At 46.6% G+C, this 141,167-nt stretch overlaps 5 protein-coding genes and 1 non-coding gene across 7 annotated transcripts; 2 read left to right on the top strand and 4 right to left on the bottom strand.

Moving 5' to 3' along the window:
- Window positions 1-41,194: 41,194 nt before the first annotated feature.
- Zmynd15 (zinc finger MYND-type containing 15) lies at window positions 41,195-48,011 on the bottom strand. Of its 2 annotated transcripts, XM_036197842.1 has the most exons (14): window positions 47,221-48,011; window positions 46,143-46,746; window positions 45,271-45,490; window positions 45,021-45,176; window positions 44,618-44,778; window positions 43,698-43,850; window positions 43,318-43,398; window positions 43,035-43,151; window positions 42,860-42,948; window positions 42,673-42,771; window positions 42,366-42,519; window positions 42,223-42,281; window positions 41,857-42,017; window positions 41,195-41,487 (listed from the first exon to the last, which is right to left on the bottom strand). In XM_036197842.1, the coding sequence occupies exons 2-14, from the start codon at window positions 46,714-46,716 to the stop codon at window positions 41,316-41,318; spliced, it is 2,196 nt and encodes a 731-aa protein (XP_036053735.1). In that variant the 5' UTR covers window positions 46,717-46,746; window positions 47,221-48,011; the 3' UTR covers window positions 41,195-41,315. The 2 variants fall into 2 exon arrangements, with proteins under 2 accessions (XP_036053735.1, XP_036053734.1); XM_036197841.1 differs by having other exon boundaries at window positions 46,143-48,011.
- On the top strand, window positions 46,696-52,459 carry Cxcl16 (C-X-C motif chemokine ligand 16). Its single transcript, XM_036197843.1, has 5 exons — window positions 46,696-47,957; window positions 48,196-48,334; window positions 48,547-48,629; window positions 51,275-51,712; window positions 51,976-52,459. Exons 1-5 carry the CDS (start codon window positions 47,888-47,890, stop codon window positions 52,020-52,022), a joined length of 777 nt encoding a protein of 258 aa, XP_036053736.1. The 5' UTR covers window positions 46,696-47,887; the 3' UTR covers window positions 52,023-52,459.
- A 1,669-nt stretch (window positions 52,460-54,128) lies between these two features.
- On the bottom strand, window positions 54,129-56,112 carry Med11 (mediator complex subunit 11). The gene is made up of 3 exons (XM_036197026.1): window positions 55,949-56,112; window positions 55,679-55,809; window positions 54,129-54,454 (listed from the first exon to the last, which is right to left on the bottom strand). The coding sequence occupies exons 1-3, from the start codon at window positions 56,031-56,033 to the stop codon at window positions 54,317-54,319; spliced, it is 354 nt and encodes a 117-aa protein (XP_036052919.1). The 5' UTR covers window positions 56,034-56,112; the 3' UTR covers window positions 54,129-54,316.
- Window positions 55,156-55,264, bottom strand: LOC118590589. Its single transcript, XR_004945856.1, has one exon. It is a non-coding gene; the product is annotated as a U6 spliceosomal RNA (small nuclear RNA).
- A 17,969-nt stretch (window positions 56,113-74,081) lies between the features above and the next one.
- On the bottom strand, window positions 74,082-82,562 carry Arrb2 (arrestin beta 2). Its single transcript, XM_036197394.1, has 15 exons — window positions 82,390-82,562; window positions 79,268-79,298; window positions 78,596-78,656; window positions 78,441-78,485; window positions 78,023-78,219; window positions 77,852-77,911; window positions 77,412-77,479; window positions 77,159-77,297; window positions 76,858-76,942; window positions 76,399-76,471; window positions 75,993-76,130; window positions 75,258-75,341; window positions 75,082-75,161; window positions 74,908-74,962; window positions 74,082-74,598 (listed from the first exon to the last, which is right to left on the bottom strand). Exons 1-15 carry the CDS (start codon window positions 82,410-82,412, stop codon window positions 74,505-74,507), a joined length of 1,233 nt encoding a protein of 410 aa, XP_036053287.1. The 5' UTR covers window positions 82,413-82,562; the 3' UTR covers window positions 74,082-74,504.
- Window positions 82,563-103,163: 20,601 nt separating this feature from the next.
- On the top strand, window positions 103,164-121,219 carry Pelp1 (proline, glutamate and leucine rich protein 1). Its single transcript, XM_036197640.1, has 17 exons — window positions 103,164-103,599; window positions 106,768-106,832; window positions 107,203-107,308; window positions 111,755-111,904; window positions 112,109-112,180; window positions 116,104-116,163; window positions 116,437-116,587; window positions 116,900-117,029; window positions 117,141-117,228; window positions 117,574-117,662; window positions 117,741-117,857; window positions 117,969-118,116; window positions 118,223-118,382; window positions 118,894-118,949; window positions 119,119-119,325; window positions 119,436-120,923; window positions 121,072-121,219. The coding sequence occupies exons 1-17, from the start codon at window positions 103,351-103,353 to the stop codon at window positions 121,162-121,164; spliced, it is 3,429 nt and encodes a 1,142-aa protein (XP_036053533.1). The 5' UTR covers window positions 103,164-103,350; the 3' UTR covers window positions 121,165-121,219.
- The last annotated feature ends 19,948 nt before the right edge of the window (window positions 121,220-141,167 follow it).

The raw sequence follows: 141,167 nt of genomic DNA, 5'->3' as shown, positions 1-141,167 counted from the left end.
TGTGTGTGTGTGTGTGTGTGTGTGTGTGTGTGTGTGTGTGTGTTAATCCAGAGGCTGTCATTATCATTTGAGACATGTGTTATGTGTCCCAGGCTGATTCCAAACACGTTATACAACTGCAGATGACCTTGACATTCTGATCCTCCGGAGTCCACCTCCAGCATGCTGGGATTACAAGCCTGTGCTGCCATTGCTAGTATAGGAAGCGCTGGAGATTGAACCCAGGGCTTTGTGCATGGCTGAGCAAGCACTCTGTCAACTGCTCACATCCCAGCTGTTATTACATTTGCCTCATCCTGTTGTGGTGACGCTAGGACTAGAACCCAGGGCTTCATACATACAGGGCAAGTGCTGTACCACTAAGCCACACTCCCAGGCTCACTGTTTTCATGGATAAGATAACATAGTAATGTTAAAAGATCACATCATCTATAAGACTAAGGGGAATGGAGAGATGGCTCAGAGTTAAGAGCACTTGCTCTTCCAGAGTTTCTGAGTTTCATTCCCAGTACATTGGAGCCACCCCTGGTGGCTCACAGCTGTCTATCACGCCAGAGGATCCAACACACTCTTCTGGCCTCTCGGGTACCAGGCACGAAAGTAGTACACAGACATATATGTAGACAAAACACACACAAAGTAAAAACAAAAGCCTTGGAAAAAAAGCCTGAAAGAGAAAACTCTGGAAAAATACTTACTGCAGGATTTTTAGAAATTTTTAAGATTTGGGTGAGATCATTAGAATTCTGGAGGTCAGAGAAAGGAAAGCTGGCAGTGATGGAAAGGCTCTGGCCTGCGGTCGGAAGGGGAAGAGGAATTGTGTGAGAACATGCACACGCAGAACGAAGTCTACGTTAGGACCAGAGAGGAGGACTGAAGCCGGGGAAGAGTCAGTGAAGGAGAGCAAAGAAAACTCAAAATTCGGAGGAGGAAGACGGGAAATTCAGGTTCAGAAACAAAGGACCAGTCCCTGGAGCTCAGCTTATGGGTTGTTTGCCTACCATGCACAAAGCACAGGCTTCAATCTCCAACACTTATAAATCAAGCATGGTCCATGCCCATGGCCTCAAGACTGGAAGGTGGAGAGGAAGTTCACCATTGTCCTGGGTTGTATAGGGAATTCAAGCCTAGTCTGGGATAGAGACCATGTCTCAAAACAGACACAACTACCATCACCACCACCACAAAGAACGGCTTGGAGTGTAGCTTAGTGCAGAGAGCTTGCCCACCATGCTTTAGGTCCTGGGCATTAAATGACACAAGACAAAGGAGTAATGTCTAAAGCAACATCAACGGCAAAATAGCTATGACTCAATTATTGTGTGCATGTCCAAGTTTACCAGCGTCTGGAGCCATGTGACCATGGGAGAGGCCAGAACTCATTTCTGAAGGTACTTGGGTTTGGGAACATCGTTTATCTCTTCCTCTACTTGTGAGTAATGATTTATTTATTTATTTGTTTTGTTTTGTTTTTCAAGACAGGGTTTCCCTGTGTAGCCCTGGCTGTCCTGGAACTAGCTCTGTAAACCAAACTGACCTTGAACTCAGAGCCATATGCCTTTGCTTCTCGAGTGCTGGGATTAAAGGCATGAGCCACCATGCTGGGAAATGATTTTTAACTCATCTAGAGATGACAAGATGTCAACCCCTCCAAACGGGGAAGTCTTGCCATAAGCCTAAATAATTTTTTTAAGCCTAAATAATTTTTGTAAACATGTTTCCTCACCCAAAAATTACTCTAAGGAGAAAATATATAATTTAAATACTAAAATGTTGTTAATGAAAGCAAGCTATGAATCTTGATTACCTGCCATGCCCAGAGTCCTTTATAGAACTGTACAAAGGAGAAAGCCCAAACCTCAGTGGGAGGTGGTGCTCAGGCCCAACCTTGATAGTGTTTTCCAGGCCCTAGGTTCACTTTCTAACACTGGGAACAGAAACAAAACACCAGTTTCCTAGTTCCTGAACTCAGCATCCCAAGGTAAACCGGATGGTGGCGCCCATCTGTAATCCCACCTTTAAAAGTAGGATGCAGTACACAATGGTGTTCTATAAGTGCAGGTAGCTTTGGATATAATGGTGAGATCCTGTTTGGATCCTTACCATTTCAGTTCACTTATGTCTAGTTGGGATAGACGTCTTGAGGTAAGACACTGTCTAAAACATCTTCAAAAGATCGAATGCCAGCCGGGTGCATACCTTTATTCCCAGTACTTGAGAGGCACCAGGCGGATCTCTGTGAGTTCAAGGCCAGCCTGGTCTACATCTCGAGATCCAGGCCAGGCACCAAAACTACACAGAGAAACCTTGTCTTGAAAAACAAAAAACAACAACAAACAAACAAAAAAATAAAAAAATAGAATGCCACTTACATAATAATAAATAAAATATACCCTGTTAAAGATGGGATATGTTCACATTCAAATCTCTTCTTTCCTCTTGTGTTTGCATTCATGTACTTGTGTGTGTGTGTGTGTGTGTGTGTGTGTGTGTGTGTGTGTGTGTGTCCCTGTGGAGGCCAGAGGTCATCATGTCTAATTGCTCTTTACCTTATTTTCTTGAGACAAGGTCTCTCACTGGACCTGGAACTCACTGATCTGTCTGCTCAGCTGAGCAGTCGGGATCCATCTGTCTCTGCTTCTCCAGGACTGAGATACCGGGCACAGACCCCTGCACTTGGCTTTTACATGGGTGATGAAGATCTGGACTCAGGATCATATCTGCATGGTCAGTACTTTACTGCTGAAGCATCTTCTTATTGGGTTTCTTGTCTCGTGAGGGGGACATGTCTCGGGTAGCCTGTACTAACTATGTCATGGAGAATGACCTTGAATCCCTGACCTTCCTGCCTTTACCTCCCAAGTGTTGGGATTACAAGCTTGTGCCAACACACCTGGCATCACTCACCTTCTTAAACGTCAGTTTTCAACCCCATGTAGGGTTGCCTAATTGAATGTAGGTGCAGGGGTCAAGGAAAATTTGGCAACAGAAAAGGTTTCCAGCACAATGACCAAACTATTAATTTTTTATTTTTCCAAAATATTAATTTATAATAAAACATGCAGTGAGTACTTTGGGCAGCACTCACATATATCATGTCAAAGGACTTCATTGAACTCTCGTCTTTAAAAATTTATTTGAGCCGGGCGGTGGTGGCGCACGCCTGTAATCCAGCACTCGGGAGGCAGAGGCAGGTGGATCTCTGTGAGTTCGAGGCCAGCCTGGTCTATAAAGCAAGTTCCAGGACAGCCTCCAAAGCTACAGAGAAACCCTGTCTCGAAAAAAAAATTTTTTGTGTGTGAGTGCATGGACGGAAGTCAGAGGACAACTCTTTTTTCTCTTTTATTTTGTGAGGAATTTTTATTTATTCTAATTTTTTTTGCCTGCCTATATTTCTCAGGCAAAAAGGTGTTTGTGAGTGAAAGCAGAAGCCTTTTTCCATTACATGCATCTCTGGGTGATATTGTAAGACTATCAAGGATCTGAGTAGTGGTGTGTGCCTATATATAACCCTAGTACTTGGGAGGCTGAGGGAGGACGATTGTGCCTTCCAGGCCAGTCTGGGTTACCTAGAGAAATCCAGTCTCCAAACAACAATAGAACAAGTTATTATTGTACAGGTATACGACAACAATAAATAAGATAAAACTGGGCAAAAGGCCACCCATGGTGTTACATGCCTGTAATTTTATCACTTGAGAGGCTTGGGTAGGAGGTTAGCCTCCTATGAGCAGTGAGATTCTATTTCTAAATAAGTAAATAGATTGAATAACCAGGCATGGAGGCAGAGAGTTGGATGCTAGCAGGAGAATCGGAATTCGAGGCCTGGCTGTGTTATAGAGGCTTTATCTCAAAGATAAGTCAGCAGGCCGTGAAGTGACTCAGGGGGGAAAGGGCTTGCTGTGTGAGCCTGAGGACTTGAGTGAGTTCTGGAATCCACTGGGAAGGAGAGAGCCAGCTCAGGAAGGCTGTCCTTTGACCGTCACACTTGACCGTGGACGCATGTGTCCACACGCACACACTTGCACGCACAAATAATACAAAGATTAAAATTAAGTCAGGTAGAATGGCACACACCTTAAACCCAGCACTCCAGAGGCAGAGGCAGGAGGTTCTCTGTGAGTTTGAGGCCAGCCTGGTCTACAGAGCGAGTTCCAGGCAACCCAATGCTACATAGTGAGACCCTGACTTGGAAAAAACAAACAAACAAACTAATATACATGCAAAAAAAACCCCATAAAATGAAAACTTAACAGAAAGGATCAGTCATCACAAAGGGTTGAACAGACAGACACCTTATGCAGATGTCAATGGACGCGAAAGGTTTTCCTTGTCACATGTCCTTTGGGAACTGTGTGTTAGGTAAGAATAAGAAGCTATTACACGCTAGAAGAATTGACAGCACTCAACGCTGGTGAGGATAGATCAAAGTGAGCTCATGTACCTGCTGGTGGGAATGCAAAACAGTACACAGCATGTGTGGAGGGGAGGGAGGGCATGTGTGGAGGGGAGGGGAGGGCATGTGTGGAGGGGAGGGGAGGGCAGTGGCTTCTTTCTCTTTCCTTTGCTTTCTCTCGTCTTTCTTTCTGTCTGTCTGTCTGTCTGTCTGTCTTTCTTTCTTTCTTTCTTCCTTCCTTCCTTCCTTTCTCTCTTTTTCTTTCTTTCTTTCTTTTTTTTTTTTTGAGACAAGGTCTCACTATGTAGCTGTCCTGGAACTCACTATGTAGACCAGGCTGACCTCTAATTCACAGAGATCTGTCTGTCTCCCAAGAAGTTCTAGGGTTAAAGGTGTGTATCTCCATAGCTAGCTTCTTTAAAAAAAAAAAAAAAAGATTTGTGTGTGTGTGTGTGTGTGTGTGTGTGTGTGTGTGTGTGTGAGCTCACAGATGCTCAGTGGCCTGAGGCGTAGGATTCCCTTGAGCTGCAGTTACAGGTGGTTGTGAGCCACCTGATGTGGGTACTGGGAACAGAACTTTGATCCTGTGGAAGAGCAGTTCGGACACTTAACCACTGAGATATCTCTCCAGCCCTGGCCATCGGTTTCTTAACAAAACAAAGCATACTGTTACTAAACAATCCAGCAATTCCACTTGTTGGTGTTTATAAGCCAAACACTTTGAAAGCTATGTTCACACGAACACCTGCATGTCTGCTGGGACAGCAGCTTCGTTCCCATTGCTGGAACTCTGAAGCAGCCGAAATGTTCTTCAGTGGGAACTAGTCATCACTGGCGCCATTGCAATCAGACAATATGACAGGAGCAACTTATGGGTTCAGAGTCTCGGTTCATCACGTGCAGGAAGGTGAAGAGCTGGCGGCATGGGAACATGCCACCGAGACTCTGCACACAGCTGTCACCGTGAACAGAAAAGGCCAGAACCACAGGGGGACCTAACTTCTCCCAGCTGTTCTCATCTTGGTTTGGCAACCTGAGCACATCTGGAATCAACTAAAACCTAAATGCTGGGCATGACTGTGAGAGATTTTCTTAATTCTATTATTTAAAGCAGGAACGCACACCCCAAATCTGGGCCACCTTCTAGAGACAACCCAAGTGAAAGGCCACAGAAGGAGGAGACTTGTTTGTTATCTCCCTAAGGCCCCCCCCCCCCCCCCCGGCCTTGGCAAGCTCCTCTATCCCGTGGCTGCGGCTGGCATTAAATCCGACTTCTTCAGGATCCCAAGGCAGAGTGAAGACCACTGCTCTCCAGGAACCGCCAGACTGGGGATGGAGACATCCAGCCTTGTGGACAGAGATGCTAGCAGATTCTTGGCCTTTCTGTGATAAAACAGCCATCGTTGGACCTCCTGGATCACATTCTGCAAGCCAGCCTGATATCCCCTTTTAGTATATGTATGTATGTATTAATATATAAACATGTAAACACACACACACACACACACATCTCCTAACAGTTCTGCTCCCTTACTAGTTCCACAGCCCTATTCTGAAGGTTTCACATCCTTCCAAAACAGTCTCACCAGCCGGAGCCCAAGCACTCAACAACCTCAGCCTGCAGAGGACCTTTCAGAGTCAAACCACAACACTGTGCCTCTGGACCCAGGGCTCTTTGCCATCTCATAATGCAAAATGCATTCGATCTGACTTTGAAAATCCCTGTAGTTTTGTCACTGTCCCAATGCTGTTCATGAGTGATTTGATGCACCATGGTACTTCCATCAAAAATATTATTGCTTATTGCCAAAAGAAATGAGCTGCTAGGTCATGAAAACATCTGCAGAGAACTTGGATTTACACTACCAAGAGACAGAAACCAACCTGAAAGGCCATATGTGTTCATCTACAAGACATTCCCAAACACACAAGCTTATGGAGGCAGAGAAATGTACAGTAATTGACAGGGACTGTGGATAGAGGGATGAAGAAGTGTATTTTTTGAAAAACTAATTGATTAGGGTCGGGCGGTGGTGGCGCCTGCCTTTGATCCCAGCACTGGGGAGGCAGAGCCAGGCGGATCTCTGTGAGTTCGAGGCCAGCCTGGTCTACAGAGAGATCCAGGACGGGCACCAAAACTACATAGAGAAACTCTATCTTGGAAAACAAAACAAAACAAAATTAATTAACTGATAAATTTTTTGTTATTGGGTGTTTTGCCTGCATGTATGTCTGTGCACCATGTATGTGCCTGGTACCCCCAGAAGCCAGAAGAGTGTGTCAAACTATAGATGGTTGTGAGTTTCCATGTGGGTGCTTGAAGTCAAACCTGGGTCCTAAGGAAGAGCAGTCAATACTCTTAACCACTGAGCCAATCTCTCCAGCCACCAAGTACATTGGTTTTTAGGGAACTGAAATCGTCCTGTATGGTATTGGTAGAATCCATACGTCATTATCTATTTGTTCAAGCATAAAATGTATAAATAACACCAAGAGTGAACCCTAATGTGAACCATGGACTCTGACTGATAATGATATAAATATAGGTTGATTGATTGTAACAAATGTTCCACTGTGGTACAGGATGTTGATAACAGGAGAGGCTGTATGTGTGCTGTGAGGGTGTGGGAACAATATTGCTGAGAACATAAAACACCTAGATATATATGCATATATCCATGTATTTGTGTGAGTGTCTGTGTGTGTGTCTTAATGTGTGTGTATGTCTGTTTGTGTATATATGTGTTTGTGTGTGTTTGAAGACAAATAGGCAGATGACAGGAAAATAGAAGGACTTGCTAAGTTGCTGAGGCTAGTCTCTATCTCCTGGATTCAGGGGACTCTCCTACCTCAGCTTTTGGAATATTGGAATAATTGGAACTGTGGGTGAGTATCACAATACTCTGTGGATGAAGTACACACACACACACACACACACACACACACACACCAAAAAGATCACATTGCAGGCTGTAGCGATGGCACAATATTAAGAGCACTTGCTGCTCTTCCAGGATCCAAGTTCCATTCTCAGCACCCACATAGCAGCTCCAGTTCCAGGGCATCCAATGCCCTCTTCTGGCCTCTGCAAGCTTCAGGCACCCAAGTGACACACAAATATACACAACACCCATACACACGGAATAAAAATAGAAATTTAAAGAACACTTTAAAGTTATCACATGGTGGGGGCTGGAGAGATGGCTCAGAGGTTAAAAGCACTCACTGACTGCTCTTCCAGAGGTCCTGAGTTCAATTCCCAGCACCCACATGGTGGCTCACAACCATCTGTAATGAGATCTGGTGCCCTCTTCTGGCCTGCAGTCATACATGCTGTATACATAGTAAATAAATAAATAAATCTTTAAAAAAATTATCACATGGTGTTTTTTTTTTTTTAAGACTAATTTTTTATGTACCTGGGCATTTTGTCTGCATGTACATCTGCAAGCCAGAACACAGAAGAGGGAATCCAATCCTATGAAACTATAGTTATAGATGGTTGTGAGTTGCCATGTGGGTGCTGGGAATTGAACCCAGGACTTCTGGGAGAGCAGCCAGTGCTATCAACCACTGAGCTGTCTCCAGGTTCCCACATTGTGTTTTAAAATCGAAGCAAGCAGCTTGTGATGAGCTGAGGGTGTCGCTCTGTGGTAGAGCACTTGTCTATCAGGAAAAAGGACTTGAGTCACTGAAAAGATAACTAGATTTAAAAAAAAATTAAAGGTGAAGTATTTAGGAAGACATAGAAATAAAGTAGTGAAGTGCGATGTTAGTTAAAATGTCATTTCTGCTGATGCCACTGGTAAAATATTAATGTGCCAGCATCTGGGAGAACACAGAGGAAAAAGAGAGATTATTCTTTCCTTCCTTCCTTCCTTCCTTCCTCCCTCCCTCCTTCCCTCTCTCCCTCCCTCCCTCTCTCCCTCCCTCCCTCCTTCCTTCCATTTTTTCTTTTTCTTTCTTTTTGAGACAGGGGTTCTTTGTGTAGCCTTGACTGGCCTGGAACTCACTTTGTAGACCAGGCTGGCCTCGAACTCACAGAGATCCACCTGCCTTTGCCTCCCAAGTGCTGGGATTAAAGTCGTGCACCACCACCGCCCGGAGAGAGACAACATTGGTGATAGAGTTGCAGGTGTAGATCAATGGTGGAGTGTGTACCTTAGCATGTTCAAGACCCTGCATTTGACTTCCCGCCCTGTCTTCCCCCTGTCCCCCAATCTGATAAACTAATGCCCACGTGTTAATCAGTTTTATGTCAATTTGACACAAACTAGAGTCATTTGGAAGAGGAAGCCTCAGCTGAAAAAATTCCCCTACTAGATTGGCTTGTGGGCAAGCCTGTGGTACGTTTTCTTGATTGATTTGTGATGTGGGAGGGCCCAGCTTACTATGGACAGTGCCATCCCTGGGCTGGTGGTCCTTGGGTCTTAAGAAAGCAGGCTGAGCAGGCCACGAGCAGCAGTCCTGTAAGCAACACTGCCTCATGACCTCTGCTTGAGTTCCTGCTCTGACTCCCTCACTGATGGACTGTGACCTGGACATGTAAGATGATATAAGATAAAATAAATGCCCCACAGAGTTACAGTGTTTGTTCTCAGCAATAGAAGTCAGTGAGATGGCTCATTGGATGAAAGTACTTGCCACACAGCCTGAGGACCTGAGTTTGATTCCCGGAACCCATGGTAGAAGGAGAAAACCAACTCCTAAGTTACCCTTTGACCTCTACCTGTGCATCATGGCACACATGTACACATACACTCATACAACCACACACATTATATATATAATAAAAATAAAATAATAAAACAGTAAGAAAAACATCATTAATTGTTAAAAAGGGACTGTGAAGCATCAGACTTGATTCTGGGGGAAATGACTAAGTAAATAAACGTGCTTGCCATACAAATGTGAAGACTGGGGTTTGGATCCCCAGAGCCCATGGAAAGCTGGATGCAGTAGCATGCATCTGTAATCCCAGCATGCCAGTTTATAATCCTTATGCCTATGGTGAGGTGGAAGGTGCAAACAGAAGACTCCCTAGAAGCTCACAAGTCAGCCTGGCATATGCAGTAATGAAGAAGAGCTCCTTAAACAAGGAAACAACCAAGTGTAGTAGAATGTTATTTTAAGCTGTGTTATTTTTGTTTATGTTGCATTTGTTTAAGCCTGTGAAGCTGTGTTACTGTGCCTGTCTAAAACACCTGATGGTCTAATAAAGAGCTAAATGGCCAATGGCAAGGCAGGAGAAAGGACAGGTGGGGCTGGCAGGAAGAGAGAATAAATAGGAGAAATATGGGAGGAAAACATCAAGGAATAAGAAAGAAAGGAGGAGGACATCGGGGCCAGCCACCCAGCCACACAGCCACATAGCCACTCAGCCACACAGCCACCCAGCCACCCAGCCACCCAGCCACCCAGCCACCCAGCCACCCAGCCACCCAGCCACCCAGCCACACAGCCACCCAGCCACCCAGCCACACAGCCACCCAGCCACCCAGCCACCCAGCCACATAGCCACACAGCCACCCAGCCACCCATCCAGCCACACAGCCACACAGCCACCCAGCCACCCAGCCACATAGCCACTCAGCCACACAGCCACCCAGCCACATAGCCACATAGCCACTCAGCCACACAGCCACACAGCCACACAGCCACACAGCCACCCATCCAGCCACACAGCCACACAGCCACCCAGCCACCCAGCCACATAGCCACTCTGCCACCCAGCCACCCAGCCACATAGCCACACAGCCACCCAGCCACCCATCCAGCCACACAGCCACACAGCCACCCAGCCACCCAGCCACATAGCCACTCAGCCACACAGCCACCCAGCCACCCAGCCACATAGCCACTCAGCCACACAGCCACACAGCCACACAGCCACCCATCCAGCCACACAGCCACACAGCCACCCAGCCACCCAGCCACATAGCCACTCAGCCACACAGCCACCCAGCCACCCAGCCACATAGCCACTCAGCCACCCAGCCACCCAGCCACACAGCCACCCAGCCACCCAGCCACATAGCCACACAGCCACCCAGCCACCCATCCAGCCACACAGCCACACAGCCACCCAGCCACCCAGCCACATAGCCACTCAGCCACACAGCCACCCAGCCACCCAGCCACACAGCCACACAGCCACACAGCCACACAGCCACACAGCCACCCGGCCACACAGCCAGGCACGGAGTAAGAGTGAAAGTGAGGTTTACAGAGAGAAAGGTAAAAGCCCAGAGGCAAAAGGTAGACAGGATAATAAAAGTTAAGAAACCAAGCTAAAGCCAAGCATTTATAATTGCGACTAAGCCTCCATTTGTGATTTCTTTGGGAGCTGGGTGGCAGGCCTCTCAAAAGAGCAAAAACAAACAATATTTTGGCATTCCAACATGGGCCCATATTTCCATGTAGGGCTGAAAATGCAGCTCCTTTAAGAGTTCTGCCTGCTGGTGAGGCCTTGAACAGGTAGTACGTTAAGTAGGAACAAAAAAACTAAGTAAAGACGCCTGGCACAGAGCAAGCATTGGCATTCTAGAACTCTAGGAAGATTGAATGCAGTTCTCAGTCATGAACCTCTGACCAGCCATGAGCTTTAGGCTTGGCTTTCACAACCTGACATTAATCCACGCACATATGAACACCTTATTTTTGACAAAGAAGCCAAAACTATACAATGGAAAAAAAGAGAAAGTATCTTCAACAAATGGTGCTGGCATAACTGGATGTCAATATGTAAAAAGATTAAAAATAGATCAATATCTGTCACCATGCACAAAACTCAAGTCCAAATGCCTCAACATAAGTCCAGTTACACTATACTTAATAGAAGAGAAAGTAGGAAGTAGTCTTGAATGCATGGGTACATGAGATCACTTCCTAACTATAACACCAACAGCACAAACACTGAGCACAACAATTAATAAATGGGACCTCTTGAAACTGAGAAGCTTTTGCAGGGCAAAAGACACAGTCAATAAGACAAAAAAACAGCCTACAGAATGGGAAAAGACCTTTACCAACCCCACATCTGACAGAGGACTGATCTCCAAAGTATATAAAGAACTCAAGAAACTAGACATCAAAATACTGAACAATCCAATTAAAAAATGGGCTAAAGAGCTAAACAGAATTCTCAAAAGAATCACAAATGGCTGAAAGACATTTAAGGAAATGCTCAACATCCTTAATCATCAGAGAAATGCAAATCAAAATGACTCTGAGATACTACCTTACACCTGTCAGAATGGCTATGATCAAAAACACTAATGACAGTCAATGTTGGAGAGGATGAGGAGCAAAGGGAACACTCCTCCACTGTTGGTGGGAATGCAAACTTGTACAACCACTGTGGAAATCAGTATGGCAGTTTCTCAGAAAATTGGGAATCGATCTACCTCAAGACCCAGCCATACCACTCTTGAGCATATACCCAAGAAATGCTCAATCATATCACAAAGATACATGCTCAACTATGTTCATAGAAGCACTATTTGTAATAGCCAGAACATGAAAACAACCGAGATGCCTGTCAACTGAAGAATGGATTAAGAAAATGTGGTACACTCTCGATCCACGTGGGTTTTCCACAGTCTTGTTCATGTTTGTCTCTCTTTCTTATCTTAATAAAACTATTGTTAGTGGGGGGAAAAAAAGAAAATGTGGTACATATACACAATGGAGTACTACTCAGCAGAGAAAAACAATGACAGCATGAAATTTGCAGGCAAATGGATGGAACTAGAAAATATCATCCTGAGTGAGGTAATCCAAACCCGGAAGGACAAACATGGTATGTACTCACTCATAAGTGGATTCTAGATATAAAGCAAAGAACAATCAGACTGCAACCCACAGAACCATGGAGACTATATATATATATGTGTGTGTGTGTGTGTGTGTGTGTGTGTGTGTGTGTATACACACACATATATGCGTATATGTATATATATATATATATATATGTATATATATATATATGTATATATGTATATGTATACAGCAGGGGGCACCCTAGGATGACTGTGGCTTATAATAAGATTTGGTTTTACTCAAATACTGAGCAACCCTCAATGCAACAGCTCACTATTAGGATAAGAATTTATACTGTATCAAGCTAATAATAGAAAAATAAATAAATTAATTTAAAAAAGAAAGATGGAAAAAATGCAGCTCCTTTAAGAGTTCTGCCTGCTGGTGAGGCCTTGAGCAGGTAGTACGTTAAGTAGGAACAAAAAAGTAAAGACGCCTGCCACAGAGTGAGCATTGGCATTCTAGAACTCTAGGAAGACTGAATGCAGTTCTCAGTCATGAACCTCTGACCAGCCATGAGCTTTAGGCTTGGCTTTCACAACCTGAGAAGTGGGTGGAGTCAGCCAAGCGAGCCATGAGGCGGATCAGGTGTAGATGAGCAGTTTAAAGGTTTGCTCACAAGGTCAAAAAAGGCTGAAAGATACACAGTAAAAGCGATCCAGAAGGAAAAAACCTCTAAACAGGTTCCAGTGTGTTTTACAATGTGCATAGGCTTCAGAAAGAAAGAACATGGGTATAGACAGTCATAGAAAGAAGAAATAGTTAAAAACTAAAGTCTCTAAAGAGAAAGTAAAAGTAATGTGAAAGAAAACAGCCACATAGACGGGAAACACTCAGGGAGTCTCGATCCTGTATAGTATTGTGTTGATTTTGAATTTTTTAGTTGTTAATAAGCAAACAGCAGCTGCTAAGAGACATGGATTGAAAGAGGGACTGAGGAAATAAACCAGCCTGTATACTTTAGGAATGCTTTAACTTTAAAAAAGTCAAAAAGTATATTTGTCCAATGGAAGTAAAAAATGCTCTGGAGTTTTGTTACCACAGGAGACAAGAGGTTGTGGATTCCTTGAGGAATAATATGGATCAGATTTGATCAGGGGAGACCTCCTGAATCTTGACAGATGATATCTATCAAAAAGGTCTTCCCAGGACTTGGTCATTATCTCAAAATTTTCTCAGGGACCCCTAAAGAGGCCTTCACCCACAGCCAGCAGGAAGCAGTTTAGAGAAAACTATGCCCATATTTCCAGGAGTTGGGGGGTGTGGGTGGTTTTTGGTTATTTGGTGGGCTATGGATGTTTGTTATCATTTATGAGAATATAGTATATTGATACAAATTTAAAGTTATTTTTGTTACACTGTGTATGTTTCTACTCTGTTTAAAGAACTTTTGTTTATTGATAAAAATTTAATGCTATTTTTTGTTACAACATATTATATGTCTTTCTATTTTTGCTTAAGGTATTGTGCCTATGCAGTCCATTTGGAAATGTAGGGTGAAGTTCTAGTTTTTGAAAGCTATTATTATAAACTATATAGGATAATCAGGAAACATAGGTTAGTGGTCAGTCATTTATAACAATCAAAATTGTAAATATGTTAGGTATGCTTTCCATATTATATACAAATATATTTTAGATGGATGGTCTTCAAACCTCTCAAAAATACAGAGCTGGGTGGTGGTGGCACCCGCCTTTAATCCCAGCACTTGGGAGGCAGAGCCAGGAGGATCTCTGTAAATTCAAGGCCAGCCTGGTCTACAGAGTGAGACACACAGACAGACAGACAGACAGACACACACACACACACAGGACCATTTGTAGAGAATATGCTACTTTGGAATGCTCAGCCTTAAGTGGGTTGTCTGTGTCACACCCCTCCTCTCAAGGCTCTGGAATCTATGCAGAAGATGGGGCAGAAAGGTTGTAAGAGCTGGAGGTGGTGGGTGACTTCAAGTGTTTTCCAGACTCAGGGTAGATACATATATGAACTCACAGAGACTGACAGTATGAAGAAGGCAAATCAAAACTAATCAAGCTCAAGCCAGACAAAACCCCAGCATGGAGGGGGGACAACGAGCAGTCTACTCCCACCAAGGAGTAGTTTTCTCCAAAGTCAGTTTTCTCCAGTGGAGTGACACTCAATGTATCGACCACACGTCAGGGAAGGCCCCGCACCTTGGGGAGTCTGGTCAGACCCTGGTTCAGTTGATTTGTGGTGTTGTTTGTTTTTCACTCTCTTGGGGGCCTGCTACCCAGCTCCCAAACATATTACCTGAAGATGTATTCTTACTTATGAATGCCCGGCCTTAGCTTGGCTTGTTTCTAGCCAGCTTTCCTTGACTTGAATTAACCTGTCTTTTGCTTCTGGGCTTTTCCCGTTCTCTTACTTCTGTATCTTACTCTTACTCCGGGGCTTGCTGTGTGGCTGAGTGGCTGGCCCCTGAAGTCCTCCTTCTTCTCTGGCTACTTCTTCCTTCTCCTCAGATTTCTCCTTCTATATATTCTCCCCACCTGTCAACCCTGCCTATCCTTTCTCCTGCCTCACTATTGGCCATTCAGTTCTTTATGAGACCATCAGGTGTTTTAGACAAGCACAGTAACACAACAAATGCAACATAAACAAAAATAACACACCTTAAAATAATATTCCCCAACAGATTTGAGGTATAGTCTGGACATCTATCAAGTTCCTAGGTGACACACTGTTTTAAGAACCAGATCACAGTAACAAGGCTATAGAAGACCCTAAAATGACAAAACCCAAAGTCTTTCCTACCCAGTCTTTCCATGAAGGTCCCACAGCCAACAAAGCCAGTGGGAATTATGGGAGAGAAATGTGTGAGTTAAAGAAGATGTGAACCTGAATGAAGGACTACAGGCTTGCATGGGTGTGTGTGTGGGAGTGTGTCTTGACAACTACATAGAAGTCTGGGTTCAGAGCCAACTTCTGTCCTCTCTGCCTCTGCAGTTCTAGGCTGCCTGTGGACTTGAAGGTAACAGCCTTGGTCTTAGGAAGAAATTGGCCCCTGTAGCCTCTGATAGGTGAGGGGAATCCCCGTGAGCAGGCAAAATATGTAAATGTAGGCTGGTCTGGGAATCATCTGATGTGCATTTAGACTTCTTACATTTGGGAATCCTTTATGCTGCTCTCCTGCGCCTTACAGACACTTGCAATGTGCTTACCGGATGTAATAATAACAGCTGACATAGCAATGGTGGCCCTCCATGCCAGGTTCCAGTCTGCATACTTTTCATACATCACCTTCCATAGCTTTCATAATCAATGGTCAAGAGATTGGAATCACCACCACCACCACCACCACCACCACCACCACCACCACCACCACCTCCACCTCCATCACCACCACCACCACCTCCACCACCAGTACCACCACCTCCACCACCACCACTTCCATTCCCACCACCACATCGTCATCATCTCTGTTTTACCAATGAGGAAACTGGAAGTACCTGGATTCATTTTCAGACAGTCTGTGCCCTTGGCCACAAAAATCTGTCAACTCTTCCCAGAGAGGGGAACTTTGGAGGAGGAAGCCACAAGAAGAGTAGGAGGCAGAGCACACACTCTGGTTTGAAGAAACAGGCAGGCTCCATCAGAGGGGGAGAGAACAATAAGGAACCAGAAGCTACTGCCCTTTGAAGGTACTGGGACATTCTGATTTCAACCAAAAAAGGAAGAAAGGCACGAGATGATGTCAGAGAGATCAGCGGGGGTTGGGCTAGATGATGTTGGACCTTCTTAGGGCTTTAGTGGGAAAGTCACCTGAATTTTCTTGTTTATGAATTTTTTGGTGCTGGGGATTGAATCCAGCCCCAGAGTCTGGCTATTGGACCTAGGCTGGCCTTGAACTTGAGATTTTTCTCATCTCAGCTTCCAAAGTGCTGAGATTGCAGATGTGTACTACTAGGTTCCGCTTCCTCATTTACTTCTAAACTGACTGGTGGTGTCTGAAGAACGTGCTGTGAGGGGAAGAATGGAAGCAGGGAGACTAGGTTACAGGAGACAGACCAGGAGAAAGGGTTAAGTGTTGGTCAGGGAGCGTCCAGCTTCAGCATTGGGTCACGGATAGACTGAAAGGGGAGGTACTGGGGGAAAAAAAGGGAAATCAAAGGTCTCTAAACTTGGGACTTGACAAACACATAATGGGTTTGTTTCCTGCTGTGTGGAAGTCAAGGGAAAGTGTGAACAGAGCCCCAGGAATGAGAACAAACTATTTGAGAATTGGTGAGTTTCTACTGAGGATGTGACCTGCAGTGTCGAGAGTTGGATCCTCTGGGAACCTGGCCAGGCCAGAGTAATTCACATTTGTGGACGACATGGAGCCCTTAGGAAAGGAGCAATCCTCCAATGGTAAAGAAGATCAAGTGCAGGTTTTCAGGAGAAGGCTGCAAAGGTGGACCCTTGGCACTTCTTCTTTCCTCTTACAGCTGAGAGTTTCGGAGCTTGGGGAAGCAGAGCTCATCATCACCCTGAACCAATACCAAAAAGAAACACATTACACTAGCAACACTCGGGATGGTCCTGGGAGAGATTCTGTGCATAGAGATGAAGGAGTGGGGGTTATTTTCCAAGAAAAATCAACAGTTCTGCAGGGGTCTGGTGAGACGGTGGCTATTGGTGGAGCATTAGGGATGAGAAGCTGAGTTATCTTCAGTGGGACCTCATCATGGGTGCAATGCCAGAAACCAGGTCCCTAGAACAAGAGCCTCCTGCCTGGTGTACCCCTTCCTTATCTCCCCAACATGTCCTGGCTCCTTAGACTTAGTGACTAATTCATTTCAGGGGAGGCTAGAAAGGCAAGATCCTGAGCAAGAGGGCCACGTCACATGTATTGTCATTTTCGGCCATTACTGGACCCTCTCTAGGCTCTGCTGAGTGTCAAGGAAGAGGCATCAGCAGGCAAATTCAGCTGACCCAGGAGCCCCTGCTTCCTCGCCTGCATGGTCATTTCAGACAGAGCCAGTGAGAGCTCAGGAGGGAGTCCTCTCTTTCTCTGAGATATTTTGGGCAGGGTGTTTGTCCAGTCCTATGTTCCAGTGTATTTCCTGAGTCCTGTGTTCAGTGTATTTACTGAGTCCTGTGTTCAGTATATTTACTGAGTCCTGTGTTCAGTATATTTACTGAGTCCTGTGTTCAGTGTATTTACTGAGTCCTGCGTTCAGTGTATTTATTGAGTCCTATGTTGAGTAACCACATACTGTGGACTGGGAGGTGTCAACATGAAAGTTCCTTTCTTACATGTCTAGAGGTTGGAAATCCTTAATCAAGCAATTGGCTGGATTGGCTTCCCTAGAGACCTTTTGAATGGACTGGAAATGACTCTTCCCATGTGTTTCCACATGAATTTCCCCTAGATGTATCTGAGTCCGAGCAGATGGCCTCAGACTGGATTAGCATCCATTGTAAGGAGCCTTATTTTAATTTAGCCACATTTGAGTCACTGATTTCCAAATGCAGTTACATTCTGATGTAATGGGGGTTAGAACATCAATATATACATAAACTGAGACACAATTCATCTCATAAGGAGTGGATAACTTCCTTAGAACCACAGGGATGGGTTAGAACAATAATAACCCCTTCCTACAACCTCCAATAGTATCAATATTATCTGAGGAGAAGACAAAGGGTGAGCCTGACTTTTTCACTTAAATCAGGGGAAGCTTAGTATACTGTTTTACTTTGCTTACATGTTTCTCTGGGGAATGAAGGAAGCCCTGAGTGAATGTATAAGAGTGATGTCCTGAGTGAATGTGTATTATTGACATGGGCACAGCCATGTCAAGGACCCCGATGCCGCAGACCCTTGGAAATGGCAAAACTTTCTCCAGTGAGGATCAGAGGCATGACAAAGCCTTTCTCTAGACCATGTATGGGTGTTTACTAATGACTGACCAGTGTGAGCAAAAACTAGCAAGTGCAGCCTGAGACTACTCCCTGCAGAGAGACCTCCCACTTGGAAGGGGTATATAATTAATTTGATGAGATTCTGGGTTACATAATTAGTGCCCTCCCCCAGAGCGAGCACAGCCCACCCCTCCCAGCTCCTGCATGTTTCATTTCCCTTCCTTCCTTCCTTCCTTCCTTCCTTCCTTCCTTCCTTCCTTCCTTCCTCCCTCCCTCCCTCCCTCCCTGCCTCCCTCCCTCCTTCCTTCCTTCCTTCCTTCCTTTTCCTTTTCTTGATTTATTTATTAGGTATGTAGTGTTCTGCCTGCATGTATGCCTGAAGGCCAGAAGAGGGTGCCAGACCTCATTACAGATACACATGTGAGCCACCATATGATTGCTGGGAATTGAACTCAGGACCTCTGGAAGAGCAGCCAGTGCTTTTAACTGCTGAGCATCTCTCCAGCCCACCCTGCATGTTTCATTTCTTCTGTCCCTGTCATTTCTTCATTTCTGAGTCTCCCCAGTCAGGTTTCCAGGACCAAGCCGTGCAGGATGTGGCGAGTGGTTCCTGAGCAGGGACTCCTGCCTACGGGAAGCTCAAACTGGTCAGGTTGCTCCCATGAGATGCACAAAACAAAGGGAAAGAGAAAGAGAAAAAGGAAGGTTAAGGAGGAGACTGAAACTCCAGGCGTTGGGTGTAAAGCACTGGACAAACAGGACTAGAGACAGGCAGTCAAATGCTGGAGGTTTGAAGGAGATTTTGAGGAACCTCACCATAGAGTAAAAGCCTTATAGCTCCATCACTTCTTGGGCTAGGTCCAGGAGACATGCCCTTGGTTTCTCAAAGAAGGGACAGTAAGTTTGGATACTTAGGAAAGAACAGGCGAAGAGTTGGGGTACAGAGCATCGTGGAAGGACCCAAAGGTCTTCACTTTTCACTTTTGGTTTATGAAGCCTTAAACAAGATTCTGGAGCTCCGAGGCCATTTCCTCACAAAAGGCAAGCTCTGTGAAACTGGATCCCAGAGGAGTCCAACCTCATAGGCCTTGCTCCTTGGGCTATGAAGGGGCTGAAAAGTATCTTTTGCAAGTTTTCCAATGAGTTAACACAGTTGCTCTAAGAGCATGGAGAGAATTGTTCTCTAAAGGGGAAAACCCTTATTGCTAACTGCGATTCACCAAGGTCTGAAAAAAGTATACACAGACTTTGTGATCAGGCTCTTTGTTTGTTTGTTTGTTTGTTTGTTTGTTTTTGAGACAGGGTTTCTCTGTGTAGCTTTGCTCCTCTCCTGGAACTCACTTTGTATTCCAGGCTTGGCGTCGAACTCACAGAGATCTGCCTGGCTCTGCTGGGATTAAAGGCGTGCACCACCACCGCCCCGGCTGTGACTAGGCTCTTACACGCAGTCCTGAGAGAAGCATGTTGCTGGGGTAGGAACTTACTGGTTTTCGAGATTTTTACGTTTTATAGCAGGATGACCCAAATACCACAGGCCAGAGGCAGCTGTGTTTTGTTTCCCTCTCTTCTCAGTCAGGCTCCGGAGAACATGGAGAGTTGCCACCGTGCCAGAACTCAAGAGCACTGGGAGCATGTAAGAAATAAGATAGGGAGGGATGTGGGGAGCCCATGAAGTCCTGAGTAATCATGAACTGTTGACAAGGGCACAGCTGAGTTAAGGACTCTGATGCCTAAGAACCACAGTTGTGGCAAAGCCTTCTCCCATCTGAAGTTCTGGGGAGTGGTGAAGCCTTCCTCTGGTTTAAGTACCACTGTTTATGGGTGACTGACATTCTACAGCATGGTATGGTTCTTGTAGACTGCAACTTACTATACTCAAAATATATTTCAAACAACGAGGGTGAGTTTTAATTCTTCCAACAAACACATGGACATAACATTGGGGTGGAATCTCTGATTACTCTGACTTGGTCACTGTATGTGGCAGATATATATTTATTATATTATTTAGTATTTAATTAGAATAATGTATCACATAAATAAGTACAAATACTATACTTCAACTTAAAAAATAACGCCCTGTGGGGCTGGAGAGATGGCTTAGTGGTTAGGAAGGTAAACTGCTTTTGCATAGGACCCAAGTTCAGTTTCAAGCACCCATATTGGGTGACTCACAACTACCAGTAACTCCAGCTACAGGGGATCCAGTGCCTCTGGCCTCCACAGACACCTGCATTCACATGCACATAAACACACATAATTTAGAAATAATAAGCCGGATGGTGGTGGCACAAACCTGTAATCCCAGCACTCAGGAGGCAGAGGCAGGTGGATCTCTGTGAGTTCGAGGTCTCACTGTGTAGCTCTGGCTGTCCTGGAGCTCACTATATAGACCAGGTTGCCTCTGCCTCCTGAGTGCTGGGATTAAAGGTGTGTGCCACCATGCCTTGCTACATTGTTTTTGAGATAGGGTCTCACCATGGAACCCTGCCTGGCCTAGAACTTGCTATGTAGATCAGACTGACGTCTAGCTCACTTTACTGCCTAGCCAAAAGCAAAGAAAATGTACAGAGAAAATAAAAACACAACCAAAAAGAATGAAATAAGATGGCTAATCTTACCAAATATGTGGGGCACAACATGTAAACACTTTAAACTCCATGAAAATAATCAGTTAAAATGTTAGAAATGCTTCCAAACTGAACTGATTAACAATATTCTGTTAGTAGTGGTTGAGGAGGGGAACTAGGTGACAGTAAGGAAGGAAAATTACTTTCTTTAGTGTGTGTTTGGATTCTAGGCTGGCCTGGAGTGAGCTGAAGATGACCTTGAACTTCTGTGGTGTTTTGAATGAGAATGACCCGCATAGGATCATAGATTTGAATACGTGGTCACCAGACAGTGGCACTATTTGAAAGGGTTAGGAGGCGTGATGCTGTGGAGCATTCTTTTTACACTGTAAATGCGTATTACTCTCATTGGTTAATAAAGCTCTTCCTGCAGCTAGGCAGGAAGAGATTTGGCAGGTGAGCCAGACTAGGAGGACTCTGGGAAGAAGAAGGGCGGAGTCTCAGGAGTTGCCAGCCAGATGCAGAGGAAGCAGGATGTGTAGAAAACGAGGTAACAAAGGAGTTGGGGATTTAGCTCAATGGTAGAGTGCTTGCCTAACAAGTGCATGGCCCTGGGTTTGGATCCTCAGCTCCAAAAAAAAAAAAAAAGAAAGAAAGAAAAAAGAAAATGAGGTAACAAGCCATGATCCATATGGTAGAATTTAGATAAGAAATGGGTTAATTTAAGTTGTAAGAGCTATTTAGTAACAAGCCTAAGCTATCAGCTGAGCATTTATAATTAATATTAAGTCTCTGTAGTTATTTGGGAGCTGGCCAGCATTCCCTAAGGAAAAAAAAAATCTGCCTACAGTGTGGACTTGTTGGAGATAGTGTGTCACTGGGGGTGGGCCTTGAGGTTTCAAAAAACCTATTCCAAGTCCAGAGTCATTTTCTTCCTGCTGCCTGAGGATCTGGATGTAGAACTCTCAGCTACTTCTCCAACACCAAGTTTGCCTGCATGTCCCCATGCTCCCCACCATAATGAAAATGGACTAAACCTCTGAAACTGTAAGCAAGCTCCAATCAAATGCTTTTTTTAAAAAATAAGGGTTGCTGTGGTCATGGTGTCTTTTAACAGCAATAGAACATCAAATAAGACAATGCCTTATCTTCCTAGCATGCACCACTTTGCTTGGTTTTATGTAGTTCTAAAGAGTGAACACAGGTCTTCCTGCATGCTAGGTAAACCCTCTATCAACTGAGTTACATACCCAGCACCATTTTTTTCTTTTAAACAGTAAAACATTTTCTCTGTAGAAAATAGTATAAATAAAAACATTTCCCAATAAGCCCTTTTAAGCCAAGTGATAGCTGAATTATACATATAAATATTGATTAGATCCTGGAATACAGAAGAAACCTATCTTCATCTACTCAGAGAGCTATGTTTTACTTTATGTTTTATTTTTTATGTGTTTGTTGTGTGTCTGTGTTGATGGGGATTGAACCCATGGCACTCTACCCCTCGTGTATGTTAGGAAAGCACTCTACCATTGAGCTATACCCTCAGCTGTCACTTTTCTTTTCTTTCTTTCTTTTTTTGAGCTGAGGATCGAACCCAGGGCCTTGCGCTTGCTAGGCGAGAGCTCTACCACTGAGCTAAATCCCCAACCCTTTCTTTCATTTTTTGAAACAAGGTCTCTCTACATAGCCTTGGGTGGTCTGGGAATCACTATGTAGACCAGGCTGGCCTTGAACTCACAGAGATCATCCAGCCTCTGCCTCCCAAGTGCTGGGATTAAAGGTGTGTGCCACCATGCCCTGAAATAGCCCTCACTTTTGTATTTTGAATTTTGCTGTCTGTTGCTTACTCAAGTTAGTAAAATAAAAAATAAAAATTAAACTATATTTTACAGTGTTTTGTTAAATAGGCATTTCATTTCAATATTATATATATATTTAAAATGGTGATATAAGTCACTTTTATTTTTTATTTTTATTTATTTATTTATTTATTTGGTTTTTTGAGACAGGGTTTCTCTGTAGCTTTGGAGCCTGTCCTGGACTAACTCTGTAGACCAGGCTGGCCTCGAACTCACAGAGATCCACCTGCCTCTGCCTCCCGAGTGCTGGGATTACAGGTGTGCACCACCACTGCCTGGCCCAGCCATACACTTTTAGACACTTAAATCATATTGTTTTGAAATAGAAATATACTGGGAAACTGTCAGAAACATAACGGCAATAGGAAATTACAGCTGAATTTATTAGTGTTTGTCAGACAAAGAAAAAAATATAGTACACAGATTTTGAGATTCTCAGTGAATGGCTAAGCATGGTGGTATAGCATTGGGGAGGTAGAGACAGAAGGACCAGGTTCAACACCATCCTCACAGTGAGTGAGTTCGAGAAGATCCTGGGTGGTACACGCCTTTAATCCCAGGAGTCAGAGCCAGGCGGATCTCTGTGAGTTCAAGGCCAGCCTGGTCTACAGAGCGAGATCCAGGAAAGGCACAGAGCCACAATGAGAAACCTTGTCTCAAAAAAATAAAAAATAAAAAGAAAGAAAGAAAGAAAGAAAGAAAGAAAACAAAGCAGAGGGCCGGCCATGGTGGCATATGCCTTTAATCTCAGCACTCAGGAAGCAGAAGCATGCAGATCTCTGGGAGTTTGAGGTCAGCTTGGGTCACATAGTGAGCTCTGGGACAGCTAGAGCCACACAGAAAGGCCCTGTCTCAAAACAAAACAAACAAACAAAATAGGTGTTGAGGGTAGGGGATTTAGCTCAGTTGTAGAGCGTTTGCTTAGCAAGCGTAAGGCCCTGGGTTCAATCCTCAGCTCCAAAAAAAAAAAAGGGTGTTGAATGTAAGCCTGTAGTCAAGTTTTTAATTTTCTTTTTTTTTTTTTGTTTGTTTGTTTTTGTTTGTTTTTGAGACAGGGTTTCTCTGTGTAATTTTGGTGTCTGTACTGGATCTTGCTCTATAGACTAGGCTGGCCTTGAACTCACAGAGATCTGCTCTCTCTTGTTTTCAACTGCTAGCTTCAAATTTTAGCTTTGTATATTTGACTTTGGATTGTCTGTAGAGGCCCGGAAGCCGGGAAGTACTCTGAGAGGGAGGAGGGGAAGAGTTGGAAATAAGGGACAATAGCACACATACGATATGACTGCAGAGGGAGGAAATAAGGGGCAATAGCACACATATGATATGACTGCAGAGGGAGGAAATAAGGGGCAATAGCACACATATGATATGACTGCAGAGGGAGGGACTGAAGGGGGTAAAGGTTTCAGTGGTGATGGTTGGGAGAATGGCATAGAGGAGGGGAGTTGTTGGCCAAGACTAATAATATGGCAAAAACCCCTACGGAAACTCACTGCTTTGGAAGCTAATTTTAAAATATAATTCAAATAGGGGAGATGTCTTACCAGTTACTTACTGCTCTTGCAGAGGGGCTGGGTTTGTTTCTCAGGGACCCACATGGTGGCTCACAACCACCTATAACTCCAGTTCCGGGGTTCTTACACCTCGCCTTGGCAGGCAACAGACATGCATGTGGCACACATACATGCCTGAATCAAAACTCAAATACACATAAGATAAACAAATCATTTAAAACTATGTAATGGACAGTGGACATGCTCTGCTAAACAAAAGCCTCAGTGCTAGGCATGAGATACTTGTGTGTGAGTTACTGATCAGGGAAGCCTCAAGGCCCCCAAAGTAACATAGGCTATTGGTATTCTTTTGCTCTGGGTCTGCCTGCCATACCTAGATGGTAAGACCTTATTAATGAAGGCACAACCCACTGTGATTTCAGGACATAGAGAAATCAGCCTGTCACTGATCTGGGAACTTACTCCCTGATGGCTTGTTTTGTAGTGCTGGAAGTGGCAGTGTGGGCTGTTAGGGGAGAAAAGTCATCAGCCCTTTTACTCAGTGGTGGACCCTGCATGCTACAGTATCAACCTGACAGACAAGATGCATACGGAATAGTGTCATGAATGCTTTGGGGAGAGTCAACTGTTTTCTGATAGGATTTGAGGCTTACTCCACAGAAGGGAATTCATGCCTAGTACTACAAACTTGATCAAAGTCCATGAATGGCTGGGGAGATCACAGGCCCCAGAGGGGTACCTAGTACTGTGGTTTTGTTAAATGGGCATGTTACCAAACTACCTTCTAGCTATGTTTATAGCCATAGATTTGTGTGCTTTCAATCTTGGTCAGAGAAACTTCTTTTTGGGGTGGGCAATGGTTAACGCAGACTCGTAACTGGTCACAGTGCTGAAAAGTGACTGGGAATGATAAGTCCTAAATCGGACATTTACATTAACTATCCCAAATCTCAGGGGATGTTGAGGAAGAGGGGGCAAAAAGAATGTAGGAGCCAGAGGATAGGAGAGTGCTGTGAAATGCTCTCTTCTGAACACAATGTGGCCATTGTACTCATGAATTCACTGCAGCTGTGGTCACTTACACAAGATCAAACCTGTCAACATTCCAGCACTGATGGGGAGGAGGGCTCATGAGGCCCCATTCCTAACTGGTTCTGGTAGATGGCCCCATCGCCATGCCACGTGAGCAGAACTAGTTGGACTCAGTGGGTTGCACAAAAAAAAAAAAAGGACTTAGAGACAGGAAGAGGACGTGCTGGCGTTGGATCTCGAAAGACCAGGAGGAGGAATTGGGAGTGGATATGAGCAGGACAGGTTGTTGTATCACACATGAAATTGTCAAAGTATAAATAAAAATATTCTGGGCTGGAGAGATGGCTCAGAGGTTAAGAGCACTGACTGCTTTTCAGAGGTCCTGAGTTCAATTCCCAGCAACCACATGGTGGCTCACAACCATCTGTAATGAGATCTGGTGCCCTCTTCTGGCCTGCGGGGATATGTGCAGACAGAACATTGTATACATAATAAATAAATAAATCTTTTAAAAAAATATTCTTTAAAAAAAAGGAAAAAATATCATTAATTGATTTTGATTTAGTCAAATTTTACAGAATTTTGTTTTAAATTTATTTATTTATCGTGTGTGTGTGTGTGTGTGTGTGTGTGTGTGTGTGAGTGTATGTGTGTTTCTCACCTTCCACCTTCTGGAGGTCTCATGTTTTGGCTGCTGGGCTGTGTACACACAGCTGGCTGCTGTGTTTTCAGGCAATCTCCTGCCTCCACCCCCCATCTCACTGTAAAACTGCTGAGATAACAGGAGTGTCGCGGCATCTGGCTTTTTATGTGAATTCTGAGGCTCCAGCTCAGGGCACCAGGCTTGTGCAGTTTAGCACTTTCACCACAGGGAGCCATCTCCCTGGCCCTTGTTGGGTTTTTGTTGTTGTTTGTTTGTTTTTAGTAACATAATTTTAATGGATTCTTTGGGAATTTTCACACCATGTATCCCTTCCCACTCATTTTCCAGTCCTCCCATGTCTGCCCTCCACCCTTGCAACCTCCCCTACAAAAGGAAATTTTAAAAAATAATAATAAAAAGAGTCTCTCTGACCCCTCTGGGCAACAACCTGCTCCTCTATTAACCAGAGTTCTTTCACAGCCACAATAGCTGCCTTGTCTTCAGTTCTGCTGCGTGTGTGTGTGTGTGTGTGTGTGTGTGTGTGTGTGTGTGTGTGTACACCACTCTGCTCCTTCTTGCCTGCCTCTCCCTCACATAGTCAATCATTGTAGTGGCACTGGGCCCTCCTGTGTGTCACACAGTTGTGGTGGGTATTGTGTTCCCTGAAATAAACATATCTGGGGTCAGAGAACAGACAGCCACTAGAACAAAGCCAAAAATGGTGGTTAGAAAATGGGAAGAGTAAGCCATAACAGAAGTTGGGCGGTGGTGATGCACACCTTTAATCCCAGCACTTGGGAGGCAGAGCTAGCCGGATCTCTGAGTTCAAGGCCACTTTAGAAACAGCTAAGCATGGTGACCCACGCCTTTAATCCCAGAAACCCAGCCTTTAATCCCAGGGAGTGGGGGCAGAAAGAGAAAGATATGTAAGTCGTGAGGACCAGAAACTAGAATAATTGGAGAAAAGCATGTAGTTAGCATTCACCCCAATAACTGGCCTCGGGTTAGATTTTACTAACAAGACCTGTAAGACTCCTGCTACTCTCAGTCACTCTTTTACCCAAACAGCTTTGCTTGCGAATGTCCATTGCAATGAGCTGTAGGTCTGGTTCAAAGCCTTTGGCTTCTGCTACATCAACACTGGACCCCCACTGAGACTCCTTTCTACTATCCTGCTATCTCCCTGAGACATGGAGAACCTACAGTTATGGTTCCACCAGCTCTCCCACACCCACACCATTGGGGCCAGCTCTCCCACGCTCAGGCCATCCCCCAGCACTGCCTTGTGAGAGGGGCCAGGCCAGCTCTCCCTCACCCATGCCACTGGGGCCAGCTCTCCAGTGCCAACACTGTACCAGTGCCTCTGTGTGTGGCAGTTGGTGAGGGGCGGAACCATTTCTCCTGCTACTGTCGATGGGCAGAACCAGCTCAACATGCCTTTTGGACATCAGCATGGTTTCTGGTGGCTCCCAGACCATAGGCATCCAAGTGGCTTTGGACAGTAATATGGGCCACTGACATCAAACAGACCCTGGCTTTGGTAGGACCATGGATCCAGACATGGTCTTCCGCCACTGCAGCGTGGGTCTGGATGTCACCATGGCCTCAGATGGCAGTGCAAGCCATCAGATCTATGGCCCTCAGACATCAGCATGGCCTCTGGTGGCTGGCACAGACATCAAATATCTGCATGGCCCTTGGTGGTAACACCGGCCACAAACCTCAGCTGCATCAGGGCCACGGACCCAGATGTGGCCCTCTGCACACCAGCCTGACATCATGTGGCCTCAGGTAGTTGTGCAGGCCACTCATATCAGCCTGTTCCTCACGATTGTCTCCAGTTCTGACTCTCTCCGTAGCACATGAACTGCTCTGCTTCTCTCCATCACATACGTGCTCATCATAGTGGTATCTGTCCCTGGTAGGGGCTCTGACTGTCTTCTGTGTGTCCCGCACCTTGGGGGCAGTGGGCTGGAGCTGCTTTTCAACTTTTTATTGTTTTTGTTTTGTGTGTATGGATGTCTTGTCTGCATGTATGTCTGTCTGTGTATCGCTTGTCTTGTGTGTACCACGGCCAGAAGAGGGGGTCTGATCCCTAGGATTGGAGTCACTGATGCTTGTGAGTGGCCATGTGGATACTGGGAATTGAACTCAGGTTCTCTGGGAGAGGGGTCAGTGCTCTACACCCTTCAGTCATCTTTCCTGCCCATTTGTTTCGTTCTTTTGAGATCGGATCTTGCCCTGTAGCTCAGGCTGGCCTTGAACTAACTGTGTATCCCAGGCTAGCCTCAAAGTGGTGACAATCCTCCTGAGTCAGGTTTCTGAGTAGTGGGACAAAGGGTGTGCACCACCGTGCTTGGCTCAGCTTGCAGGGTTGTAGTCCAGGAGAATGCAAAGAGGAGAACTAAGTGTACTCAGAGCTGTGTGTAGCTCATTCCCTAATCCCAGCATTTTGGAAATGCAATCAGGAAGATCGGGAATTCATCCTTAGCTACACAGTGAGTTAGAGGCCAAGCTGGAGAAAAGGGAACCTTGTTTCAAATAGCACTTTAAAAAAAGAACATCAACAAAGTAGTACAGTAAACGATGTTTACAGCAAAAGACAAGTGGATGCCACCTGGTTTCGCTGAGATGTAAGGGTACAAAGAGGGTGATACATGGTACAAATAAAAAATGCTTCAACTAAAGAGCCTGAAAGCTGAAAGCTTGGAGACTTGCTGGCAGGATGGTACTGGAAGAGGGATAATGGGGAGATGCTTGTACTGGGGAGTCTGGAGCCGGCCAGTTCCTGCCAGAGCCTGGGTTTTGACCATGGAGTGTGTAGCTAAGATGAGGTGGAGGGAAAGGTTGTCCTAGAGTGCAGACGACACAGAACTGAGAAGTCAGGGTATTGGCTGGATGGTGCAGGTGGACTTGTACCCACACAAACAAAGACTCATAACATGGGGTTGGGGATTTAGCTCAGTGGTAGAGCGCTTGCCTAGCAAGCGCAAGGCCCTGGGTTTGGTTCTCAGCTCTGGAAAAAAAAAAAAAAAAAAAAGACTCATCAGAAAAGCAAATGTAAGCCAGACACTTAAGCATAGATGAACCGGGCGGTGGTGGCACACGCCTTTAATCCCAGCACTAGGGAGGCAGAGGCAGGCAATCTCTGTGAGTTCAAGGCCAGCCTGGGCTACAAAGCAAGTTCCAGGACAGGCACCAAAGCTACAGAGAAACCCTGTCTCGAAAAACAAAACAAACCAACCAACCAAACAAACAAAAAGCATTGATGAAATCGGTGGGCATCCAGTGATGATAGGCCATGGAGAGTGTGGTTTGTTGGTGTGCCCCTCAAAGAAGCTTGGGTTTGGGAAAGAGAATATTTTTGGAGCAACAAGAAGCAAGAAAGACTGGGTTGGGGATGTAGCTCAGTGGTAGAGCGCTTGCTTAGCAAGTGCAAGACCCTGGGTTCGATCCTCAGCTCGGACAAAACAAACAAACAAAAGAAGCAAGAAAGACGCCTGCATTATTTCCAGGTACATAGAGTGTGGGAGGAAAGAAATAATAGCTACCAGCTTTCCGGGCTTCAGGGTGCAGAGTGGGCCAGGGAGAGCTGGTTTCCATGAGTTGCAGGAAGGCAACAGGAAAGTTAAGAGCAGCTTGGTGACTTGGGGCAGTATGTTTAATGTCTTACCTTGAGTCCCAGAAAGCTCAGTGGAAAGATCTGAAGCAGGATGGGGAGGAGCTTGGAGACTGGACTCTCAAAGGAGATGAACAGAGCTGTTTGTGGCTAAGGCTGGCTGAGAATGAAACTCAGGCACTATTATTATGCTTAGTTTCATGCAAGGAGATAGATCCAGAGAAACTGGCCACTTGCCTACGGTCATGGTTCGCTTTCCATAACTATAACAAAATACTTGAGATAATTGACCTCTAGAGAAGAACAGGTTTATCTTCATTCATCCTTCCTGTGTGTTCCTATTGTTGGGTGAAGTAATCTATAAATATTGATTATTCCCTGTGGCTGAAGATGCTGTGCTTTTGTTTCCTTATTGATTTTTGTTTAATTGTTCAGTCAGGGGCTGACAGGTGAGCTGTGGCTTATGACTTCAGAGAAAACTGGTTTGAAGCTGAACTCTACTAGTCTTTAGCAGAGTGGAGAGGCTGGTCTAGGAAGGTAGACAAACTGATAACAAGATAACCAGACTCTAGAGAAATGCTTCGCAGAGCCAAGCTCCACCAGCCTCGGATGGGAAACATGACTCGGAGGTTTCTGTGCACGACCAGGTGAGCTCAATTGTTTGGGGGCCTGTAGGGAAACAGCACATTCTAGCAGGGACGTATATAAAAATGGCTACCTCATGGCCAAGGAGCAAAAGAAGACAAGGAGAGGCCCAGGTACCACATTTCCCTTCAAGGCTGTAACCCAGTGACCTAAAAGACCTCCCATCATGCTCTGCATGTTAGAAGTTTCTCCATCCTCCAATGGCAGCACTATGAGGACCACATGGGTCTTCAGGGGAGAAATTCCAGAGCCTAAATATAACTGTCATGAAACTAGCCCCAGCTGGGGGGCCTGGTTCCTGATTCCTCAGTCTTGTCTTTTACCTATGCCTTTGCCCTTCTCACTGTGGTGGTGGGGTGGGCAGGGCTGGGCTGAAGGGAAGCAGTGATCTTAGAGTACTGTGGCTCTCCTTGAGAAGACCTGGCAGATCTCTGTGAGTTCGAGGCCAGCCTGGGCTAGAGAGTGAGTTCCAGGAAAGGCAAAAAGCTACACAGAGAAACCCTGTCTCAAAAAACCAAAACCAAACCAAACCAACAGAGAGAGAGAGAGAGAGAGAGAGAGAGAGAGAGAGAGAGAGCTCTAATGACTGCTCATATAATTTTTGATGGGAACAACATCATGTTTGGATTTTATTTATGTATAGTACTATGTGTACAAGATTTGTTTGTGTATGGGGATACACATTCTATAGCACTCACATGGAGGTCAGAGGACAACTTTGTGGAGCCGGTCCTCACCTTCCATCTTTACATGAGTCCCTGGGATTGAACTCAGGTCTCCAGGTTTTGGCATCAAATACCTTTACCACCGAGTCATCTCACCACCTGCCCCCATTTTAATGTCTGGATTTTAAAATCTGATAGAAATATGGATTGGCACAAACACTTTGAAAAACTGACAAGATTGAATAAAGCTGAGCATCTGCAGGGAAGAAGAAGAAGAAGAAGAAGGAGAAGGAGACGACGACCTGGCATGCTGGTTGGCAGTGGTGCTCGCCTTTAATCCCAGCACTTGGGAGGCAGATCCAAGAGGATCTCTGTGAGTTCGAGGCCAGCCTGGGCTACAGAGTGAGATCCAGGACAAGCTCCAAAACTATACAGAGAAACCCTGTCTTGAAAAACCAAAACAAAAGAAGACCCAGCACAAGTGTTTCTGATTTTCTGCATAGTTAATCACAGATGCCTGGTTTAAGGCATGCTGACTTCGGAGCTGGGGAGAAAGTTTAGTGGGAAATGCTTGCCTGGTAGGCATGGAAGTCTGAGTCCAATTCCCAGACTTTGATCTCCGAAACTCATGTTAAAAAAAAAAGAGACGTGCTGGCTGGTGTGATGATGCTGGCTTGTAATCTCAACACTGGGGAGACAGACAGGTGGAGCAGATCCTGGGGCTCACTGGCCACTCAGCTTAGCCTTCTAGGCAAGCTCCCAACCAACGAAAGACTGTCTCAGCCCAAAACAAAACAAAGGTTGTGACTCTGAACACACATGCCCCTCAAAACAATAAAAACACTTCCCAAAGCACACACACACACAAAGAGAGGGTTAGGGGCAGAGGAAAGAATGCTGGCATCCAAGAAGGAAGTGCTCCCAGGCTAAGCCTTTTTTACTGTCCTAGAAAACCTCATCCTTTAGCATGAAGGAGGCTAGTGAGGGTCATTAAGGCACATGTGCTGAAGCTAAACTGCCTGGTGTGTTTGACTGACTAAGTTACATGGTCCCCTGTGAGTCAGTTTCCTTATCAGGAAGGGAGGGTAACATCCCCTGACTTGTTGTGAAATTGGTGCATGTCAGGAACTCAGCGTACAGTCCGGCACAGAATGAGCACTCGAGTATTTGATACTTGGGTTTCCCATCCCAGGCTGGTGGAGATTGGCTCTGTGAAGCATTTCTCTAGAGTCTGGTTACCTTGTTATCAGTTTGTCTACCTTCCTAGAAGCCAGCCTCTCCACTCTGCTAAAGGCTAGTAGAGCTCAGCTTCAAACCAGTTTTCTCTGAAGTCATAAGCCACAGCTCACCTGTCAGCCCCTGACTGAATAATTAAACAAAAATCAATAAGGAAGCAAATGCGCAGTACCTTCAACCAACAGGCTGTAATCAATATTTATTGACTACCTCACTCAACAATAGAATACATGCTCTTTTCAAGTAGCCTTGGAACATATGCTAAGATAGAGCGTACACCTGAGTCATAAAATCAACCCTCAGCGAGTTTTGAAAATTGAGGTGAGGGGCTGAGAGGGCATTTGTTGCTCCTACAGAGGACCCAGGTTTGGTTCCCAGCACCTATGTGATGGCTCACAAATGTCTGTAACTCTAGTGTCAGGAGATCCAACACCCTCTTCTGACTTCTGTGGGCATCAGCCACACATGTGATGCACATTCATACACGGAGACAAAACACACATACATATAAAGAAAACATACCTTGAGAATGTTTTAAACATTAAGATCATACAGGGTGTTCTCTGATCACAGTGGGCTCAAACTAAAAACTGACAACAGAAAGGTAGCAAACATAGTCTCCAAACACTAGGGAACTAAGCCCATGCCCCTGCCTCAGCACGTGACCATCAACTAGGGCTGTTTGCTAATAACCCACAGCTCACCAACTCTTACCTTATCTATGATGCTCCGGTGAGAAAGCAAAAGCTTTGAAAGCTGCCAGTCATCCCTGACTGGAGGTACTCTGTGGGTTCCTTGGAATCACTAGTACCTCCCCAAACCACCCTGTGTGTCCCCAAAAGTGAAGCCCCGTTGACTGTACAGTGGTTGTTGTCAGTGGCTCCTTAGATTTCTGACTCTGGTTCTTCTCTCCTGGGCCTCAGGCCTGAGGTGGAAAGGCTGAGCTGGGGCTGAATGATAGTGTCTCCATCCCCCAACCCACACATTTACCAGATACCTATAAAAAGTTTTCTTCCTTGATCAGAAACTCCATGCAAAATAGGGACATCAGATCCTTGCTCAATAAGCAGGCCCAGACTGTCTTAGATCCTGTTTGGTAGCAAATTGGGCCCCTTTTCAACTTCATCCTTCACTTATTGAGAAAATTTAGGAATTGTTCACATGTCCAAAACTGGAGCTGGTTATATTGTGATCTTAAATTGGTGTGCAGTCACCCATGGAAAGGCTGCTCAAAGACTTCACAAGCTGGCCATAATATACTGAGCATGAACAGGGAAGTTGTTGGCTCCGCAGACAAAGGGCTTGCTGGCAAGCCTGATGACCTGATTTTGATACCAACAAGATACTCTCTAACTTCTGCATATGCACCTTGGTGCAAGCATGTGCCAATTAAGGAATTAATGTAATAAAAATGACAAAGGAATTAGAATTGCACACAGCATAATTAAAATTTTGTCTAAAACAAAGCCAATCCTACATTCTGGTGAATTGAGAGCGGTCAGGGGAAATGGGTGCATTTGGATAATGTTCTGTATTTACAGGGTGTGGTGGACAGTTTACTGTATGTCTCGAAGCAACAGCACAAAGGATTTTGAATGTTACTGACACAAAATGATAAAATTGATATCTGTCATGGCACATTATACTGGATAAATAGTTGTAACTACATAAGAATTAAAAAAATCAAGCCGGGCATGGTGGTGCATGCCTTTAATCCCAGAACTTGGGAGGCAGAGGCAAGAGGATCTCTGTGAGTTTGAGGCCAGCCTGGTCTGCAAAGCAAGTTCCAGGACAGTTGGGACTCTGTTACACAGAGTTACAACTCTGTTACAACTCTGTTACACTGTCTCGAAAAACCAAAAATGAATGGATGAATGAATTAACAAATAAATAAGCAAGCCTGACATGGTGGCTCATGCATGCAATCACAGCACTCAAGAGGCTGAAGCTGGACAATTATTGAGAGTTAAAGGCTACATAGTAAATTCCAAGCCAGCCAGAGCTAAATAGTAATAAGCTTCAAAACTGGATGTGGTGGCACATGCTGACAATTCTAGCACTCAGGAGGCTGAGACTGAGGCAGGAGGATTAAGAATTTGAAGTCAGCCTGGCCTATTTAGTAAATTCTAGACTACGGGCTGGAGAAACCCTATCTTATAAGCAAATAAAGAAGGCTGGGCATGTGGCATACACCTTTAATCCCAGCACTCGAGAGGCAGGCAGATCTCTGAGTTCAAAGCCAACTTGGTCTACAAAGTGAGTTCCAGGACAGCCAGAACTACACAGAGAAGCCCTGTTTTGAAAAAAACAAAACCAAAAAGCCAACAAAACAAAGCAGAACCACAACTAAATAAATACAATTGGAGATACATTCACTATAAAATGCATAGAAGGTACTAGACTAAAAGATGGTGGCATTTCAAAGGTAAAATAAGCACGTTTTCCTGGTGGTTTGTGTGTCTCCGTAGGAAGAAGCAGACATGACAGGTCATGAATAATGCATAGGTATTGGAAGGAAGTGAAGGGCAGAGAAAGTTAGGGTATCAGAGGAAGACTCCCACACACTCTTCCTCCACCTACATTCAATCTCCAGCCTGCCACCACCACTCTATGGAATGTCAGTTTGCTGCCAAGAACAGCCGTCTTTCCATTTCCTCCTACCTGGCCCTCGTTTACTGATGCCTTTCCTGTTCTGGCCTCTCCTGATTTTCTGGTTTTCCCGCCCTCTCTCCTGGCTTCTCCATAGCCTTCCTGGCTCCTCTTCCCTTCTACACACTTACGTTTTGCCTTCCATGTGAATTCTGCTTTTGGTGTTTTTTGTTTTTGTTTTTGTTTTTGTTTTCACTTTTGGGATTCTATCCAAGGTGTTGGCCTGCTAGGCAAGGTCTCCACTGCTGCGCCACCTTCCCAGCACTTGTGGCTTTATGGCCTTTCCTTAGTCCCTTCAGGTGCTCGCATCTATTCTCGTGGACACGTGAGTTGACCTTGGGGGTCATCGATCATAATCTTCCCCAGAATGCCCCACAAGGACTTCAAGTCACATCACAAACTGTCTTTCCCCTTCACCCTTTTTAGCTGTCAGTGTTCTGCATTCTTATGGTGTCCTGGCTGTGGCAGATAGTGCTCTTCCGTGTGCCCTCCATTATCTGTCCTTCGCTTCCCTCCAGCGTGAAGCAAATCCATTGTTTCTACCTCTTCGTTAGCCTAGAGGCTTCTCTGCTGGTCAGTCTCTGTCTTCTCCAGTTTTTCCTGCTTATCATCTCTTATGGTCTTTTTTGTTGTTATTATTATTTTAAGACACCATCTCGCATATCTTGGGCCGGCCCTGCTGTGTGGCAGAGGATGACTTCAAACTTCTGATGCCCTGTTTCCGACTCCCAAGTGCTGAGTTTACGGGTGTGCACCACCAGGCAAGGTTTTACGTGGTGCTGGGGAACTACCCCAGATCTTTGCACATGCTGTGGCAAACACTGTACCAATTGAGCCACATCTCCTCCCAACTCCAATAGCGTAGGAATATCTTCCTAAAATTTCTGTAGAGATTGCTGGGTGGCTGTGATAGCCGAGGCACTTTTCTAGGGCACGGTTGTAAACAAGATGGTCTCCTGTGGGCCAGTTGTAGTTAGAGTTTTCCTGCCAGTGAGAAGGTTCAGCGGGTAAAGGTACTTGTCCCCAAGCCTGACAACCTGAGTTTGATCCCTGAGACCCAGCCAGGAGGAGAAAACCAGTTCTGCAACTTATCTCACTTCATATATGTACTGTGATGCACACACACAGGTAAATGAATGTAATCAAAATGTGTTTTTCAAATATGGTCTCCTTTTTCACGGATGTTATTTTTTTTTGGATGTTATTTTTTTTTATAGTTTTAGTGTGTATATGATAATTAGTAAATGAGCAAATGAATGAAATATGCCTAAAGAAAAGAAAAGGACTGTGTGATAAAGAGTGGTGGTGGGGTAACCTGGCATGGTGGTCCCTACTTATAATCTCTGCACTCTATAGGCTAAGGCAGGAGGACCCCCAGTTCAAGGCCAAGCTGGGGGTTATATAGTTGAGACGCTGAGAGAAAGGGAGGGGGGAGAGAGGGAGGAAGCTCGAGAGGCTGTGTCTGATTTTAAACTCCAACCAGACTGGACTTCTTGTCTTTTGTCCCAAGCGCTCTGCCTACTGTGACTTTGACCCCAGGACCTTTGCACATGCTATGATAGCTGCCATGTTTCTCCCCTCTCCTCGGTGAACTCCCGCATTTCCTCAGGTCATGGCTTAAGAATCGGGTTCTTGGGGCTGGAGAGATGGCTCTGAGGTTAAGAGCACTAACTCTTCCAAACGTCCCGAGTTCAATCCCCAGCAACCACATGGTGGCTCACAACCATCTATAACGAGATTTGATGCCCTTCTCTAACATTCAGGCAGAACACTGTATACATAATAAATAAATAAATCTTAAAAAAAAAAAAAGAAGAATCAGTTCTTCCTGGAAGTCTTGCCTGACCATCCAGAGGTTGTCTTGTTGCCTCCTCCAGGTTCCAAAGAATGTAATTCTTTTATTCTCACACCAATCACTCTGTATTGTAATTTTCTTGTTTGTTTCCTTCAGGCCATGGCCTATAGTAAGAGATAACATTTTACATCACAATGCAGTTCATATACATATGTATAAGCATGTGTGACACATGCAGGTGAACCAGAAGAGTATTTACTAGTACTACATATAATACACATTAATACTTTACTTTATTCTATTTCGTTATACTCTATTTCATTTAAAAAGGTGTTTAAAAAAAAGTCTTAGTCACCTGTGTTGGCATACACCTTTAATTCCAGCACTTGGGAGACAGAGGCAGGCAGATATGTGAGTTCGAGGCCAGCCTGGTTTTTACAGGGTGAATTCCAGGACAGCCAGGGCTACACATAGAAACTCTGTTTTAAAAACAATAAATATAAAAAATAAAGTCTCACATGGCCCAAGCCTTAAGTTCTCTGAACCTGAGTGTGACCTTGGGCTTCTGATCCGCCTACCATCACCTCCCAAGTGTGAGGACTACTGGTGTGTGCCGCCATGTCTGCCCAGCTGAGAAAGTGTTTGAGAACTACTAATTGGATTTGTGATTCACACAAAATTTCTTAAACCCACACTTTAAAAATCCTACCATATAATAGGCTAGCACACTTTTTTTTTCTTCCAAAGTCCTGTTAGTTATTTTAGCATTTGTAGCCATGGGGTTCTTATTGTCAATCATATTAGACCTCATTGACGTCCTAAAATACTTGAGAAAGGATTTACTGCTATTCTTTGGGTCTACCATCTCACAGGGTTCTGTCTATGATCTGTGTCTCTATGACTTGGGCCTGAAATGAGGCAGATCACCCTGGCCGAGGAGGGCCTACAGAGCTCAGCTTCTTACCTCAAAGCAACCAGGAAGCAAAAAGAGACAGACAGGGGCCTGGAACAACATGGCACCCCACAGACATACCTCCAAAGACTTGCTTTCTCCAATAAAGCCCTGTCTCCTACTTCCCACCACCTGGTAATAATTCAGTAACAAGAATCCTTTAAGGAATTAATTGATTAGGTCAGAGCTCTCACCACTGATCTCTTCCAAAAAGTCCATTGTCTGGTAGCTGAGACTTCTAGGGAGACATTTCACATCAAATCACAGCACACATAGGGTGGTCTGTTCAGTTGGAACATCCAGCTCACCCCTGTGTGATCAGGAAAGCCCCACTCATGTCTCTCTCTCCAAACCCTGCCCTCTCAGAGAATCTCCAACAAAGGGAAGCTCCAAAAAGCCTGGTTCTGTCTTTTTGACAGCCATTGTCAGCTCCTCCCTTGAAGTTGCCAGCAGCCCAAGTCCCCACCTAAGCAAAACCGCACAAACCCAGCTTGTGGTGGACACATCATCACCCCTCACCTACGAGCTATATAATCTCCTTGCTTTAGATTGGGTGTATGGCTTCTCTGGCCTTGATCTCTGAGACTAGAGAACCCGCCCGGAAGTTGCTTTGCTCAAATAAACCTGTTTTTATATATACTGTTTCAATTCAGCTTAATCTGGCTTACTGTGTCAGCAGAGAACCCTTTTATGGGGTGGGGGGCTGGGGGGAGGACAGAAAGCCTATTATAGTCAAAGTCTGCATTTGTGTCCTAAAACATCAGATAATATGCAAAGTGATGTTTATGGCTCTGTTTTAACAGATTTATAGACACTCTAACTTGAAGTTCACATAATTTATACACTATGAAATAATCTCTTCCTGGTTTTATTTATTCTTTTCCTTCTCTCCTTCCTTCCTTCTTTCTTTCCTTCCTTTCTTCCTTTCATTCTTTCTTCTTGAACAGAGTCTCAGGACCTGGCTTTGAACTAGAGGTCTCTGGCTTCAGCCTTCTCAATTTATGCCATAACAGGCATGAAACCATGCTCAGGGGAAGTGAATTCATAAAGGAGCAGTTTGCATATAAAACTTTTTGTTCTGATTTTTAAGACAGGGTTTCTTTGTGTAGTCCTGGTTGTCCTGGAACTCTCTCTCTCTATAGACCAGGCTGGCCTCAAACTCACTGAGATCCACCTGCCTCTCCTGAGTGCTGGAATTAAAGGCATGCACCACCACCACCACCCAGCTATGAAACATTTGTATTAGAAAAGTACTGTCTGTTCATGGGAGAAAAGTGAACGGGTCAGTGGAACAAAGTGAGTAAAGGAATCTTTGGCAATCCCACGGCTTGCAGATAAGCATATCCTTTCCTTTTTTTCCCCCAGGAATTTGGAGTTTATTTTTGGCTGGAGAAGGAGCAGTGAAACATTTTGTTTCTCTTCAGCTCACCCGGAAACCCAGCTTCTCCTCTCTGACTACAGAGACTGAAGCTAAGGAGAAATGATAAGGAGGGGAGCGGAAAGCTTGAGTGTGTGGGAGTAATTCGATACACAGCATACTAAGTTCCTAGGCCTGTGCCCCACCACACCTTTAGAGACAGATGTAGTGCCTGCCCTTTGTCAGTGTGTAACTAAAAGGGTAGACTAGGAATTATGATTTCGAGAAAGGGGAAATAAAAGGTGTTTTCAGGGCTTGTGGGATGTGTCTGTCTAGCTTTCAAGTATGAAGCAGGAAATGCCTCCCTCCCTAAGGAAGTGAAATAATGATTGAGCAAGAGCATGGGTAATTCCATGATGACAGAATGCATATTGTTATTTAGAGATGTCTGGCTCGAGGGGACAGAGGAACTAGAAGTCATGAGCGTAGCTGGTTGAGTGAGGTTGGTGAGGATGGCTTGAAAACACACTGCCAATCATCTAGATCTAATGGTGTGTTTGTGGAAATTAAAGACACGAAAAAAGGACAAATGCACCCGGAGGAAGCAGTCGGCAGTCAGTTTCAGAAGGAGAAACAGTCCAGGGGACAAGCTGCTTCTTTAGGTTCTCAATGAATGAGCTCTGTGAAAATGCAAGAGAAGAGGCAGGGGTCTGTTATAGAATAATAGGAACTTTAGCCAGGCTTTGGTGGCGCACACCTGTAATCCCAGCACTCGGGAGGCAGAGCCAGGCGGATCTCTGTGAGTTCGAGGCCAGCCTGGTCTACCTAGCAAGATCAAGGAAAGGCCCAAAGCTACACAGAGAAACCCTGTCTCAAAATTTAAAACAAACAAACAAACAAACAAACAACAACAACAACAACAACAAAAAGAATAATAGAGACATAACCAAGGTGGTGTGCAAACCTCAATCCCCTCATTCTTTTTTTAAATGTTGAAAATTTAGATTCATTCATTTTATCTCATGTGTGTACATATTTTGCCTGCATGTGCATACTTGTGTGACTGGTGCCCAAGGAGGTCGGAAGATGGCATCCAATCCCCTTGAACTGGAGTTACAGACAGTTGTGAGCCACCATGTGGGTGCTGGCAATGGAACCTGGGTCCTCTGCAAGAGCAGCAAGCAAGTTCTCTTAACCTCTGAGCCATTGATCTCTCCAGCCCCTCCCCCCCCCATCGTTCTTTCGGTGAGGTCTCACTTTGTCATTCAGGCTGGCCTAGAATTTGGGGAGCTCCTCCTGCCTCAGCTTCCCAGATGTTGGGATTACAGCCATCTGCCACTATACTCAGCTCTCATTAGTTCTTGATCGGAACAGAGCAACTCCAAAGGCATGTTTGAGATAACTGGAGAAATTTTAGTGTGAGCAGGACACTGTATTAAGAAACTACTGGGGCTGGTGAGATGGCTCCTCAACTGAGGATGCTTGTCCCCAAGCCTGACACCTGAGTTCCTTTCCTAGGACCCACATGGTGGAAGGAGAAAGCCACCTCCAAGCACCATTTTTTTAGACTATAGCACAGGTTGTCCTTGAACTGAAGGCAATCCTCCTGTCTTAGATTCTTAGTGATGGGATTGCAGAATAAGTCATCACATGTGGCTTGGGGGGTTCTTTAACAGCTCTGTAAGGCTAATGATATGGGTTGTTGTTGGTTTTTTTGGTTTTTTTTTACATTAAAAACTTTAAAACCTACTTATCATATACTTACGTATACAGCGTATTTACACATGCCTGTGCCTGTGGAGGTGAGTGGACAGCTAGCAGAAACTGCTTCTCTCCTTCCAGGTGGGTCCTGGGGACTGAACTCAGGTTTTACTAGGCTTGTCCACAGGCGCCTTTACCTGCTGAGCCGTCTTGCTGGCCTCTGGAGACACCATTATATTGTCATAAAGGGCAGTTACCAGTGCTCTTGACTGGCCGTGGGGAAATCTTGTAAAGCCAGGCTCCGTTTGCATAATCCTGTTGTAATACGGCTCACCATATCGGCCTCTGGTCCCCATGCAGTTTTAACAGCTTTCCTATTGTCTACCGAACCTCCCTTCCAACCTACACTGGGGGTGGGGCTGGGGTGGGGTGGGGTGGGGGTAAGAAAGAGAGGTTCCTGAAGAGGACGTTGGCAGGGAGGTCTAGGTTCTGGATGTGTGGGATTGTGAAGAATGGGAGAAGGTGGAGTTTGCCTCCCGAGGCTCTTCAAAACTCCAAACCAAGTGTGGATTGTGTCCCATGGAGGCTCTCTGCTTCCCAGCCCCGCTAGGGGAGGCCACTTTCTGCTTTTTGGTCTCTTCGTTGTTTTGGTGGGAGACCTGGATGTTACCAGACTGGAGAACGTCTTACCAACACTGGGAGAGGATTTAGGGATTACTAGGGAAGGTTGTACATCCCACTCCCCACCCGAGTTAGAGAGCAGAGTAAAAAGGACCCGGAGGATGTTATCCCTAAATCCTTATCTCCATTCCCAGGATAATGAACGGATCATGAGGGTGAAGTCAAAGGGTGAATAACTCAGAGGCTTCAAACAAGGGATTTTATTTAACCTTTCATGTGTGCTGACTTTCAGTCCTCCCGGAGGCCTTGGAGTGTTTTCCTTTCGGAAGCGGCTTGGGAAGGGATGGACCGCTGCCAACTGGGCACTCATCTGCGCCGGCGGGGCCTGCGCGCAGCCTTCTTTTCTCCTCGGCGCCTTCGAGCGGGGACAGGAGGAGCAGCGGGAGTTGGGGGTCGAGGTGCAGGGCCGGGTGCCGAGCGGACGGAGCCGCCTTGGGCAGGCTTGTAGACCAAATGGAAGATGAAGGCGTTGCAGTACCTGCAGCGAGGGCGTGGTCGGGGGCAGGGCTGGTGAGGCTAGGGCACAGACTCAGGGCTAGGTGCAGTTAAGTTGGTGGTGGTGTGAGGGACTCTAAACCTGACGCCTGGGTTCGATCCCCAGAAAAAAATAAAGGAGCAAAAGAGTCTTTTTAGGAGTAGGGTGAGGAGTTGAGAGATGTTGTGAGTAGGATCTAAAAGGCTGTTTGTGTTGGAGGTTGTCCAGACCAGCAAGGAGAGGAGTACCGAGGCCAAAGATGCAGGGTTGTAAGGCTGGCGCGAAGAGAACCCCAGGAGTACAGAGACCTTTTAGGCTGTGGAGTATATCAATCAGGGGTCAGGAGAGCAATAGGCAGCCATGAGCCCTTACCACGGCATGCAGTTGTCAGCAGCTCTGAGGCGGAATGGGGAGCGGAAGGGGTTGGGCTGTGGCGAGCTGGTGCCCCCTCCTGTGGCCACCGCCATGGTCTGGTCATCCATCACACAGCCATACTCGCTGCTCTCAGTGAAGAAAGCTGGCACTCGGAGAGACTGAGGTTTGGGTGGGCCCTCAGACACTCCCTGGGAGGCTCCTGCCCAGATACATCCCAAGCCCCACCCTCCCAGATAGATAAAGCCTCGGAAGAGACCAGGATGCTGGAGAGGTACTCTCTCCCCAAGTCTGTGGAGCAGTTGAGGGGTGGGTGAGCTCAGTCCTTTAGGGAAAGAAAGGAACTGGGTAGGTGAGATTATCCACCTGAAGTCGGGGCAGAGAGCTCAGCCATGTGTCCTTGAGACCAAAGCCAGAGTTAAATCCTGCCAAGAGAGGAAGACACCGGTGTCCACAGTGCGCTTCTTGTACATTCCCCACATCCCCATCCTTGAGCCCCAGGCTCTTACCAATAACCAGGTCAGGCTTGGGTCCCTGGAGCAGGTGGTAGGGCCGGGTGGACACCCTGATTTGCAGATCCCTTCGCCCTCCCTTCTCCTTGGTCCCAGAGTTGAGCCGTGCTGATACCCCAGAACCAGGACGCACAGACACCTCAGGGCCATCCTGTGGGTCCAGGAGTGGGGTGGGGAAGCCACTGGAAGTCCAGGTAATGGGAGCACCAGGAAAAGCAGAGGAAGGTGGAGGGGAAGGAGAGGGAGGGTCCCGCCAGGCTATCAGAGGTGGGGCTGGAGAAGCAGGACCCTCTCTAGTTCTTACCCTCTGCATAGTAAAATGCTGCTGGTCACTCTCAGGTGGTAGGCTATCACCCACAAACTGTAGCTCCAGGGCCACGTGGGGGAGAAGGATCAAGAGCTCCTTAAGAGACAGAGAGAAGGTCAGCTCAGGGTCCCACGCTACGACCACATCCATCTTTTCAATGCTCACTCTCTGAGTGGGGACTTACCCAAAACACCATGACAAGATCAAATTCCTTCCCGGCCTCAACCACGTGGATCTTCAGTGACTGCTTGTTCTGGATGTTGAGCTCAGGGACTGGTGAGAAGTCCACTTATTAAAGATCCGGACTCCCTTACTGCTACCCCTACCCCTCACCCTCCCGGCCTGGCTGCATTCCTTACAGGACTGGGGTACCAGGTGGGTGATGACGTAGTACACAGTCAGCGGGTAGGTGAGAAGCACAGCCATGGGGGAGTCCAGGCTAAGACCCCGCCATGTGTAGTAATCCTGCCATGAACCTGGGGAGAGTTGTCTTAATGGGGGGTCTGATCCCAGGCTTGGGCCTCGATCTCTAATAAGCACCACGCCCCCGCCCCAGCTTTCCCAGGCACCAGGTGTCTGTCCGCCACCCCCTCCAGGGTTTTTGTCCCAGTTCCTATCTCTTTCAGGACGCCTCCAGCTCACCAAAGAGGCTCCTGGGTGGGTCTAGAGGCACCGGAGGCATCAAGGCAGGTCCGTCTCCCTGCAGAAGCTGGTAAGGATCACCTGAGTGGATGAGAAACGGTGTCTAGGACCTGTAAACCCTACCTGCCTTGTCTCCCTGCTCCTCCTGGAAGAGCTAAGCACCCTGGGAGAAGGAGCAAAGCTGGAGTTAGCCTAGGGGCAGGGCTATTGCATGGGTCAGGCAGAAACGAGTCCTTTGAGGTCTGTAGAAAGACTTAAAATAGTGTTAGTCCAGGGGTGGTGTGTATAGGAGTGGTTATATGGGATCTGGTCCACTCCCCCAACCCCACAACCTTCCCTCTAGGCTTAAGAATCCATTCCTGGCAAGAGGACCCACATACCATTGAGAAGGTGACTGGGGGATGGTGTGCTGCCCCAGGGGTTCCTGGGGGCACCAGGCCCTGGAATCAGCATGCTGAGCTGGGTCCAATAGCCACGAGTGAGGCCCCGAGAGGCCAGGAAGGCTTCCTTGTTAAAGGTTTCACTGGTCACCTCTGCAGAAGGGGTGAAGATTGGAGGCTTGGTGGCTAGGCCCCGGACTTTAGCTGTCCTCTGCTATCGCTAAGGACCCTGACCTTGAGCCTGGTTCTGTCTAGGGAGGGAATTTCTTTTCTGAGTGTCTACCATGTTCCAGGCACCAAGAGCTTACATAACCCTTGAAATAATTAAATGTGATTTTATATTCGCTAGCATTTCTGTTTTACAGACGAGGAAACTTCGGTTTGAAGTGGGAATTTTTTGTTTTGAGACAAGGTCTCATTATAGCACAGGCTGGCTTTAAAGTCTCTATGTAGCAGAGAATGACTTTGAACCGTTGCTCCTCCTGTCTCCACCTTCCAAGTGCTGGGATTACAGGTATGCCTATCAGGGCCAGCTCTTGTTTTGTCTTGTTTTTGAGACAAGGTGTCATGTAGCACAGGGTGGCCTGGGACATTAGGTCCTCCTGCCTCAGCCTCCCAAGTGCTGGGAATGTGCCACCATGCCTGGCTAAGTGAAATATTTGAGGTCATGCAACTGGACAGTAGTAGAAGTGGGCAGCAAGCGTTTGAATCAATGCCCTCAAATGCCCTGGTCTCTCTCAGGGGTCCAGTCCTTCGGCCGCAGCTGCTCTGTCTCTGATCCCTCATACCCAATACATAGCACCAGCTTGTATTCCAAGGATACAGACTTCAACCAAATACTCATTCTTCAAGCCCTGGATCCAATCCCAAAGACCTGGTCCCAGGGTCCCCTCCCTGCCACTTTGACCTTCTTATGGTACCTGCGGTATAGGTGAAAGGCAGACTTGCCAGTTCTCCTGCTCGCTCCATAAAAGCGGCAAGTCTCGGGCACCAAAATCTGTGGCTCACATCATCTGGGCATCGGTGCCAGTCAGCCTGGAAACAAGCCTCCCCACAGTATAAGACGGCACTGCACTGGGGGCTGGGGACACAGGGGTAATCGACACCTATTCGTTGTTGTGGGTCCTGTGGGCTGTAATCTGCTCATGTGTCAACCCGGGCGTGTTTGTATTGCATCCTGAGACTCACTTGTTTTTCCTACCCTTTCCTACCTTCCTGGCCCTCCCTCTGTCTGTCTCCTGGGACCCCCCACCTCACCCACCTTTCTACTTGGTTGTCTGATAGCTGGAGTCTTCTCTTGACTCCAGCCTTGGGGGTGCTCACCAGGGTGTCAACTTCACTTCAAAGCTGTGCTTGTGACAAACATGGCATGTCCTAGCCCGGAGGGAAGCAAAAGTGAAGCCTGGCCGAGGGCCCCATGTCCGCATGGGGGTCTTGGCTAACTTCACGCCCAGCCTCGGGACAAGGCTCTCCAGATCTCTGCATGGGGATGAAGGCGGCATCAGGCTGAAAGGGCTGGGGGGGGGGGTTCAGATCCCACACCTTCCCACCCTCTGATAGCAGATACATGTACCGATGCAGGTGGGCATCTCCCACAGTAAGCTGCCGGGGCTTTCGGGGGTCCCCAGAGCCCATGGGACAGGCCATGCTGTGGCAAAGGAGAGCATAGGCCCGAGGAGCCAGATTCTCAGTGGCTAGGCTCTGGGTTCCATCCATTAGCAGATCAATGCCCAAGATGGTGCCATGCTCATCTGTCACCAGCAAAAGGCAGGAGAGGTGCAGGGGGGCAGCCTCTGGGGAAAGAGGAAAAACTTGGGTGAGAGAAGGGGGCAGATAGTCACAGTCAGATATACCGAGTTTAGATGCCTTGAGGGGCAGACAACTTCAATGAGTAGAAGGGACTAGATCAAAGAGGCGGTCCCCTTCTAAAGGGGGCAGGGCAGCTGCTATACAGGGCCAGAATGTAAGTAACAGGCACCTTATCAAAATCGGGGTTTTTGTTTCTTTAATTGTTATTTTACGCCTATGGGTGTTTTTTCCACATGTATGTCTATACATCACATGCATGCAGTGCCTGTGGGAGGCAGAAGAGGGTGTTGGATCCCCTTGGAAATGGAGTCACAGAAGGTAGTGAGCTACCTTAGGGGTGCTGGGGATTGAACCTGGGTCCTCTGGAAGAGCAGCCAGTTCTCTTAACCTCCGAGCCATCTCTCCAGCCCTAGAACCTGGATTTTCCTTAAGATGCAAGGTCTCTGGATTTTCATTCTTTACAGTACTTAGATGCTGGTTCAAATTAAAAGACAAAACCATGTCGTGGCAGAACTTTGGGAATCAGATTTGTGTGAAGGTTACCAACTTGTGACTTCTACTTGGGTTTGAGTGACATGGGAGGAATTCAGGAAGGTGTCTGGAGAGGGGACAGGGCGGGGTCACCCTGGCTCTCACCACTCCTCCGCCCTTTCCTCTTTTCAGGAGCCCTCTCATCCTCTCCTCTGTCTTCTCGGGATCCATCATCACAGCTTGTCTCTTGCTGGGTCACCTGTGACTCGGCTGGAGGCTTTGCTTCTTGGGGGAATTCCCTGCTTGAAGGGGCTGGCTCCCCACCTCCCTGTGGTTCCATCTTCTCCATGCCTGAACTGGCCTTTCTGTTCTCCTCTTCCTCTTCTTCCTCTTCCCCTTCTTCCCCATCCTCTAGGCTGACAAAACTGACATAAGGGCTCAGGTCCTTCAGGTGGAGTGGAGGCTCATCTCCCAGGAGCCGGGAAGCCCCCAGGCCTGGACCAGGACCTGGCTCTGCACCTTGCCCCAGGCTGATGCCCACACTACGGTTTGGTAAGACGTGGAGCACCCAGAGGGCAGGGTCCTGGGGCAGCCTCCTTATCTGAGCCTCCAGTTGACGCCATCGGCCCTCAAGGTTGGTCCCCATGGGCCCCTTCTCTGCCACGAACTTTCGGAACCAGCCAAAGAGAAGAGCAGCAAAATCAAGGAACTCATCCCGGTATCCTGACACAAACTCCATGTCTTCAGACACACAGGGCCTAGACCCAGACTGAGCAGAAAGGGACGTATGGTAACTGTCAGGAACAGGGTAGTGGTGAGGGTTTGGGCTGGGTCACAAAAAAGGAGAAGGGTAAGGGTTTGAGAGAAAACCTATAGAGTATTAGGAAATGAGAACAGGATTTGCAGGAATAAGGATGGAGGGAAGCTAAATTGGAAAGTGAATATTTAGGGTTAAATCAGGGATGAAATCATAGTTGGGCACAAAAATCAATGACTCAACTCCTAAAGCGAGACTTGAATTAGGGGAAGACACGAGGTAAGGCTAATCCTGCAGGGAAAGGCTTGCTGAGAAAGGGAAAAACTTGGGATCTGTTGATCGGTGGGAAATACAAGCGAGAGTGAAGTCCTGAGGCTTCTCTTGGGCGAGGATCAGTTTGGTATAAGCCCCAGTAAACCCACCCCCTTTCCGGCCGCTCCTTTCCTCCGGTACCTGCAGCCGCCACCACTTTTCGAAGGTAAATACCTCGTGCTGGAGGACCGGCGTGACGTCAGGGCTGCCCGAGCCCACTGCTCATACCTTGGGTGGCACGCTTAGGGCGTCTGGCCAGTGCGTGCGCACACCCACAGGTCTGGTGACTTGCTGACTTGCTTGACTGCTTCACCTTGGCCATGTGACTGGATCCCACTGTGACACAGCGGACCAGGGAAGTGAAAGCATCTTGGAGCGGAGAAGGAGGATCTAGCAGGTCATCCACTTTACAGACCAGCAGACAGACAGGCGAAAGTCTGACATCCCGGAACCCAACCGAGTCATTCTTCGGGGGGCGGGGAGGGGGGCTCCTCGTCCTCGCAGATTCCTGCGGCGCCACAGCCCGAGCTCTCTTTCGATTTTGTTAGGCAGTTTTGGCTGACCCCACGACTGCGGGTGAGTCTAGAGTCGGGTGAAGGAGCTCCGCCTTCGGGGGTTCCCCGACGGACGTGGGAGCTGGGCGCAGCGCAGGTTCCCCGGTACTGACCAGACGGTCGGTTCGGGATATCGCGCGGGGACGGAGGGCACCACCACCTCGCGCCCTCTCCCCGACCTCAGCTCCGCAGAACTTGAGGCAGGCGGGGTGAAGAATTGGAAGCAAGAGAATCAGCTGGATGTCGGCTAGGTGCCCTGGCGGCGACCAGCTCCGCAGAGCCCGGAGATGAGGCAGGGCCTCGGACCCCTGCCCCTAGTGCTCTCTCTCTTCTTGCTGAATCTGCTGGCCCGGCCAGGTTAGTCAAGGGGCGGGACTGGGGCAGAATGGAAGCCGTGGAGGGGCACGAGAACTGAGCGGATTAAGAACTCAGCCCAGAGCTGCCAAAGGCAGTAGCTAGGACTAGGGGAAGGCTGTGTGGGTTAGGCTGGGACTGGCATTACACTGGAGTGGGGGAGGTAGGTCTGGCGGGTGAGACAGCTGAGTTGGAAACCGAATAGTCTGAGCACCAAGGCCGATCCCTGTTTCCCCTTCAGGTGATGGCAACCAGGGCAGTGCCACCGGAAGGTGTTCCTGCGGTAGGAGAATTCCTTCTGGCACCCTGGTACCGCCTGCTACTGTGGATCATATCCGAAAACACCTGAAAACATACGATCGCTGTCCATTCTTCATCAGGTACAGAGTTCTACCCCACCCCACCCCACCCCGGGAGTTAGAGGACCTGAACACCCAGTCGGGATGGGGGAGCCTAGCTCCTTACCAGTTTCACTTACCTGGGGATTTCCAGCTCTAGTGGGGCTCACCTTGGGTGACTTCACATCTTTGGAATGAGGAAAAGTAGGAATGGGAAGGAGTGGTCATAGGAGACTAGACTGATTGTCTTGCAGGTTTCAGTTACCGTCCAGGAGTGTGTGTGGGGGTAGCCAAGACCCGTGGGTTCGGGAACTGGTAAGCTGCTTTGACAGCAAAGGTGAGAGCCTTTTCTATTCTCCAGCGGGCCACCGTCCTACAATTCCCTTTGCCTCTGCCACACAGCACTTTCCTATTTAGAGCCTTCTAACTCTGCCTGAAGTGCTCTTCGAATTCTGTGCCTTCTCAATATCGTTTACTCATCATCTTCCTGGTTTCAGCCAATTTGCTCTACCACACATGCCGTTTTCTCTTTTTATATAACTTATTTTTACTTCGTATGCAGTCATGTTTTGTGTAAATTTATGAATCCCCTGAAACTGGAGTTATAGGCGGTTGTGAGCTGCCATGTGGGTGCTGGGAATTGAACCCAGGTTCTCTGGAAAAGCAGCCGGCGCTCTTAACCACTGAGCCATCTCTGCAGCCCTACTTTATATTTTCTTGAAGTCACTATTATAATATAGAGTGTACTCAAGATTGGTCATGCTAAAAAAGTGCTCTACCACTGAGCTACTGCCCTGTTTTTTAAACATTTTCAGACAGGGTCTGGCTAAGTTGACCAGGATGGTCTTGAACTTGTCACCCTCCTGCCTCAACCTCTCTAGTAGCTGAGATTACAGGTCTCTACAACAGGCTAGGCTTTCACTATTGTATTTTAACTGAAATCACTTGAAGGTAGTCTCTTCATTTTCTAATACTTAACGATGAAAATAAACGTTAAAGTTGAAAGAGTTTATCCAGGTGTGGATAACCCTAACGTTCTGGGAGGCAGAGGCAGGAGGATCTCTGTGAATCTGAGGCCAGCCTGGTCTACAGAGAGAGCTTTAGAACAGCCAGGGCTCAAAACAAAACAAAACAAAAAGTTGAAAGAATTATACAGCGAACAACCTCTAGAACACCAACTACATTCTTCAATATTTGATTTACAATTTTATATTTACTTACATAATAAAGCAAATACACAATCGGTAATAATTACAGTATTGGTTCTACAGCAATTTACTATACTTGCATTATTGCAAACCTGTCCTGTTATCTATCCATCATCGCTCTTCCTGCTTTTTTTTCCTGCCCTTAATGTGGTCCTCACGAGTGCTAGGACCACAGGCGTGTACCACCTCTCTCCCTTCCAACTCGCCCTTTCTGGAATGTTTGCCATCATAAATTGCAGATATTATTGTGTTTAATCCCCAAACATTTTCAGCATGTATTTTACTGAGTTCAATTTTTTTATGATTTGTTGGTTTTGGTTTTGGTTTTGGTTTTTCAAGACAGTGCTTCTCTGTGTAGCCTTGGCTGTTCTGGAATTTACTCTGTAGACCAGGCCGAACTTGAATTCATTGACATCTGCCTGCTTCTGCCTTCCTGAGCACTGGGATTAAAGGCCCAACTCTGAGTTCAATATTTTACAGTTCTTTTTTTCTTTCTAGGTTAAAAAAAAAAAAAAAAAAAAAAAAAAAACCAAAAACTTCAATCAACTAAATGAAAAGATCTTAAGTATTCATAAGCCAGTTTTCAAACATACAAGAAACATACAAGCCAGGTGTGGTAGCATACACCTTTAAGCCCAGCACTTGGGAGATAGAGGTGGGTGGATCTCTGTGAGTTTGAGGCCAGCCTAGTGTACAGAGCAGTCAGGGATTCACAGAGAAACCTTGTCTCCAAAAAACAAACAAAAAAGAAAGATAGAAAATATAAAATGTTCTTCAATAGTCTACTTGGTGTCAATGGTACCCACACTGCCTTTCTGGCTACAGAGACCTACATTTTTCCTTCAACCCTCCCAGATAACCCTGGGCCTTGTTACCACGAAGTGAGTCCCAGAACAGCTATAGATGAGGAGGAAAGTACCTCCAGGGTCCAATGCAGTGCAGCACCCCTGCCTGCCCTGTGTCTTTGTGGATTGTGATCCTTGTCCGTCTGTCCCTCTGCCACTGTCTTCCTCCCCTGGCCTTCAGCTGCCCTGCCCCAAATCTCTTCTTGCACAGAACTGGGGAATGAGTCCAGGACCTCACCTCGTACATGCTAGGCAAGAACTCGGCCACTGAGCTGTAGACACAGCTCTTCAACCGTCCCCTGGATGCTCCCCGTGCCCTCCCTCTGCTGGGCTCAGAACATGACACCCAATAGGTGATTTTGGCAGTTGAGAGACTCAACAAAGCAAAGCACTCTGACTTTTCCCCACCTTTCTGGGTGCCAGCAGGCCACAGAGGAATTCCATGACTTATGTCACCTGGAACTGAGGCATAATGGATACTTTCATGCTATAGGAGCCCTGGCCAGGACTCGGAGGCCAAAAAGAATCTGGCAAGGCCTTACTGGTCTCCTCCCTGATACCCTGGGGTGGGGGTGGGGACTGGAGACTTAATCCAGGGGTCTGGTACATGCTATACCCCAACCCCCCTTGTTCAGGACCACTAATCAGAACCTTTCCTGTCCAATCATACAGCTGTCCATTCCTCATCCAGTCTAAGCACAATGAAATAGGTTCCTGTGTCCCATCAGACTTTGACTCAACTTGTTCTGCTTTTCTGGTTAATCTGCTTTTTTTTCTTACTGGCGGCAGTGGCAGGGTATGTGTGTGTGTGTGTGTGTGTGTGTGTGTGTGTGTGTGTGTGTGTGTAAAATGGCCTTGCCCTGAAGATAGGTGAGGAAGATATTCCAGCTGTTCCAGTAGCCCTGACCCTTTATTTGTTTTTTCTCCAGAGTGTGGAAATGGTCACAGGAAGAGTCTCCACCACCAGGAGCATTTGCCTCATGCTAGCACCCGGATCCCAGTGGCCACAGAGGGGACACCTCCAGACACAAGCACCCCTGCACCAATTCAGAGTACCCGGCAGTCCACTTTTCCACCTGGAACACTGTCCTTGAACAAAGAGCTCACCCACCACAGCGAATCCACTGCCCTCACGTCAGGCTATGAAACCACCGTGCTCACTTCAGGCTATGATCCGGAAGCTGGACCTGAAGCTGAGGCCAATAAAAACCGGCGGGAGGGCAACCAGCAAAAAGGAAAGCCAGGAGCTTCAGCTGGCATACCAGCTGTAGTACCAGTGCTTTCTCTCCTGGCCATTGTTTTCCTTCTCACAGCAGCCATAGTCTACATACTGTGCAACAGGAGGGTGAGATGGCAGAGCTCTGCAGGTACGTGGGACTCCTAACCCTCACCTCAGGGACTAGAACCTTCCTAGGAAGGGGCCTGCCCTGGTAGCTGCTAACAGAGGTAACAGATAGTGAGGCTGTCAGCACCATGGGCCATGAGGGAAGTTAGCCAGCATGGGCTAGGTTAATTAACTTATTAATTTAGGTTAACTAATGCCTAGGAGTCTGACTTTCCATTCAGTTCATGTCTGCCTCAGTTCCGCTTCATCTCAGAGTTCACCTCCCAATTTCTTTACTCTTTGCAGATCTGCAGCTCCATTATGCACTTGTGAACCAAGAGGCCAGAGCCTGAAGAAGAACGGAAGCTTGTGAGAGCGCACTCGGGAGATAGATGGCAGGCTGGGCTCCATTAGTGAACTGGACCTTCGTTCATTCTTTCCTATGCTGTTCTGGAACAAAGTATTCAGACCACAATCCGGGGCAGCCTCTACCTCCTAGGTTCCGGGATTACAGACATAGCTCACATCTGCCTTAATTTACTTCTGTAAAAAATGTATAAGTTTTTAGAGTTTTGCCTCAAATTCCCTATGTATCTGAGGATGACCATTGATTCTCCTGCCTCTATTTCCATAACTTCCACTTGCTAAACACCGTTTTTTTTTGAGACAGGATTTTCACTATTCAGCCCTGGCTGTCCTAGAACTCAGAAAGATCTGCTTGCTTCTGCAGTATGGGGATTAAAGGACTATACCTGACTGTACCTGATGCCTGGGAAACACTTTTTTTTTTTTTTTTAGTTTCTCTATGTAACAGCCCTGGCTATCCTGGAACTCACTTTGTAGACCAGGCTGGCTTCAAACTCACAGAGATCCGCCTGCCTCTGCCTCCAGAATACTAGGAGTAAAGGTGTATACTGCTCTTTATGATTAATAATATATGAGCACCCCCCTCCCCTTAGTCCTCACCCCTGCTGCTAATAAAATGTACTACTCTAAATTATGTGGTCTAGAAGCACAGCCCCAGGCTGGAGAAATGGCTCAGAGGTTAAGAGCACTGGCTGCTCTTCCAGAGGTCCTGAGTTCAATTCCCAGAAACCACATGGTGGCTCACAACCATCTGTAATGAGATCTGGCGCCCTCTTCTGGCCTGCAGGCACACATGCAGAGAGAACACTGTATACACAATAAATAAATGAATCTAGAAGTACAGCCCCTGGGTAGAGTGCCAGTCTAGTATGAGAAAAGTTCTAGGTTTAACCCTCCCACTACCAATAAATTAATTTTTTAAAATGTCTGATTTTTACACTGTGTAACAATAAACTGGCCAATTTCTATGTCTTTAACTGTGATAGTAAAATTGCTTTTGGAATTAGTGGCTGAGGGCTATGACTGTTCTCGAAGAGGACTCACGCTCACAAGCATGTGTAACCCCGGTTTCGGAGACCCGACAACCCTCCTGTGATCTCCACAGGCACCAGGTATGCACATATATGTGCAAAGGCAGACTATTATTCACACACATAAATCTAAACAACTTCTTTTATTTTTTAGAATTACTGACTTCTGCAGACACTGGCTTCAGTTTTTGCCCCCTTAGAAGTGCTGATGGCAGCCTGTCACAAGTTTCCCTTCACACTACATCAGCTCTTCTCCGATCCCACACCAGGAGCCTAGGTTTTCTCCCCACTGTGCTAGTTCTGTGTAGGCTGGACTCACTTCCTCAATCTCTTGGATCCCAGAGAGTGAGCCTGATCTTTATAAAAAAAAAAGTTACAGCTTTTATTATTAAAACAGTTCCTGTTTTGTTTCTTCCAATGAGGAACATAACTTCTTCCCCCCCCCCCTCAGTTTCTTTGAGACAGGGTTTCTCTGTGTACCCCTGGCTGTCCTGGAACTCATTCTGTAGACCAGGCTGGCCTCAAACTTACAGAGATCTGCCTGCCTCTGCCTCTTGAGTGCTGAGACAAAGGTGTGTGCCATCACCCAGCTCCATAACTTCTCTTTTTGAGGAAGGGTCTTGTTATGTACTTAGCCCTGGGTGGTCTCAAACTTCAGCAACCCTCCATCCCTATTCCCAAGTGCTGGGATTACAGGTTCAAGCCACCATGCCTGCTTATGAGAATATTTTTATTGGGGATCTGGAGAGATGGCTCAGAGGTTAAGAGTGCTGACTGCTCTTCCAGAGGGTCCAGGTTCAATTCCTAGCACCCATATGGTGGCTAACTACCTTCTGTAACTCCATTTCCAAGGGGATCCAACACCCTCTTCTGGCTTCCACAGGCACTGCATGTATGTAGTGTGCAGACATACATGTGGGGAAAAAAAATACTCGTAAAAATAGATCTTAACAAAAAAAGGGTATTTTTATTGGGTCTTCGGAAACCCTAGGGAGGGGTGTGCATGAGGAAATGGGTTGGGCAGCTGTCTCTCTGACTCCTCTCTGAGCTTGTGGAGTGGAAAGCAGGGCCATCTTGCTGGAGGAGCCAGAACAGATCAGTGGGCAGGCTGGGCTTTAGTGTCCAGTTCTACTTTCTGCTCCATGGTCCTCATCTGCCCTGACTAGCAGAGCACGCATCACTCTGCTCCCCAGCCTACCAGTCTCTGGCTTCTGTCCCAAGGTGCAGGTCACACTCTGCATCATCTTGACTTAGTTCTCCAGCATCTGTTCACAGGTGCGTGCCACATCACTGATCTTGAGGCGGGCATAGTCCACTCGCTTTAGTGCCATTTGACAATCCTTCCTGGAAGAGTAGCTGGAGCCCTCGTGGGGCTGCCCTGTGGCCACCTAAGGACAGTCAGAGCCATCAGTGGAGCAATGGCTCTCTTGACCCCCCACAACCAGGCATTGGGACTCTCGTCTCGTTTCTGTCTTGAGTTTGATCTACTTTAGCTGTGTGGTAGCTCAGCAGTCTAAGACAAACCACTTAACCCATGTGAACCTCATCTGTGAAATGTGGCCGGCGGCGGTGAGTACTTCCTAGAGTTGGAGGATAAGACACTGCAGAATAAAGATTTTGGAAGTCGCCTAGTGCTGTCCCTTTACTTGGTCCCCAAGCATATGGGGCGTCACAGATGACATCAGACCAAGTTTCTGGGAACAAAGTTCATTGGCTTCAGTTTTATGTTTTGTTCAGCACTAGGGACTCTTTTATAGTAGGCAGGTGCTCTATGATGGGCCACCCTCTTTTTTACCTACTGGGTCTAAATTGCCCAGACAGGTTTTGAACTTGTGATTCTCCGACCTCGTGAGTGGCTGAGATTACAGGCCTATACCACCTGGTTTGGCTAGGTGTTGTTTACACACCCTATACTTTTTTTTTTTTTTTTTTGGTTTTTCGAGACAGGGTTTCCCTGTGTAGCTTTGTGCCTTTCCTGGAACTCACTTGGTAGCTCAGGCTGGCCTTGAACTCACAGAGACCCGCCTGGCTCTGCCTCCCGAGTGCTGGGATTAAAGGCGTGCGCCACCACCGCCCGGCTAGGATTTCTAAAAATATGGAACGCTTCACGAATCTGCGTGTCATCCTTGTGCAGGGGCCATGCTAATCTTCTCTGCATCGTTCCAATCTTAGTATATATGTGCTGCTGAAGCGAGCACCCTATACACTATGTATATAATCCCTAGCTTTTAGAGGACTAAACCAGCCCTGAAATGAAAATGCCTACTCCAAGCCAGGCGGTGGTGGCGCACGCCTTTAATCCCAGCACTTGGGAGGTAGAGGCGGGCAAATCTCTGTGAGTTCGAGGTCAGACTGGTCTACAAAGCGAGTTTCCAGGACAGGCTCCAAAGCTACAAAGAGAAACCCCTTCTCGAAAAAGCAAAAAAAAAAAAAAAAAAGAAAGAAGGAGAGGGAGAGGGAGGGAGGGAGGGAGGGAGGGAGAGAGAGAGAGAGAGAGAATGCCTACACGCGCCAAGAGACAGTCTTTCCCAGCTAAAGCTCAGGGAACCCCTAAGGCTAGGGCTGTGGTGGAGAGCTGGGGTCCCCGCCCAGCACCTTCTGGACACACCCACCTGGGTTAGGTAGCGGATCTGAGCCGACAGCTCGGCCTCCACGTGCTGCACAGAAGCGGTGAAGGCTGCCGCCTGCCGGTCCAGAAGCCGCTCGTTGGTTTTTTCCTTGGACAGCTCCAGGATCGCCGTTCCTGCCGGGGCGGGGAGAGGGCGGCGTTAGACAGAGGCCGGCCATGTAGCCCCGCCCCAAGGCCAGCACCCGGCCCCGCCCACACCGCGCGGAGTCCCGGCTGCCCTTCTTTCCTGCGCTCCGCTCCTCGCCTCCCGAACCTGCGTTCTGGAGGATGGCGCCGATTTCGCGCTCGATGTCCTCCAGGGCGCGCAGCCGCTCGTTCGCCAGGCTGTAGGTCGCCATGGTTCCCGTGGAAAGTCCCGCAGGCCGTCTTTTTCGAGATGAGGCGCCAAGGCCCGGAAATGCCTGTTAGTGTGCGCCTGCGCAGAGGCCACTGGAGCGAACACTACAATTCCCAGGATGCTCAGCGCGGCCTCGCCCTTCCGGGTCCACCTGGTCTAGCGTGACTTCCAGGGCTCTCTAGTACCAGGTTAGATCCTGGGGGTGGAAAGAGGCGGTATTGACGTTTTTGTTTTCTGACAGGGTCTCGCCGTAGACCAGGCTGGGCAGGAACTCACAGAGATGAAGATACTCTAAAGAGACACTTGTGTCTCTTCATTCTGACTATCACACACCCGAAATAATGGATCCCAAAGAAATGGGTATTTTCCTAGGACTCTCATGCTGGGAGAAGGAAAGGGCACCAGCCAGAGTGGGGACTTGTCTTCCAGAGGTTTTACACAGTTCTAATAACCTGCACACCACATTACAGAATGAGACTGAACCCAGGTAATGACGCATCAGTGGTGGGTGTGACCACCCCTTGACTGGGACTACTTAGATGTACACATTCTTAGTCCTGTATAAATAACCTTGATGTTACTTCAGGACCCTGAAGGCTAACTAAAGGGGCCTGCCGGATCTCTGTCCCTCTTCTCGATGTGACCACATTGAGTAAGTCTCCTTTTTCGGCATTCCACTTTTAATTTGTCTGTTTTAATTGACTTATTGAGGAAGATGGGTCAGACATGACTTGTGCACAAGTTTTGCCCCTCACCCCAACCCCCGCGAGTTGAATAACGAAGTCTCTGCCTCCCTAAAGCTGGGATTAAAGGTGTGAACCACCACTGAAACAGCCCTGTGGCCCAAAGCTGTTTAGACCTGTCAGATTTAATTGACACTGCCTGGTGGCATTATTGAATTTATAAGAATTTGTTAAGCATTGGCCCTGTGCAGGTGAGGGCGGTGGAAATTCGAGCGTGTTCCTCCATACTGGGTAGTCATGGGCTCTTTGCTGGCCAATCTCTCCCAAGGAAAGCCTGATGGAGTAGTGTTAAGCTATTCTCTCTAATGCTTCTTCCTGAACCGGAGCCCAGGTGTTCTCAGGTCCTGGCTCCCTTCCATCCACCTATCTCTGATTATCAGTTAGGTGCTAGCTCTAGGGATATAAAGACAAACGATATAGTCTCGAACTCCAGTGCTTTGTTAGCGCAAGTGCAAAGCTTTTTTTTTATTTTTAAGATTTATTTGTTTTACAAGTATAGGTGTTTTGCATGCATGTATGTCTGCACGATGTGCATGCACTGTCCATGGAGATCAGAGAGAACATAGGATTCTCTAGATCCAGAGTAATAGGCAGTTCTGAGCCACCATGTGGGTGCTGGGAATCGAACCAAGGTCCTCTGAAAGAGCAGTCAGTGCTCCTAACCACTGAGCTTTTCCTTCAGTCCCAGGAAAAGGATTCTTGGAGGAAGTGGTTTTTGAATTGTTTTTTGTTTTGTTTTGTTTGTTTTTCGAGACAGGGTTTCTCTGTGTAGCTTTGGAGGCTGCCCTGGATCTTGCTTTGGAGACCAGGCTGGCCTCAAACTCAGAGATCCTCCTGCCTCTGCCTCCCGAGTGCTGGGATTAAAGGCGTGTGCCACCACCACCCTTCTCAATAAAACTGAAAAAAATTCTGAAGGTATTTTGGGGCCTTTGAAGAAAGTGTATCATGACCAGATTTATCTTTTTTTAAAAAAATAATACTCTTGAGACTTACAGAGTCAAGAATGAAAATACTGCTGGTGGTGGTGGCGCACACCTTTAATCCCAGCACTGTGGAGGCAGAAGCAGGTGGATCTCTGTGAGTTCGAGACCAGCCTGGTCTACAGACCAAGCCAGGACTTCATGGTGAGTAGAGCTAGAAGTATATAGTTCCATGGTAGTGCACTTGTCTGCTGTGTAGGAGGTCCTGAAAACAACAACCTGAACAGCCTGAAAAACAGAACAGTACTAGTAACAAAAGCAGTTTGCAAAGGGTAAGTACATTAGTGACAACTGGTTTATACTTGATGGGGCTAGCATCCAAATCTGTGTCCTTTCCTAGATCCCAATAAAATGATAAAGATTTTTAAAATTTAAATTATATTTATTTAGTGTGTGTATGTGTGTGTGTGTGTGTGTGTGTGTGTGTGTGTGTGTGTGTGAGAGAGAGAGAGAGAGAGAGAGAGAGAGAGAGAGAGAGAGAGAAGAGAGCACACAAGAGTTCCCAAATAGGTGTATCTGCCCATGGTGCTCATGCGGTGATCAGAGACCACTAGGAAAGAGTTAGTTCTCTTTTTTTGTTTTTGGAGCTGAGGATCAAACCCAGGGCCTTGTGCTTGCTAGTCAAGCGCTCTACCACTGAGCTAAATCCCCAACCCTAGTTCTCTCTTTAAAGCATGTGGCTTCTGGAACCTGTGCTTAAGCTTGGTGGCAGCTGCCTTCAACAATAGCGATGTTTTCAGGCCGACCCTGTGGCTCAGTTGGTAGAGTATTTGCCGTAATCCGAGCACTCAGGAGGTAGGGGCAAGAGGATCAGAAGTTCAAGATCATCCTCGGCTTGCTTCACAGCAAGCTTAAAACCAGCCTGAGCTGAGACCTAGTCTTGAGGGAAATAAAGAAGACTGCGGAGATGGCTCAGTTGGGAAAGTGCTTGCTCCGCAAGCCTGTGTGTGAGGACCTGAGTCTGGATCTCCAGAAGCCATGGAAAAGCCAGGTTCAGTGGTGCCAACCTGTAACCCTAATGATTCTGGGATAGAGACAGACCCCAAGGCCTCACTTGCCAGTCAGTCTAGCCAAAGTGGTGGTCTCCATGTTCAGTGAGTCTTGAACTTCTGGTCCTCTTGCCTCTGCCTATCAGGTGCTAGGATCATAGGCATGGCCAGCTCGTAGAGATCCATCCACCTGCCACTGCCTCCAAAGTTCTGGGACTAAAGGCATGCACCGCTATGCCTGGCCCTCTGTCATTTTTGCCCCTACAGCTGTACCCAGGTGCATACCAAAGTGAAAACCCTGTTTTCCATTTCCAGCAAAGAAGTCTCCAAGACTTTGGGAGAAAAATTGGGGAACTCTTCATGCAAGTAAAATAAATGAAAAGAGTAGCTAGGTGTGGTGGTCTATGCCTTTAATCCCAGCATTTAGGAGTTCAAAGCCAGCCTGGTTTACACAGCCAGTTCCAAGGACAGCCAAGACTACATAGCGAGACCCTGTCTCAAGAAACAAACAAGGGTTGGGGATTTAGCTCAGTGGTAGAGCGCTTGTCTAGCAAGCACAAGGCCCCGGGTTCGATCCTCAGCTAAAAAAAAGAGAGAGAGAAAAGAAACAAACAAAATGACAAAGAGGGGTGGGGAAACGGGCGTGTATTGTCACATGCCTATGACCTTAGCCCTGGGCAGGAAGAGGCAGGAGGATCAGAATTTCAAGGTCATCCTCAACTAAACAGGGAACTCTCTCTGTAAGAAAAACAAACAAGAAAGTGAAGAAACAGCCAGTGATGGTGCTGAGCTAATGCCAGGGGCCGCAGACAGACAGACAGCCAGGGCCGCAGACAGCCAGGGCAAGGCCAGGGCTAACCTAAAGTCCCAGTTATCGAGATCCCAAGGCTGGCGCTGTGGCTTAGAAGCTCTGATTGGAGCTCTGGGTTTTATCCTCAGCACCAAAAAGAAAAATGGCCAAAGGGAAAGGGACGGGAATGAGTATGGAACCATTAGGGGCCAGAGGCTAGTGGTAGCTGGCTTAGCCGTGAAGTGGTAACTAAACCATTATGTATACAGTATTCTGTTTGCATGTGTCCCTGCAGGCCAGAAGAGGGAGCCAGATCTCATTACAGATGGTTGTGAGCCACCATGTGGTTTCTGGGAATTGAACTCAGGACCTCTGGAAGAGCAGTCAGTGTTCTTATTCTTAACCTCTGAGCCATCTCTCCAGCCACCATGTGTTTTCTTTTTTCTTTTTTAGATTAGAACCCTTTGTGGGCCAGAGAGATGGCTCAGCATTTAAAAGCACTGGCTGCTCTTCCAGAGGACCTCGGTTCAATTCCCAGCACCCACATGGCAGCTAACAGCTACCTGTAACCCCAGTTCCAAGGGATCTGCCCGATGCCCTCTTCCGGCCTCTGGACACACATTCACTCAGGCGCGTGTCGTGCACACACACATAAATAATAAAGCAAAACAAAACAAAAAATTAGGATCTTGCTGTGTACCTGGTAGTACACTAAACGGATCAAGCAGGCCTCAGAGTTTCTTCTGTGCTATTTCTGCCTCCAAGTACTGGAGGTACACGTGTGCCACCACACCTTGCCTCCAAGAGCTCTTGGTTGGAGATGGAAAGCAGGTCTTTTTGCTTGGTGAGTACCTAGGTACAGTTGAGAAAAAAAAAAGCATGGCACTGAAAACAAATTACGTGAATGTTTATGTACTGGGTTATGGTTTCTACACTTGACAGCCAAGTTATAGTTTCCAGGTTCCAGATTCCAGGATGCTCCTTGGTGAACTTGATTACTCAGAGAAACGATCTAATTAACACCAGGTTCTAACAAAGTCCTTAGCCAGACCAGACCATGTTGAAATTCATTGTTGGTAAGTCCCGGATGTATACATGAAATAGTCAGTCAACTTCTTTTCACCTCAGGCTCTCCTGGAATTGGACATCCTCTTGCCTCAGCCTCTTGAGTGCAGGGATTGCAGATTCACACTACCACTTCACTTTTGGGTATGAGCAGACAGAAAAGGGTTTCTAGATATTTGAAGAACTTTCTAGCATGAAAGCAATAAATACAGAGGAAAAACAAACCCTAGTGGGCTCAGATAAGAGATTTTATATGTTTGATTGATTTTTTGGAGACTGTGGCATATTCCTGTGGTCAGAGCTAACTTGAAAGACTGGGGTAGGGGGATCATTGGAGCCCAGGAGTCTGTGGGCCGCCTGGGCAACATAGCAAGAATGCCCCCATTTATTCTATTTTATTTATTTTCTGAGACAGTGTCTTGGAATGTTGCCTATGTTCCTTGTCTCTTCTTCCAAACAAACAAACAGCTGATTCCAGAAGAATGACCTAGAAAACTAAATCATGAAGATATGAAAAGGTCATCATGGGCCAGGTGGTGGTAGCACATGCTTTGAATCCTAGCACTCCAGAGGCAGAGGCAGCCGGATCTCTGTGAGTTCCAGGCCAGCCTGGACTGTATATCAAGTTTCAAGACAGCCAGGGCTACACAGAAAAACCCTGCCTCAAAAGAAAAACAAAAATGGCAATCATGGGATGCAAGAGAAACTGAGGAACTCTGCCTTCAGGTAAAGAAAATGAAAAGCTGGTATGTAGCAGTTGGGAATTTGAGCACTAGCCAGTTCCAGACCTGTAACACAAATTGCTAAATGGCGTTTTAATAAAAAAAACCAAAACAAAACAAAAAAAACAAACAAACAAAAAAAAAAAAAACCAGTACCAGATATTGAGGTAAATGCTGAAAGATCAGAGAGACAAAGGAACAAGCCACTGCCACATCTTACCTCTAGGAATCCTCAGCCTGAAAAAGCTCCAGTCAAAGAAACCTTTAGTTCCTGTCTCCTCACACCTTATATACCTTTCTCTGCCCAGTCATCACTTCCTGGGGTTAAAGGCATGCATGCTTCCCAGTCTGGGATTAAAGGCGTGTGCCACCACTGCCTGGCTCTGTTTTCTCTCCCAGACTGAGTCAATCTCATGTAGTCCAGGGTGGCTTTGAACTCACAGAGATCCACATGGATCTCTGCCTCCGAGTGCTAGGATTAAGGTGTGTGCCACCACTGTCTGGCCTCTATGTTTAATCTAATGACTTGTTCTGTTCTCTGATCTTCAGGTAAATTTTATTAGGGTACACATTTCCCCTTTTTGTCTAAAATAATAAAAGAATGTTATAACTAATATAAGAAAAACTATATATAATATATAAGTCAATAATTACATTAACAATGTCCAGTCCATTAACATTTGACAAATCCAGAGAAAATACTCTGTATTTTAACCTATTTTGGTGAGTCCAAAGTATTACACTTAATTCTCTTTCTTTCTTCCTTTCTTTCTTCCTTCCTTCCTTCCTTCCTTTTTTTTTTTTTTTTTTTTTTAAGTTTTTTCGAGACAGGGTTTCTCTGTGTAGTTTTGGTGCCTGTCCTGGATCTGGCTTTGTAGACCAGGCTGGCCTTGAACTCACAGAGATCCACCTGGCTCTGCCTCCCAAGTGCTGGGATTAAAGGCACATGACACCACCACCCAGCTTAATTCACTTTCTATCCTAACTTGTATTACAACCTAAAACTGTCTTTTGATGTTTTTCAAACTTATACACTTTATACTTCTTTAATGAGTTTCTTTTCTGAATTTGTTAACAAGGAAAACTATAATTATAACTATCTAGTCTTCAACTTCCTCAGAGACCTGAGAAGGAAATAATATTATCTAAGTAAGCAGAAAGTACAAACAAGCAATTTCCAAAAAATGTGAGAAATGACAAAAACAGCTGGCTGCCTGGACAGTCACCCAAGCTGCCTCTGCAACATTGGGGCATCCATCTTCAGCCTACAGGCCTAGCATATCTGACAGTTTCATCTGTGAAGCAGGATTTTCTAAAGGACCTTCCTACCTTGTCTTGGCAAGGTTTGACAGTCCTTTCTTTTGTGTCTTGTTTGTCCATTTTGACAGCACACTGTCAGCAGTTGAGGCAAGGGCACTTTCTTGCCCAGTGGCTAACTTTTGCCACAAAGAATGTAAACTCCATATGAAGTTTTTTTGATGCCCACCATCTTCTCTGAAGTGGATTGGTGCTGCCAGGAACAGACATGTCTCATAGTCATAAAAAAAAAAAAAAAAATCTATGTTATTAAAAAATCTTAAATGCCATATTCTGTAGATCTCTGAAGTGTTTGAAGAAGAAAGACCTGTCTATCTAAAAATTATGTTTGACCTTGAATACATACCTAATATGACTTACAAGTTTGATTGTAATGACTAACTACTAACTTACATTTCTTTATATTCTAATTAGTTGATAATAATAACTTTCAAGGACTAGCAATTTGCATTACATTGTTGAATGAACTGTATAAGTACAATACCTTGAACAAGATTAGAAGTATATGTACAGTGTGTTCCAATAAAATTAATCTCAAACTTGTATCAATATACAAAAGTTTATTCAATATTCAAAAATCCAGTGTAAAGTATTTAAAACTAGTAGTTGCTTCTTAAAAGTAGATTCAATAATTTGCCTTTTTTTAAATCTTATCATATCCATATCCTCCCTTTTTTTCTTTTCAGAGTAGATTCAATAATTTGTCCTTTTATCCTATCATTTATATATTTTTTCCAGAATAGATTCAGTAATCCACCTTTTATCCTATTATTTCTGTATAATATATTTCTATATCATATCTACCTTTCTTCTTTTTTTTGTTTTTTTTGTTTTTGTTTGTTTGAGACAGGGTTTCTCTGTAGCTTTGGGCCTGCCCTGGACTAGCTCTGTAGACCAGGCTGGCCTTGAACTCACAGAGATCCACCTGCCTCTGCCTCCCAGGTGCTGTGATTACAGGCATGTGCCACCACTGCCTGGCCACCTTTCTTTTTTTAGAAAGAGATTGACTATGACCAATAACACTTTTTGGTGTTTTGTTTGTTTGTTTGCTGGGGGGGAGGGGATTGGTTTGGGGTCCCCCCCCCCCCAGACAGGGTTTCTCTGTGTAGCTTTGGAGCCTGTTCTGGAACTCGCTCTGTAGCCCAGGGTTTTTGTTGTTGTTGTTGTTGTTGTTGTTTATTTGTTTGTTTGTTCGTTTTTTAAGATTTATTTATTTAGTATACAGAAGAGGGTGCCAGATCTCATTACAGATGGTTGTGAGCCACCATGTGGTTGCTGGGAATTGAACTCTGAAACTCTGGAAGAGCAGTCAGTGCTCTTAACCTCTGAGCCATCTCTCCAGCCCAGAAAATCTTTTTCATGCAATATGAAAAAGATTTTTTCCAGATGATTTGTCCTTTTTCTTCAGATGTCTCATTTGTCCAGTGTTCTTCAGATTCCTTCATTCTCTTGAAAGAAAAAAACAAAACCCTTCCCCAACCCTAACTTTGGGGAGTTTCTAAATCTAATCTTTATCAATTTTGATTTATGGTTTCTCCTGAATTTTTTGTTCTGTCTCCTATGGCTATTCTATCACCCCAAGCAGTGTGTTTTTTTACAGTAGGCATTAAGTTCTTTAATTGCTCTGAGAAGAAGTTTCTTCTATAATGACAAGAAAGGACTGAACTGAATTTGACATGTGAGCCTACAAGAAGCCCCTCAGGGAGTTTTCCAATGGCAAAGGCAAAGGATTACCTTGCCTGCCCCTTGTTGATCTACATTTGTTAGTCCAGTGTCTGCCTTTGCCACACCTTCTGCATAATCCAGAAGGGAGGGGAGTTCTGTTGGGAATATTCCTTGAGAAAACATTATTTCTAGGAATGTCCTGTTTACAGTCCCTTTTAGGTGACCTTGTTTACTGCAACTGAAACATTTGACATTACTATTTTTCTTCAAACCCCTGGCAATCACCTTTCCTTATCCAAGCATCATCATCATCATGAGATTCAATATTAATTGTATCTCAGATTCATTCCTCCAAGGGTGCTGGTCTTACCTTTAATGGCCTAATTATCCTTTTGCATTGTGCATTAGTATTTTCAAAAGCCAGAGATTCAATTATTATTTGTCTAGCTTCTGAATTTGGTATCATTCTATTTACTGCTGAAGTCAATCTTTGTAAGAAATCAGTGAAGATTTCTTTTGGGCCCTGTATAACTTGTAAATGACTCAGTTTTCTTTCCTACATCTTCAATTCTGTCCCAAGTATTCAAGGCTGCCTGTGGCATAAAGCCAGGGTGTGGTGGTCATCATATAAAGATTGTCTTTGAGAGGCAGGCGGATCTTTGTGAGTTTGAGGCCAGCCTGGTCTACAGAGTGAGATCCAGGAAAGGTGCAAAGCTACACAGAGAAACCCTGCCTGGAAAACAAAACAAACAAAAAAAAAAAAAAAAAAAAAAAAAAAGATTGCCTTTGTATATTAGCATAATAACCTCCAAGAAGCTGATCTTGGCAAATTTCAATATTTCTAGCTCTACTTTTTTGTTCAATGGTCTTAGCCTCATCTTTCCACCAGGTCCTCCGTTGTAATTGGGGACCAGCCTCTAAGATTGTTGTAACCAAATCTCTCCAGTCTTTAGGGATATTTCTGTTACAAATTGACCACAAGTTTAACATCTGCTTCATGAAAGATGAGTGGATGCCATATGAGACTATTGCTTCTTTGAATCTCCTCAAATCTAACATTTACACAGGAATCCCATCAGCTCTTACACAGCCTTGAGGATATTGATCAATGGGTAGTTCCTGTAAGGTTACTAGATGGATTAATGTTGGGTGTTTGAATGCCTTTGGCTGTTTCTCTGTAACCTTACAATGCAATGCTGAGATTGGTTCTCCTTTAAATTCTTCTATTAGGGTCTGAATTTCTCTATAATCTGTTTTAACACATCTTTCTAAAACTTTTATCTTGGCACTCATATTAGCCAACTTTTTAAACGATAAGACAAAGATGGTCAAACAAATAATATTTATAATTGACATTATATCTATCCCATCAACATTAATTATCTTGTCATTTAATTGTTCCATTTTCAGACCATTTAATGTATAGTCAAACAGAGACCAAATGCCTTCCATTGTAAAAATGTTTCCCATCTTTTAATGTGGGAAAAAAAAAACTTTCTTTTAACTAATTCTTCCCTTTAGGAAATCCCAACTGCTGACAGTGACAATTCAGATGACGGTGTGGAAGCAGCCCGAGGAGGGGCCCAGAGAAAGCCAAAACCCACCAGGAGAGGAAAGAAATGAAAGTTCCAGCCATCTGCATGGGAGAAGTGTGTGAAAATTCCTGACTCCTGTGGGTTTTGGAGAAGTGTGTGAAAATTCCTGACTCCTGTGGGTTTTGGAGCCCTTAGCATCCTCTCCTCCTTTTCTTGCTCCTCTTTCCTCTCAGAGTTCTCCTCCTATTTATTCTGCCTGGAGCCCCGCCTGTCCTTCTCCTGCCTCGCCATTGGCCATTCAGCTCTTTATTAGACCATCAGGTGTTTTAGACAGGCCCAGTAACACAGCTTCACAGAGTTCAACAAATGCAACATAAAAGAATGCAACGCATCTCTGCATCATTAAACAAATGTACACATCATAAATGTACACATCTTAAACTAATATTCCACAACAAGAGACAGTCTTAGTGCTGACCTCAGACCAACTGAATCACAGTCTGTGTTGAAAGATCCCCAGGTGACTTGTGTGCACAATAAAATGTGAGAAACACTGCCCACTGGCACTCACTATGCACGTGTGGTGAGACCTGGGTTGTCTCTGCCCTGAGCTGGGGCAGGTGGAAAAAAGGAGGATGAGGAGGACGAGACGTGTGTTGGGGCCTGGCTTGGAAGTGGCTCATATTTCATCAAAGGAAACTTAGCCACGTGTTTTCACCACCTCTGGAAAATGCAGGCCTTTCCTAAGTCAGCCACTGCAACACCTCAAGAGAATAGATTTTAAGCAGGTTTGTAGAGATTCACAAAGCTAAACTCCCAGTTAGGAAGACAGAATAAAAACATTTTGGTCTGTACAGACTGTCAGATTTCCCCAGGGAAGAGGCAGCTAGGACATCCACAAACTGAGAAAGGTCATTCGTGAGAGATGACCACGAACCCCAGTTCAATAGAAAGATTTCGAAATATGTCTTTGAGGAGATGAAAGGGATGAACATCTTCAGGTTTTTTGTTTTGTGTTTTCCGAGACAGGGTTTCTCTGTGTAGCTTTGCACCTTTCCTGGAACTCACTCTGTAGACCAGGCTGGCCTCGAACTCACAGAGATCCACCTGGCTCTGCCTCCCGAGTGCTGGGATTAAAGGTGTGCGCCACCACCGCCTGATCATCTTTAGTTTTGAAAGAATGAACATGTAGACTCTTAGAAGAGAGTCTAGGGCTGAATTCATGATGTATTTGGAGAACAAGCACTTTTCAAATGATGTTACTCAGGGGGGTCAAAGTTGTATCAAAAGAGAGAGGGCCACAGAGTCCACTATAAATCTTAGCAGAGGCATAATTCAGTGCCGGTAGGGATCGGACCCCAACTGACACAATACTCAGGAATGGGGGCAGGATGGGAAGCACTGTACGAGGATCAGGAGGGACAAAAGGGGCTCAACCTTCACCTTCTGCCAGATTTGTCCAAGCTGTGGCCTGCATCTATAAATTCATCTTCCAATTCTGCCTACAAGATCATAAACTTAAACCATAATGAACATTAAAAAAATCTTGCCGCTCCTTTCCTCCTCTCATCATTAGATATTTTTTTTTTGTAGTTCTTTGTTTTTTTGTTTTTTGTTTTTTGTTTTTGTTTTTTGGTTTTTTTTTTGCAACTCAGTTTTGCAGTTCAGCGTAGTCTGCAGTCTGAACTTTGTAGATGACAGCATTGTGTCATAAGTCATAGCTGGGCACCTGCTAGATGATGCTGAGAGGGGAAGTCAAGAAGGAGCAAAATGAGTGTGTTCAGAGATGGGGGAGTAAATGTCCTCAGAACCATGTGAAGGAGGTGGAGAGAGCTGATCCCTCCAAGGAGAAAGAAATCAGGGCTTTACTTTTTTTCTTGTTAAAACTTTTTTTTTCTTGGTTTTTCGAGACAGGGTTTCTCTGTGTAGTTTTGGTGCCTGTCCTGGATCATGCTCTGTAGACCAGGCTGGCCTCGAACTCACAGAGATCTGCCTGGCTCTGCCTCCGGAGTGCTGGGATTAAAGGCGTGCACCACCACCGCCCAGCCTTGTTAAAACTCTTAAAGCTGCCGGGTGGTGGTGGTGATAGTGTACACCTTTAATCCCAGAGCTCAGGAGGCAGAAGTGGGCAGATCTATGTGAGTTTGAAGATAGCCTCGTCTATATAGTGAATTCTAGGACAGCTAGGGCTATGTAATGAGACACTAAATGAAAAAACCAACCAAACAACAACAAAAACCCAAACAGGGTGCACACCTTTAATCCCAGCACTTGGGAGGCAGAGGCAGGTGGATCTCTGTGAGTTTGAACAGCCTGGCCTACAGAGCAAGTTCCAGGACAGCTAGGGCTACACAGAAAAACCCTGTCTTGAAAAAACAAAAACAAACAAACAAACAAGCAAACAAAAACAACCCAAACAAATACAACCACCGCACCAAAGAATATTGTAACACCATATGACTCTTTTTTGTATGTATATGGTGCTGTAGATAAACTCAGGGTCTTATATGCGCTAGGCAAACATTCTACACCAGCCCTTATTTGCTGCCTTAAAAGATTTGTATTTATTACCTTGAAAATAAAAAGTAAATTTAAAAAAAGAACCAAGCTGGATAATAAGTCCAGAGGTAGAAGGAAGAAGGGGTCAAGGTCAGCCTTATCTACTTGTCTCAAAAAACCAAACCAAGGGGCTGGTGAGATGGCTCAGCAGTTAACAGAGTGCTCTTCCAGAGGACCCAGGTTCAATTCCCGGCACCACATAGTGGCTCACAACCAACCGTGACTCCAGTCCTAGGAGACCCAACACCTCCTCATATCCATAGGTACCACATGCATATAGTGTGCAGACATACATGCAGGCAAACTACCCACATACATAAAGTAAAAATAAAGATTAAAAATAAAACAACAAAAATATCCAAACTAAAAACAGAGAAAACTTTAGAAACCTAAAAGGAGAGAAAATCGAGAAAGACATTCCTGTGGAAGAGACTTCGGAGTGGAAGAGAGGCCTCCCCCCCTTGCTTTCTTCCCTCTCTCTCCTTCCTTTCTTCCTGTTCCCTTCAATGGAAGGGACTGGAGTGGGTTTCTTTACCTTGGAGGAAGAGCCTGTAGAGAGATAGATTGAAGAGGAGGAGGTGGTTTGATGAACTGAGATCTAGGAGATGAGAGGGGAGATGTGAGCAGAAATGAGGGACTGGCCTTGCCCTAGGGATGCACCATAACCTGCCTGTGTTGAACTGTCTTCTACATCAATGTAGGGGAGCATGAGGTGGGATACCAAAATCACCCATGCTTTTTTCCCCCCTTATCTGGAGAAAGGGGGAGAAGCCCCTGAGCATGAGGCAGGTGTAAAATTAGTAGTATGGGGCAGAGGAGGAGGTAAGGGAGTTATCAAGTATTGGAAGCCCAGCCTAGGTTAGAGACCATCAGTGGTCCTGGATCTCTACTCAGGCCTCAGCAGTGTCAGAACCTACGTGTGTTCAAAGGTATTTGTCGAATGAACAAATAAGTGTGGTCGTGTGCCTCCTGTCTTCGGCAGCGTACACCGACCAGCCATGGGCCCTAATGTTAGCGTAAAGAGGTGGGGGTGGGTGATGGTTTTAATTGTGAAAGGGAAGAGAAACCCAGTGTGCCAGTGAGATAGTGGTGGATAAGATCTTGGATAAGATCTTGGTATGTGAACTGGAAAGAATGAGAAGTGTCAAATCATGAGCTCATGGAAGGGTAAATGGCTTTGTGACCAAATAAACGAAGAAGCCAGTTAGGAAATGGCTATAAAAGTCTACCTCCGACTAAAAGTACACGCATTAATAATATCAGAAGGAAGTGTTTTGCTATAATCTCAGAACTCTGAAGCCTAAAGCTCAAGAGTTCAAGCCATCTACAGAATGGAAACAACAGAAACGTTTTGGAACTAGATAAAGGTGAAAGCTATACAACACTGTGGTGTGGAGATCTCAAACAATGTACACCACGTGCTCTAAAACAAAAAGAGAGCAAGATACAAATGCAGAAGATGCAGCCAGGTGGTGGTGGTGCACACCTTTAATCCCGGCACGTGGGAGGCAGAAGCAGGATCTCTGTGAGTTCAAGGCCAGCCTGGTTCCAGGACAGCCAGGACTGTTAAACGCAGAGTAACCCGGTCTCAGGAAAAACAAACAAACAACAACAACAAAAGAAGCAGAAGGTGTAACAACCTGGGAAAATACCATATACTACAAAGGGTAATTTCCTCTTCCTCCCCACACCCCTCCTTCTCCCTTTCTTGTGCTTTGGGCATGCTTGCTAGGCAAGCACTACCAATGAGCTAGCAACACCCCCCTCCCCCCTGTTCTTTCCCTTGGGGCCGGGGATTGAACCCAGGATGTACACAGCCTGGGTGAGTGCTGTACTCTCACTGGGCTGTACTCCAGCCTTTATTAGTGTGCTCATTTTATTTTCCATTTGTCCGTGTGTGCTTCGTTTATTATTTATTTATTTATTTGAGATAGGATCTCCCTGTGTAGCCCTAGCTGGCAGAGATCAAAGGTGTGCACCACCACACCCAGCATTTATTTGTTTTGTAGACAGTGTCTCACTCTGTATTTCTGGCTGTCCTGGAACTCAACATGGATCATCCCAGCCCCAGACTTGAGGCAATTATCCTGCCTTTGACTCCTAAGTATGGGGGTTATAGTGTGTCATTATGTCCATATTATCAGTGTTTGTTATTGTACAAAATAATGGGTTTCATTATGCCATTCGTGCACATATATGGTGTTTTGACCATATTCACTGCCTTATTACCCTCTCTTACCCCCTTTACCCCATGGACCCCTTCTTCTTGCCTATCAGTTGTTTTTCTATGCTACCTTTGCACACATGTGAGAAAACATGCAGTGCTCATCCGAGACTTGATTAGTTTACATGGCAAGATTTTTTCTATATTCTCTCTCTCTTTTTGTTTTGTTTTGTTTTGTGTTTTGAGATGGGGTTTCTCTCTGTAGCTTTGGAGCCTGTCCTGGAACTCACTCTGTAGACCAGGCTGGCCTTGAACTCACAGAGATCCACCAGGCTCTACTTTCTAAGTGCTGGGATTACAGGCGTGCACCACCACCCAGATTTTGCTGTATTCTTTAAAAATCTGTATTATGTATGAATGTGTGTGTACGTGTCCCATGGTTCATGTGTGGAGGTCAGAGGACAATTTGTCTTGTGTGTTCGGGTATTGAACTTGGGTCTTCAAAATTGATAATAAGCACCTTTGACCACTGCACCATTTCTCCAGCCCTATTTGCTGCACTCCCAAGAGTTTTGCAGCTATTCAAGTTGTGTGTAGATGGATGTAGCTCGTGACAGAGCACTTGCCTAGTGTGCTTGAGGTCCTGTGTTTAGCAGCCAGCACTGCCCCACCTACCTAATCCCCTAAAAGAAATAAAAAGGCATCAGCTCAGTAAGTCGGGTTTATCTTCACTTATAATCAGATAAATGTAATTGAGATAGGAAATACTCCGAGTTGAAGAGCAGTGATTTTTCTTTAGAAGACCAAGGATTGATTCTCAGAATCTACCTGCAGCTCACAGCTACCTGTAACTCCAGTCCCACCATGTCAGTCCCACTGACACCCTCACCATGAGTACTGCACATACGTGACACAAAAATATACATGCCAGCAAGACACTCATATATGTTTAAAAAAAAATGCTGGGGCATGGTGGCATATGCCTTTAATCCCAACACTTAGGAGGCAGAGGCAGGCAGATTAGTGAGTCGGAGGTCAGCCTGGGCTATGTAATGAAACCCTGTCTCTAAATAAATTTTACCTGCACTGATATGATTAGAAATATGTTCACCCTCTCTGAACCAGCAACTCTTTAAAAAGAGAAAGTTTATTTATTTGTGTGTGTGTGTGTGTGTGTGTGTGTGTCTGTGTGTGTGTGTGTGTGTCTGTCTGTCTGTATGAAGGTTATGTGCACATGAACACAAGTGCCATGGAGGCCAGAAGAGACTCAGAACCCTGGAGTTGGAGCTCTAGACTATTGTGAGCTGCCTGGCATAAGTTCGGGGAACCAAACTCGGATCCTCTGCAAAAGCAGTCCGTGCCCTTTACCTGCTGAGCCATGTCTCCAGCCTGCAGCCCTCCTTTCAGGCTCTGTCTTACAGTGTACGTCACACAGCCCAAAAGACAGATCTTCAAGGATAACTTACAAAACAGAACAACAACAAAAAATAGTAGACATTCAGAATGTTCATAGGAGACCAGTAAACATAAATGACATCTAGTAACTAATAGAGCTGCTCCTTAAAGGGATGGGGTGGATGTGAGCAGGGCTTCGGGAAGCCTCTTCCGGTTAACACTATCAAGTGAAGGCAGCGAGATGTGGATGAGCTCATGGCTTGCTGCCCCTGTATTGAGATGAGGCAGTGAGGATTTCATGTGTGTGACTCAACACAAAGAACAGTCTTTGAATAAACAAGGATAGCAGTGGTTGGTGGGAGAAAGAAATCAGGGTCAGGGACGGGCAGGAGGGAGCTTGCCTTTTCACTATTTACCATTTTATACTGTTGAGATTTTTTTTAAAGCCATGTGCATGGATTGCCTTCTAAACAGCACTGAAAACATCAGTTTTTGTTGTTGTTTTAAAAGCAGCATTCTCCAACCCCTAGTCATGGGTTTTTCCTCTGGATCTTCTGACTCAGAACCTGAGACTGAAGAGCCTAATTCTGGATCTTTATCTTGCCTCCCTGGTGAAGCTAGGTCCATGGCCTTAGAAGGTCAAGGAGCAGGGTCACAGGGGTCAGGGACGCTAGAGGCAAAGACTTGAAAGGGGCTAGTTCCATTCGTGACATGAGTAGAGGAGATGGCCTGTGAAAGGGTAAGCAAAGACTGGATAAATGATTTAATTGCAATTTCATGAGCTTCAGCACAGACCAGTGCCCGTGCACACTGCTCCCATCTGTCTCAACAAAACCTACCTCACTTCTTGTTGGCTGCTCTGGTCCCTGGTCTGAGTTTATACGTTACACCTTCCAGCCTTCTTGTGAGGCTGTGCCATGGTCCCAAATGTTTGTCCATGTACACCCCCTAACTCATTTTCAGTTCTCTGCTGCTTCAAGTTCACTTCCTCTAGGGAAATCATCCCCCAACCTCAGCCTACATCACACCAATGCTTTCTCAGTTCCCATTCTTGGGACACAGGTAGTACCACCAGGGAATGCTTTAAAACTTGTATGTCCTTATACCATGCTTGGCACACAATAGAGATGCTTACGAGATGGAGCCTTTAGAAAGGTGTCCTAGCTAACTTTGTGTCAACTTGACACAAGTGAGGGTCACTGGAGAGGAGGGAGCCTCAGTTGAGAAAATGCCTCCCTAAGACCAGACCATAGGCAGGCATGCAGGGCTTCTTCTTAGTCATCAATGGGGAAGGGCCCAGCACATCGTGGGTGGTGTCACCCCTGAGCAAGTGGTCCTGGGTTCTATAAGAAAGCTGACTGAGCAGGCCATGGAGAGTGAGCCAGTAAGCAGCACTCCTCCATGGCTTCTGCCTCAGCTCCTGCCTCCAGGTTCCTGCCTTGTTTGAGTTCCTGTCCCGACTTCCTCCAACATGGGCTATGGTGTGGAAGTATAAGCCAAATAAGCCCTTTCCTCTCCAACTTGCTTTGGTCATGGTGTTTCATCACGGCAATAGTAACCCTAAGTAGGACAGAAAGGTCACCTGCAGGAGTTACAGTGGGTGATGTGGGAGGTGAGAAATGTCTGTAGAGTGTGGCTGACACCTTCCCACCCTGCCTGGCCTTGGCCCACACAGTGTGGCTCTTACTGAGGTTGCTTGTATGGCATCTGTCTGGTGAGGTATGCAGGCAGATGTGGTTATAAAGTCCCAGAAGCAGACTGCTTCACAAACCAGAAGGGACAGTGGAGACAAACCTAACAAGATCACAGTGTGGTCACGTGCTGCCAGCCTCAACCGAGAGGCACCTGTCCTGCCCAGCTCCCTGGACCATCTCACCTTCTGGGAAGTTAGTTAGTGTTTTCCTTGTAGAAGACTGTTAACTTTGTGGCTTTGCCAAGCTCTACCCTGGAGTGTGCACCCACCAAACTAAGTTTCAATCTTTACCTTGGGACACAGGCATAGCACAGTCATCCAGCAAACATCTATTGATAACCCGTGTAAGGTACCCTGAAGATGCAGAAAAAAGCACCATGGATGGGCACACTGCACAACCCCTCCAACTCTGCAGAGAAAACATGTACACACTCAGGCCTATTCAAAGGTTTATTTCTTCCCTATGTTCTGAAACAAAGAAATGGCCTTGCCCCCCACCCCACCCCAAAGTCTCATCTTCAAGGAATGGGAGGCAGAAGTGATGACTTGGGGGGGGGGGGTGGCAGGTTGGTCTGAGGCCAAATGTGGGAGTTCTTTCTACTCCTTTTCTCTAAATCACTCCTCATTTTCAGTGTTCCCTTTCCCAAAACCTTAGGTGTGCACACAGCTCGCCACCCTAGGGAGCAGGGCTGGGGCCTCGGAGCTGAAGTCAAAAGATTAATGCCCACTTTCCACAAATGATGGGTCCAGTGCGTAATCTTGGGTGGATGGGGAAGGAGGAGAGGCTGGGACCCTCCCACCCGAAATGACGGCGGCATCTTGGTCCTGCCCTCCCCCCTCTCCCAGGCCGTCTTCCTAGCAGAACTGGTCGTCACAGTCATCATCCTTCATCCCCTTCAGCCGGAGCCGGGCAAAGTCCTCAAACACAATGTCGTCGTCTGTGGCGTAGCTTGGTGACAAGAACGAGGAGGAGGAGGCGTGGTAAGGGCTTCTGACTGTTCCTGGGGCCTCCTCCCACTCCGCTTCCCTCCCACCCCATCCTAGAGTCTGGCACTTGAGCAGGCACTAGGACCAGACAGAGAGGTCCACAAGTGACAAGGGGCCGTGGCAGCCTCAACAGGCTGACGCATCGGATTTGATCCTTCTACCCAGCTCCCCCACCAGCAGGAACCACCCACAGGGTTAAGAGGGTGGATCTGGATGATAGGGAACCTCCGTCCCGGAGGATCGAAGGAAGAAGGCAGGGAGAGTTCATTACTTGGTATCAAATTCGATGAGGTTGGTATCCACAGGCACATCTGTTTCCCGGGGGGCTGAAAGGCAGAGGGGGAGTGGGTGGAGGGGCACCAGAAGGATCTAGTGCATCTTTTCTCCCCTGGCCGATTCCGTTGTCCTCCCTCTCTGCGGGGCTCGGGGTATGGGAAGTGCTCACCTGACTGGGGTCTGGGCAGGGTGCCGTGGTCGTGGGGCTTGGGGTGCATGAGAACAAAAGGAAGTTCCACAGAGACGTCCCTGGGGAGGCAGGGGGGGGGGGCATGAAGAGCACAACTACCACGGAGCCACGGAGCCACGGAGAACCACGTGACCAGGCGTTCCCGCCATACTCACCCGCCTCGAGACACCACCAGCTTCACCTTGACCCTGTAGGACACCAGGATTCCCAGCACCTCCTTGTTGGCCCCCTCCTTGACTCTGCAATTGGGGAGGAGGGGAGCTGGGGTCAGGGACCCGGCCACGGCAATGCAGGCTCACGGCATCCCTCTGTGCAGAACCCTCCTGGGGCCTCCTCTTGGCCAAGTCACAGGGGTGCTCTGGTCAGCAGCACCTCACGTGCGGGATCCTCTGCCCCCACGTCTCTTTTTGTGGTCCCTTCTCACCATGTGGGCCCGCGTGGTGGTGGTGGTGGTGGTGGTGGTGGTGAAGCGTGTACCCAATGCGAAGGCACCGCTGGGTGAAGCTCCGGGTGCCCAAGGTCAGAGTGACACACGGCAATTCCTCACGCACACCGGGAACCTTCCCACCCAAGTCTTGAAGCTTGCGGTTCCCTCTGCCCGGAGGCCTCTTTGCTTGCACACCCACCACGGCCCTTCCCCGTCACTTCTCCCGCTCTGCTTGCTCTCCTCCCCACTTAACACTTGTTCCTAAGGCCGCTATCTAGTTGAACCACTTATCTGATTGTCCGTCTTCCCTCCCCCAGAATGTGAGAGGGTTTTGTCACTCCTGTTCACTGATACCTCCCTGGCACCTAGGACTGAGCCTGGCACATAGCCTGCATCGCACGGAAGCCTGTCCCCCCCCCCCCAACACACACACCACCACCCCGTCCGCCAGCCCCGCCCTCACATAGTGCTGGAAGCCAAGTTGGTGTCTTCATGCTTGAGCTGCCCGTCCAGGGCCAGGCCTCGCTTCTCTCGGTTGTCACTGAGCAGCGGGGTTATGGTGTACACCTTGCAGAACGTGGAACTGGGGGATACCTGGTCACTGGGGGTGGGAACAAGGGAACAAGATTCTTGGAGAGACTGGGCCAGGGGAGGTTCCGCTCACCACCCTCAGGCAGTGTACCCCCCTTCACTGTCCATTTGGGCACAGATTATGAAGGGGTAGGTTCGGACTCAACCTGTTAGTTAACAGCCTGGCGCCCCCGGCTATCGAGGGACGCCGCCCTCAGACGTGAGGTGGGCTGTGGAGATCCTGCCTTCTCATAGTCTCCCCGAGCTTGGGTCCCACACCTGTGTGCCGCCATACTCACTCCTGCTCAAGCTGAGCCACAGGACACTTGTACTGCGCGGTGCTGAAGAGGCAAATGTCGGCATACTGTCTCACTGTGGGGCAGGGGACCAAGGGGCTTTGGATGAAGTGAGACACTACCACTGCTCCACAACCCCAGACCACACGGTGTGATCCCCGCTTGTGGGGCAGCACACCCCCACCCCTGGTCAACAGCTCTCCAGAATGAACACCGAGGCTGCACACCATTCTGGAACAGACTCCATTCTTTTTTTTTTTTGAGCTGAGGACCGAACCCAGGGCCTTGTGCTTGCTAGGCCAGCGCTCTACCACTGAGCTAAATCCCCAACCCCCAGACTCAATTCTTTATGCTCTGGTAAATCTCCCACAGCGGGATATGGCCTGGGCAGACACAGCAGCCCGAAGCCCCTTGTCAGCACAGACCTCCTCCCCAAAGCCCACGCCCACCCCCACCTCCTACCAGAGACTCTGATCTTCTTGACGGTCTTGGCGGAGTTGTTGGTGACATGGACGTTGACATTGAGTGGCTCCCCGTGGTAGTACAGCTTTTGGAGGGAGGCGATTACAGGGCTGGCACTTGCCTGCTTCCCTCTGGCTCCCTCTTGGCTACTCCCCGACAGAGGCTGCTCTGCCCCACCCCCAGCCCATACAGCACCACAGCACCTCCGCCCCAAGTGAGACAATGCCATCCTGCCTGTGGCTTCACCCCTCCCCTAGACTCTGGCCTGCTTTGTGGCATCTCTGTCACCCTCACACCTCACCTCTTTGTCCAGGGAAGCCTCTAGGTGCAGGGACCTCCGGTCGGACATGAGGAAGTGGCGTGTGGTTTCAGCTGAGGGCTGGGGGCCGGGTGTCTCAGGAGCAAACTGTACCTTTCTGATGATAAGTCTCACAGAGTTCCTGAGTCAGGGGTTGGAGGAGGGGAAGGGCTCAGATTCCTACCTCCCACAGGGGCCTGGGGCTCCACGAGGCTGGGAGGGAGTGGTTAAACCAGAGAGAGAGCTGTTTCTCTACCTCTTGTGGCTTTTTTCTTCTAGTGATTTGGCACAGAAGGCACGGATCTCAAAGTCAACTCCGCAGGCCTTGGGAAGGGGAGGAAAGGCCACCTCTTACCCAAGGCTCCCGTCGTCTCTTCCAACACACCCCTTCCTTCCTCTTTGCTTCATTCCCCTTAGGTGTGGACTTTTGCCCCATCACGGAAACAGGGACTCTCTTGCCCCACTGTCTCCCTCTAGTCTGGCACCTAGCAGAGGCTGGCTCAGGGCAGTGCATGGGCGAGCCCCCATACCCAGGTACATGTTTCAGGTGCAGTGACCACACCATGCACACCCATGTCCATGGGGACATTTCCCTGTCCTCAGGACACCCCGAATTTCACCCTCCAGCTCAGCTGTCATCTGGGCTTCTGCGAAGCCCAGTTCTGGTCACATACTGTGAAAGCTGTCCTTCCATACCTTCCCCGTGTCCTCTGGTCCTGGCTGCAGCGTGACAGAGCAGGGCAAATTCTGGGGGATCTGTGGCAGAGAAGAGGAGGTATTTTGGTTCCTGGTAACAGGTGCGTCAATCCCATGTCAAGCCTACAGCCCCACTCCCTACACCCTTCAGAGAATGGGGAGCATCCTCACTGTGAAAAAGAAGGGATGGGCATGGTGGCCCAGCTTCTTCAGTAGTCGGTCCTGTAGCCGGGTGGGGGCCCGGGGTGGGTTGGGCATGGGGGGGAAGGCTTGGTAGGTGGCGATGAACAGATCTTTGCGGAAAGACAGGCCCAGTACATCCAGGTCTTCTCGGCCATAGCGGAAGGCGCAGGTGAGGGTCACGAACACTGGAAAGTGAGGGTAAGGTGGGGTGATCAGGAATAACCCCTTCCTTCATGTCACCCACATCCTTCCTCAGCATGACAGGCTCCCCTGAATCCTACTGTCTGCTCCTGCTTCATCCGGCCTTCCTTCCATCTCCCTGGGACATCCTACCGAATGCCAACCCACCAAATATCTTCTTCTTCTTCCCGCCCCCACCTCCAACTCGTAGACTTGTGTGTAGTACCTTTGCGATCCTTCAGGTAGTCAGGATCCACAAGCACCACACCATCTAGGAAGGGGAAACGGATTCATTTTCTGAAGGGGGCCCTTCCCCATTCCCAGATGTAGGAACCTCCTCCCTACCTATGGGACTAGCCGACCCCTTCTCAGCCAACTTACCCACAGGATCCACTTTGTCCAGGTGATCTACAAAGTCGCGCTTGCCCAAGTACACGGTGAGCTGAGGATGTCAAGGGTCACAGGGAACATTGGGGAGGTCGGTGGCAAGCCACCAGAGCCCTCAAAGATGGCAGTCCTGTCCTGGGCTCCCCTCGGCTGGGTTATCAGGAAGGGGATTCTCCCGGTGTTATTATTGGAAGGTGGGAGTGTTCCAGATCACTCAGTAAAGTCTTTGTTTAGGCTTTTATCTGCTCATTTGGTCCCTTTTCATACCTCTGCCCACCAACCACAGGTAGATGTGGATGTGTGGATGTGTGTGTTCCCATGTCTCCAGGGAGTACTCTGCCAGACCAGGCAGTTAGCAGCTCTCTCCACAAAGGGCTCTGTGATAAACAGGCCACAGCCTGGGGAACTATTAACTTTTCCTAGCCCCAAGTACCCTAAGGGGTACTTGGTTCCTAAGGGAGTTACGAGCGTGCTTAGGAACCTACCCCGGTCCCCACCCAGCCCTGTGGCTTCTTCAGCCTGTGGCAAGGGGTTTAAGGAGGGAAGGAAGTCTGCTTTTAGCTGTCACAGGAAGTGGGGAGCTAAGGGTTGGGGATCAACTGGGGGTAGGCTGGGCTTTGATAGGGCCCAGGGAGGATCAAAGGGTAAGTACCGTGGGTGACTCACCTTGCAGTTAGGGCTTGACTTCTTGAAGACCCTAACAAAACAGAAAGGGAGATCCCACTGCCTCCCTTAGACTCGGCAGGGACCAGCACGCCAGGACTTATCCCTCCCCAGCCCGAGAACGGGAATTCACCCCAGATCCCTGCTCTACCCTTCCCCCTTCTTTTTTAAAAATCCACATGGCAGCCCCTTGAAGCCAATTGTCAGGACAAACACTTGCTCCTTTGGTGTGTGATCACCGCTACAGTAATGTTCCTGATTGACCCAGGAACCATCTAGATTCTCCTGAGGGGTTCTTCCCCAGATGGCTACACAAGGTCTGGGTCAGAACAAACACACTTTTTTTTTTTTTTTTCCTTTCAGACAGGGTTCTTACTATGTAACCCTGGCTGGCCTGGAACTTGACATGTAGACCAGGATGTCCCCAGCTCTGAACTCCACCTGCCTCTGCCTTCTCGATGCTGGGATGAAAGGCCATGAACCGCCACACTCAGTCAAACTAATCACTTTTCAACTGACCTCTATCTTCCAGGACCCCTGGGGTGACTGCTGGAGCAATGCCTTGACTTTGCCCCTCAGACAGTTTCTACTGAAGGCACTGCTTACATCTGACTATTTCATGAACCTCTAACATCCCCATCTCTGACCTCAGCAGCTTAAAAAAAAAATCCATTTGTAGTTCAAGGCTTAACTCAGACATCTTCTCCTTCAGATTGAAGACTCAGCCCTGACTTTAATCACCAGCCCCCTCGCCCTTCATTTTGGTTCCTTTCACATCTTGTTTATATTTCATAAAGGGCGGCAGCTCTTAAACCGTGACCCTGGGACCTTGTACATTTAGACGTCCCAACACAGTAGCAGCCATGTAACAAAGATGACGATGATGGCTAACATCTATTGAGTGACTGCTGTTCCTAACAGTGTTCCAATTGCATTCATACTGCACTTGACCGAAGCCAGAGATTTTCCTGCTCTACAGTGAAGAAACCAAAGCATAATAGAGGCCAAGAATTTTGTCAACGGTCACAGAGAATGTACATGGTGGAACTCCAACATAAACTTATGGCAGACAACTCTGGCTTTAAGTCCCTGCTCTCAACCATTAAATTGTTTTTTTTTTTTGTTGTTGTTGTTGTTTTTCTTTTTGTTGTTTTTTTTTCTTTTTGATTTTTCGAGACAGGGTTTCTCTGTGTAGTTTTGGTGCCTGTCCTGGATCTTGCTCTGTAGACCAGGCTGGCCTTGAACTCACAGAGATCCGCCTGCCTCTGCCTCCTGGGTTCCTGGGATTAAAGGTGTGCACCACCACTGCCCGGCTTAACCATTAAATTGTTAAACTGGCCTGTCACTGACAGTTTGTCAAATCCAGGGGGTTTTCTATACAGGTATTGAAAGAATCTAAGCCTAAGACTCCACCCATTGCTGGGAGCATAGGGAACTGCCCCAGGGCTCTGGCTATTTTGAAGCACCACGCTACCTGGTCTCAGCAGCAATTCCTGGAAAGGGTCCCCAGATAACAAACTGAAATACTGCTCAGTGTTCCATCCTTCCTTCAACTCACTCCCATAGTTTCTACTAGGAAAACCATCTTGTCCCTTTCTTCTCAAAGGCCAAGCTGTCCATACATCACAGGGCAAACACATAGGGTCATATGACGAACTCACAGGGTGCCCAAGTATCCCCAATAAAGGCACATACGGGCATGGCAGCAGTTAGAATCATCATTCTAATTTCTGTCCCAATGAGGGCCCACAGCTAGTGCATCAGCTAGGTTGTCTCCCTTCCACTTCTGGTCCCCCTCTGTCCCATGTGTTCCTCCATGAGGAGCCCTGACAGAAGGCTGTGACAGGGCATCTGCCCTCCACATCTTCCCCAGCCATCTCTTGCCAGGTTAGGGAGGGGAAGCATGCACATACCCAGGCTGGCCAAAGAGGCAGAGTAAGGGAATTGCCAGGGAGGTGCCCAGCTGTGGGAGGTAGCTAGAGCAGATGCCCTTTTGTACTTCCTGCTAGTAGTCTCTCCATTTCCTATGGCCCAGAATTTGATGAGACTTGTAGAGAATTATGCCAAGTCAGCAGTCTCTGGTTGGTCCATCTATTCCCTCTCCTAAACCACCCAACGGAAATTTGGGGGCCTCCCCCAAGTAAGTGACTTCCTCTTTCTCTAGGGTGTTTAACCCCAAATCCAGGAAGCCAATATTCCCTCTGATCATCTCTCTCCGATATTGGTCCTCTTGATGCTTACAAGCCTAAGTTCTCACACCCCAAGGGCAGTGGGAGTGGTAGGGTTGACCCCATGTTTTGCAGAAGTGACTGTTCAGGATCAGGCCTTGGTTCTCTCTGGCTTGAGGCACAGAACCCCAACCCATTCTCTTGCTCTTGCTCCCTTGAACTCAAGCATTCACCCCCTGTCCTCTTGGGGGCGTTGGGTCACAACAGGAAGTGGATTTTTGCTATAGACCAAAAAAAGAGAACTCTTGGTATCTGGAAGGAAGGAGCCCCGATTGCACAGAAAACATCCGGGGAGTGGATGTGTGTGTCCAGGGCAGATATTACCTCTCCTCCCTCCCTGGGGCAAGAATACCGCCCAATTTCAGCGAGGGTCCCTATGCACTCCACTCCCTCAAGAAGCTGTTGCTCCTAGTAACCTAGGAGAAGAAGACCGAAGTTTGGTAGCAGAGCTATCTGGCCCTCGGGACAGGTGGGAGCAATCAGACTGTGGGGTATTGGACAGGAGTCTCTCCATTGGTTGGGCATCAGTCTAGGGGAATCCCTTCCCAGCATCCAGTCTCCCTGCACACAACCCCTCGGGGCCGGCCACCTGCTCCTCCTTCCGCCGCCCCTGCATCTCAGCCTGCACAGAGAACCCAGTAGTCCGACTCCTACATCTCTTCGAGAACCCAGGCGTGGGTTTCCTGATCCCTACAGCTCTTGCAATCTGCAGGAGTCCAAGCACGCACCCCACCCAGTATCTTTAAGGACCTAGGCTTGCGGCCCCGGACCGCTACCCTCTAGGGACCCAGGCGTCCGGCCCCCGGGTTTCTTGCCCGGTGTCCTTGTCTGGAGATCATCCCCGCACCCTCCGCGAGCCACCGCCCGTGCCCCGCAGCACGGCCCCACCTCCCTTACCTGGTCCCGGGTTTTTCCCCCATGGTGCGCGCGCGCTCGCCACCCTCCACCCGCCGGGTTCGCGGCTCGCTCGCAGCCTTCTTGCCCGCTGCCAGGTCCCCCGCTCCTCCCCGCGCCACTGCGCACGCGCGCCCTCGCGCTTTCCCCCTCCCTCCTTCCCCTCCCCGCGGGTCTGGGTCTCAGGGAGCCGGGGCCAGCTGCGTCAGCCGGATCCCGCGCGCCGCTGCGCTGCCCGCCCGCCCGCCCGCCCTCCCCGGTCTGGCTCCGCCCCACGCCTCCGTCCTCCGACTCCCAGGGGGCCGCCTCTCCGCGCGGTCCCTCTCCCACTCTCCCCGCCCATCTCGCCGCCCCTCCTCAACCCCTTGGAACCAGATTGGGCCCCTTTAAAAGGAGGCGGCCGCCTTCCAGGCGATTAGAGCCATCTGATTGGCCTTCGGTATCCGTAGCCCTGCAGGAATCCCTCCCCTTTGTTTGCTTTCCCAGCGGCGGTGGAGGGACGGGATAGTGGGGGCGGTGGGAACGAGCTCAAACACTGTCTGGGGTCTGAGGACCAGGTTCTGCACACGTGGGTGAGCCGTATCAGTTGCACGATGGTGCCTGGCTTCGGTGTGCGCAGCTCATCCCCGCCTTGCAGCCTTGTGTGGCCCGCCTTCCTGCGTTCTTGTGGTCTTTCAGCTCCCCCTGGTGTATTGTCTTTGATTTTGGCAGGGCCCCTTTTAAATTTTTCTCAGACTTTGCCATCTCCTCTACCATCTCCCCCAGCTATCATCCACGCAATCCATCCACCCCTCTCCTCGCCCATCTTTCCCTCCTTCTCTAGTTCGTGTTAGCCACTGTGCCAAGCCATCGGGACAACACATGAATTACCATGGCCTCACTTTCCTGGGGTCCTTGAGACACTGACAGATAGTATGCTCCCAGGAATGCTATAATAGAGGTATGACTCAGAGCATCAAGCAACTGAAAGCGCTTGGCCAGCTTAGGGGGAGGAATGGAGTGCAGTCAGTCACTCCGGAGGATAGGAAATTTGAGGACAGCCGTTCTGAAGGATGGGCAGAAGTGGAGAAGGACATCCTAAAGACTGAGTAAGGCAAAGCACATCCTGTTCTAAAGTGCTTGTGGGTTAGATAGATGGAAAGAGACAGAGAGCTGTGGAGGACTTTGTGAGCAGGTGAAAGACAGCCCGAGGAACCGGTGGCGTTAATTTAATTTAAATTTTCTTCTAGGGCCTCAAACATGCTTGGCAGGTGTCACCACTAAGCTATATCCCTACCCCCAGCCCAGGAGTGATTTGATTTTGTATTTTGTTTATCACCAGAAGAATGTCGTGATGACATTTCTCTTTTCGGGTAACATGGAGCATGGCGGGGAGGGGCCAAGACTGCTGGAAATACACTGGCCAAGGGGAAATGGCGACTGCTGGAGTGGAAGAAGCCACATAATGCCCCATTAGAGGTGCATTTCCGGGGTGACATTGGCCGGGTTTGGGGGGAGGATGAAGGATGACTGATATTTCCAGACAGGTTTTTCTTCTCTTTATCTCTTCCTGGTGCTCCTCCCCATTCCCCCCAAATGGAATACCTTTGGGCTTCTCCTTCCACGTTTCCACACGAGAAAACAAAACAAAACAAAACAAAAACAAAAACAACGTCCAGGAGACAGAAGTCTCAGATCAACTTTAATTTTCATACAGAGGCCTTGCTCATGACCTGCTCACACCTCCATCATCGCCTCTACTCTTTCATCTCTTTTATTATTTTAGTTTATGTGCATGCGTACTGGCCTGCATGTATGTGTGTATATGCACCACCGTTTCTGTGCACAGAGCCTGTGGAGTCTGAAGAAGGCATCAGACTCCCTGGAACTGGAGTCACAGACAGTTATAAGCCTCCACGTGGGTGCTAGGAATTGAACTCAGGTCCTCTGTACGAACACATGCTCTTAACCATGAAGCCATCTCTCTAGCCCCAATTTGACTCTTTGAGACATGTCTCACTACATAGGCCTGGCTAGTCTGAACTTGCTGTGTAGGCCTGGGTGGTCTTGAACTCACAGAGCTCCCCTTTCCTCTGCCTCTTGAGTGCCAGGAAAAAAAAAATGTGAAGTACCAAACTCAGCCTATGTTTACTCTTAAGGTTTAATAATATTTTCTTGACTTACCAATGGCTTTTTATTCAGGTTTGACCCTTGCCAAATGAGTCATGGTCAAAAGTAACACAATCTATATTAAAGTGGTATTTGGGGGTAAGGGATATAGCTTAGTTGGTGGAGTGCTTGCCTAGCACATGGAAAAACCCTGTATCGTATCTCTGGCGTTTGCAAAACTGGGTGTGGTGGTGCATGGGGCATAAAAAATTCAAGGTCATACTCAGCCACATACCAAGTTTGAGATTAGCTTGGGGTACTTGAGACATTGTCACACACACACACACACACACACACACACACACACACACACACACTGAATAAATGTAATAGTAACAAAAACCAAAAACCAGGGCTGGAGAGATGGCTCAGAGGTTAAGAGCACTGACTGCTCTTCCAGAGGTCCTGAGTTTAATTCCCAGCAACCACATGGTGGCTCACAACCATCTGTAATGAGATCTGATGCCCTCTTCTGGTCATACATGCTGTATACATAATAAATAAATAAATCTTTAAAAAATCATTAAAAAATAAAGCTCAGGATCTTAATCGAGGGAATGTTACCACCCATGGTGGAAGAGTCTTCCCACCTCAATCAACCTAATAAAAATATTCTCCCATAGGCCTGTCTCAAGGCTCACCTCAGGTGATAGTAGAGCTCAGGTTAACTGAGATTCATAACCATGTTTTATAAGCAAATTTTTCAAGTGAAAAAAGTGGGAGTTGCCGGGCAGTGGTAGCGCACGCCTTTAATCCCAGTACTCGGGAGGCAGAGGCAGGCAGATCTCTGTGAGTTCGAGGCCAGCCTGGGCTACAGAGTGAGTTCCAGGACAGCTAGGACTGTTACACAGAGAAACCCTGTCACGAACAATCAAAAATAAAATAAAATAAAAATAATGCCATTAACGACAGTGAGGTGGCTCAGAAGGTTAAGGCACTTGCTGCCAAGCCTGACCATCTGAGTTTGATTCCCAGGACCTACAGGGTAAAGGGAGAGAACCAACTTCGGCAAATTGTCCTCTGATTTCCATACACATAATCCACTGCTATACCCCCCAAATAAATAAAAATGTAATAAAAAATTAAAAACACTTAGACTAAGGCTGGAGAGATGGATGACTCAGTGGTTACGAGCACTGGCTGCTCTTCCGTAGGACCCAGGTTCATTCCCAGCATCCATATGGTGGCTTCTAACAATCTGTAACTCCAGTTCCAGGAGATTCAACACCCTAGTGTCGACTCTGAGGGCACAATACACACAGGGTACAGAGACATACATACATGCAAAACACCGATGCACACAAAATAAAAATGATTTCTTTTAGGTTTATTTATCTTATATTAGGTGTGTGGGCATTTTGCCTGAAACTGGAGTTAAATTTTTATTTAATGTATATGGGTATTTTGCCTGCATGTATGTATATATGTGCACCACATTCATAACTAATGTCATAGAGGTCAGAGAGGACATTGGATCCCCTGAACTAGAGTTACAGACAGTTGTGAGCTGCCCTGTGGGTGCTGGGTTTTGAACCCAGGTCCTCTACAAGAATAACCAATGTTTTTAACCACTGAACCACCTCCCCAGTCCCCTTAAGGCACTTTTCTTATTGTCCATTGTAAAATACGTAGGTTATGGCTTCCCTTTAATGGTATTACTCTCTTTAATAACTACAAATGCTTTGTCCACAACTTTAAATGTGTTCCCCTGCTTTTCCTGGACAAACTGTACTTTTAAAAATTTAGGCTTCTAAGGCTGGGCTGTGGTGGTGTACACCTTCAATCCCAGCACTTGAAAGCAGAGACAGGTGGATCTCTGTGAGTTCAAGGCCAAGCCTAGTCTACAGAGAGTTCCAGGACAGCCAGGGCTACACAGGGAAACCTTGTCTCGAAAAAAAAAAAAAAATTTAGGCTTCTATATTATTTAAATTATTTTCAAGTCAGGGTTTCTCTGTGTAGCCCTGGCTGTCTTGGAACTCACTCTGTAGATCAGGCTGGCCTCGAACTCACAGAGATCCGCCTGCCTCTGCCTCCCGAGTGCTGGGATTAAAGGCATGCGCCATGATGCCTGGACATTCCAGCATCTTAATGGGCTTTCTCCAGGATGGAGTGTGTCAATAGGAGCGCAGCTGTGACAAAGCACTCTCCCTCCGCCTCTGGCTCTTACATCTTTCTGCCACCTCTTCTGCGATGTTGCCTGAGTCCTGGAGAGTAAGAGACAGGTTTGTCGTGTGACTTTTCCCTGGGAGACACGGACAAGCATCTGTTTATAGTAGATAGAGCACCAACAGCAGGCCAAAGCCATGATTCTGCCTGTCTAGCTCACTGGCATAGATGTCGGATTATTTCCCTCCATCTATGGCTGAGTGTTGGTCCACTAGGCCATAGCAACAGTCTCAGGAGTTTAATGAGTCTGTTCAGTACACCCCCACTGCAAAAAAGATGTTTCCTGCTGTGGCGCACGAATTTAATCCCAGCAGAGCCAGGCGGATCTCTGTGAGTTTGGGGCCAGCCTGGTCTACAGAGCGAGATCTAGGACAGGCACCAAGAAACCCTGTCTTGAACACCCCTCAAAAACTAGTTTCCCTCAAGTGGCTGGAGGTGCCTTAAGGAAGGGTGGAAACAGTGAAACAAGTGATGTGAGAGAAGGAGGGAACATTGGGAATGGAAAGACTTAAGTGAGGACCGGAGAAAGGAGAGTGGAAGAGCAGAGGGTTAAGCAGGGCCAAGCAGGTATGAGGAAGCCACATGGAAATCTACTGCTTCATAAGTTAATAAAAATGTCTAAGTAGGGGCCGGAGAGATGGCTCTGAGGTTAAGAGCACTGGCTGCTCTTCCAGAGGACCTGAGTTCATCTCCAGCAACCACATGGTGGCTCACAACCATCTGTAATGAGATCTGGCGCCCTCTTCTGGCATGCAGGAATTCATGCAGGCAGAACACTGCCTACATAATAATAAATAGATAGATAGATAGATAGATAGATAGATAGATAGATAGATAGATCTTTAAAAAACAAAAAAAAAAATCTAAAAAAGAGCTTGAATGGAGGAACTCTGAATAGTGGAAAATGCTGATCTCAGAAGCCATAAGTTATTAAATAAAATTCCTAATACCAGGTATGGGATACCTCCCTGGGGCTGGCTAAGAAATCCCCAGAGTCCCCACTCCCCAAACAATGTAAGTTACTGCCATTGCTCTTGATTTTCTATCAGAACTAGATGGTAAGACTCTATTGCTGAACACACCACACACTTTGGTTGCAGGACATAGAGGCATCATGCTGCAATCGGACGCTTCCTCTCCTGGCCAGCTTGTGTAGTGGTGCGAGTTGGCATGAAGATCTGTGAGGGCTAAATTTCATGGAAAGTGGTTTGTTGTTTGTTTTTGTTTTTAGACTCAATATCACATAGTTAATGTTCTCAAACTCGATGTGTAGTCAAAGATGATTTTGAACTTCTGACCCTTTTGCCTCTTCCTCCTAACTCATAGCTGTTCAAAGCCTTCTGTCGTCCAGAGTTTTGATTATTTTCTGAAGCATTTGCAACCAGATAACTGAAAAGGAGTCTAATGAGTCTAATTTTTTTTTGTTTTAAAAAAAGGAAAGCATTTTCACTTGCTTCCTGTTTGATTTTCTTTTAAAAGATACTTGTTTTATTTTGTGTACTTCAGTCCATCAAGTGCATACTGTGCCCGAGGAGGTCAGAGGAGGTGTCGGATCCCCTAGAACTGGAGTTAGAGGCAGTAACGAGCTGCCTGTAGGTGCTAGAAACTGAACCCAGGTCCTCTGCAAGAACAGCGGGTGCTGTTAGCCACGGGGCATCGCTCCAGCCCAAATGAGTACAACTTTTGGACAAAGCTAAACTTGTTTTGCAGGCAGATCGGTTTTTCCTCTGACTACCTTTCAGATACAGTTGGACTTGCTCTGTCTCTTTTGTTTTGCTCTGTAGTTTGCTTTTGAAGCTTGTAACAGTCATCTCTGAACATTCTGCAGCAGTTCGACCCCTAACAGCTCAGTCTGGCCCAGCATCTTAAGGTTGCTCCCCATGATGTCTGGAGCAGAGAAGCTGAGCCTTAAAAGCTAAGTGGAACCCGTGAGCCGCCCTTTCTTTCTTCCTTTCTTTCTTTCTTTCTCTTTCTTTCTTTCTTTCTTTCTTCCTTTCTTCCTTCCTTCCTTCCTTCCTTCCTTTCTATGTTTCCTTCCTTCCTTCTTTCTTTCTTTCTTTCTTTCTCTCTCTCTCTCTCTCTTTCTTTCTTTCTTTCTTTCTTTTTAAAGATTTATTTATTATGTACACAGACGAGGGTGCCAGATCTCAATACAGATGGTTGTGAGCCATCACGTGGTTGCTGAGAATTGAACTCAGGACCTCTGGAAGAGCAGTCTCGGAGTTCTTAACCTCTGAGCCATCTCTCCAACCCAAGCTGCTCTTTCTAAACCAGCTGTGGTTGTTCAAACGTGGCTAAAAGGGTTTTGACCCCAACTCCCAATAATCAGTCACTTCCCCTCCAACTTGGGTCCAGATTAAACCGACTATGGGGACAAGTCCATCCTCTCCACTGAGGCAACCAGAACTCAGCCACCGGACATTTGATCGTGATTCGCAGATGCTCTCACGAGACAAAAGAGGCTATCAAAAGTATGCGTTTTCAGAATTACCAAAGAGTAAGTGAGAGACATTATAAAGGAAGTGTTTCTGTGAGTGACTGTGTGATAATAACTATTATATGAAAGAGGCTGACCAAATCAGAAGTTGTTTTCTCCCTACTGAGACAGAGTTTCCCTGTGTAGCCCTGGCTGTCCTGGAACTCCCTCTGTAGACCAGGCTGGTCTCAAACTCCATAGATCCCCCTGCCTCTGCCTCCTGAGCGCTGGGATTAAAGGTGTGCACCACCACTGCCGGGCTCAAATCAGAAATTTTTACTGGGCCACTTTGAGCCTGATAACAGAATCGCTAAGGTCTACATCTTGAATTTTATTCAAATGGGAACAGTTTTAGGGATGAAAGGCAACGGGAAATAATCCAGACAAAGATAACGCAAAGTTCCTTCTACCAAGAAACTGCCTGGCAGTTGTCACTGAGGCTCTGTAGGGCCCTCCTTTAGGCACAGATAATACAATGTTTATCTTCATTGATTCCAAGGATGGTGTCTTTCCTGGTGGCCCATGCCCCTGGAGCCATTTACAAGAAAAGAGGGGCCCCTCCCATGATTTACCTAATCACATGCTCTCTAGCTTGACTTTCTTTTTTCCATTATTACAGTTTATAATGTAATTTGCCTTGTGTTGCAGACTGGCCTCAAACTTGTCAGCCTCCTGCCTCAACCATCTGAGAGCTGCGGTTACATGTATCCACTATCACATCTGGTTTATAATGCTTTTTTTTTTTTTTAACTTTAGGCTTAAGTCTCTGATACCTTTTCCTCTAAGATATGTTCTGATTGCCCAGGCATAATGAGAGACAAGTAACACATCCTGTTATTTTAATGTAAACACCAGTAAAACCAGAGAAGAAAAAAAACTGTAGACCCAAGTCCAGCTGTTCATGCTCAGCCCATAGCTGAGAGAGTGTTGCCAGATGTGGTGATTCGAATGAGGACAGCACCCATCGGCTCGGATATTTGAATGTTTGGTCCCCAGTTGGTAGAACTGTTTGGGAAGGATTAGGAGGTGTGGACTTGTTGGGAGAGGTGTGCCATTGGAGGTGGAGTTTTGTTTTTGTTTTTTTTGGGTTTTTTTGTGGTTTTTTTTTTTTTTTGTTGTTGTTGTTGTTGTTGTTTGTCGAGACAAGGTTTCCCTCTGTAGCTTTGGAGCCTGTCCTAGACTAACTCTGTAGCCCAGGCTGGCCTTGAACTCACAGAGATCCACCTGCCTCTGCCTCCCGAGTGCTGGCATTACAGACGTGCGCCACCGCTGCCCTGGAGGTGGTCTTTGAGGTTTAAAAAGCTCATGATGTTTCTTGTTAGCTCTCTCTTGGCCACATGATTGTGTCTCAAGATGTAAGCTCTCAGCGCCTGCTCCAAAGGCATGCTGCCCTGCCTGCTGCCATGCTCTCCACCGTGATGGTTAGGTACTCTCTGAAACTGTAAGCCTCCAATAAACTCAGTCACGGTGTCTTATCACAGCAATGGAAGGTAACTAAGACGCCAGGCATCTCCTGGTTTCTGGTTTTCATGTCCCTTTGTAGCAAGCCTGCTCCTGTCCCTCTTAGGGCCAAGCAACTGTCTGCTTTGTTAAGTAAAATTGGAGACCATAAAGTTACAAGAACTCCAACCACTCAGGGAATATAAGAAAGACACCAGGTGACATACACATTTCCAGGTGGCAACCACGCCAACTTAAAGTAGGCAAAAATATTATTCTTCCATCAGGCACTTAATGGATGCTCCAAGTGAGCTTGAGGAAGTTATAGAACACGTCAACCGTCACCCTTCAGCTTCTCTCAAGAATGAAGAGCAAAAATAAAGAGAGGGGCAATTTGTAACTGAACAGAGCCTGAATTATTGCTAATAATAATAGGCAGAGGCAGGCGGATCTTTGTGAGTTTGGGGCCAGCCTGGTCTACAGAGTGAGTTCCAGACAGCCGGGGCTACACAGAGAAACCCTGTCTCCAAAGTGTACCCTTACATGTAGCAGAATAATGTCCCATATTTTTACCAAGGAAAAATCTAAATATACTTTGTTTCCTCTTAGTTGATTTAAAAATCAGGAATTTTGTAGGTCACAACGCTGGGCCAAAATATCATTAGTCTCCCACTAACCTTGCTTTTGATAACACCTCTGATGTGTGGATTAAGATGATAATGGTTGCCTAGGTTACCTTTCAATAACTCAAGGCTTTTTGTGCAGAAAACACCAACTGTTCACTTGGACCTGCAAGCCAAGGAAGCTAGGATGGGATGAACCACTTGGCCCTCGTGTGTGTGTGTGTGTGTGTGTGTGTGTGTGTGTGTGTCTGTGTGTGTGTGTCTGTGTCCTCTTTCCTGTCTTAACCGTTTTCCTGTAAACATGCTGTTCATTTGAGAAATGTTTTGTTCCAAACTATAAGTCAAGGTTAACATGACCTAGACTTACCTCGACTGTCTCTCACACTGTCAAAGGTCAAAGGTAACTACCAGACACCTCGACCAGACTCTAAAAGCAGCAAAAGGAGGAGGCACTGAATTCCTGGAAGATCTCTGCCCATTTCTAGAAAAGATATGAATATTCCTCGTCTTTATTAGCATGGCTCTCTCCCTCATTATCTGTATCCCGTGTCTGTAACCTGTCAACTCCCTGGAGTTGAGGATTTGTTTGTTTGTTTGTTTCTGAGACAGAGTTTCTCTATGTAGCTCTGGCTGTTGTGGAACTCACCCTGTAGACCAGGCTGGCCTCGAACTCACAGAGATCTGCCTGCGTCTGTTTCCCAAGTGCTGGAACTAAAGGTGTGTGCCACTATACCCTGCTGAGGATTTGATTTACAATCAAGGTGCATGTTTCTCTATTCTTCTGCCACTGCCCTAATGTTCATTTTTTTTTTTTTTTTTCAGAACTGTTTTTCCTCTGGGAAGAGTTTCCTAAAGAAAGGTGTCCTGGGTATTTTTATGTCAACTTGACACAAGCTAGAGTCATCTGAAGGGTGACTCTATCCATAAGATCTTAATTTTCTTAATCAGTGATTGATGGGGGCAGGGCAGGGCCATTGTGGGTGGGGCCATCCCTGGGCTGGTGGTCTTGGGTTCTATAAGAAAGCAGGCTGACAAGCCATAGAAAGCAAGGCAGTAAGCAGTATTCCTCTATCACCTCCTGCCTCCAGGTTCCAGCCCTGCCTGAGTTCCTGTACTGACTTCCTTCAAGGATGGGCTATGATGTGGAAGTGTAAGCCAAATAAACCGTTTCTTCCCAAGTTGTTTTCGGTCATGGTGTTCCATCCTATGGAGAGTAGCCCTGAGTAGGGCAATGCCTATGTGTCTTAACAGTAGCCAATGGACAGTTTTGGTAACTTAAGAGAAACTTAAAGTTTCTATAAAGATGTATTTACTTATTATGTATACAGTGTTCTGTCTGCATATATGCCTACAGGCTGGAAAAGGCACCAGATAATTAGAGATGGTTGTGAGCCACCATGTGGTTGCTGGGAATTGAACTCAGGACCTCTAGAAGAGCAGCCAGTGCTCTTAACCACTGAGCCACTTCACCAGCCCCTTAAAAGAGTTTCTGAAGGTCTCTTTGTCTTTTCCTCTTTTCAGTAAAATGAGGTCATAGGGTGGTTCCTGGGGTCCACTGGATAAGACTGCAGCCGACAAGGTAAAACCACAGGGCATGTACAATTATGTTCAAAGAGTTCCCAGAAATTAGTCACATAGAGACAAACAACCAAATAGGTTAAACATGAGGAGATAACACATAAAAAGCTAGGTGTAGTGGCATACATGCCTGTAATCCCAGATCTCGGGAGACAGAGGCAGAGAGTTGTGAGTTTGAGGCCAGCGTGTTGGTTTGAATGAAAATGCCCCCTGCAGGCTCATATGTCTAAATACATATGAATGAAAATGCCCCTGCAGGCTCATATGTCTAAATACATATGAATGAAAATGCCCCTGCAGCCTCCTATGTCTAAATACATATGAATGAAAATGCCCCCTGCAGGCTCATATGTCTAAATACATATGAATGAAAATGCCCCCTGCAGCCTCCTATGTCTAAATACATATGAATGAAAATGCCCCTGCAGCCTCCTATGTCTAAATACATATGAATGAAAATGCCCCCTACAGCCTCCTATGTCTAAATACATATGAATGAAAATGCCCCTGCAGGCTCATATGTCTAAATACATATGAATGAAAATGCCCCCTGCAGCCTCCTATGTCTAAATACATATGAATGAAAATGCCCCCTGCAGGCTCATATGTCTAAATACATATGAATGAAAATGCCCCCTGCAGCCTCCTATGTCTAAATACATATGAATGAAAATGCCCCCTGCAGCCTCCTATGTCTAAATACATATGAATGAAAATGCCCCCTGCAGGCTCATATGTCTAAATACATATGAATGAAAATGCCCCCTGCAGCCTCAAATGTCTAAATACATATGAATGAAAATGGTCCCCAGCAGTCAGAACTGTTTGGGAAGGATTGGAAGGTGGGGCCTATTTGGAGAAAGTATGTCAGTGGGTGAGATTTGACAGTTGTGTCTTTAAAATGAGCTCTTGCCGGACAGTGGTGGCGAATGCCTTTAATCCCAGCCACTCAGGAGGCAGAGGCAGGCAGATCTCTGTGAGTTCGAGGCCAGCCTGGGCTACAGAGTGAGTTCCAGGACAGGCTCCAAAGCTACACAGAGAAACCCTGTCTTGAAAAACCAAAATAAAGAAAGTTTATTTTTTTGTTTGTTTGTTTTTGTTGTTGTTGGTTTTTTGTTTGTTTGTTGGTTGGTTGGTTGGTTGGTTGGTTTTTCGAGACAGGGTTTCTCTCTGTAGCTTTGGAGCCTGTCCTGGACTAGCTCTGTAGACCAGGCTGGCCTCGAACTCACAGAGATCCGCCTGCCTCTGCCTCCCAAGTGCTGGGATTACAGGCGTGTACCACTACTGCCCAGCTGGCTGTTCTTGCTTCTCCCCACCATGATGAACTCCAGCCCTCTGGAACCACAAGCCCAACTGGATGCTTCCTTCTATAAATTGCCTTGGTCGTGGTGCTTTTAATCATAGCAATGGAAAAGTAACTAATACAGTGAGGTTTCCTAATGGTGAAACTGTTCTGAGGAGAAAGAAATGTAAATGCTGTCTACTAAACACGAGACATATTACATGTCAATAATTACTGAAGGGAAAGTTGAAAGATGATCATTGTTGTCATTCAGATTGATAATTTTGTTGTTGTTGTTGTTGTTTTGGTTTTGCTTTTGATTTTTTGAGACAGGGTTTCTTTGTGTAATAGCCTTAGCTGTCTTGGAACTCACTGTAGACCAGGCTGGCCTTGAACTCAGAGAGATATGCCTACCTCTGTCTCCTGAGTGCTGGGATTAAAAGGCAGTGCCACCACTGCCATCCAGCTATTCAATATTAATTGAACACTTTCAAAACATAAAGATTTATTTATTTTTATTTTATGCGTATGGTTGTTTTGTCTGAACATACCTGCTCTCAGTGATTATGGAGACCAGCAGAGGGCATCCCCTGGAATTGGAGTCACAGACAGCTATCTTGCTGCTTGGAAACAAACTGGGCCCTCTGCCAGCAACCAGTGGTTTTAACCACTGTGCAATCTCTTCAGACCCTAGAACATTTTTCATGTACCAGACACAGTCTTAGGAGATGGGAACCAAACAGTGAAGAACATAAGAATCCTTTCATAGTGTTTGTGGGCTTTAAAAAAAACTATTCCTTTCTCATACAATATGTTCTGCCCCCAGCCTTCTCCTTCTCCCCTCCTCCTTTCCTCTCCACCTCTCCTCTCCCTCAGATCCACTCATCCATTTCCCTTCAGAAAAGAGCAGATCTCCCAGTGATATCACTGAACACAGCACAACAAGATGCAATAAGTCTAGGCATAAACCCTCATGTCAAGGCTGGAAGAGGCAACCCAGTAGGAGGAAAAGGGTCCCAAGAGTAGGCAAAAGAGTCAGAGACACCCCCACTCCCACTGTTAGGCATCCCATTAAAAATCTCAAGCTAAACAACATAGCATGTATGTAGAGGACCTAGGGCAGACCCATGCAGGCTCTGTGGGCCCCTATGAGGCCTGCTTGGTTAAGTCTGTGGGCCATGTTCTTTCTCATGGTGCTCTCAAGCCCACTGGTTCTTACAAGCCTTCTTCCCCTCTTTCACGGGGTTCCCTAAACTCTGCCTAATGTTTGGGTATGGGTCTGTGCATCTGCTCCTGTCAGCTGCCAGAGGAAGCCTCTGTGATGATGATTGTGCTGATTACAGCAGAATGTCATTAGGAATCATTTCATTGACCTTTTTTTAGGGTCAGTTGTGTTTGATTCTATCCTAGGTCACTGGGTCACCCAGCTTCGGCTCTTGGCCATCCAGGGAGTGTTGAACATGGCCTCCCTCTTGTGGCTTAGGACTCAAGTTAGACCAGTCATCAGTTGACCACTCTGTGGGCTCTTTGTCCGACAAGGTCTCACTATGTACTTTTGAACTCACAGAGATCCACCTGCCTCTGCCCTCCAGAGTGCTGGCTTTAAAGGCATGCACCACTGTGATGCCGATGCTTGGCTATAAACTTGGCTACATCTGGAAGTAATTAAAACGCAAAGGCACAAAGCTACAAAAAAAAACAAAATAGATAGATAGATAGATAGATAGATAGATAAATAAATAAATAAAACGCAAGTGTCTGGGCACACCTGTGAGGGATTTTTTTTCTTAATTAAATCAATCATTTGAAGTGGGAAGACCCACTTTCAATCTGGATCTTTTGGGGTAGGAAAATACTCCTTGGATCCCCATCTTTTGTTGTGGGAAGAACCACCTCTAATCTGGGCCACATCCTCTGCTGGCAGCCTATATAAAGGACATGGAAGAAGGAAGCTTTGGATCTTTGCCAGCTTGTTCTCGCTCTTGCTTTCAAGTCCATTCCTTCACTTGCATTAGAGCCTACTTATTCGGAATTCCAAGATACTGAAGGCCAGCTGAGACATCCAGCATCATGGAATGAACAGCTGCTGGAGTCTTGGACCTTCCATTGATAGATAGCCATTGTTGGACTAGCTGGACCACAGCCTGCAAGGCATTCTCATGAACTCCCTGTATGCAGCCATACATACATACATATATACATATATTTCTTAAGTTCTGTTCCTTGTGAATTTGTATTTTTATTTATTTATTTATTATGTACACAGAAGAGGGTGCCAGATCTCATTACAGATGGTTGTGAGCCACCTTGTGGTTGCTGGGAATTGAACTCAGGACCTCTGGAAGAGCAGTCAGTGCTCTTAACCTCTGAGCCATCTCTCCAGCCTGTGAATTTGTATTTTAAAGACTAGAGAGTGTCGATCAATTAGAAAGTTGACCTTTCCTCCCCTCTCCCACTTCCTCTTTTCTTCCTTTCTTGAGACAGAGTCACACTATGTTCCCCTGGTTGGCCTTCAACTGGTGGGCAAAAGTGATCCTCCACCTCAGTCTCCTAAGCTGCAGTGACCACAGGCATGCACCACCAGATGTAAATATGTTTGATATGAGTTACAGAAAATGCACATGGATGCTGGAGAGACAGACAGCTCAGGGGTTAAGAATGCATGCTGCTTTGGCAGAAGACTCAAGTTCAATTCTTAGCACCCATGTTGAATGCCTCACAATGCCTATAACTCCAGTTTCAGGGGGCTCTGCTCTCCAGGGCACTTCTCATGCGCATGTGTGCTCGTGCACACACACACACACACACACACACACACACACACACACAGAGTTAAAAATAAAAATGAAAAAATAAGTAATTAAAAGAAAAAAGAGCTGAACAGTGGTGGCACACGCCTGTAATCCCAGCACTCGGGAGGCAGAGGCAGGTGGATCTCTGTGAGTTTGAGGCCAGTTTGGGCTACAGAGTGAGATCCAGAAAAGGCGCAAAGCTACACAGAGAAACCCTGTCTTGAAAAACCAAAATAAATAAATAAAAATAAAAAAGAAAGTGCACTTGATACATTGGAGAAAAAGCCTTTTTAACAAATAGTACTGGGAAAACTGGATATCTATATTTAGTGTAAGGGTCTGAGACTCGCTGAAGGAAAACCCCAGACTCAAATAATGTGCAAAGAAAAGAGCGTTCACTCTACAGAAACTTTTGGCATTTGAGGTCGACAACTTGTACAAATGGCATTCTGGAACAAAGGCATGCATGTCATTTTAAGCACAGCTAGGGGAATTTTAGGAAGTTAGGCCATCTAAAACATGATTGGTTAAACCAGCAGCAGTTACATTAATATATTTTTGATTGGTTGAGGTTTTAGTTTTTTCCATCTTTGGGCATACTGGGGCAAATCTGGGCCTGTTTCAGGGGGTTACAGGAACTGTCCTTTTTTTGGGGTGACTGTCTCGTGATACTGTGGGGGCTGGCTCAGGCCTCATACTCGATTCCCTCCTCGTCTCTGCTGTTGTCAGAAAAACAAAACAAAACAACTTGTTTGTTTTTAAAAAACTGAAACCTAGATCCAGTTGTAAATGCGAGAAATTTAGACCTCTCAGTAGATACATATATCTATATGTAGATACCTAAATATACTATATGTAGGAAATCAAAACTAGATCCTATATCTCACCCTGAACAAAAATCAATTCAAAATATTCCAAAACTGCTGGGTAATGGTAGTGCACACCTTTAATCCCAGCACTTGGAAGGCAGAGGCAGGTGGATCTCAGTGAGTTCGAAGCCAGTCTGCTCTGAGTTCCAGGACAGCCAGGACTGTTACACAAAGAAACGGTCTCAAAAACCAACCGACCAAACAAACAAAACCCCCCAAAAACAAAAAAAAACAAAAACAAAACTACCAGAGAAAAATATAGGCAAATACTTCGTTACTATTAAATATAGGCAAGGATTTTCTGACTATTACTCCAATAGGCTAGTAAAAATGAGAGCTGACAAATAGTGCCAGGCATGGAGGTGGGGGAATTCACACCTTTAAACCCAGCCAGCACTTGTGAGGGTGAGGTAGGAAGATCAGGACTTCAAGGTGCTCCTTGGCTATGCAGTGAGTTCAAGGCCAACCTGTGCTACATGAGACTCCTGTCTCAAAGTGGGAGTGGAACTGGAGAGATGGCTCAGCAATTAAGAACACTTGTTCTTCTAGGGAACCTGGGTTCAGATCCCAGTACACATATGATGGCTCAAAACCATCTGTAATTACAGTTCCACAGGATTTGATATCGTCTTCTAACCTCTGTGGGCACCAGGTATGTATGTAATGCATAGACATACATGCAAGCAAAATACTCATGCACATAAATTAAATCTTAAAATAAAAGCCTGGAGTGATGGTTCAATGGCTAAGAGCACTTGCTAGACAATCATAAGGACCTGAGTTCAGATTCCACCATCCAAGCTGGGTGTCATCTTTCATATACTAGGGTTGTGGGGACAGGAGAATCACTGGGCCTCACTGGATGCCAGACTTGTGTGTTGAGTGTGTGTGTGTGTGTGTGTGTGTGTGTGTGTGTGTGTGTGAAACGAAGTTAATTCCAGAGTCAAGGAGAAACCCTGCTGGAATGGAGTAAGGTGAGGAGAACTCCTGCTTTGGCCTCTGTGAGTTCGTAGATTCGTATACCTGAACACACGGAACATGTACCATACACAACAAGACAAAAATATGTGACAAAGTGATTTTTATCAAATTACAATACTTCTACACAGCCAGGTATGGTGACACACACCTTTAACCCAGCATTTGGGAGGCAGAGGCTGGTGGATCTCTGTGAGTTAGAGGCCAGCCTGGTCTACATAGCTAGTTCCAGGCCAGCCAGGGCTATACAGTGAGGAGGTCTTAAAGGAAGGAAGGAAGGAAGGAAGGAAGAGAGGGAGGAAAGTAAGGAGGGAGGGAGGGAGAGAGAGAGAGAGAGAGAGAGAGAGAGAGAGAGAGAGAGAGAAGCTTGCTTCTACACAGAAAGGAAAGAACAGATCACGAATGTTTGCCAGATATTCATTTGGGAGGAGATTACTATCAGGAATACACACATAACAAACCCCAAGCTGAGGGCTGGGGATGATGGCTCAGTGGTTAAGAGCACTGGCTGCTCTTCCAGAGGGCCCATGTTTGATTCCCAGCCCCGACATGAGTCACAAACACCTGTTAACTCCAGTTCCAATGGCTCGAACCCCTCTTCTGATTTCATGTATGTGGTGCACAGACATATATGAAGCAAAACATAAACATTTCACAGCCAAACATTAGTAGAGGAAGCCCAAATCAGAGATCCCCTTGGAGCTCCGGGGACCACTCAGAAGAAGGGGAGGAAGAATTGTGGGGTCAAGAACACCAGGAGAACAGATTCACTTAATTGATTCCCACAAAGTCAATAAAACAGGGCTCACAGAGACTGGAACAGCATTCGCAGAGCCTGCATGGGTTTACACTTGGTCCTCTGCAAAATGTTACAGTTGTTAGCTTGGGGTTCTTGTGGGACTCCTAACAGTGGGAGTGGGGTGTCTCTGACTCTTCTGCCTGCTCTTGGGACCCTTTCCCTCCTACTGGGTTGCTTTGACCAGCCTTGACACGAGGGTTGTGCCCAGTCTATTGTGTCTTGTGCTGCTGTCTTTGGTAGATATCCCTGGGAGCACTGTTCTTTTCTTTAAGGAACCGGAGGAGGAGTGGATCTGAGGGAAAGGGGAGGTGTGGGGGGAGCTGGGAGGAGTTGAGAGAGGGGAGGTTGTGGTCAAGATGTATGAGAGAAGAGTGTTTAAAAAAAACCCAAAAACCCAAAGCTGAACAGAGAGTTCTCAATGGCAAATAAATACACAAATAGATGTTCAATCTCTTCAGCCACTAGGTTAATACAGATCAAAAGTCAGAAGTTGTGTCCTGAGTGCCTGTAATTTCATCTCTGAGGAGACAGAGACAGAAGGACCAAGGTCATCCTCAGCTAGCTTGAGCTATATGACTCTCTCTCTCTCTCTCTCTCTCTCTCTCTCTCTCTCTCTCTCACACACACACACACACACACACACACACACACACATTACCACCACCACCACCAAATATCAAAACCCTATTACAGTGAAAATGTATTTCATCCCAGTCAAACAGTCAAAATAGTTATTATCAGGAAAACAACACATGCTGAGGAGGAGGAGGGGAAGGAAGAGTACATAAGTGTACTCTGACACAATGCTGGTAAGGAGTGTAAATTAGTCCAGCCATTACTGAAATCCTTACAAAGGGTTTTCAGAAAGTAATAGCAGGACTATTAAGGGGTCAGCTATGGCACTCCTGAGCACACACCAATGAAAGCAAAGGCAGAAGACTTAAAGGGGTGCCTGGAACCCGTGTTCACCATGGCGCTGCTCACACTAGCTAAGCCATGGCATCTAGGTGCTCAGCAAGTAAGAACGGATAAAGAAAATTAAGCATATATTCAGAATGAAGTATATTCAGCCAGGATGAAGAACAAAATCATGTCACATGCAGGAACATGAAGACTGGAGATCACTCATGTTAAGTGAAATAAGCCAGACTCAGAACATAAGGTTCACATGTTCTTGAATATGTAGAAACTATTTTTTTTTTCTTTCTAAAAACATGAAAGTCAGTGTAGTAATTGGGAAGAGAAAGGGAACCAGTGTATGTGAGGGGAAGCAATGGACAAGATAAGATGACAGGGGCTGGAGAGATGGCTCAGCGGTTAAGAGCACCGGCTGCTCTTTCAGAGGTCCTGAGTTCAATTCCCAGCAACCACATGGAGGCTCACAACTGTCTGTAATGAGATCTGGTGCCCCCTTCCGGCCTGCAAACATGCATGTAGGCAGAACACTGTATACATAATAAATAAATGAATCTTAAAAAAAAAAAAAGATAGGATGACAGGAGACGTAAATATAACTACATGACATTATTTACAGCTATGGTAATGTGATCGGGGTGTGGTGGTGAATGTTTGTAATCCCAGAATTTGGAAGCTGAGGGAGAAGGATGCTGGTTTGAGTCTAGACTAAGATTTATAGTGAGACCCTGCCCGAGGAGTCGTGGGGGGTGGGGTGGGGCACAATGGAAAGCTAGGTGTGATGATGGTGAGGTATGCCTTTAATACCAGTCTTCAAGAAGCAGAAGCAGGAAGATTGTGGTAATCCCACCAAGTGAGAGTAAAGTCCATTACCCAAAATTCTTTTAGGTGAATTAGGCAAGCTTTATTTTCTGTCAAACTATCTCCCTAAAGTGGGATTTGAGAAAATAGCATCAGACACAGGAGAAGGTAGGGTCTATTTTAGCACCTAAACTGCAAGGCTAGGGAGTTTTCAAGGTTTTTTGGTAACACAGGAACTTGGCAGAACATTTCAAAATTATCTGGCGGAACATCTTATCAGGGTGGAGGTTAGAGTATTAGGGTGTGGAACAAGTCAAATTCCAGAAAATGGGTCAAGACCTGGCCAAACCCACATTTTATAGAAAACAGGAATGGACTTATTTTGACCTTTTAATAAGATGGCTTCTAATCTTAAAATGGAGTCAGGCTGGTTCATCAATTGCTACAAGTTTGAGGCCAGTCTACTTGAAGAGACCTTGTCTCAAAGCACCTCCAAAATATAATCTGTAAGTGGTAATTAAACCTATTGTGTTATAAATTTAATATATACTATTTTTTTTTAAAAAAAGAGGTAGGACCAGTTCACCTTATTAAGGCCTTATTAGGGAGCCTTTTTGGGCCCCCACAGTCAGCAGAATTGGAAGTCTGTGCAAAGGCCCTGAAATGGGAATAGACATTGCTGGAGGATGACAAAAGGCTAGTTTAGCTCAAGACTAGGGAAAGACAACAAAAACAAGCATTTCCCTACCCCCCAAACAGTCACAAAAGATCACAGGAAGAAGGGAGAAATGATGCTTGTGTAAGTTGAGGTCAGATCATATAGATTCTAGTATTTTCTTCTTAACGATATTAGGCCTGATTTGTAGTAAGCTGTGATGGCTCACACCTATAATGCCAGCACTTGAACTTGTGAGCCTGAGGCAGGAAGATTGCCACCATCTTGATGCCAGCCTGTCAAAAATCAACAACAACAAAGCAAGTAACTGATTCTTGTTAGAAAAGCCTAATTCGGTTACTGTGTGGAGTGCTTGTTACAGAGGAGAGAAGGTAATGAAGAGGCCTTTGGAAAGGTTTTAAGCGGTCAGGAGAGAGGGTGATGATACAGACATGGGTGGTATTAGAAATCGGAAGTGGAAAAAAATAACCCCGTTTGAGGTGTGTGTGTGTGTGTGTGTTTGTGTGTGTGTGTGTGTGTGTGTGTGTGTACATATATGCTTTTTGTTGTTTTAACTGGTGCTCAGGATTGAACAGAGGGGACTCCCTCATATTAAGTAAACACTCTGAGTTACACCCTCAGTCCAAGCTAATATAATTAGCAAGCAGAATCTCGGGACTTGAGAATTGGATAGGAAACTGAGAACATATATGGATATTGAATCTGAATCTAACCATTACTTACGTGCAGTTATTAAGGTGTTGGCTAGTGTATTAGAGAAACTTGGGGCAGCAGTTAAGTATTCAAGGATGCAATGATGAAATCATGGCACAGGCAATGAAGTTAATGGTCCCATTACTTGCAGAGGCCCACACTCTGTGAGTGTAAAAAGCCCTCCCTGGGCAAACCCTGCTCTTGCAAAAACCAAGTATATGTTTGTGTATAGACTAACGTAGACTAACGTAAGTACACAAATTACTGTCGGAGTGCCCGCCTTGGGGACAGAATGGCACTTCCCTTTTTTCTCCGTGGCATGTGCTCTGTCTGACTTGTTGTTGGAAATGCAGTTTAGAATGTCCCTGATTTCAGACTTGGGGGCTCGCTCTTTAGATACGATTACTGAGCCCTGGGGAGAGGAAGACCAGAAGCCTGGCTGGATTGAAATCTTTCAGACTCCCGCGCCTTTCCTGCGGACCACGTGTCTGGCCAGCGGAGCACCGCCTCCGCCCCGCCCTACGGCGCCTGTCCCGGGGCAAGCGGCTCCTTAGCCGCCTTGGCGCGGGCACCGCCCACATTGCGCATGCTCCCTCCTGCAGCAAGGGCGTCAGCCCCCATTCATCCCGCGCGCGGCCGCAGCCCCCTCCTCAAGACCCCTCCCCGAGGGGCGTGCGTCGCGCTTATGTTTGCGTCATCACGCTACGCCATTGCTCGAGCCTGGGAAGATGGCGGCAGCCGTTCTTAGTGGGCCCTCCGCGGGCTCCCCGGCTGGGGCTCCTGGCGGGACTGGGGGTCTCTCTACGGTGGGGTCGGGCCCGCGTCTGCGTCTGCTGCTGCTGGAGAGCGTTTCTGGGTTGTTACAGCCGCGAACGGGGTCCCCCGTTGCCCCTGTGCATCCCCCAATGCACTGGGCCCCACATTTGCCTGGGCTCATGTGCTTATTGCGGCTGCATGGGACAGTGGGTGGGGCTCAGGTAAGTCTGTAGCTCGCGCGGCCATCGTGGGAAGGCTGGTGAAGCTGCAGCTGTGAGCTTGAGGAGAGGAGAGCCGAGGGTGGAGAGGAGTCCTCACTTACCATTCGGGACGGGATTCACGTCTTTCATGAAACGCCGTTTCCCCAGGGAAAAATGAGGCCCTGTTTCTGTTAGGCCATTGATAGGCACAAAGAAATGACCAGTTCCATGCCAGGTCACTTAACTAGCTTTTCAGCATTTTTCTCTGGCCGAAACTTTTTTTGGGGGTGCTTTCCCTGGGGTAATTGAACACAGATATTTACTAGCTCTTAGCTGAGGACCTGATCCCCCATTAGACGCTTCAATTGCAGCCATGATGGAGATGCAAACTAAATGCTGTAACACAAAATTGAATCTGGAATGAAGCCCCTAACCCAGGATAGAGTATTTGAGGTTTCCCCGAAGGAACGGAAAATAAGGGTGGTAGGGGTTTAGATTTTGAAGGAAGGGGAGTAGATAAGAGTTGAGGCAGGAGAGGTAGGTAGGCAGGTAGTGGACAACGTTGTAGGCCTGGTTAGGCGCCTGTGCACAAAAAATTCACATGCATTCAAGTCCTGCAAGCTAGAAACCCGAGTGTCATCCTCGGTATGTGGTTCCTTACTTCATAAGCAGTCTGTGAAGTTCTGCCTTGTTTTCTTTTGGAGACAGGTCTCACTGTGTGGTCCTGACTGGTCTGGATCTTGTTGAGCTTTTAACTTCCGGTGCCTGGGATTGCTGGGATTGAAGGCAAATGCTGTCTTGCTCAGCTCTGTGTGCTTGTTGGTGTTGATGGGTATGGACAAGGATAGCACATGCATAAGTCAGAGTCCTGGGACAGCGGTCAGGTCCTCAAGTTCCTGTCACTTGACTAGGTCTCTTGGCCGTGGTGTAAGCCAGGCTAGCTAGCCCAGGAGCTTCTGTGAATGCTTTTACCTCCTGTTTCTCGATAGGGGATAGATACTAGGATGACAGATCTTATACTGCTATTATGTCAGGGTTCTGAGGATCAAACTCGGGTAGACAGGATTGTGTGGTGCTTTTATCGGCTACTCTCTCCAGACCTCAGTTGGCTGATTGTTTGGAATACTCCAGTTGTTGGCCCCATTAACACTGTTGTTTGTTTGTTTTAGAAATCCCTCTCATTTTACCAGTCACCTGTTTTTGTTCTGTTATAGATGTACACTGGCTAGTCCTTCAGGGAGCCCTGCACACATGTTTCCCCAATTGTTGTCAGTGAGACATTTTCTCTAATGTTAATGTCATCTTTACTGTTTCTGCTGTGGCACTATGGCTGTCACCTGGGCTGTGGGAACCCACTTGTGTTGCTTTAGTCTTACTGATGTTTTAAACACACACGCACGCACACACGCACGCACGCACGCACGCACGCACCCCACAGAGCAGAGAGAAGGAAGAGCAATCTATAGTAAGTAATGCACACAGTGCTTAGTCATATGTGAGGCATTATGGGAAAGTAGCTGTTGGGCAGTCTGGTCTTTGAAGATACCTTTTATTACCCTTTGTGTGTAGGGGTTGGAGCTGCATCATGGCTAAGGGAATTGAGTGGGTCTTTTGTTTGCCCTGGCAAACCCTGAGGTACTTGTGGCTTTTTTTTTCTTTTTAGATTTATTTTGTTTGTGTGTGTGTGTGTGTGTGTGTGTGTGTGTGTGTGTGTGATGTTTGCCTGCATGTTTGTATGTGCACTACATGTGTGCTGGTCCCATGGAGATCAGAAGGGCATTGGATCCTCTGGAACTGGAGTTGCAGATGGTTGTAAACCATGACATGGGTGCTAGCATTTGAACCTGTGTCCTCTTGAAGAGCAGCAAGTGCTCTTAACCATTGAGCTGTCTCTCCAGCTTTTGTTAAGGCATTTCTGGGTGGCCTAGGTCTTGCTCTGTAGACCAGGCTGGCCTTGAAACTCAGAGATCCACCTGCTTTTTTCCTCCCTGGTACTCATGGGATTAAAGGTGTGTGCCACAGGCTTCATCTGTGGGGTTTTGTTTTGTTTTGTTTTTGAGACAGGGTTTCTCTGTGTAGTCCTGGCTGTCCTGGAACTAGCTCTGTAGATCAGGTTGGCCTCAAACTCAGAGAGACCCACCTCCCATGTGCTGGGATTAAAGATGTGCGCCACCACACCTGGCTTCACCTGTACTTTGATGTAAGGTCAGGTGGGGAGTTTCCACTTGTGACAGGTCCTCCGAGCTCAATGTTTTGGATTTGGAACATTTTCATACTTCTAATTGTGAGTGGTCAGCCGTGTTTACCTTATGGATTTCTTATTTACACTTTCTTCCACCTAGGAAATAAGCTACCCAGCACCTAAAACAATGTTTCTCCTAAAGTAAACATTAAGCACACTATTAAACATGTACTGAATAAATTAATGAACAGTTTCTCCCACCTGAGTAGGGACTTTTTTTTTTTCAATATAAAAATTAAACACTCATTTATTTTGTATATGTACGGATGTGTGCATGCCATGATACACATGTGGAGGTCAGAGGACAACTTTTGGAGTTGGCTCTCCTACCACGTAGGTTCTGGGAGTCAAATGCAGGTTGTCAGGCTTTTTGAGCCATGTAGATGGTCCTGGGATCTTATTTATTTCATTCAGCTTCCTCTGACAGTGTCATGTAGAATGAGGCAGGCACTGGCGTTGGCCTTATTGTTGAAATCTAGTAGATGAGTTAGGCTGTTCTCTCTCTCTCTCTCTCTTTCTCTCTCGTGCATTGGTGTCTTGCCTCTACATGTATGTCTGTGTGAGGGTGTTGGATCCCCTGGAACTGGAGTCACAGACAGTTGAGAGCTGCCACGTGGGTGCTGGGAATTGAACTTGGGTCCTCTGGAAGATCAGCCAGTGCTCATAACCTCTGAGCCATCTCTCCAGTCCTGGGCTGGCCTCTTTTAGCTCTGTGTTTTTGTGTTTTCTTTTTTGCATGGGAGATGAGGGAGGAGGTCAGACAAGACAGAACTTGAGGAAACGGGCTGAAGGACAAACAGCTGTGACACAGGCTGATGGCCTTTTTGGACTCAGAAGGTGCACCTTCAGAAAACTTTAGGTGTAGGGACAGTGAAGGGGTTGGAGAATCTCTTCTGCATCTGTAGTGGCCTTTGCCTGATTGACTCCTGTTTTTCCTCCACTTCTAGAATCTTTCAGCTCTTGGGGCTTTGGTGAATCTCAGTAATGCACATCTTGGTTCCATCAAAACTCGGTAAGTTTTTAACCCTCTTTCTTCAGGATGGTGTAGGAAGTGGGTTGAGTGTGTATTTATGTATCCTTTGTCCCTACCTCATGGATTCAAGAGCTTTTTCCCATTCCAAGAGCTGTGGAGAGTTTTCCTTCTGTGAGCTCACTCAAATTAAACTCACATTTCCATCTCCTGGTCCCCACTGAGATTAGTCTGCTTCCTTCTTTGCCTGATGCTCTGCCTCAGCCCGGGTTCTCCCTGTGTCTCGGGAGAGAGGAACTACAGTAGATCTGGGGTGGAGTCTTCCTACAGCCCAGCAAGAACAAAAGAGCAGTCGGTGGGTTGCTCTGCAGTCTGGCCTCCACCACACACCTATCGCTGTCTCGTTTGGAAGGTTTGAAGGCCTGTGTCTGCTGTCCTTGCTGGTAGGGGAGAGTCCCACGGAGCTGTTCCAGCAGCACTGTGTCTCCTGGCTTCGGAGCATTCAGCAGGTGTTGCAGGTAAGGATCTGCTTCCCTCGGTCCTGCCCCCAGGATGGGTCCGGTGTGTGTGGACTTCAGCTTTGGGGACAGAGGAGATTAAGCTTCAGCTAGAGACCTCTCTAAATTTCCGAATCTGAGACTTACTTGACTTGGTTTGCCCTTTCGCACACTGGAACTGTCAGCGTCACTGGCTCCTTTCCTAAGGAGTGATGCTGCTCTGCAGTGTCTGTAAGTCCGTGTGTGTGTGTGTGTGTGTCCGTGTGTCCATGTGTGTCCGCCTATTGCTGTGTTACCCTTAGAGCATTTTAACCTCTCTCCCTAACACCCCTGTGCCCGCTGACTTAGTTACTGTGTAAGCAAGGTGTGTGCTAAACTTCGTAAGAGCCTCTTGGACTCCACTTGGATGGCTCTTAAGTCTGTATAGGGACTGGGATATTTTTTTATAGACCATAGTTTGCAGATAGCAATGTAGCCATGGAGTTTCTGTTGAATTCTGTGTTTCAGTCCTGTAAAAATGGGAAAATTCTTAGCTTCTGGGCCATGTAGAGTCATATCCTCGCATGGCCCAGTTTGCAGATTTCTAGTTTAACAGCAGTCACTTGAACTGAGACTGGTTCAACTGACTGCAGGGACACCTGTTACAGTAAAGACGAGTTCTCTGAGAATGTAGCCTGGGACTCCGACCCCCACTTAGGGTGCTGTGGATTTAGGGGTAGGGCCAGAAGTTTACCAGTGCTTTTTTTCTGTTCCTATCAGTAGTTAATTGGGCTATACAGTGTTCTAAGAGTGTAAAAGCTCTGTAGAAGAGAAAGCTGATCATTTGAAGAATGGTAACCATGGTAACCCTGGCAAGTTGGGGTTGAGATGCAATTGGGGAGGTAGATTTAGGAGAACCAGCCATAGGCTTTTTTTTTGTTTGTTTGTTTTTTGTTTTTTGAGACAGGGTTTTTCTGTGTAGCTTTGGAGCCTGTCCTGGAACTTGCTTTGTAGACCAGGCTGGCCTTGAACTCACGGAGATCACCTGTCTCTGCCTCCCTAGTGCTGGGACTAAAGGCGTGTACTACCACCTGGCTTCAGCCATAGGCTTTTATTTTTTTGGAGCTGAGGATCGAACCCAGGGCCTTATACTTGCTAGGCAAGCACTCTACCACTGAGCTAAATCCCAACCCCAGGCTTTTATTTTATAAGGAATTTGGCCTTTATTCTCTGAGTAGTGGCAATTCATTAGAAGTTCTAAGTAGATTTCTTGCCGCTATAACACAATGCCTCAGATTGAGATATAGAACAGGTTTATCTGAATCATGGTTCTAGAAGCTGGACCATGCAAGTTGAAGGAGAACCATCTCTTGAGGACCTGCTTGCTCCATTATAACATGGTGCATGGCATCAGTGGGATCTGGGGGTGGGAATGAGTGAGTGAGTGAGTGTGTGTGTGTGTGTGTACGTGTGTACGTGTGTGTACACGTGTGTACGTACCAAGCGTCCCTCTGTAACAGATCTGCTCCTCTGGTAACTTGTCTCTGACTCAGTCAGTGAAATATGCTGCCTCAGCACTGTTGTGTTGGGGTGAAGAATCCAGTAGATGTGATTTGGAGACTGTAGAAACCATAGTGGTCACAGTGAAGTATATCACGAATCTTAAAATCAGGGTGAAAGCTGAAAGGTAGAGAAGCAGAACAGCCAGCTACTAGCTTACCTCAAGAGAGTGAGTTCCTGTTTCCACACGCCTTATATACCTTTCTGTGTCCTGCCATGTTACTTCTTGGGACTAAAGGTGTGTGCCACCACTGCCTGACCTCTGTGTCTAATCTAGTGGCTGGCTCTGTCCTCTGATCCCCAGGTAAGCTTTACTGGGGTACAGAACATATTGCCACAGTGCAGTGGTGGGAATGACATCTTCCTGTTTGAAATTTCACTCTGGGTTCTGGGTGAAGAAAGGAGCAGTAAGGAGAGGAAGAAGAAGGACCGGGAGGTGGCTGGAAGGGAGAGGACAGGAAGAAGAAGGCCGGGAGATGGCTGGAAGGGAGAGGACAGGAAGAAGAAGGCCGGGAGATGGCTGGAAGGGAGAGGACAGGAAGAAGAAGGACCAGGAGATGGCTGGAAGGGAGAGGACAGGAAGAAGAAGGACCAGGAGATGGCTGGAAGGGAGAGGACAGGAAGAAGAAGGACCAGGAGATGGCTGGAAGGGAGAGGACAGGAAGAAGGACAGGGAGATGGCTGGAAGGGAGAGGACAGGAAGAAGGACAGGGAGATGGCTGGAAGGGAGAGGACAGGAAGAAGAAGGACCGGGAGATGGCTGGAAGGGAGAGGACAGGAAGAAGAAGGCCGGGAGATGGCTGGAAGGGAGAGGACAGGAAGAAGGACAGGGAGATGGCTTGAAGGGAGTTGAGGACCTTGGCAGGAGCCGGGACGAGGAGGCGGTGGTGGAGCTGATAGAGGTCGGTAGTGTGACAGAGCCCCCTGAGCAGTTGCATGATTGACTGGCTCTAGGGAGAAGACATGACCAACGTGGTTTGTGGCCTTCAGAACCTTGGAAGGCAGTCAAGACTCAGGGAATAAAGGAAAACACTGGAGTGTTGAGTAGGAGCCTTTTCAGTAAACGTCCTTTTGATGTGACCAGGAGCTGGAAGAGGGCTTCTGTTGCTGTGCTTTACCAGGGGAGTTATCTGTCTAGCCAGGAGTGAAGATGGGGTTGGGTTTGGTCTGTGGCCTTGCCAGCTTTGCTGAGTGTCAGTGGAGGAGGAGTTTACGGAAAAGGCTGAGACTGACACAGCAGGCCCCCGAGATAACCAGGATTGTGAGTTGGATGGAACCCAAAGGAAGAGGGAGGAGCAATTAAGATTGTGGGTTGGATGGACTCCAGGGGGATCACTTCTGTTTATCTTCCTGGGGTGACCTCTGTTTATAGTCTTGAAGTGGCACCGGGCTGACCCAGAGTCATTTACAGTCCTAGTTAATGAGACTAGTGAATCGGTTTTGAAGAGCTGTACACACAGCTGGATTGGGTTGGGATGAGAAGCAGCTTGGAGAAGAGGGATGGAAGTGAGGGAGATACAAGATCCTTTCAAGATTCTGATCATCAGAGGAGCCAGAATTGGGCAGTTCTTGGGGTTTGGGGGTAGAGTTTTGTATTTGCTCAAAGACTTCCTAACATGGGAACCACTGAGCCTGTGCACATGTCAGTGGGAAGAGAAGAAAGATACTGAGCCCAGGAAGGGTCATGTATGGCCAGGAGGAGAGGAAAGGAGGCCAGGAAGGCAGGGTGAGGATGCTTACGTTTTCAGGTTTGGGAGTGGGAAGCTAAGGTAGTCCCGGTCTTTGGCTTCAGTTTTTTCCTGCCAAATTGAAGGCAAGGCCATGCAGGGTGGCCATGCAGGGTGGATGACTGTGTGTGTGTGTGTGTGTGTGTGTGTGTGTGTGTGTGTGTGTGTGTGTGTATGTGTGTGTGTGTGTGTAGTGGGGGGATTGGGATTTGCAGGTTCAGTGGAGAAAGCTAGCTGGAGAGAAATGTAGTAGGATTGCTGGACAGTGTTGAAGGCCTGTTTGTAGTTCGTGGGCCCAGCTAGTCTTGCTTTTTAAAATTAAGGAATTTATTTGTCAAGATGGCTTAGTGAGTAAAGCTACTTGCTGCCTAGCCCAGTAACCTTAGTTCGGTCCTGGACATGATGAAGGAAGACTGACTCCTGAAAGTTGTCCTCTGACTTCTTGCTCCTGCCTTCACAAGTCAGTCTGTCGATCAGTCAGTCAGTAAGAGAAGAAGAAGATAGAAAACGAATTCTTTCTGAGATAAGATAAAACCCAGGCCACCCTCCTGCCTTAGCCTCTTTGATAGGTAGGCCTATAGGCACAACAGGTGCCTGGCTGTTCATAGTTTCTTAGTTAATATTCTCCTCTGGGTTGTTGGCACATAGTCTCCTCTGGTTTAGAAGAAGGTGTATGCCAAGTGATTTTTTTTTTTTATTCCCCCCTTCAGGTTCTTGTTAATTTTCCAGAAAAGTCCTGAAACAAAGTAGCTTTTCCCCATGAATTCCAGGGTGGGTGTGAGTTACACTTGGAGAGATGGGGCAGAGAAATATAGTATGGGAGATAAAGACCTTTGAGATCTAAACACTCAGGTCTTTTAGGTGTGGCTTTGTTACTTTTTTTCTTCAAACAGCTTTCCTGCGACCCAGATACATTTTTGTAATTTATTATTTTTGAGGTTCTAGGGATGGGACCCATTACCTCATGCATTCTAGGCAAGTGGACAGCCCAAGTTTTCCAGACACTAGCTACTAAAATATAAACATGTCCTTTCTACAGACACATATGTTCCTTTTGTAACTTCTTCTTGTTGATGGTAAATGTGACGGTGATATTAACATTAACTGTGGTGTTTCTTGAAAGCCCTGAGGTGTTGTACCCCATGACCCTCTCCCTGTGACAGTGAGGGTAAGGTTTGCAGCATGGTGCCTTTGCTTTTAGTCCCAGGACTCACCACCCACCATGGAGCTGGCTGTCGCTGTCCTGAGAGATCTGCTCCGATATGCATCCCAGCTTCCGACGCTGTTCCGGGACATCTCCACCAACCACCTTCCTGGGCTTCTTACTTCCTTGCTGGGCCTCAGACCAGAGGTGAGACTTTGCAGTTCTGGCTTTTATATTGTTTGGATTAAATAATGTTATGGGAACTGCTTAGAGAGTAGGACTTCGGAAGGGTGAGGATAAGAAAATAGTGACTGACTATTCAGGATAAGAGATCGTAGGGGCCAGGGAGGAGACGGAAGAGCATGTCTGGGCTGTTGATGCTTGGCCTTCTGATATCTGCTTTTCCCACAGTGTGAGCAATCAGCTTTGGAGGGAATGAAGGCTTGTGTGACCTATTTTCCTCGGGCCTGTGGCTCTCTAAAAGTGAGTACTTATGAAACTGTGATAGCTCTCCACCTTAGGTTCCGTCTCTGCCATTTCTAAGCTCTTATTGCAACAACATTGGGTAATGATATTACATGGAGTACTCATTTAGTCCTTACTGCAGCTGGAGTTTCCTGGTCCTCCTGGCCCACAGTCGGGACAGGTCTCTCCCCTCCAGTCTGCAGCCAAGAAAACACACAGAGACTTACAGTACTTATAAACTGTATGGCTGTGGCAGGCTTCTTGTCATCTAGTTCTTATATCTTAGATTAACCCATTTCTATTAATCTATACCGTGCCACGTGGCTCGTGGTTTACAGGTACTTTACATCCTGCTCCTCATGGTGGCAGCTGCCAGCATCTCCTCACTCAGCCTTCCACTTCTCTCTGTCCTGCCTATACTTCCTGCCTGGCTACTGGCCAGTCAGTACTTTATTTATTAACCAATCAGAGCAACACATTCAGAGCACACAGAACATCTCATAGCACCTCACAATGAAGATATTACTGTAAATTACCTGCCTAAGATGAATAGGGCTTGGCATGTGCCTTTCTTTTTTTTTCTTTTTTTAATATGGAGCTGAGAATCGAACCCAGGGCCTTGCGCTTGCTAGGCAAGCGCTCTACCACTGAGCGAAATCCCCAACCCCGAGTGTGTCTTTCTAATGCTAGGGCCCATAAACTCCTTTCTCGTCTCTCCCTCTCTCACACCCTTTTACTAATTTTTAAATTTAGATTTATTTTTTAAAAAACTATGAGTATTTTGCTTGAATGTTTCTCTATGAGCCACACATGTCTCTGGTGCCTGCTGAGGCCAGAAGGTGTTGAGTCTTCTGGAACTGGAGTTAACAGATGGTTGTGAACTGCCATGTGAGTGCTGGGAACCAAACCAGAGTCCTCTGCAAGAGCGACCAGTGTGCCTAACAGCTGAGCCATCTCTCCAGCCCTCCTACCTCCCCCCTTTCTAATGACTGCTCGACCACTGAGCTGCCCTTCAGGCTCCCCCCCCCCCTCCCCGTCTGCCTGGTGGATCTTTAGGATGCTTTTTTTGCTGCTGTCCTGCCTGTTCCTGAAGCAGTAAGAGTTCCCGTCAGGAAGAAGGATGCTAAAGAGACCCACCCTCGACCCCCCTTTATTTCTGGCTTTGGTTTTTCTGGTTTCAGCTACCCTTGTTCAGGCAGAAATGGTAGCATGGCTTTGTCATGGAGAAGGTGCTGGCCACCAGGCCTGTGGTGCCTTGTCAATTTCACTCAAAGAAGACTTGCTCTTACAGCCCATCCTAGCATGTCGGCATTTCCCCTTTCCCACTAAGTTAGGAACTTTAAGCCTTTTCACTTAAAGAAAGTGCTGTACAGCTTCTCTTTGGCAAGCCTGAACTGACAGCATTTGAGCTCATCATACAGTAAAGAAGGGTTGTTTGGACACAGCACTGTGGTGCTGTAATGCCTGACAGTGCAGAGAGCAGCTATGAGGCCGAGAAAGAACGAAGTGTACAACTCCAGAGCAGTCTCTGGTTACAATCGTGGGTTACTATCAGAAGGTGTTAAGTTCTTATTGTACCCAGTTTGTGACTTAAACTTTATGATAGGTTAGTGTGTATAGGAAAATTGGGAATTTATGGTTTCAACAGTCTACTGGAGGTGTTGATACATATTACTAATGGATAAGGGTTGTGTGCCACCAACTAGTTACCTATAATATGTGAAGTCTCAAAGCAGGTATTTCTCAGTGAACATATTTGTATTGATTCTTTGATTTTCATATGGGTGCTCTTAATCACAACTAATAGAAATTATAAGTGATCAGGACAGGATGTTTGTTTTTTTCTTTTCTGCTGTGGAGTGAGCTCAATCCAACCACTTAATTATATCCTCAGCCATCTCAGAGTTACAGTTTAAATTCATAAAACAAAAATGAATGGAATTACAAACATTCTCTTTCAGTTAAAGTGTTTTGAAATAGTTTAAAAATTACAGAATAGAGCTGGCAAGATGGTTTAATGTGTAAGGCACTTGCCACCAAGTCTGATGACCTGGGTTTGATTCCCAGAACCTATGTTGTGGAAAGAAAAAAATCAACATTGGGCTGGAGAGATGGCTCAGTGGTTAAGAGCACTGGCTGTTCTTCCAGAGGTCCTGAGTTCAATTCCCAGCAACCACATGGTGACTCACAACTATCTGTAATGAGATCTGGCGCCCTCTTCTGGCCTGCAGGCACACATGCAGGCAGAACAGTGTAGTATACATAATAAATAAATACTTTTTTAAAAAGAAAAAAAGCAACACCTATGAGGCACGCATGTGCAAAAACACAAAAATTAAAAATAAATCTTTTAGAATAGGATATATAAATTTATTAACAGGTTAAATAAGAGCTTTAAGAAAATTCGTATATGCCTATGTTCCCTTTGTGCACATGGGAAGTTGGAGAGTAACTTTTAGGAGTAGATCTCTTACCATGGGCTCTGGTCATTGGGCTTATGTAGCAAACACTTTGGATGATCTGTCTTGTCAGCTCAGGTCATGCTTTAAAGTAGTAATTTTAAGGTAGAGAACATTCCTTCAGTGACTAGGAGAAATATAGAAGTAAAAGTTGTGTTATTGACCTGTCCTTCAGGGACTCTGTAGGAGTATATGGTACCCCTAAAAGCCACAGGGATGCTCAGGGAGCAAGAACTGCCCTGGTTTCCCTTGGGGTGTTGTACCTGGTGAGTTTAAAGGAAGTAGTCATGAGCCCCAGATGGTCACTGCGGCAGATCTGCAGTCTACTGGTGTGAGGTCAGCAGGGTCCTGGGTTAAGCAGGCTAGATGTAGGGAGCTGATCTTCCTAAGAAGTTGTGGGAAGCACATGTCAGGATTGCCCACAGTGAGGAACTAGGAGGGAAGGGAGAAGTGGGAACTCAGGGTGACTGGTATGAGAAAATGGTACCCACTGTCAATGGGTACCATGGCAGCCTAGAATTACAATTCACTGTAGAACTAGGTCTTGTTAAATCTGTGATTTGAATTTGTGATGCATGCAGTTGATGTGTTAAGGTCTGTTACAATGTGAAAAGGAAGAAATGAGTTCATTGCTGACAGTCATTGGTCCTGTTGGTAAGCATATTTGTTTGCATTTCACATTGAGAGAGCCAGGTGTGATGGTGTACGCCTTTAATCCCAGCACTTGGGAAGGCAGAGGCAGGTGGTTCTCTGTGAGTTCAAGGCCAGCCTGGTCTCAAAGAGAGTTCTAGGATAGCCAGAGCTGTTACATAGAGAAACCCTGTCTCCAAAACAAAAGCAAAACAAAAAAACAAAAACAAAAGAATAAGAAAAACTGGAGAGATATACTATATTTTACTTAGTTACTGAAAGTAATGATGGATTTCCCCAGTATTACTTGTGTATTCACAAGCCCCCTTTTCTACCCCAAATCAGTTGTGGACCTTAGGCTGAACACTTAGTCCTCACCCTCTCCTATCAGACAGAGGGTTTGCTGACAGACAGGTGTTAGCTCAGCTTTGCTGCCTATGCTCTGCCCCTCGACAGCCTGTTCTTGTGACCCAGTCATCCCTCGGGCAGTGCCTTCATTTTAGCCTGGATCCTTATTTCTGTATCTCAGCTCGTAGAGTTGACTGCAGGTAGTTGTTTACTGCCTGGCTTTACAGAAAAGGACTGTCGTTTGCAAACACTAGCAGAGGGAGCCCAGTTGTTTTTGGGGGCAGGGGCCAGGCTGTTTCACCCAGGAAGGAGACTAAGAACCAGAGCTCATGTTCAGAGTGTCTCTCTACCACAGAACTGCACCTGCTAATACCTGTCCCTGCCCCATGGATGCCTGACGCTTCCTGTGTCTATAGGAGAGCAGAATCTCAGGTGGAGAGGATGCTGTGGAGGATCTTGTCACTGTCACTGCCTGGTAACCTCTTCCCTTCTCCCCTCCTCCAGGGCAAGCTGGCTTCCTTTTTCCTGTCTCGATTAGATGCCTTGAACCCTCAGCTCCAACAGGTAAAGGGAAGGGAGAGGCACAGAGCCCAGGGGTTCTGACCTGGGCTCTCCTTTAGGGCTCACTCTTAGGCATTATTTGTTAGAGCACTTGGACCCTCTTCTTGCTTTCTTCCCGTTAACGTACACGATTCCTGTTTTCGTGCTCTTGGAGACTCGTGCCTCCCTGTCCCGTGAGCTCTTGTTCTTGTTGATCTGTATCTCTCTGGCATTAGTGGGGTGGGAGACCTGGGGCTGAGCTAGTTCCTTTCTGACCAGCTTTCTGCCCTTTTGCAGTTGGCCTGTGAGTGTTACTCCAGGCTGCCCTCGTTAGGTGCTGGCTTCTCCCAGGGTCTGAAGCACACGGAGAACTGGGAGCAGGAGCTGCGCAGCCTGGTGGCCTCACTGCACAGCTTGCTGGGGACCCTGTATGAGGGAGCAGAGACCGGTAGGGACTTTGTGGTCAGAAGACGGATGGGCTTCCGCGGGCTGTGTGGCAGAAGGGAACTGGAGGGTGGTCCAGAGAGGCAGGACAGTGGGTTTCTGGGCGTCAGGGATGAGAGGATAAGTGGGTCATCTACCGCCAATGAGAAAGGATGGGGACTGGAGAGATGGAGTTTAGAACCTTGACTGCTCTTCCCGAGGACCGGGGTTTGAGTCCCAGCACCCACCTGGCAGCGCACACAAATGAAAAAGGAGCGGGGGGGGGGGGGGGGGGGGGAGAAAGACAGAGTGGACAGGTGCTTGTGTTGCTGCCCAGCCCCTGTGCAGAGTGAAGGCCCTGGAGTAGAGATGCTGCTTTCCCAGTCAGAAGATGGTAACACTCATGTCCTCCTCCAGCTTCGGCAGAGGTTTTCAGGACTGGCCCGTTGCCTGGGGCTCATGCTCAGGTGTGTAGGTATTGGAGGGAATGGTTGTCTTGGGGCTGGAGAAGTTGAGGTGGATGTATGGAGTCAAGCTGGGGTGACTGCTCTGAGGTTCTCTTTGCTCTTGTTCTGTAGCTCTGAGTTTGGGGCTCCTGTGTCCGTTCCAGTGCAGGAAATCCTGGACCTCATCTGCCGGATCCTCAGCATCAGTAGCAAGAATATTGTGAGTGGACTTTGTCTTCCACTTGTAACCTTGCTTAGGACCCTGGGCATCTGGACAGCACCCACAATGTCATCTCTGAAACTGTGTCCTTGACATGTGTGGCTGTCAGTGGACTCGCTCACACAGAGCAGAGCCACCTGTGGCCAGTGCAGAGAGTGAATTTGGGGGTGAGCCATGGCATTGTTGAAGGGCTCAGCTGCCCTCTCCTGCAGGATGGGAGCCAGGTTTGGGTCAAGTTGGCCAGGGAGTGGGCCCATGTTGTACAGTCTGATGCACCTGCTCTTTCTGTCTTTCTTGGGTTCTCCTTTCCTTTTCCCATCTTTGTTTTGCTGAATTTTTCTTCAGAACTTGCTTGGAGATGGTCCCCTCAGGCTGTTGCTGCTGCCCTCTATCCACCTTGAAGCCTTGGACTTGCTCTCTGCACTGATCCTTGCGTAAGTGGGATTGTCATGGTGTGGAGAAGGGAACGAACATACTGGAAATGAAGGCCACTGTTCCATCTCTGCCCCCAGGTGTGGAGGCAGACTCTTGCGTTTTGGGGCCCTGATCAGCCGCCTGCTTCCCCAGGTCCTCAGCACCTGGAGCACCGGGAGGGATACTCTGGCTCCAGGCCAGGAGAGGCCCTACAGGTGATTGTCCGGGAAGGGCATAGAGTGGAGAGGGCAGTGAGAATACAGGTGCCCCAGGGCTCTGGCCTGTCAGTCCTTATTTATACCCTGCTCTCCTTGCTCCTGCTCCAGCACCATTCGGACCAAGGTGTATGCTATCTTAGAGCTGTGGGTGCAGGTTTGTGGGGCCTCAGCAGGGATGCTCCAGGGAGGAGCCTCAGGAGAGGCCTTGCTCACCCACCTACTCAGTGACATCTCTCCACCAGCGGATGCTCTGAAGGTGAGTGAGACCTTGGCTCCTGTTCCCCCAGCTCCTGTGCCTGTTTCCTGACTGTCCTGACTTCCTGTTTGCCTGTACGCGTGACTGTGTTTCCTTTTACCACAAGCTGTGTGGTCCCAGAGGAAGCTGTGATGGAGGTTTGCAGAGTGGGAAGCCAAGTGCCCCGAAGAAGCTAAAGCTCGATGTGGGAGAAGCTTTGGCCCCCTCCAGTCACAGGAAGGGAGACAGGAACGCCAACAGCGATGTCTGTGCAGCTGCGCTGCGAGGTGGGTTGACGGGAAATGAGAAGCCAAACCCGTTGGAGAGAGCTTGCAGGGCAGACAGTCGTGCTGCCTTCCGATTGGGGATCTGGTAGTTTTTCCTGACCTTCCAAGGTCTCAGTTGAATTTACTTAAGCACTTCACACGTGCACTGTGTGTGCCAGGGGCACTACGAGCACTGGGGGTCCATGGATCCATGTCAGTGGAGTTCATGTACCCTGCAGAGCAGGATGCTTGGGGGCTTCTCTGCGCCCAGTGCATCTGGGAATGCCGGCAGAGGTTAAGTGCATGCCATGCAGTTAGTCGATGGCTTTCCTTTGGGTCCATGTATTCTATCTGCTATCTCATTGTCAAGTATAAGATAGACATCGATAATGTCATCCCATTTTATACCAGTGGAAGGAAATGGAGAGGGTAAATGCCTTGCCCAGGGTAGGCAGTGGCAGAACTGGGGGTTCCTGTTGGCCTGTGTGTCTTTGCATTTCAGTCCGCCTCTGACATGCCATTCTGTTCTCAGGCCTCAGCCGGACCATCCTCATGTGTGGGCCTCTCATCAAGGAGGAGACTCACAGGGTTAGTGGAGATGGTCCTCATGGAGTCTGGGGAGGGGGCCGCTGCCCTCTGTGCTTGCTTGGGAGTGTTTACCCTAGAAGTGGGCCCATGAAAACCTGGGAACAAGGGCCTGGCCTTGAAGGGTTGGGGGCTCTCGGTGACATTTCTAGACTGATTGTTTTCTTTTCAGAGACTTCATGATCTTGTCCTGCCCCTGGTCATGAGTGTCCAGCAGGGAGAGGTTCTAGGCGGCTCCCCTTACAACAGTTCCTGCTGTCGCCGAGAGCTCTACCGCCTGCTGCTGGCTTTGCTGCTGGCGCCTTCCCCACGCTGCCCGCCTCCTCTTGCCTGCGCCCTGAAGGCTTTCTCTCTTGGCCAAGGGGAAGACAGTCTTGAGGTAATTGCTCACTGGCCAGATCTTTCTTTGATTCCGGGGTTCTTTTGTTCTGATGCTTGCCGTGTGAGATCCTGTGTTCCTGATGCTCTGGCCCTCTCTTCCTTCCTTAGGTTTCCTCTTTCTGCTCCGAAGCACTAGTGACCTGTGCAGCTCTCACACACCCCCGAGTTCCTCCCCTGCAGAGCTCAGGCCCTGCCTGCCCCACCCCTGCCCCTGTGCCTCCTCCTGAGGCCCCATCTCCATTCAGGGCCCCGCCCTTCCACCCTCCCGGTCCCATACCCTCCATAGGTGCTATGCCATCTCCAGGCCCAGTCCCTCCAGCAGGCCCCTTGCCCTCAGCAGGCCCCATTCCCACAGTAGGCTCAATGTCCTCATCTGGCCCTATGCCATCCACAGGCCCAGTGCCCCCTCGACCTGGGCCTCCAGCAACAGCCAACCACTTAGGCCTCTCTGTCCCGGGCCTGGTGTCTGTCCCACCCAGGCTCCTTCCTGGCCCTGAAAACCACCGTGCAGGCTCCAGTGAGGATCCTGTCCTTGCTCCTAGTGGGACCCCTCCACCTAGCTTACCTCCAGATGAAACTTTTGGTGGGAGAGCACCCAGGCCAGCCTTCGTCCACTATGATAAAGAGGAGGCGTCTGATGTGGAGATCTCCTTGGAAAGCGACTCTGATGACAGTGTGGTGATTGTACCTGAGGGGCTTCCGTCCCTGCCGCCTCCACCGCCATCAGGCAGTCCTCCCCCTGTGGCTCCTACTGGCCCACCAACAGCCTCACCTCCTGTGCCAGCCAAGGAGGATTCTGAAGAGCTGCCTGCAACTCCAGGGCCTCTGCCCCCACCTCCGCCCCCTCCGCCACCTGTTTCCGGTCCTGTGACACTTCCACCACCCCAGCTGGTCCCTGAAGGGACTCCTGGAGGAGGAGGACCCGCAGCCATGGAAGAAGATTTGACAGTTATTAATATCAACAGCAGTGATGAAGAGGAAGAAGAGGAGGAGGAAGAGGAGGAGGAAGACGAAGACGAGGAGGAAGAAGAAGACTTTGAGGAAGAGGAGGAAGATGAAGAAGAGTATTTTGAAGAGGAAGAAGAGGAAGAGTTTGAGGAGGAATTTGAGGAGGAGGAAGGTGAATTAGAAGAGGAAGAGGAGGAGGAGGAAGAGGAGGAGGAGGAAGAGTTGGAAGAGGCAGAAGATATGGAGTTTGGTTCAGTCGGGGGAGAGGTAGAAGAAGGTGGACCTCCACCCCCAACGCTGCCCCCTGCCCTGCCACCTACAGACTCCCCGAAAGCACAGCCCGAGGCAGAACCTGAACCTGGGCTCTTATTGGAAGTGGAAGAGCCAGGGGCAGAGGAGGTGCCAGGGCCTGAGACGGCTCCCACCCTGGCCCCTGAGGTGCTCCCCTCCCAGGAGGAGGTGGAGCAGGAGCGGGGAGGCCCTGCAGCAGGGTCTCCTCAGGAGCTTGTTGAAGAAGAGCCCTCTGCTCCTCCTGCCCTGCTGGAAGAGGGCACTGAGGGTGGAGGTGACAAGGTGCCACCCCCACCTGAGACACCTGCAGAGGAAGAGATGGAGGCAGAAACAGGGGCTGCAGCTCCCCAGGAGAAGGTGAGGGTCAGCCAGGGAGGGCACGGGTGGGGCGTTGGGGTGGGCTGGCCAGAGACTGCAGTTGCTTCTGTAAAGGGAGATCTTTGCTCCAGCCTGACCTGATCTCCTGTGTGTGTGACTTTGAATTTTGTGTCTTTGTCCCTACAAGGAGCAAGATGACACAGCTGCCATGCTGGCCGACTTCATCGACTGTCCCCCTGATGATGAGAAGCCACCACCTGCCATAGAGCCCGACTCTTAGCCCCTTCTGCACCCTGACACTTTGTATCCAATAAAGTTATGTCTGTAGATATTTATGTTGCTCTTGGCTCTGGCCACACTGGTCCCTGACTAGAGCTTGAGTGAGTGCTGGGGTTTACTGCATCCTCTGTAGCTGGCTGTTGTCTTCACTACCCTGAAGAAGAACCTTGGCTTCAAGAAGTAGCTGACTGTCCTGTCAGTGAGTGTTGGACTTCTCAATTCTTGTCCTCTGTTGTTTACTGTAGGAGCTTGCTATGTGTTCCAGGCTGGCCTGAATTCATCATCTTGTGTCAGCCTCCCTTGTCCCAAGGGCTGAGGTTGTAGATGTGCCTCCTCCCCCCAATCCCTCTGCTTTCTAATATCATGTGAGCTGAATTGCCTGAGGGTGATGCTACAGAGAGCTGTGTTTTGCTTTTGAGTTTATAGTGCAAGGCTAGCATTTTGAGGTTATCAGTTGAACTAATTTTTAAAAACTTGAATGGGTTTAAAAAATCCTCCCCAAGTTATTTGAAAAATTATAAGCCCCTAGAGAAATTGTTAGAATATTTAACCTCTTCCCATATTCACCACTTACCAGTATTTAACCATATTAGCTTTTCTCTTGCCTCCATAGACCTGTATCTGTAGATAGACCTGTATATACTTAAATAACCTTAGCCGTCTATGTATTATGTTGTTGAACTCAGAGAGTAAGTTGGAGATATCATAGCCTTTCCCCCCTAGATCTTCCCTGTTACATGAGATTAAGAACATAATACTGGGTGGGCAGTAGTGGCACATGCCTTTAACCCCAGCACCAGGCAGGATCTCTGAGAGTTTGAGTCCAGCCTGGTCTACAGAGCAAATTCAGTACATCTAGGGCTACACAGAGAACCCTATTTTGAAAAACCAAAAGAAAGAAAGAAAAAACAAAAACAAAAACCAATACTGGATGTTGGAGAGATGGTTCAGCAGTTAAGAGCAATGGCTGCTTTTCCAGAGAACTCAGCTTCAGTTTCTAGCACCCACATGGCAGCCCACAGCTGCCTGTAACTTTAGTTTCAGGGGATCTGACACCCTCTTCTGGTCTCCATGGACACCGGGCTAACAAATGGTACATAAATATATATGCAGGTAAGACACCTATACACATAAATTAAAAAACACACTGACCCCCCCCCCCAAACAAACAACCATGGCTGGAAATGTACTCAGTTGTAGAGTACTTACCTAGGGTGCATGAAACACTGGATTCAACCCCCAGTACCACATGGTGCTGCACAACAACACATCAGGCATATTGATGCACACTTTTAATCTCAGCACTCAGATGCTAGAGGCTGGTGGTCAGAAGTTAGTCACTCTTGGCTGCACTGTGAGTCTGAGGCTAGCCTAGGTTACAGGACACCCTATCTCAGCCCCTATACCCAAACAAACAGTCTAACAAAAACAGAATTATCAAACCTAAGAAGAGCTCCAGCTATTCATTAGTCAGGTGGTTCCTGACTTCAGAGTTTGACTTGACAGTGTGCAAAGCGTAAAGATGACGGGTGTTTCCACTTTTAGTCCAGTATTCAGTAAATCACATGAGATGCTCGGCACTCGATTACCAAATATGCCCAGCTGTCAGTGTTGTGAATGTGCCTGAGTAGGCCAGGCTATGGTGTTGGGTAGATTGGGTGTAGTAAGGGGAGTATCTTCAAGCTTATGATCAGTTTATTGTAATTCCATTATCAGGAAGGTTGTATTGTCCAGATGGTGACAGTCACGAAGTTCTTCATAAAATTCATGGCTGGGTATTTTTCTCCCCTGTGGGTCAAGAGTTTTTATTTGATGGAGATGCCCATTGTAAGGATTACTAATGGTGATACTCTAGTGATTCTCTTGGAAAGAGCCTGATACCTGGAAACTGCCATAGGAATAGACTAGAACAGGGTTTTTCTGGTTTAAATGATATTCTGGGTAGATAATATGTTACTTTAAGAGATCCGAGGAGGTTTGTTGAGAAGTCTTCGGACCTCAGTCTCTATTAGGTTGTCCCCAGGAACAGTTGGCTCAGTGTTGATGTATTCTAGAGATGGGTGCATTTGTAAGCAATTTTGTATAAACATGCTTTCTTGAATTGTATGTAATGACAAGGCACCAGGCCTGTCCCCTGTCCCCTCTTGACACTTTCATTGTTTCTTATTGGCAAACACTCATAGCTCCAAAGATGCTATAACCAGGTCTCATAGTTTTATGACAGCCTCTTCTACTGCTATATGTATATTTTTGGGGGGCGCAGGACATCTACAAGATGTCACAAAGATGGTACAGATGAGTAGAGGTGACACAGATCTCTTCACCCGTTTCCCTCTGTGGTTCCATTTTACCAGATCACAACACAGTGTGAAAACCAGTTTTAAAATCTGATGTTCTAGTGATGGAGCCATGCTTTCTGCTCTGGAGATGGACTTGCACTACCTGCAGTCTGGAGATGTGTTTGCTGACGAATAATAAAGTCTATGTTAATGCAATGGGAAAGTAAAGCAAGGAAAGGAGGTTTAGTCTTGTATGTGAGTGATTTTGTTTGTTTTTAAAACAAATTGAATTAGAACATTGTTCTGTGTACCAGTGAACTATATCCCGTGTGTGTGTGTGTGTGTGTGTGTGTGTGTGTGTGTGTGTGTGTGCGCGCGCGCGCGCTCGCACAGGTTCTCCAGAGGCCAGAAGTGTAGGATCTTGTGGAGCTGGAGTTACCAGGGGGGTGTGCTGGGAACTGAACTCTGGTTCTCTGAAAGGACAGTAAGCGCTCTTGACCGTTCAGCTATCTCTTGACCGTTCAGCTATCTCTTGACCGTTCAGCTATCTCTTGACCGTTCAGCTATCTCTTGACCGTTCAGCTATCTCTTGACCGTTCAGCTATCTCTTGACCGTTCAGCTATCTCTTGACCGTTCAGCTATCTCTTCAGCCTGGCGATATTTAAAAGCCTTGGGTGAGATTATTGGAAGGACCTCGTTCGTGTGTTTCCAAAGACTTTGATGATGCTGTGTTCTTTTAATATTAATACTTTTATGGTTTTAGTTTTTGGCTTTTAAACTTTTTACCTAATGCAAAGTATAAGGTACAAGTCAAATCTTAGTATTTTAAGCAAATGTCATTTTGGAAATAAGCATCTTTGCATACTTTGAAAGCTGCCCCCCCCCTATATATAGTTGGAATTCCTATCTAGGTTTATTTCTTGTGTTCTGTTTTCATTGATCTGTGTACACACTTATTGTGCCTTTATGATGTGTCTAAAGATCTGGTAGGATGAGTAGTGTAGTTTTTCTTTCTTTTTTTATTTTCTATTTTTCTTTTTTTTTTCCGAGACAGGGTTTCTTTGTGTAGCTTTGTGCCTTTCCTGGAACTCACTCTGTAGACCAGGCTGGCCTCGAACTCACAGAGATCCGCCCGCCTCTGCCGGAGTGCCCGGCATTTTTTGTTTTCTAAGGCAAGGTTTCTCTATGTAGCTGCCTTGACTGTCCTGGAACTCAATTTGTAGACCAGGATGGCCTTGAACTTACAGTGATGTGCCAGTCTCTGCCTCCCGAGTGCTGGGATTATAAAGGCATGCACCACAAATTGTTTGTTGTTTGTCTTTTTTTTTTTTTAAAGATTTATTTTATGTATATTGGTATTTTGCCTGCATATATATCTGTGCATGATTTTGTGCCTGGTGCCCAGACAGGTCAGAAAAGCATGTCAGGTCTGTTGGAAGTGGGGTTATAGACAGTTGTGAGCTGCCATGTGGGTGCTGGGAATTGAACTCCAAAAGAACAGCAAGTGCTCTTAACTACTGAGCCATTTTTTTTTTAAATAAAAATTTACTTAGGTATACAGTGTTCTGGCATGTATGCCTGCACGCCAGAAGAGAGCACCAAATCTCATTACAGATGGTTGTGAGCCAGCATATGGTTGCTGGGAATTGAACTGAGGACCTCTGGAAGAGCAGCCAGTGCTCTTTACCACTGAGCTATCTCCAATCCCCAAATACTGAGCCATTTTCTTCAGTCTGGAAGAGTAGATTCTTAAGGTGTGTTTTGCCTTGGCTTATGAGGGAAAAGAGTACTTGGTAAGGGCCAGACTGGGACAATAGTTGTTGATAATGTGGTCTCTCAGGTTAGGCCGGGGCTTCTGGGTTGGTAGTGAAGGGAGTAATAACAGTCTGTGGGCCACATCAAGCTCTTCATTAGTCTTTTAGAGTGGGCTGGCCAGGGGAGTGAGTGTTAGGATAGTTAAGTTGTTTACATGTTCAGTAATCATTCTGGATGGGTTAACAAGTCACATTGCCGAGATTTTTCTGGGATGCTGCACACTTCTCAAAATATAGGCCACAACATTTGGAAGTTAGAAGGCTGATCTTTAGATTCATCAGACATACAGAAATTTTAAAAAAAAGTCATGAGTGTGTAGCCCAGTGGGGAGCACTTTGCTTGATTCCACACAGCACCACCAAAACCAACAAAAACGCCTAGGTGGAGCAGTCAGACTACCATCTTAGGGCCCTTCAGCTTTATCACCACGGGAGGACATCACAGAAGTAGAGATGGCAGAGGAGGTACAAGGGGGAGTCACATGGTGTGTGTGTCTTGTATGTTATTATAGGACCAGCCTTAATAATACACCTTCCAGGGGCTCAGAAAAGAAACTACAAATGGCGAGAACTATTTTTGGGAGAAGAATCTAAGTAGACTCTTTGTCTACTTTATTCCTCTGGGATAAAATCCCGTCTACACAGCTTCAGTTCTGTTCTCGTGCCTAGATCCTTTCTTGCCTGATTTCTCTTTGTATTTATTTACTGCTCCCTCTAAGTTCTATCTTAATTCTCTCATGTTAATTCTGCCTTATCTACATTCTTATCCATCTAGTTCCTGCCCATCTTAGCTCCTCTCCCATCTCCTTTTTCTTCCTTATCTTGTTCTTCCCCATCTGGCTCTTCCTCATCTTCCATCTCGTTCCTCTAGTCCTCTCTTCCAGCCCTTCAATCTAGTTCTTCCCATCTAGTTTGTTCCTCTCCAGTTCTTACCCATCTAGTTCTGTTCTCTTTCTCTCTCCTCCTCTCAGTCTCCTTATTCTCTCAGTTCTCTCCAAGTCTCCCAGGAAGCCAGTTATAAACCCAAGCAATAGCAATCCTCTGACAAAGCAAGGTCACCAGGCTTGAATTCTTATGGGGTCATAAAGTCAGGTAAAAATTTTCCTCAGGCAGTGACCACTAGGCTTTCTTTTCCAACCAAAGGGGAGTAGTAAAGGAGGAGGTCAATTGAGAGCTAATGATCGGTTAGTATATCAAGAAGAGGATCTATGTGCAAAGTCTATATTCCTAGAAGTAGTTAGGGAAGAAGTTAGGAGTCTATAATGTTAGTAATAGAAAAGGAGGGTCTCAGATTGCACAAGAAATGAGCCTCCACAAGGGTGTTACCTTAGTTCAGGAGTTCGTTTGACCTTGGTAAGTATTTTAGATAAATACACTGTTAGAAGTTCTTGGAAGCACTCAGCATTACAAGAAAATCACTGTAGGAATCAGCTAACATGTACACAAAAGCTAAAATATCACCAAGACTTCTTTATGAAGCCATGGCTTGACCTTTGGAGAAGTCCTTGACTTTTCCAAGTAGTAGCTTGTGTGATAGGAGCTGAATTCCATTGTGTTTTCCTGAGGCTTGCAGCATGTGTTTGTGTTTAGCACACAATTCAGATCTATACCTTCTAACTAAAAAGGTTACCTGTCAGACAAGAATGGCACAAATGTCAGCTAAAGATTCCGGTTGTGGCAGAATTGGTAGACACTCTGGCTTACCCCAATTATCTAGCCACATTGCCAAGCAACCAAACTAGACTTTGTGGCCTTGACCACTGAAAAATGATGAAGACAAAGTCTAGTTGCTGTGTCACGTGAGTTCTTACAGATGAGGCTGCATGGGTTGACAGCTGCAGTGGAGCCCACCATTCATGCTTTGTGGTCTGATGGCAGCAGATACATGAAGAGATAGATGGGCAGGGGAGCCAGGAATTGACTGGATTGCAGGCAGAACAAAAAGAACATTTGGGATTGGTTGTGGCCATGTCATTAATTGGCAGTCAGTAGAAAACTGAATTAAACTAATATAAAGCAGCATTTCAGGAGCTACTGTCCTATTGTTTTTCATGATGCCCATACAATGGCTTAAAATATATTGTTAATAATTTAATCAGAGTCATTTTTGTGTGTGTGCTTCTGAGATGATCACACAGTGGTCTAGAGCACTATGTAGACCAGGCCAGCCTTGAACTCACAAAGATCTGCCTGCCTGGGATTGAAGGTGTGCCCTTCCCTCAATGCTTCTTGGAGGCACACCTCTCCTAGCCCCCTGGCTGATATGTCCTGGTCACCCAGGAATTCTCTTTGCCATCATTCTTGGTTGCTTCTACCTTTCTGCTTCCTGGACTGTGAATCATCGGGTTCTTTATGTCAGCAGAGCGCAGCCTCTAGTGACTTCTTGAGAAAGGATGTGTAGGAGGCAAATGGCTTAGTTCTCCATGTTCTGGGAGTGTTCTTTCCCTCACATTTCCTTGACTGGTTGGTCAGATACAGGGATGTGTGGCCAGAAACTAATGTCCCTCAAGATTCTGTAGACATGTCCTCATTTTTCTAGCATCTAGTGTTACAGTTAAGGAATCTGATGTCATTTGACTCAGTTTTCATGTGGTCTGTTTCCTTTCTGGATGCTTTTGGGTTTTTTGTTTGTTGTGGCTGTGTTCTGAGAGTTCATACTGTTGGCATCTGATGGGTTAATTCAACCACAGCTAATATTCTCAGTTCTTACTTACAGGTTTCCTCTCCTTCTCTCCTCCAGGAAACACTGTCCCTTCAGTGTTTTATTTCAGAGACACCCACTGGTTTTTCTTACTGTTTGTCCCCTGTTTTCTATTTATTTGTCCTTTTCTGGGAGATGTCAACAGCTTTCTCTCTGAGGCATCTTTAGAAATTTATCTTCTGCTATCAATTTTTTATTTCTGAGACCTGACTCATACATTCTCTTTCTCACTGTCCTTCCCTCCCTCCTCTTCTTGTTCCTGTAATGTCCTCTTCTAGGCAATATCCTCTTATCTCTTCATACCCCCCCCCCACACACACACAGGGGTTCTCTGTGCAGCTTTGTGCCTTTCCTGGATCTTGCTCTGTAGATCAGGCTGGCCCCACCACCCGGCTGTCTCTTCATGCTTTAATGATCGTGTAAAAGATTTTCTTCTTCTTTTCATCTAAGTTTCCTTCCTGCCTGGGTTCTCTATTCCATATCTCCTCACCTCTTTGGTGATACTTGCCTTTTGTTTTTGAAGTGAGGCTCTGGGATATGGTTATTTGCAAGTGTGTATGTGTTGGTGGGACTTTTCTTTTTACATTTTGTGTGTGTGTGTGTGTGTGTGTGTGTGTGTGTGTGTGTGTGTGTGTGTTTTCCAGGCATAAGCCACTGTGTCACTGAGGGTATGTGATATCTGTATTTGTATGGATATGGATTCCTGATTGTCAACACAGTAATGTTGAGAGGCAGCATCTTTGGATGAGTAAGCTGCAAGGCTAAATGCTTTCCCTTGCTATAAAACCGCATGTTACCCCTTGAAAATGGTTTTCCCACAGGCTTCTGTTGGAAGTCTTGAGCCATAGCTGGTGATGCTATTCTGGGGACTTTGGTAAGTGAGGCCTATTTAGAGTATGTGGGTCACCGAGAGCATGTTCTTGAGAGCTGTGTCCTATCCCAGGCCCTTTTGCTTCCTGTCCAATACACGAGTGGCCTCTGTCACATGGTCTGATTGCCACTGTGTTCTGTCCCATCATGGGCAGAACCTGTGGAACCAAGGACTGTTGGCTGAAAGCTCTGAAACTATGAGCCGATATGCATCTTCCTTCTCACATGGATTCCGTCAAGTATGCAGTCCCAGTGGTTTAACTCCTAACACACCACACAAATTATTTTCTTGAGGACTGACTAGGTGAGGAAGGATAGGGCATAGCATTTAGACCCCGAGCCTCATCTGACTCAGCCAGGGGCTGTTCACATTCTTTCAGAAGGGTTGCCTTGGACCCTTCTCTAGGGCCCTCTTGGGGTAACATTTCCTGGTTCTTTCTAGTTGCTTCGAGAACTGTTTTTCCCATTCTTTCCTGGATGACTACTGCTTGACCTAAATAATATATAGCTGTTGTTGAGTGGGGGCTGGGGAAGACACTGAAGGGTGGCCTGAGGAAGCAATACACCCCTACACTTGATTTCACCTAGTTGCTTCACAGTCTTCTACCTCTCCAAAGTGGAGGACCATTGGCCAGGCATGGCCTGTGTGCAGCTGGCATATCTTGTGTTTAGGATCTGTCTCCTCGAGGCCAAAGGGCCTGTGGTCTATGCCAACACTTTGGCAATAAGTAGGTTTGGTACTCTATCCATGTTTTTTCCCAGTTTCCCATTTTTTGCTTCTGTGTGTCTGTTCTAGTTATCTCTTTTGTGATGAATCATCCTAAAATGTAATGACTTAAAACATTCATAGTTATTGAATCATTGGCTTTTAGAGTTCTGATGGACTTGAGATTCAGCTAAGTTATCTCACATGGGGACTCATTTGGCTGTTGATCACACAGTGGCTGAGGGCATAGCTAACTCAGAGGCTTCTTGACTCACATATGGTTGATACTAACATTCAACTGAGTTGTTTTGTTTTGTTTTGTTTTGTTTTGTTTTGTTTTGTTTCTTGAGACAGGGTTTCTCTGTGTAGTCCTGACTGTCCTGGAACTCGCTCTGTAGACCAGGCTACTCTCAAACTCAGAGATCCGCCTGCCTCTGCCTCCCAAGTGCTGGGATTAAAGGTGTGTACCACCACCACCTGGCTCAACTGGGATTGTAAATTAGGATTGTCAGCTGAAACAGGGTTTTGTCACAGGGTCTGTGTGTTGTACCAGGCTTTTTCTTTTGGGCTGCCACCAAGCTCCCAAATCATGACACGAAAACTTTTTATTAGTTTTGAATGTTCAGCCTAACTTAGTCTCTTTTCTGGCTAGCTCTTTTAACTTAATCTGTTTCTCTTTGCCTTTTTTGTTTGTTTGTTTGTTTGTTTGTTTGTTTGTTTGTTTTTCGAGACAGGGTTTCTCTGTGTAGCTTTGCGCTTTTCCTGGAACTCACTTGGTAGCCCAGTCTGGCCTCGAACTCACAGAGATCTGCCTGCCTCTGCCTCCCGAGTGCTGGGATTACAGGCGTGCGCCACCACCGCCTGGCTTCTCTTTACCTTTGCCTTGGGCTTTTTACTTTCCTTCTGTGTATCTTGCTTTCACTGCTTCTCAGGTCTGGCTGACTGGCCCCGGGTGTCTCCCTTGTTCTCTCCTCCTCTCATTCTTAGATTGCTCCTTTTATTTATTCTCTCTGCCTGCAAGCCACACCTATCCTTTCTCCTGCCTAGATATTGGCCATTCAGCTTTTTATTAGACCAATCAGGTGCCTTAGGCAGGCAAGGTAAAACAAATGTAACACATCTTCGCATAATCAAATGCATGCAGCATAAACAAATCTAACACATCTTTGCCCAGTTAAAATAATATTCCACAACAGTGTGTCCTCATTGCATGGTTCCAAGAGTGAACATAGGAAGACAACAAGATGAAAGCGATTGTCTGACTGGTCTCAGACATCACAGAGCATCCCTTCTGTTGAGCTCTACTGCTGAGAGTCAAAAAGTCTAGTCAGGCACATGAAGAAGGGAGATAGAGGCTCCTCAAGGAAGGAGCATCTGTCATATAAGGGAACACGAGGTGCTGTATGGGTGGCCATGTCTGGAAAACAATCTGTCACAATCCACTCTCCACAAGACATGTCCCTCCCACATGCCAACGCCATTCGATTCCTTCTTAGAGTCATGATCTGATTATGGCATCAGCTTAAGGTCTAAAGTCTCATCCAAGTGCAGACAAGGATCCCTGGGTATCTTTCTCAGGTAAAACTCTTCCTATGAGTTCTCTGTGGCTTCTTTTAGGAATGCATTAATTTGTGACATGAGTATATGTATGTGTGTGAAGAATGTTACACACGTGCAGAGAGGTCAGAGAACATCATTGCTCATCTTTCACCTTGTCCTCCCATGTCTATGAAGCCAAGATGCCTGGCCCATGGGCTTCTAGAGCGTTTCAGATCTCTGCCTCTGGTTTTTACATGGGTTCTGGGTGTCTCAACTTAGGTGGTCAGGCTGTCTCCCGGGCCAACCTTTAAGATTTTAGTTTCCTTTTGTGAGTCATTCTTCTACCATGTTTAGCGGTGATTAGCTCATAGTGTGACCCTTGCAGACAGAAGTCTGCAGGTCCAAAGCTTGCTTTTGTCTTTATACTGTTTCTGTGCCTTTCAGTCCAAGCCTGGTAGTCATGAACAAACAATAACAGAAAGTCAGGTTTGTACATGTTGTATGTCTCAGCTCTAATCCAGCCCATCCATTAAAACACTTAGGCATTTCTTTGTGGTGTCTTTTCTGGTTTGGATTGGAGTAGTCTTTTTAAAATTTTTTTTAAACAAGTGAGACAGCATCTTATGTAATTCAGGCTGGCTTCAAACTTGTTATGTAGTAGAGGCTAGCCTTGAACTCATGGTCCTTCTGCCTCTTCCTTGGAAGTACTGGGAAAATACAGGCAAGCACCACCATGTCAGACTCATTGACCTTGATTTTCTCTGTTTTCCAAACATGCCCTGACAAGGTTTGGATTTTGTCTGTTTAAAGCCGTGGTTCTCAATATGTGGGAGTTGAACAGACTTTTCACAGGGGTTACCTAAGACCATTGGAAAGCACTGATATTTACCTTTACAATTCATAGCATTATTAAATTACAGTTCTGAAGTAACAATGACAATAACTTTATGGTTGGGGTCACCATGACATGAGGAACTGTACTCAAGGGTTGCAGCGTTAAGAAGGTGGAGAACCACTGGTATAGAGCATCATCTGAAAACTTCCTGAGGGTTAGCAAGTGATCTCATAGATCTTTGGCTTAATCCTTAGATCCTGTTTTCTGAAAATGCCCCAAACTTGATGTGTGCCCAGAAGTCATTTCCTAATTTTGTCAACTTCAATCCTCTACCGTGACTTACAGGGGGATAACTATTTAGAATTAGAGAGCATTGGGTCATTTATATATAACATTTTATTTTAGCTCATCCTTCACTCCTACGTGTCATCATAGTGGAAATCATGGTGACTATAATACTGTGTCTTGAAATTTCTTTGCATCATTGAGTTCATATGCTTTATATTCTCAGTCTTTTTTTTTTTTTTTGAGCTGAGGACCGAACCCAGGGCCTTGCACTTGCTAGGCAAGCATTCTACCACTGAGCTAAATCCCCAACCCCCATGTTTCCATATTCTATGCTACTACAAGGGCCAATAATTTTAACTATTATGTCTTAATGTTATATATGTAACAGTAATTTCCACTGAATACGAAACTGTTTAGCTTTAAATTTTTTGACTTACTAGTGTTATGTGTATGAGTGTTTTGCCTGCGTGTATGTGTGCATCATGTGCATGCCTGGTACCTGCGGTGGTCAGAAGAAGTTGTTGGCTCTCCTGGAGCTAGAGTTATGGATGGTTGTGAGCCACTGTGATGGTTCTGGGAACTGAAGCCTGACCCTCTGCAAGAGCAAGTGCTCCTGACCACTGAGCTGTTGCTCCAGCTCCACTGTCTTTAGCTTTTGATAATACTTTCCTTTAAGCCCTCAACACAGCTTCCTCTGGTGCCAATTCTGTAATAAATTATGCCGAAAGTTGGAGATTTTAAATATTAAGATGTACCACCTCAAATGGCTTTGGGGATTACCTGGGTCAGAGGTTCTTGTTCAGGGTCTCATAGGAGTATAGTTGGATTGTGCCTGGAGCTAGCATCCTCTTTCATGCTCTCATTGAGTGGGGGATGCTGACCATTGGCTGGAACACTTCCATCTGTTCTTGACATGAGGCTTGTTCTCCTGTAGTGTGGTAGCTAAGTTCCAAAGAGCAAGGTGATATGGGGAATGGTTGTACATGCCTGTAATTCCAGCACTTAGGAGGGTGAGGCAGGAGGATCAGGAGCTCAAGGCAAGCCTTGGCTGCATGTTGAGTCTGAGGCTACGGGAGATGCTATCCTAAAAACACCAGCAACGAAGCAGAACAAAACCAAAAGCAAGGTGAAAGATGTGTATGGCCCCACAACCTGTTTTAACTTCTGTTGTAGTCCACAGGTGGGTGAAGTCAAAAGAGTTCACTCAGGTAGAAGGGGATTGAAATTTATACTACTCAGTGGGAGAGAAGGGGACTCTCTAGGGGCTGGAGAGATGGCTCAGTGGTTAAGACTCTTGCTGTGCAATGTGAGGATCTGAATGAGGATCTCCAGAATAGGTGCAAAGCTGGACACAGCTGTGCACATCTGTAACCCTGGTGCTTCTGACGAGATGGGGAGAAACAGGAGACTCAAAGCCTGAAGGCCAGCCAGGCTGTGGTAACAGGAGAACATAAACAGTGTGGAAGGAGAAGACTGGCCTCTGAGGTGGTCCCCTGACCTCCACATGCACACCATGGCATGCACATACCTGCAAAGCCCCACCCTAGGATTAAATGAAGAATACTGTGTGGGATGGGGCATGTGAGCCAGCCATGTCTTGAATGTGCAATCTGTCACAATGTCCAAGGTAAAGTTTGATTTCCCTTTTTAAAGATTTATTATTTTATTTTATGTGCGTGAATGTTTTGCCTGCTTTGTATGTGTGTACCACATGTGTGCCCAGTATCCATGGAGACTGGAAGAAGACATCAGATCTCCTGGAGTTAGAGTTACAGATAGTTGTGAGTCACCAAGTGGATGCTGGGAATTGAACTTGGGTCCTTTGCAAGAGCAACAGGTGTTTTGAACCACTGAGCCACCTCTCCAGCTCCCAAGGTGAAGTTTTAGTCACCTCCTTTGCCTTCCTCGTCACATTGAAACTAAGAAGTAGGGCTGGGAATGCAGCTTAGTCGGTGGAGTGTTTGCCAGCATGCCCTGGGTCTCTAGCACTACAAAAAAGTTCTTAAAAACAATGATAAATTCTTACGTTCAAAGTTCTATCACTGTATTTCAAGGAAAAAGAGAAAAAACTCATATATACATAATTTATTAACTTTTTTTAACTGAACTTTTTTATACAATATATTTTGATCATGTTTCCTCCCTCAACTACTACTTCAGGATCCTCCCCCACCTCTCTACGCACTCAACCTCATGTTTTCTCCCTCTCAAAAACAAAACAAAATCCCCCGAACCCTAACTCAAAACGAACAAAACCCAGTAAGACAAAAATTGTCAAAATAGAACAAAAAATACCCTCCCTTTGAAAAAACATGGAGTTCCTTTTGTCTTGGTTAAAATTCCTGGGCACAGGATCTGTCCTGGAGTATGCTTGGTATATCCAGTGACACTCCATGGGAGAAAACGGATTTTTCCTTTGCCAGCAGATGCCAATTAGAAATAACTCCTTGGGTGGGGTGGGACTTCGTGCCCACTTCCCTCTCTCAGTGCTGGGACTCTGGAGCTAGAACCTGCAGTGTGTGTGTGTGTGTGCGTGTGTGTGCGCGCGCGCGTGTGCATGTGTGTGTGTGCTGTCACAGGGTCTGCGAATTCCTATGTATGTCAGTTCTGTTGTGTCTGAAAGATGCTGTGTCCTTGGTGTCATCCTTCACCTCTGGCTCTTACTGCCTCCTTCTCTGCACACATTTCTGAGCCTTGAGTGAAGGGGTTTGATGAATATGTCCCATTTAGGACTGGGTGCTCCAAAGTCTCTTGCTCTCTGCACATGGTCACATAATTCATTTTTAAAGTGGTAAATATTAACTCTGTTCTTAATCCTTTGTGAGTTTGTTAATGGTTTAATAAAATTTTCATCCTATCCTATTGGCATTTAATATAGTTTATGTTAATTAAACAAAATATATATTTAAAATATGACGATAGCTTGGGCATAGGAGACACTAGAACGGGGCCAATTTGGGCACCCGATACGCACCTTCTTAAGCAGAAACCCGCATTTCTGGGTCAGGAGCCTGGAAAGAAGACCTTTGGGTCAGAAAGTGCTTAGTACCTCCTTTGTCTTGCCACTCCACACCAAGACAGTCCCAGCTGTGCAGACCTGGGTAGCACAAGTGCCTAAAACATGCAGATGTGCCTTGCACTGAGCAAGAGGGCTGAAGAAAACAGACCTCTGGAAGTTGGCAAGAGTAGGGAAATACTGGGTAGGAAAGAACTGGAAAGAGGAACCTTGAGTTGTTTATGAATTTATACAAGTTCTGGGTTAATTGCAAAGATGTGCATGCAAAGAACAGATTAACATTAGCACAGCAATGAGTGCCTTTGAGAGACTGAATCATGACATAAGCCGATACTTAGGTTCCAGACCACGAGAAAGGCACAGGTAGAGCAGGCCTAGAGCAGCTTAGGCACAGGTTTTGATACTGAAATCACAGAAAGCAAGATGGATGGTGAGCTTGAGCCTCACTATCGTGTGGCTTCCCCTGGGCAACGGGGATAAATATCTAATCACCTGAACCAGTGCACCACCAACCAACCAAAGAAATCATTCTTGGAAAGCTTGGCAAGCGTGAGTGACTGAAAGACAGCCTCATTTCCAAGAAGCACCCCAGCATGGGTGACAACTGGCAACGGCTGTGTTGTCTTTCTTTTTAAGTTTAAAATGACATTTATTCTCCCCGACCCCATGCATACATCACATGGAAATCAGCGAATGTAGGAGTCAGTTTTCTTCCAATATGTGGGTCCCACATATCACACAAAGGTCATCAGGACTGGCTTCAAGCAACTATAGCCACTGAGCCATCTTGCCTGCTCAGAAACGCAGCTTTCTGACCAAATTGTAGGCATCTATGTTTTATAGCTTTGGTGAGCCTCATGAACCTTCAGGAGCTCCTGAATTGGGTAAATTTCCTTTATTTCCTGGGCCTTTTATGTTTCATTCATTTCCTTATGAGCTTCCTTCCTCTCTCCAGGAAAGAGTGTTTTGGTTTGGAGGAAATAGCTCACAAAACAAAACATCAACATTCTCCAGAAAATTTGATGGGGACTGAGAATCTCTCACTATAATTTTCAAAATGTTCAGGAAATAATTCAAATTATTTCATATAAAAAGAATTGGGAAGATTGGTCTAATTCTCAAGAAAAAGTCAATTAACAGAAGCCAGCCATGAATGACACACTTACTAGACTGCCAGACAAAACTAAAGCAGCTGTCAGAGCCCTTCTGTGAGGTCGCGGTAATGGGTAGATGTTCTCGAAGGACAGTGGAGCTTGGTGGAGATTTCAGAACTGAAGAAAACAATATAAAATTTCCCCAGGGTGACTCGGTAGTGAAATGGAGATGACAAATTTCAAGCTGATGAAAATAGGAAAAATGAATTACGGGATAATAAACTGTGGCTCTGTAATCCCTGGGACAATACTAAAATGTCTGGCCACCACATCATTGAAGTCCCTGAAGAGAAGAGAACAAAATACAGAATGGTTCTTGAACAAATAATGGTGGAAACTCTTCAAATTTAGCAACACTCAGATCAAAAAAGTTGCCACTGACGGGCCTGAATTCAGGGTTTCTGTCATACTTGCTTTCCATTCGCTCTGTTTGTTATTCTTATTTTCTGCTTCACCAAGTTAGTTGATTCTGTGAGTTTTCTTGTGGTGTCCTTGACCCTTTTGGCTTTTACAATCCTTCCTCCCTCTCTTCAGCAGGGTTCCCCTGAGCTCAGGCTAACGTTTGACTGAGGGTCTCAGCATCTGTTCCATCAGTTACTGGATGGAGGCTCTCTGATGACAATTGGGGTAGTCACCTATCTGAGCACAGGAGACGGCCACTTCAGGCTACACATTCACTATTTCTAGGAGCCTTAGCTGGGGTCATCCTTGTCAATTCGTGGGTGTTTCCCTTGCATCAGGTTTCTACCTGACTCTGAAATACCCCCCTTTCCAGTCATCTCTTTCAGTACTCTTCTGCTCTATCCATCCATTCATTCATCCCCTAATCGGATCACACCAGTTTCCATCCCCACCTGCCCCTAGTCCACCCAGGAGATCTCTTCCATTTCCCCTTCCCAGGGAGATCCATGCATCTCCCCCTTGAGCCCTCCTTGTTACCTAGCCTCTTTGGGTCTGTGGATTGTAGCATGGTTATCCTCTAGATTACAGCTGTAGGCAAACTAGACGCCTCTCAACCAAAGAATGGATAAAGAAAATGTGGTACATTTACACAGTGGAGTACTACTCAGCTGTTAAAAACATTGCCATCTGGGACTGGAGAGATGGCTCAGCGGTTAAGAACACTGGCTGCTCTCGCGGAATACCCAGGTTCAATTTCCCAGCACCCACACGGCAGCTCACAACCATCCTTAACTACAGTTCCAGGAGACCCAATAACCTTCCACAGGCAAAACAAAACACCAATGCACCTTTAAAAAAATTAATTAATTAAAAACAAAAACATTCCAGAGGACGAGCATCCACTGTTCCTAACCACTGAGCTCTCTCCAGGTCCCCTTTCTCTATCCTAGTCATACACCAAAAACTCCACTAGGCAATGTGCTGATTTTTGTTTTCAGCTGCTGGTGCTTATTTTAAATGCCTTGAGAGAGGCAGTTCCGCACAGTGCCCAGGTCACTGCTTCTGCTCCTCCCTGCAGATGTCCTGCTCCTAATGTCATCATCCCTCAGCCTCAGGAAAGTAGCTTTGGAGCCTGTCCTGGATCTCACTCTGTAGACCAGGCTGGCCTCGAACTCACAGAGATCCACCTGCCTCTGCCTCCCGAGTGCTGGGATTGAAGGCATGCACCACAGCCACCCAGCTTCCTTTTTTTGTTTGTTTGTTTTTTCGAGACAGGGTTTCTCTGTTGAGCTGAGGATTGAACCCAAGGCCTTGCGCTTGCTAGGCAAGCACTCTATCACTGAGCTAAATCCCCAAACCTAAAGTTTAAGACTTTCAATTCCAATTCCTTCTTTTTTTTTTTCTTTTTTCTTTTTTTTTTTTTTTTGAGCTGAGGATTGAACCCAGGGCTTTGCAAGTGCTCTACCACTGAGCTAAATCCCCAACCCGGGAATTTTTTATTTCCTCTTTAAGGGAGTTTTTCATTTCCTCTTTAAGGGCCTCTATCATCTTCTTAGAGTCATTTTTAGGATTGATTTCTTCTATTTCTTCTGCCTTGGTATGTTCAGGTCTTGCAGGTATAGAATCACTAGGTTGTGATGTTGTCATGTAGGTCTTCATGTTGTTGCCTGTGTTTTTGCACTGGCGTCCACTCATCTCTTCCTCTGCTCGGTGCAGGTGGTGTCTGTGTCTGAAGGTGCCTCTCTTGTTCTAATTGATAGTCTTGATAGTCTTGGTCCACTAGGAGTTCTTGGACATATCGGTGTTGTTGGGCTCTGTTTCTCCGGGAGCAGCTTAGTCCCATCAGTGTTAATGGGTTCTGTCTCAGGGAGCAGTTGTTCCCAATTGGTGCAGAATGTGCTTAGGTTTTTTTTTTTTTTTGGTGGGGGAGCAGGGAAAGGTAGCTGACTGGTCCTTGGGTCTCCAATGGGTGGGGCCTAGGGGCTAGAGACCTGATCTGCTGGTATGGAGATTGGGGCTTACCTGTTCTCAGTCAGTGTAGGGTAGGCTTATGATTCTGATGATCTGGTTCCGTGGTTGGGCGGCACCTTCTTTTGTGTTCTCAGGTTGCATTTTGCTTACTCGTCAACTCCTCAGCTAATCTTGTTTCCTCAGACTGTAGACTGTAGGCTTCTGAAACCTCTCCTGAATCATCTCTCAGCCTTATAAACTTTACATCTCTTTTGTGAGTTTCTTTTCTGAATTTGGTAACAAGGGAAACTTTAACTATAACTATATAGTCTTCAACCTCATTTCCTGAATAAGCAGGAAGTGTAGAGCAAACAACTTCTCAAACTATAAAATGATAGGGACATCTGGTTGCCTGGATAGTCACCCAAGATTCCTCTGCAATGTTGAGGCATCTAGCCTACAGGCCTAGAAGATCTGACAGACTTTTCTGTGAAACAGGAATTTTGAAAGACTAGTCTATTTTTTTTTTTTTTTTTGGTCTTTCTAGACAGGGTTTCTCTGTGTAGTTTTGGTGCCTGTCCTGGATCTCGCTCTGTAGACCAGGCTGGCCTCAAACTCACAGAGATCCATCTGGCTCTACCTCCTGAGTGCTCCCAGCATGTCACATATACCCCTTCAGATTGTACATTCACAGGCTGTTGATTGGAGGCCTCAGGCCCCAGTGTCCTCATGACATGGAGCTGATTTCTCCCAGACAGTTTGCGGCAGAGTGAATGAGAATGGCCCCCGTAGGTTCATATATTTGAAGGCTTAGTCACCAGGGAGTGGAACTCTTTGAAAAGACTGGAAGGATTAGGAGGTGTAATCTGGAGGAAGTAAGTCACTGTGCCATGGAGTGGTGGTGGTAGTGGTGGTGGTGGTGGGCTTTGAGGTTTCTCTCTTTTTCTTGGCCTGTGGATCAGGATGTATCTCTTAGCTACTGCTCTAGCTCCATGCCTGGTCCCATGCTCCCCACCATGATGATAATGGACTAAATCTCTGAAACTGTAAGCAAGCCCCAATTAAATGCTTTCTTTTATAAGAGTTGTGGTGGTCATGGTGTCTCTTCACAGCAGTAGAACACTGACTAAAACACAGTCGCTCAGGGGTGGGTGCAGAGTAGGTAAAGAAGCGTACTGTGTGTCAGGCTAGCTTGGGCAGTCATCCCTGTCACTCTGCCTGAGCTTTTGGCTATCCAGACTAGCCAGGATACAGCCCTGGAGGAGACTGTACTTAGAGTTTTCCTGCCTGGCCCAGTCAGGACAAATCTCTCTTACCTGCCAGTCCCACAGTCGCTCAGACCCAACCAAGAAAGCACACAGAAACTTACATTGTTTACAAATTGTATGGCCGTGGCAGGCTTCTTGTTATCTACTTCTTCTATCTTAAATTAACCCATTTCTGTTAGTCTATACTTTGCCACATGGCTTGTGGCTTACTGGTGTCTTTACATGTTGCTTTTCATGGTGGCAGCTGGCGGTGTCTCTCTCCAACCTCCTACTTCCCAGAATTCTCTTCTCTCTTGTCCCGCCTATACTTCCTGTCTGGCCACTGGCCAATCAGAACTTTATTTACACAAAGCGATATCCACAGCAGGAGACCATCTGGAAAGTGATATTATAATAGTCATACCTATAATGCTAAGAACATCATGAAGTTAGGGACCACTAGACATTGTGAAGACTAGCCTCCCAAGTGCTAGGATTAAAAGCTTGCCCCACCACTGCCTGGCCTCTTATATCAGAACTTAATCTCATGGAGGCTGCCCACAGCCTTCGTAAATGGCATTTGGACATCTTCCCAACACTTTGATCATCCTTTAGGGTTTGCATCATATCTATGGATGACTAATTTTATTTACGATGTTTTGATTTTTATGAATTTTATTCATGTGTAAGAGGAAAGTTGGACATTATTTTGGGGGGCTTCCCTGTACCTGTGTTTGATTCTAGTCAATGCTTGTGTGATGCTGTGCACGACCTTGTGCATTGTCTAAGGTTAACTCTTTGAGATTAAAAAGCAGCCCACGCTTCTCTGAAACTTTTAAGAATTCCCAAGTTCATAGGAAGTGCAAGTCCTTTCCCACCTTTCCCTTCTCCATAGAGTCGATCATTGCTGAGGTTAAGTGTGCATGCTTTGGGGCATTTATCTGTGTACATCGCTGACACAGTCTGTGCTCATCGGCACTAGATAGAGATTCTCTGCGTACTGGCAAACACTCTAACACCGATCTGTGTCCAAAGCTGTCCTAGAGTTTCTATTGCTATAATAGAACACTGCTTCCATAAACAACTCAGGAAGGAAAGTTTATCTCATTTTACAGCTTACAGTCCTTTAGCCAGGGAAGTCAGAGCAGAGCTCGGAGGCAGGAGCTGATGCAGACTGGGTCATGAAGGAGTGCTGCTAACTG

Source organism: Onychomys torridus, chromosome 8 (genome assembly GCF_903995425.1).
Source record: "Onychomys torridus chromosome 8, mOncTor1.1, whole genome shotgun sequence".
Classification (NCBI taxonomy): domain Eukaryota; kingdom Metazoa; phylum Chordata; class Mammalia; order Rodentia; family Cricetidae; genus Onychomys; species Onychomys torridus.
Note: the sequence above shows the minus strand (reverse complement) of the source record. Positions and strands in the feature narration are given on the sequence as shown.

Bases quoted from the DNA above. Each gene is read 5' to 3' on its own strand.
- Arrb2 (XM_036197394.1), bottom strand. From the start codon at position 82,412: ATGGGGGAAAAACCCGGGACCAG. The intron at 77,912-78,022 runs GTGAGGATGCTC...TCTCTGCCACAG, and splicing joins CCCATCCCTTCTTTTTCACA to ATCCCCCAGAATTTGCCCTG. The intron at 75,342-75,992 runs GTGAGGGCGGGG...CCCCAATTGCAG, and splicing joins AACTTGGCTTCCAGCACTAT to AGTCAAGGAGGGGGCCAACA.
- Pelp1 (XM_036197640.1), top strand. From the start codon at position 103,351: ATGGCGGCAGCCGTTCTTAGTGGGCCCTCCGCGGGCTCCCCGGCTGGG. The intron at 107,309-111,754 runs GTAAGGATCTGC...CTTTGCTTTTAG, and splicing joins GCATTCAGCAGGTGTTGCAG to TCCCAGGACTCACCACCCAC. The intron at 111,905-112,108 runs GTGAGACTTTGC...CTTTTCCCACAG, and splicing joins TGCTGGGCCTCAGACCAGAG to TGTGAGCAATCAGCTTTGGA.
- Zmynd15 (XM_036197841.1), bottom strand. From the start codon at position 46,716: ATGGAGTTTGTGTCAGGATACCGGGATGAGTTCCTTGATTTTGCTGCT. The intron at 45,177-45,270 runs GTACATGTATCT...ATCCCCATGCAG, and splicing joins GGAGATGCCCACCTGCATCG to AGATCTGGAGAGCCTTGTCC. The intron at 42,520-42,672 runs GTAAGAACTAGA...CTGGACCCACAG, and splicing joins AGCATTTTACTATGCAGAGG to GATGGCCCTGAGGTGTCTGT.
- Med11 (XM_036197026.1), bottom strand. From the start codon at position 56,033: ATGGCGACCTACAGCCTGGCGAACGAGCGGCTGCGCGCCCTGGAGGAC. The intron at 55,810-55,948 runs GTTCGGGAGGCG...CCGCCCCGGCAG, and splicing joins CGCCATCCTCCAGAACGCAG to GAACGGCGATCCTGGAGCTG. The intron at 54,455-55,678 runs GTGGGTGTGTCC...GACTGTCCTTAG, and splicing joins AGATCCGCTACCTAACCCAG to GTGGCCACAGGGCAGCCCCA.
- Cxcl16 (XM_036197843.1), top strand. From the start codon at position 47,888: ATGAGGCAGGGCCTCGGACCCCTGCCCCTAGTGCTCTCTCTCTTCTTG. The intron at 47,958-48,195 runs GTTAGTCAAGGG...TTTCCCCTTCAG, and splicing joins GAATCTGCTGGCCCGGCCAG to GTGATGGCAACCAGGGCAGT. The intron at 48,335-48,546 runs GTACAGAGTTCT...ATTGTCTTGCAG, and splicing joins CGCTGTCCATTCTTCATCAG to GTTTCAGTTACCGTCCAGGA.